The sequence below is a fragment of the Akebia trifoliata genome, chromosome 4 (genome assembly GCF_017979445.1).
Source record: "Akebia trifoliata isolate Shusen 1 chromosome 4, ASM1797944v1, whole genome shotgun sequence".
NCBI lineage: Eukaryota > Viridiplantae > Streptophyta > Magnoliopsida > Ranunculales > Lardizabalaceae > Akebia > Akebia trifoliata.
The window spans coordinates 2,803,138-2,920,210 of NC_141378.1; the positions used below are offsets into that span (position 1 = coordinate 2,803,138).

The following is a 117,073-nucleotide window of genomic DNA, read 5'->3' on the forward strand; positions in this document are numbered from 1 at the left end:
ATGGGTTCAAATCCTGCCAACACCAAATTACAGAATTCATTAATTGACAATAATAATAATAATAAAATAGAAAACAAACAAACAAACCAACTTTGAATAGGAAATGAGTTTTCATGTTGAAAGGTAATTCTCATGAAACCCAATTGAAAATTGACTGTCAATAAATTAATTACATTCCTTTATTTTTTTTATTTGTCTAGAATCACATCGTTTGTTATTAAAAGTGTACTCATATTTACTTTACTATCCCAATCCCCTCTCTTTTAGGTCTTCTTTTCATGTCAACTTGAGTATTTCTTCTACTTAATTATGTAATTAGTCTTTGTTGAACATCTCTAAATTCTCATGGGTTAGTCAATTAAAAAGAGTGTGCTAAGTGACATAATTCCAAGGAGTGACTTATTGCAAATAACAAATATTTTTTCTCATGTATGCATGAATCCCAAACTATTTTAATAAAATTTTGTGTGTGAATATGATGAATTTTTGTGAACAAATAAAAGAAAAGAGTTGCGTTGGAACGACCTCAAGATTGTACCTCATATCACACTTTCACGTCAAGATGTGCTATATGAGGTACAATCTTGAGGTCACTTCAACATTATTCAAAAGAAAATTGTGACCAATGATGAATTCTTGTGAATAAAGAAAATAAAATAAAAAAGTTACAAAAAACTATTGCAGATGATGGATGGAATTGTAGTGATCACTTGATTTAATTACAAGAACCTTGATGGGAATATAAGGAACAAATTAAAAAATTATAATTAAAACAAAATCTAACTAAGATAGTCTTCTAACTTAATCCAAAACTAATATTTATCATCAATGACATGGAGTGTTGATCTACACATTATTATAATGCATCATCACATTAATATTATAACATCTTTTCTCAACTTATGATGATCAACAATCATCATCATTTAATTTACTAAAATCAGTAACCTATTATAAATATACTCTAAATTATTAGTACTCCATTATCATGATTGGATTATCAGAGGGAGGTGCAATGAGGTTATTTTATTTATTTGTTTGTTTTTTTGTGGGCAATGGCTGGCATTCTAGGAAGTTCCTCTTGGACCATTGGCATTTACATGTTGATTATAGACACAACATGACACCAAGAATGTTGTAATGGCATCACTCTGTCTATATTATATACATGACTCAGTAAGGGTTCTTTCATTCATGCAAACCACTATAAACAATTGCAAGTTCTATTCATCTTTGTTTTTTTGGCTTTGACTTTGGCTTTGGCGGGACCAATCATTTAAGTATGTGTTCAGTAGTTAAATATAGTCACCTTTATGTAGAGGGATATATAGAGATTCAAAGGTGTGACCTGAAAAATAAATACAGTCGCCCTTACCATCTCAACTTACCCATCCGAACAATGAATGTGTACTTAATATTCTTTGTGATGATTATTTTTTCTAAAAGCAATTGATATTGATACTTTTACTAAAAATAAAAACTTTTATTATAGCTACCCCAATCTTTACTTTTGCAATGTGAGTATTGTTGATGCAAATCTATTTCATATGATTTTTTAAAATTATAAAAGTGATCAATTATTTTCACCACCTCGTATTGATCGTATTCTATCACTCAAAAATAATATTTTTGGAAAGATGATAAAGATGGGAGTATTTCGGTCATTTTATATTGGTCTCACAAAGAAGACACTAGTCAAGGCGTACTCCCAAATTACACAACTTTTTGAAGGAAAAAGAGAAATAATATGGGCAAAGCATCATTCTCTTATTTCTTTGCAGCATTGAGGTTTGGTGTGGTCGTTGTCAAACGTTCTAATGTTCCACGTCGAATTGTGTCACCCACATGAGTTGCTCATTTAATGTTATTGTTGGTGACAGCTATTATTTCCATCCAAAGAAATCTAAGCACTCAAGTTCAAGTGTCAACAAATGGAAAATTTTGGTATGAACAATACATCAAATTTTGAATCTATAGGCGTACAGAGGTCACGTCCCATGTGTCACGGTCGTCCCTGACATAGCAACTCTTTCAACACTTGAAGACAACCATCTATAAACAAGACTAAAATATCCACAAAGACACGCAGCACAACTTAGGAAGACACATAAAAGGGGAAAATATCCAAATAGAGCACTTCTATTAATGATCATTGTTAATTGAGTCTTGTTCGGGTGACCTCAAGATTGAACCTCATGTTGCACATCTTGACATAAAAGTGAATAAGAACCATAAATATTTTTCACTTGTATATCGAGAAAAGCATATATGGTTCCATATCCTTTCAGGCCAGGCTGTGCAATGTAAATTCCAATCTTGAGGTCACATCGGCATTATTCTTGTTAATTTACAAGGCAACACACGTTATACAGGGACTTGTTACAAGGAGACTCTTGACATGTACTAGGCAATGGCATTAGCCAACTTAGATGTTCAAGCTTATTTTTCAATCTTCACCCCTCCCTCAAAGAGGAAAATAAGATAGAAGGAACACGTATAATTTCCATGATAAGAAAAATCCTTCTCGACGAGTCCGTCAAGTTTTATGATGTAGTACAATGTTTTCTATTGGAGTGCAATGTAGGATTTTGTGGTGTTTGGGTGTATAGTATTGCTAAGATTGTCAATAAGTGTCATCAAATAAATCAACAAGCGTTGAACGTAATAGTCAAAGCATCTCTTCAAAAAGGGAGAGATCTTGAGTTCAAACCCCCTCGTTGCTACTCATAAGGATTTGTCCCTACTTACTTGGTATGTGTAATTTATGGGAATATTATACGTACTCGAGAGATTTGGGCTAAGATATAATGATCTAAGAGACCAGTTGTCTCACCTTTGCTAGTCGGGCCTATGGGTCTGAAATCCCTATCATCAATAAAAGAAAAGAAAAAAAAAAATTAAGTGATATCAAATCAAAATGGGGCATTATGTATAAAGTCAATATTAATATAAAGTCGAAGCCATCACCAATTATCATCATATTTCATCCCTTCATTGGGTGGTTGAGACCCACATGTTCGAGTAGCACACACCCAAACACAAAAAATTTGTATTAATTGGATCACGCTGAGGTCAATCTTCTGAAACACATGAACAAGACAATGGCACTATGGAATCATCCACCAACAATAACATTATTAGGAGTGAACTTTTTATGTGGGTCCTTTTTCTCATGCAAATAATGAGATATATTCACATGCGATGGGGACCTTGTTAGCAATCTCCCATTTAATTCTTGAAACATTAACAAATTTTTCATTTTTTTCAATGAGAGTATTATTCTCAAGATTATTGAACTATTTTGAATAATTCACGGATTTTAAGTTTAAAAAGAATAAAACGTTGTTTTTACAACTTTTACGAATTTTTATGAAATTAGGTGGAAAAAAAAAATGCTACTATAACTTGTTTTATGTTGCAAAGTGTAAACTTGTAACTTGTGCGTAACACAAGTCGACTTTGAATCGGCCATGTTTCAAAATTTTGGAGGAATCCACATTTTTACGTGACAAATTTCCTTTTCATCTTTAAAAAAATCCTCTACATTTATTTGAGATTACACCTTAAGTTTTCAAATGGATGATTTGTCCCTTGACTTTGGTCTTCTTTTTAAAATTAATGGAACAATTACTTCAATGTCCTCATTATCACCACCATCATTATTACAACTACCTTCACCATTACCATTAACATTACCAATTTCATCATCACCATCACTATCATATGGCCGAATTTTTGGTTTTCAAAATTTTTAAAAGAAATGGATAATACATGTATGAAGCATATGTCGCATATTTAAGTCGGATTTTTGCAATCCAAAATCGAATAGAACTTGATTTTTTACGAATCGATTATTTGCCGTATTTCAAATTGCTAACGAGGGGTAGGGATCCATCGGCCCCACGAATTTTTGACACACCAATTGAATTTTTGACATAATAAAATCATCATAATGGATTTTTTTCAGTCGTAGGATTTGGTTAATTTGTTACAAGTGATTTTAAGTAGCTAGATTGAGCATTTTTGGGTATTCATATCCAATGGTTAGAATTGTATAATCACTAAAATGTTTTAGTATGATTAGTGGATTAAATATTCATGAATCAATGAACTTGTATGGCATATGGTATTGTTTTTTTTTTTTTTTTTATGTATTTATACGTAAACATTTAAATAAATAAATAAACACAAAAAATTTATTCGGATTATTGCTTCAAAACAAACATATATATGTAAAACTACAAATTGAAGAAATCTTATGCTTTCCAAACTCAGTTTCTCATCATGTATTGGTATCTCTAAGACTGAGCGGACTCATCCAAGCCATCTAACATGGATTGTTAATTCATTTGCTTTAAAACAGTTAAAACATTTTTAAAGAGATACATTTACAATTATGATAATTATTGTTAATTTTTATTGAAAGTTGGACTAATAGATCTTCCAACCGGGGATTAGCTGAGATGGTAAGAAGCAACTGGGTATGCTCCCCAGGTCGTGACTTTGAATCTTTATATGACCCTCTACAAAAAAGCGGCACTTAACTGACTTTAGGTAACATTATGGGATGATACGTGTAATCTGAGGATCAGTCTTATTAGATAAGGTTGGTTGTTTGGGTCGACCATAGTCTGATGGACCAAACTGGGCTGACCTGCTACCATAGGGATCACCTCGTTATCAAAAAAAATAAAAAATAAATAAACAATAAAAAATACTTTCACGAATATTATACATATTTGAATTTGACTCAATGCAATTTTATCGATTTAGCCAAGATTTCAAAATATAGAACAAGTCATCTCATCTCGGATTTCAAACGAGTCAATGTGATGCATGATTCACATTAACTCTCTCATTTGGTTACCTCGTAGACTAAGTTGACTCATCAATCTCCAATGAGTTTTAAAACCATGAGATTGATATAGATAATGTTTTAAATAAGTCATTTAAATTGATTTAATGTTGTATGTAACTAATTGTAATTTTTGTTATTATAAGGTGGATTAATAGATGTTTGAGGTACAAAATTTATAAATTTTATAAAACAAATATTCAAATTAATAAAAGGATATCCTATTGGCACACCGACTTTTACTTACAACACACCAATCTTTTGAAATGATCAACGTTTATATAAAATTAAATTTTATAAAACACAAAACATGGTTGACTCAGCCAAACTCGGCCGATATTTTTAAATTTTGGACGGATATGATGGACGATTCCCATTGACCATCTCGCGCTAGTGCCTTGAAAAGGGAGACGACTCGACCGAGTCATTTTGGTCTCGGACGAGTTTTAAAACCATGGCACAGATAGTTTGTATTCTCCACGCCTATAATATGAGGCACACGAACGTTTGAAGTGGGATCCACCGATCCCACTCCTCTTTGCTTCCAAAAATTTCTCTCCTCTATTTTTTTATTAAAAAAAAAAAAAAAAACTATAAAAAGGGGCAAACAGGGTGTTCTTCACTAGCTTCAACCTCTATCTAGAATCGACCGTACGAATTGGAGGGATTTACAGTGAAGTGGAAAGACAATCTTTTCTAGGTAGTAATTTATTATTGTATTTTGATCCTATTTTCATAGACGGCTTCAAGAAATTTTCTCTGTTAATTTGTTGATTCTTTGGAGGCAATTTGACGTTTATGTACTGTAAGCTAATCTTTTTTTTTTTTTTTTTTTTTCTCTCTCAATTTTCGTTCTCATTTGAGTTGTTTGATAATCTCATAACTTTAGTAATAATTTATATTTGGTTGACCGATTTTAGATTGAGTTATAGCGAAAGTGTTTCTTGAGGAATTAATGAAACTTGGTGGTGGTGGTGGAATGAAGAAGTTCAGAATTCCTTTAAAGAAAAAAGGATTTGTTACTTGTTTTGGGAAAACATTTAGAAATTAAGAAAATTTAGAAAGATACAAAATAAAAGAAAAGAAGCGAAAGAGAGTAGCAAATAAAGTTAGATATAGACGTATCATGATCTTTATAATTAGTTGGACACTAGAACGGGTGAGAAAGATGTCTACAAGTGGACACCATCTTAGATGCGATAAGGGCGAAGATGAGAATGTTTTGGTAAATGATGAAGATATTGAGGAAAGATGATAAGGTTATCTTTAGAAATGATTAAATGAAGACTACACGGAATTAAGGTAAAAAGAAAAAAATCTGGCAAAGTTGAATGCTTGTTAGCCTTTAGGACCGCATGATATTTCGATAGAAGTATAGAAATACGGGGAAAGTATTGGATTGTTCTGGCTACCTAAGCTTTTCAATAATAATTTGAAGACAAAAGATTCGAAACATACATACACAAATAAAAAGAGGCATACATGTTGTGTAAATGTCTTGTATTCTGTTGTGCCACGAAGAGTTGCAGGGGACAGTGCCGCCTACCCCAAATTTTTTAGGGATACGAAAAGGGCAATCATGTAATATTTTCATAAGGATTTTCTTTTTTGGGGGGTTTCTTATTTGGGGAGATTTATATGTTTTGATAACTCCTGGTTTATAAATAGAGTTCTCTAGGATTGTAAAATTTAAGAGAAAATAGTGATTGTTCTTGATCTAATCCATGGACGTAGGCACATTGCCGAACCACATAAATCATTGTGTTTTGTGCAATTGTGTTATCTTTGTTGTTTCGTATTTTCACAATACATAGCTGCACTAACTATTGGTGTATCAAACGTACTTATAAAAAAAAGTATCAAACGTATGAGTCACCATTATGAAATAATGGAGAAGCATTATGGAGCAAGGTGTAAGAAAAAAATCCAAATATTAGATATTCAATTTCCTTTATGTAAGGGTGGTCAATCATATGGGCAGCTTTTTTACTTAATAAATTTTTTTTTTTTTTTGGATGAATGATCTGCATTTGGAGAAAATGGAAGGAACTCCACAAGCTTCTTATTGACTCAGATAATATTTGACAAAGTATCCGAAAATTTAATTTGGTGGATATACGGAAAGAAAGGAGTCCTATGTAGATATAATGAAATAAGTAAAGACATGTATGAGAGAGTTGTCACTAGTGTGAGGATAAATAGTGAGGTGACAAATGAATTCCCAGTTACAACTAGTTTACATCAGTGACATGCTTTGAGTCCTAATCTTTTTGCGCTAGTTATATATGAAATGTCCGTTGTTTTATGTTATTTGTAAATGATGTAGTGTTAGTTGATGAGAGTAAAGATGGAGTCAGTTTAAAATTGTAAGTCTGGAGAGCTGATTTGGAGTTCGTGGTCTTTAGGAACAAGTAGGTCCAAGGAGATTATATGGGATGCAACTTTAGTAAGACACATATAAAGAATAATGGCCATAGATTTTTTTGGCTAAGCAATACCCCGAAGAAACAATTTTTTTACCTTGGTTCTATTGTTTACAAGTTTCGAGAGATTGAAGAAGATGTTGTCTATGGAATTAGACAACAGTAAGACTGGGTATGCTTTTATGGAGTTGAGTGTGGGATAATCAAGAATGGTATGTTATGGATTGAGCTTTGTAGAGGCAAGGAACCTGAGATGAATGAGTGGAAAAAGAAAGAACGAAAGATAAAAAGCATTACTGAGCTTGTTATATGGGGATCTTCATAATTGGCACTCTATATTTGTATTTTCATCTTGCCAAAACTCCATTTGGGAGATTATTTTCCAATGAAGGTCCATTTTCAAGCAATCCATAGAAAATGAGATTTTTCTAGGAAAACTACCCCCCACCCAATTTTCATGCTAACTAAATGAATTCAAGTGTCAGGCTTGCTGATTTATAGAATTTGGATTTTTTATTTGCATGTACTAGAATAGTTTCATAGCTTTATCATAAACCGATATTTTATAGAAAGGGAGGGCCAAGGGTGTTGCTTAGACATGTTAGGAATATACAAATTGTCTTGTCACAAGAACATGGTTTTATGTTATCAATAGAAATTTGGGAATGGTCACACTTAAATTTATGTTATGTTTAGCTAAGGAAATAATGAGAATATTGTCTCACCTGAATCAATGTAAAGTGGAATCTGACATCTGTTTTACACAAGGTCTTCCTTCATGTGGAAGACTGTTGGATTATCAGTGACTGTTAACTCTACACGATGAGGAATTGTTGTGTTGCTTTAATTTTATCTTTATGTTTGATTACAATTTTATAGAATCTATGTATTTCCCGTGGCATGTGATTTCTTTATCTGTTTTTTTTTTTTTTTTTTTCTGGTAACTATAAAATTTTATTAATGATCAAATAAACCAGAGGCCGAGTGGCCCCTTAACATCTTTTCCATTAATTTGGCAGTGCAGGGATGCTGGGAAGATCATTAGCTTCCCCAGTGCTGACCTTTCAATCTTCAACACATTGTTATTCTTCTGCTGTGAGTCTATTTTCTCCATACTTTATACTTGTAACCTGATTTAATTTTTCTTCAACTATTACACCTAGTGGTGGTAAAAAGGTTGAATGAAGTTATAGGGTGCTCAGGTTTCCTTGTATGCAAGATGTGTATCCAGATTTTCATTTCTTTTGGATCAAAATATTCATAAATATTTAAAAAATAGAGAAGAAAAAACTGGAAAATTCTATGTTAAATAGGTTTCGAGTGAGGTTGAGATCACATGACAGTTTGATTTTTTGGTATTAATTAGCATTCACAGAGACCTAATTTTAGCAAAGAGAGTGCCAATACCTTCAAAATGGTGCATTTAACAAAGCTAGCATGGTTTGTATGGCCTTATGTTACCAAGTTCCCACAATTTTCTGTGGGAGCTTGTGACTATCTAATTTTCAGAATTTAAGCTTACCATGTGCAATATGGTGACTCATTTGTGCCGGCATTGAAGCGGATCATTCTTCACAAGGTGCCTTGTGGAGGGATGTCCAACCAGGGGCGGAGTGAGGATTTTACCCATGTAGGGGCAACTAAGAGTAGAAATTTTTTTTGTGGGGGCAACTTAAAATAAAAAAATATTTTGTGGGGGCAATAGTGGTGGATTTTTTCATCTGCCGCTAATATCTGTTGCAATAGCTCATTAATCTATAGACTTCTAAAATTCTTGTGGGGGCAAGTGCCCCCACTGCCCCCAATGTAAATCCGCCCATGTCCAACTGTTTTTCTCATCCAACAACAGCATATGATTGCTATAATGGTTCACATGTGTGCTGGTTTTGGGTGCTTATAGAGGAAATGTATTGTCTTGTGTCTACGAAGTCTTTTTTTTTTTTTAATTTGTGTTTCCTCTGAAGGAATTTTTTTAAGAGTTAGGAGAGGTATTTTTCAAGGGAATTTATTGTCGCTTTTCGTCCCTTTTTTTTGGGGTGCAAAAATCTTTGCTCCATTGGATTATTTTTCCAACGGATCAGTGCCTAACAGGCATACCTGTGATCAGTGCCCATCGAAAGTAAAATATGTATGCACAAACATGGAAAAATGCCAACATCCACGTAATCATTCATGCATACTTAGATACATAAGGTGCATTCCTCTCGCTTGCTGGTCTGAATTATTTATTATTATTGTTGTTATTCATGCGTACTTGAGATACATAGATGCATTCTTCTGACTTCCAGGCAGAATTGATTTTTATTTAACCATCTGTTCTATTTCACTTATTCCAGTTAGAAGTCGCAACATTTACGCCAAATCTTGCAATAGTGAAACTGAGTTTTTCACATGGATAACACCAAATGCTGTCCACGGAAGGGCCTCCATCTCAGTTTTCACATATAATAAGTGGAAATTACATTCAACCACACAAATCCAGACCGTAGTTTTGGACGATGGAGAGAGGAAAATGTGGGAAGAATGCAGACAAGCCCTTTCTGCATTCAACATAAGTGTCAAGGACGAAGACACAATACTTGGAAAAGCATTTGGACATGTCCATTCTCCTTATTGGGGTGAAGAAAGAAAGAAAGAAGTTCCGAGACTTGAACTTGTGAATGAAATATTAGATTTTCTGCGATCTTTAGGTCTTTCAGATGATGATCTTTGCAAGTTACTAAAGAAATTCCCAGAGGTGCTTGGATGCAGTCTCGATGAGGAGATGAGGAACAACGTACAGCTTCTTGAGAAGGAGTGGGGGATCAAAGGGAAGTCTCTGCGAAACCTTCTTCTACGTAATCCTAAAGTTCTTGGATACAATGTGGATTGTAAAGGTGACTGTATGGCCAAATGCACTCGCTGCTGGGTTCGATTTTAGAATTCTGAGCTTTATCTTGTAATTCTTCTGTATACGTGGATTCAAAAATATTTTTACAAACTTCCCTTACTATCCTTATATTGTGATTGTCAAATACACAATTATTTCTGAAGGAATTCTCTTTCCTAGAAAATACCAATGGCATGTGATTCTCCTAGAAGGAATTTGAACTTATGTTTCTAACATTACATTCGTGAAGGTGGGACGGGAGCGATCGTGTTGTTGTATAGGATGGAGTCTAAAATTATTGGACTTTTACTTATGTACAATTGAGTTTCACTCTGATACCAATTGTTGGAATCTGAGACCCAACTCGCCCATACTCTGATTTTGGCTATCGTAATAGAGTGCCTAACATAACGAAATCATACAAGAAATTTACAAAATGATAATTATGATTATTAATGAGAAAATAGCCAGTATTTATAATATTTTCTATTTTTAATTTATGTGTTCATCATCTTTTGGAATAAATTATAAATAATTTGCAAATATGTAAAAGGTCATAATTTTTATTGAGGGGTTGTGAATTGCACAATTGTTGTTACTGGAATATTCGGAGAATTCATGAACACTTTGTGAATTATTTGATGAATTACTAACTACAGGTGGAGGAGGTCCCACCCATCAGAATGGTCAAATGATCCTAACCATCCATTACATGATTTTTTTGCTAAAATCAAAATTGCTAATTAGAAATCAAGACTACGTAAAGAATGCAAAATGGTGACGAGGAAAACTTAATTTGTGGTCCATGAGCAGTTTTTGGCTCCATGTCTTGGGAAGAATCTTTTTCTTGCTGGCTATCTAGGGTCGCACTTAGGGTATCTTTCTTGCTTGCTTTCTAGGGTTTTACTAAGTGTACCCTTCACACAGCTATTTAAGGTTAAGTGATCATGCTGCTTTCTTGAATTTGACATCCACTAACCTTAAAAGGGATGAAATCTCAATGTGTTTTTCTTATTTTCTAAGAGTTTTAGACTGACGTCAACTTCATAAAAGTATGTTTCGTTTGGGGAGAATGTATTAGGTAGAAATGACAAAATCACTTTTCTTTGAATCACTTTATAGTAATAATATTGCAAAATTGACCACATTCTATATTCTAGAGACTCCGAAAGGTAATTTGGTTAACCAAAAATACGAGAATATGATCATCCAAAATATATATATACACTTAAGTTCCATAAGATTCTTGTAGAAAGTAAAAGCTAGAAATGGGTCGAAGCAACTTCTAGCTTTTGCTTAGGTTTAATTTCTCACATTTGCAAGAAGTGGTTTTATTGTCATTTGCCAAATAATAATTTTTGATAAAAAAAAAAAAAAAAAATCATTTGTTTTGAGGCCAGAGGCATGAGAAGCAACTCCAAACATATTTTTAAATTCTAGTTAAATATCGCATGATCCAATCCAATCCAGTGGGGGCACTTGCCCCACAAGAGTTTTCAAATTCTATGGATTAATGTGCTATTAAAACAGATTTTAATGATGGAAAAAGATATCTGCCATTATTATTCTCACAAAATATTTTTTCACTTTTAATTGTCCCTATAATTATTTTTGTCACTCTTAATTAGCCCTACATGAGCAAAATTCGAAAAACACTTTCATGTGAATCCTATTAGTTGGTGGACACGATGGAATTATTAAGCATCAAATGCATGAGAGGTGAGTTAGGGAAAAGTTGTCGTGAAGTTTAAGAAAATCAGCTTAAGTAGTTATCTACACGTAAAGATAATTGCCCATGACATATAAAAGGGTCTTTGTGCTTTTGCCCTCACATCTCCTCTCTGCCTTTCTTCTACTAAACCTCTCTTCACCTCTCTTTCTCTCGCTAGACATGGCCAATGCTAAGATGACTTTGCTGTTCAGCGTCGTTTGCTTACTCATCATGTTTGAGGTGCGTTATTTAAGATTGTTTAAAATGTATTTCATACATATAACAATGCCATGTCAATCAATCTAAACCGTCCATCACCAGAGCATCATTTTTTGTTGCATTTGTGACCAAAAAAGAAAAAACTGTACTCATGTAGCTGAATGGCCTAGTTTAGTGTGACATAAAGAGGTCTATAGATCAGATGGCTACTATGATTCCATTTTAATTGAGTTTCCATGGAGATGAAGATTGAATATGGTCAAATTTACTACTGTTTTAAGAACCGAATCCAAGAATGTAATTGGATTGAAATTTGCAAATTTTCCATTAGCCGTCAATGAATCTTCTCGCTCTCTCTCGACGAGTTTCTAAACCATTGCTTCATATTCTAGTGTTGAAGAAAGGTGTAGCTATTTACTTACTTTAAAACTTTTCAGTTACAAATCTACAGTGGAGGCTGGCTCGCAGTTGAAGGAGAAGAAATAGGTAAGAAAACATAAGGCTTTATATTTTATTATCTTTATTAAAACCCAAAGACTCAAATGTGACCATAGTAACAAAAAAAAGGTGATTTTTTTGAAGGGAAAAAAAAAAAAAAAAACGTGTTTTAAACACGTATTGTATCTCTCATGAGGAAAAAACATGACCTTTTCATTTGTGACTAGAAACGCCAATTTATTCTCTATTTATTTTTAATTTTTTTCACCTTTTTTTATGGGAAAAAAAAAATTAAACACTTTCTTGTTTTTTCAACGTAGGATTTGATATATAATAGAATTTGGTGATTCATAAATGTAAAAATATGAGATTTGATGATAATAACTTGATTTTATGAATTTTTATTAGATGTATAAATTTATTTTTTCCTTTATTTTTGACATTTTTTCCTAAGTTTTCCCTTGCCTATTAAAACCCATACTGTGACTTTGTGACTATGGATGTAACTGGATGAGTCAGCTTGATGACTACAAGATCACTCGATAAGTTATAGCAGGAATTAAAGAATATTGCCCCTCCCGTCAGGATCCCGGACTTATGAAAAAGACTTGCACAATTCTGACCGTTAAAACATGAAATCCAATACTTCAGGATATACCATGTATCCCAAGGATATACCATGGATCTTCCTTCGCTTATATTCAATCTATTGGATTTTGTGTTTTAACGATCAAGATTACGTGTTTTTATGAGTAAAATGAGCCGGGACAAATGAATGGTATTTGTTAATGGTTAGGGGCTTGTTTGGATGGAGCCCAAGACAGAATTACCATGACCCAAACCGCGTTTGGGAGTCTCTTTACATTTATCACTGTTTTTTTGACTCACCATAAAAACTTATTCTCATACAAACGGGGCCTAGGCTTCCATGGATTTACCTAACAGTTTACATTGCAAGAACTAAAATCAGGAACAATGAATCTAATTTCCCCATTTAACTCTATCAAAATAACCATATCTTCAGATGTTTTTACGTTCAATACCAAATAAGAAAGCAATTGAGCGAAAATAAATCCATTGACTAATGTGACTAATGATGCAATTTTACAACTATACAGACTGTGGATCTGCTTGCAACTATCGATGTAGCAAGGCATCAAGGCACAAAATTTGCATAAGGGCATGCAACACCTGTTGTGAGAGGTGCAACTGTGTTCCGTCTGGAACATCTGGGAACGAAGATGAGTGCCCTTGCTATGCCAACATGACCACCCATGGTGGCAAGCACAAGTGCCCATAGAGATACACCCCTCCCTCCATCGTGATACACATAATTACAATAAGATCAAGAGAATTAAAAGCACAACCAAGCTAAAGGTTCATTATGTCTGTCTATCTATCTATTAAGGTGCAAATGTTTAATATCCATATAAATAATCAACCGTTAGTAGTTTCTTTAACAAGTGCAAATAATGAAACTGGATGACTTTGACTAAATTTCTCTCCATTGCTTCTTGCCTTACGTTTATGTTCAATGTTTAATTGGTTGATATTCTTGTGCAACCTTCAGCAAGAAATCTCATTTTACTTCAAAGAAGATACGAATTTTTAGACAAATCCCATTTCCGGTAAAAATCATTAAAATGCCCATGAAGAGCTGAAAAACACTCTTGAGAGAGGAAAATCAAACTTATTCTTCCAATACCTACTCCAGGCTTCGACTTCAGAACTACCCAAGAATTATTGTCTTGGAATTTTGAATCAATTTATACAAGAAATCAATTTATTTATTTTTATTATCAAAAACATAAACTACTGTCTATCACAGGGCATTCAATGATCTGACCGTCAACAGCCATCGCACTTTAAAGAGAACTTATAAAACAATATTTTATACGGAAAATACAAGTCCAAATTCTGATACATACTTGAAAGAGTATTTTAGAGATTATACCAATTTCCTGAGCAAATAGTATTAGTAACAATGAGCTGTGGAATTAGAGATCATTCTGATAAAGATGTAAATGTGGGAAAAGGATTTAGGCTGACAGATTTGAATTCTCTTCTAGCAGTATTTTATTTTCTAAACCAGATTTGGAGTCTCTTCTCTGTTTGGGTAATTCGAATCTGCAATTTATGATTTGGAGTTGCTTGTCTAATATAAATGGATCAAATATGACAAGCTCGAATCCACTCACGAGACCATCCACTCAATCTACCATCTTGGGATTTACACCACACAAATGCCGAGGATGATCCAGCAGTATGTACCTTGGAAATCCGTGTACACTTGTAACAAAAGCGGCTTCCCACCCATTTCCTAAAGAAAATTTCTTTGTATGTTTCCTGAGGAGAATCTGGAAGACAATCCCTTGACCATGCTCTCGGAATCAAGATTAACATTTTGGCGTCCTGCTGTCAAGTCCTTCTCACGATCCCAAGGTTTCCAAGGGTGCTGCCCTATCCACTCCTCTTTCTTTGGCTCTTGTTTGGATTTTCGTTTTGTACGACTGGATGCCTCTTCCTGGTGCTTCTGCACCAATGATTTCGAACGTTTGGCACGGTTGTACTGGTCCACTAAATCTGCATCGGAACTAGTTCGTTTCTTTTCCTCATTTTCAGCAATTGCCGCAGCCTCATTGTAAGCCTCTAGATAACTGCAAAAAGAAACTAAATGTGTCATCAAATCCCTAATAATGCAGAAAAACAGGGGTAATTTGGACATTTCCTCCAGGTTTTGGTGAGGATGTTTGGCATCTCAAGACCACATCTTCAGCCCTTGATTTATTACGCAAAGTCATTGATTTAAAAGATGAAACAATAGACAAAACAGAGTGTGATTAATCAATTCATGTGGAGAAAACGAGTGATCTTGTCACCGAACCCAATGATTCAAGATGAAGGGGTCTTTTTCCCTCTCTTTTTGGTGATTCTTTTATTGTGGTGGTGCGTAGGGAAGGAATCAAGGATTTTTGGGAAGATGTTGAAGGCCAGGGGGTATATCTCAAAAATTCACCTAAACCTGACCAGAAAATAAAGAATTGAAATGATACGTCAACACCATCTAACACCAAGTATGGGAATTACTTCATTTTTGCTTTCTTGGCCTTGTCTTGAGGAGCATCTGTCCAGATGCTGGTATCACCGCGACCTTCTTTAGCAGTCTTACTGAAAGATGTGGTAGACTGCATACTCACAACACCTGGCTGAAAAAAAAATAATAATAAGATGGAATGAAAAAAAACAAAAACAAATGAGTATTAAGATACCAAATGATAAGATGAGATCAAATCAAAATAAGTTGCAGAATCCACAATCAAGTCTGACAGATGCCCTTACTTTTCGTTCAGGAGGAAGTGTCGTCATCCACTCATCTCTCTTAGGTGGCAGTTTTAGTTCCGGTTCCGCGAGAAGCTCTTCATCACCCGCCATTGATATACCTGCCAATTTAACAAAGCTTTCATAATTTCATGTCAACTAAGTCAAAAAATGTCAATGTTTCCCTGTGCACCAACAAACACTTTCAAAAGCAAACTCTTTATGAGTTTTTTTTTTTTTTTTGTAAGGAGCAACTTGAGACTCAACAAAACCCTGGACTTCTATATCTATACTAGTTCTTAAAGAGGATACTTGGGTTTCACCACGGTAACCCCATCTAATAATGAGCAAATTGACCCAAAAGACAACAGTGAAGAATCAAGAAAAGACAGACACCCTACATGGAGTGAAAACTACTACGAAATAGAACAATTGAATCCTAATATTTGAGCAGAACATAGAAAACCTTGCAATCTTCTCCACTGTGCAGCTTCGCGAAGTGCTTTTAATTCAGCCTACAGTAGGCAAGAAAATATTTTAGTAAGATTATTAAAAAATTACAAATATAACTACCATAGATAACAGATATGTAGAAGAGGTCCAACATCATATAAAGGCACCGAAAACTTCCGAATATGGATGTATTTTGCTTGAAAGAACACACACCTTAAACTTCTCTTGCTCTTCCTTTAATCTAGTTATCTCGTCCATTGCTTTTCGCTGAAAAAAAGAAGAAATAATGTGGTTGATTTAAAGACTGTAAATCCTAAAGCCATCCAGAATCAAAATACCATATTGACCGTAGGATAGAAAACATGGCATACTAAATCAAGTTTGGTTAAACATAATTAAATGATTCAAATCCATGGGAGATTAAACCACAATGCAAGAGGCATCATAACAAGTTGAAAGTAAATATTCTGGTATCAAATTTTACATAAATGCCTGAGGTTGGTCTTAGAAGACAGATTCAGATAATGTAGATCTCACCCTTACTCCAAATTTAAAAATCCATGACATAGGAGTTTGCGCTTTGTCAAATCGCACTCCTATCTAAGCAAATTCATGCTCCAATCAAGACTCCAGGCTCTTTCTTTGAGATTCATACTTTAATAGTAAAAATTCATACTTTGAAATCAATGAACATTTTTTTAACATAATAACTGATTAGTTTTGTTTGTATTCATGAACTAGTCTAAGATAAAATGATTAATGACATCAATGGATGACAGTATTGACAGATTTATGAACTTTAAGTGTGTGTTTGAATGTATTTTGACCTCTTTAATCTTTCCACTGTACCATGTTTTCACTAAATTTTATTGCCTTCACATCAATGCCCTTGTTTTTTCATATAAGTCAATATTTTATATTATTCCTTGATTCTCCTCTCTTTATTCCATGATCTTGTGAGTTCAAAAACCCAAAGAGTCAAATCTTTGAACACATTTCAATATCATATACTAATTGACAATATATTCTGCAACTAGAGCACCCAAGCATACTAAGCCAGCTACAAACTCATGCATATAAATCAACAGAACTCATATACAAATGTTTTGGAATTCTGATCCTAACCAAAGGTAAAATTATAGAATCCATGAATACTATTTACCAACTAGTTAAGAAAATATTGAATTTAACAGATCAAAATGTCAAAATAACATTTTTCTTTTGATTCGCTCACCTTATCTGGATCTTGTAAATCTTTAAAAGCCTTGTTCAAAATGATGAATGCTTGATGGGCCTGAGGATGAGTACATTTGTCAGGATGAACCATTAGAGACAGCTTCCAGTACCTGAACAGAAACAGATGATAATACACAAAAAATATATCAAGAAGAACATCATCGTGGATACCTGTTGTGGATAAACAAAGAAGATCAAGCCCATTGAAGTGCACCAAAAGCAAATCTTACTAATAGATGAAGCACTCAACGTCAATGTTATCATCATAATCATTATCATCACATATGTGCCATATCCCAAATAATGGGTTGGCAACATGAATCCTACTTCGCCATTCCAACCAGTCTAAAGCTATTTCTTCCATTGAGGAATGTGAAATCAGATAATACCTCATTCAGATAGTACTAAAGCACTTCTCGTTGGTACCATCAGTGGTCCTTGTCATACATGCCCAAATCATCTCAATTGTCCTTTCTTTATTTTATCTTCTATTGATTTCATTACTAGATTCCCTCTAATGTACTCATTCTAGATCGTCATTCCTCATCTCTACTACCATCCATCCACCCAAATCTTAACATCCTTAAATTATGTGAATCATGATCAATAAAGAACATCAAAGTCTGTAGCAGGATGGAGAGTTTGGGTTCTAAAAAGACAAGATGCAACATTTTAATTTATTCTTTGCTTGTAGACACAAAGTGCATAATAAAATCCATCCCCTATGGGCATACTGGTCATATTGTTTCTTCAACAATGTCTAACATAAATAATTCTCAAGTATCATGTAACTAAAAAAGGGTGTGACATCACAGGGAGATAAGCTATGATAACATTCAACAGTAATAAACTTTCCCACGTTACCTTTTCTTAATGTTTTCAATAGACATCTTATGATTCACTCCCAGCACATCATAAGGGAGATAAGCTATGATAACATTCAACAGTAATTAACTTTCCCACCTTACCTTTTCTTAATGTTTTCAATAGACATCTTATGATTCACTCCCAGCACATCATAAGGACTCTCAATCTCAGCTCCCATGATTCTTGTGACCTGATCAAATCAATCAAGCAGGGTCATAAGATACAAAGCAATCAAAGAAGACGTTAATAAAAAAATAAAAAACTTAAATTTTTTCTATGTGAGTTAGCTCTATGCAGGGGCGGAGCTAGTAAGGAGACGGTGGGGGGCAATTGTCCCCATAGAACTTTGAAGATACCCCTGTAATTTCAACTATTTACACGCCCCATTTGCCCCCCCTCCCACACCTCTCTCCCCATTTTCCCCCACCCCCTCACCTCCCTCCAAATTTTGCCACCCTTCAATTTTTTGAAGATGACATTGCCTCTTGACTGGGCCTTCTTTCATAGACTAATTAGAAATGACCTAATATACTTGTTCTTCAACTTTCAATCAAAAACCTCTAAATTTCTCCCCAAAACCACTTATTTTCAAGCTCTTCAACTGTACCATTAACTATAGTTTGTCCCCACGACAAGAAAATCCTGGCTCTAGGGTGTATATAAATATTTTCTGTTGCTACTTTTCATCTCTCTCTCTCTCCAATTTTTTAGTAAAATATAACTAAAATGTGCACTGAAATGTGGACATTGCAGAGGCTTCTCAAAAGTTCCATGGCAGGTACCTTGTATCCATGCCAGACACCAACACATGTGTGTGTCATTGTTACATAGCAATAATTAAGGGTCCACAATTACAAAACTTGCTATAAGAAATTTGCTAATTTTAACTTTAACAAACAAACACGAGTCAGAAGATATCAAACAATTTGATCAAGGATGCATAACAAACATATTTCACTACCTCTTCAAACCGTTCTGCCTCATTTGCTGACTCAGCTTCAGCAACCATCGCAGGTGGTGGCGGTCCAATAAATAAATCAGTGTCAACCTCAAGCTCAGCATCCCTGAAAGTATCATGCAATTGCATGAGCTCATCATAATTTTTTTTTTCTAATAAAAGTCGAAACTTTCCCGAATTTATCCCAACTAATAATTGCTGAATCCGAACTTAGTTACTATGCTTCGGAGAAAAGCTATCATCATAAATTTCTGAAGAATCGATACTTCAGAATTAGTACCTTAGCTCAGAATCCGCTTCTGTTAATTTCGCTGCTGCTGCTAGTAACTCAGAAGACGGCATTTCAGGACCAATCAGCCTAAATCAGCCATTAAAACAAGCAAAATTATGAACAAAAAGCAAAAGAAATAATTAATTAAGCACCAAAAAAAAACCCATTCGTTAGCACAAATCTACCTTCTCCTTGGAGCAGAAGAATCGTCCTTCAAAACCGATTCTGAGAAGCGATTTTCATCGGCCTGATCTGTCGTTTGACTTAATTCCACATTTGATGGTTCGGATTGTACAAAATCTTCTGTAAACTGATCCGAAATCGGCTTCGTTTTCTTCTGCAATCTTCGTTTCTCTTCTTCTCTCCGCAATCTTCGTTTCTCCTCTTTTCTCCGCTTTTCAGATTTCTCGATCTTTTCTTTTTCCCTTCTAGACCCTTTACTGCTTTTCTTACGTCTTTCATCGCGATGGCGATGACGATGGCGTCTTGATCTCTTTTCTGAGCTTGTTTCACTATCAGAGATCGAAGCTGCTGATGATGATGAAGAACTGCTACTCGTCTCCTCCAAACGCTTCTTCTTACTTCTGAAGCTTCTATCACTTCCCATGTTGATGGTGACGCTTGGTTGAATTTGGGGATTAGGGTTAGGGGTTTGGAGCGATCCAAGGATTGATAAATAGAGAGAATAGGAAAATTGCTGGCACACATCAAAATATCAAATGGAGAGAAAATCACTTCTTCGTGTTATATCCATGACGGGATTAAGGGATGGATGTCTTCCTGAAAGCCCAAATCTGGGGGGTAATTTGAGTAAAATCTTTCTTTACATAGTTGCTATTGGCACCCCAACTTTCACTTATCACAACCATATTTATAAATTATTTATTTCACACCAAGATTAAAACACACTCTTTCAGGCATTCAAAAAGTTTGGCTCAAATTATAACCTCAACGTTACAAAATATTATAACAGTCCCGTTCAAACAATTCAAGTAGTTGTTTACAAATTATGATAAGGCTTGTACAAAATCCTAAACCACAAAAATAGAAATCTAACAAAAAAAAAATAAATGAGAGAATTTCTATTTGCAAACCAACTTTTACTTATTCTCAACTATTCACTTATTTTCTTTATCTTTAATTAGTATATAATAAATAAATTTTGGGGTGTCAATAATAGCTCTTAAGTTTTAAATTACCAAAATATCCTTTTATGACCTTTTTGTAATTCAGAGAAAATTTTCAAGTAATTACATGCATTTTTATTTATTCCGAAAGTGTTACAAATTGATAAAGTTATGACGTAGTGTTGACACTTTGATAAGCTCTATCGACACATGTAGCACTTTCAGTATTTTTGAAAACTTTGATATTTGAAAATTTTAAATTAATTCCACCCCCCCCCCCCCCCCCCCCCCGCGCACCACACACCATTTTTTGAGAGTTTGAAATTGGATAGATCTTCTCTGAATACTCAATATGCAAATATAATAGTGGTGAGACGGACACTTGAATCAATAGTTACAATTAAATCTTCAAAATTATCAGTATGTTGTACATTGTTCATTGTTCATTGCTACAAATTATTGAAATAAATTGATCATTATTTCTAAACATTTGAAATTATAAGTGTGTCATTCTCCATTCATCATTCATCCTAACAAATCGTCAAAATGAATTGTAATCGATGTTAGATGATTCAAGTATGTTAAAAGATGTGAAAAAGGAATATTTTTGGCACCTTTAACTTTTGTTAAGATGGAGGAGTATTGATGTAGAAAAAAGTTTAGTGGTGGATTATTATGCTACTGCCTAAAAGTAAGGCAGGATTTTGAACTAAGACCCTCTATAGGGAGCATTAGTAACATTCTCTGTTTTCAACAAAAGACAATAAAATTGAAAGAATATTCTTCAAAGAAAGAGTATAGAAAAGAGAATAAAATTAAAATTATTCTTCCAGATATGTATGAAATTGAGTTTTAATCATCCTTTATAAGGGTGTGGGGATAAACATGGGAGGAAGACAACAATTTGTCTCATTGTATTTGATTTTTTTTATGATGCTTTGAATGTATATGCCCCAATACATAATCTTATGAATCCAACAACAATATAAAAAATAAAAATAAAAAGTAAAAGCAAGAAATATTTGTTGACATTTTTACAAAAAAATTGTATTAATTTTTTTTTAATATAAAATAAAAACACACCATATAAAGAACTAATAATACGTAATTACACGATCTCGTACAAAAATACTAAGTCAATAATTTTTTATCTCGAAAGATCAAAAGTAAGAAATGATCTTTGAAGTAATAATGCTTAAAGAATAATAACTAAGTTATTTCTTTACTATTATAACGAGGGAAGGGTGAGTATTGTTGAAACAAATACATACTTCAATTAAAAAGAAGATAAAGGTACAAAAGTACCCTTAAATATAAAAAAAAAAAAATTTGAAGGGAGGGGGGGGGGGGGGGGTGGTTTGAACTCGTCGTGAACCCACAACCCCACAACCTCCAAGTTGTTTTTCAATAAGTCAAATCAATTGGGCTCTGTGTCCAAGTCCCACTTAAATAGATCTATTAATTTATTTGAAATAATTTATCTATAATAATATAAAACAAAATATAAATTTATCTTTTAAAATTCTCCCATGAAGTAGCATACTGTGCAACATTCACAATTTTAAGTCACTTTTACAGCAGCAAAACAATTCTCCTCTGTATTAAAGGGCATTGTTGCAGTCCCTCTGGTTCGATGGGCGGGGTTTTGGCAACCCACACTCTTCCCAAGCCCAAATCGCAACATCAGTACTCGGTAGCATGCTTAAGCCCATCTACGTACATGGCTTGTCTAAGCAATCTAGGCCGAAGCCCACACTAAGAATTCATATAATTGGTTGAGCCAGGTCTTTTTAAAATAAAGCCTATACTGGGAATACAATTTTCTTCACCCGTATTTAATGTTAGGGTCTGTTTGGAAGAAAAAGTTGGAGTTACAGCTCCCGTGATTCAATTCTACTCTGTCATCATCGTTGTTTTTTTTTTTTTTTCCGGTTAAGGGTAAAGGAGATTTTATTGATTGAAGTTCATAGCATGAATATCAGTAACATCAGGTGCACGAGAATTACCAGCATTAATAACATTGAGATGATTACACATATGCTTCTGGTGGCTAGACAGTGAGCATTGCAAATTCGCAAGTTTTACAACTCCTCAACAACTGTGCCCCTTAAACTTCATTCGGGCCACTAACTGTCCAAGTCACATATACCGATTATGCTTCCTAGCGACTCTGTGGTGATCAATGTTGATATTCCATATTGTATACTTATGATGATGACTCAACTAAGAGAATTAAACGTTTAATTTCGTCTAGGGGCTGCCACAAAGACACGGTGCTCAACTTTAACTATTGCAGTTTGCCTTCCAAACAGCCCCTTAGGCATCGATAAGGTTACTTATGAATCATTTTATAACCTAATCTTTTAGGACCCAGTGAAGTTTCACCACAATCAATGAGTGTTTGTATTGTGGATTAGCTAATCAATTGCTAACGTCATCAAAAGTTTAAAATCCAACATTACGTTTGGATAGAGCTCCTTGACGACTTATGCTCCTACAAGGAGGAGCTAGTAAAAGTTTGAATAAAGCTCCTTAATGTTTTTGCTCTTGCATAGAGAGGTTTTTACTCTTTGGTGAGATGCTCCAAAAACCTGTTCTTGTATGGAGGGGTGCATCCACACAAGGCCAAGTGATTTAGATATAGGCCTCCACGTTTCGGTAAATATTTGAGATATTCTCCTGTGTTTTAAATTTATGACATACCCTTTAACCTCAATTTACCCAGGAAGACAAATCAAAATGGCATAAATGCCCTCATCTTTAACCTCGAGCCAATGCTCCTTCATTTTTTCCACAATAAACCCAAAGAGGATGATTCCACGTGTCACATTGTGATGGGCAGAAGCAAATGTAAATTGGAACATAAAATTTCTCCTTAGCCTAGAAGTAGTATGGATAGATGTAAAATTTAGTTTGTGACAGTCCCATGTTTAATGGGCTGGGTTTCTTTCAAGTCAAGCTCTATCCAAGCCGGCCCAGTAATGGATATAATGGGCTGCGCGTGTCATTTGTTAGTAGAATAGCAAGTCCTAATAGACGAGAACTAGTTGTATGGGACAAGTCATCTCATCTCCAATGAAATGAATCATTGAACTTAACGTACAATTTATCAATAAATGTTTATGTGTAAACAATTACAATTTTTTGTAAAATAAGATGTATTAGAGGATGATTAAATGCAAGATCATATTTTTTACTAACATAATACATATTTAAATTAAAAAATAATTATTTTAATTTTTTAATAAAAAAATACAAAATGCCAATTTACTTGGCTGAATTTTACTAACTCTAAGATTTTCAGAATATCTCACTTGTCACGCAGAAGATGATTCACATGGTATTTCCGCATCATTCAAGAATGATACGTTGGGCCTGTCCTATGGACTGCCTGATGGACCCTGTCCTGGTCGTCTACCAAGGGGGATACCATGTTTCAAAAAAAAGAGAAAAAAAAAGGGTACATGGGTCATCTCGGCCTCAGACCAGAAATGAAACCATGATTGTAGTAGTAGAGAATAGATCCAATAAAATAAATTAGTTAACAAAAACAAAAAGGTGATGCCCAACCTGTAAAACTGTTTAATAAACAAAAAGTGGGTTCAAAGGCACAAAATCTGGCCTATTTTCTCAATTTAATAAGCACAGTATCATGCTCTGGCCCCTTCAGAAAATGGTTGCTTTAGTCCTAAATTTAATCCATTGCAGGTCGACAAGGCAAGGCTGGATTTGCGGTTACCAACATATATGAACTTACCTTCCAAAAAACACATATGAACTTTTAGAGAGAGAGAGTGTGTGTGTATATGGCTTTGGGTTGACTAGGGTCAAGGGTGGAGCCAGGATTTTGCCCATGTGGGGGGCAATCAAGAGTATAAATTTTTTTTGTGGGGAGTTAAAAAAATAAATAAATAAATTGTGAGATGTATTAAGAATGAAATTTTTTTTTGTGGAGGCAATAATGACAGATTTTTTGTCCGTCGCTAAAATCTGTCACGACAACTCACTAATTCCTAGGCTTTGAAAATTTTTGTGGAGGTTGGGTGTGCGGGGTTGGGGCGGTGGGGAAGTGCCCCCACTCTAAATCTGCCTTTGGCTAAGGTGGTTTGGGAAACATTTTATTAAATTATTCCTTGTGGGTCCAAAAGATAAATATTCTCACAATGATTGATATCTGAAGCGTGCAAACGTAATCATTTAATAAATACGTTTATAACGTCAGTACATGCAAATGTGGACAACTTAATCAAGTGGTCCACCAGTTATTTAATGGTTTCTCATTCATTTTTCTTTTAATGGGCAAGTTTTGAGATACAAGATACACTACACCAAAGTCCTTGAGAGTTGACCATGTGATTAGTCCATTAGCAAGAAGATCTACGACTGTAAATCATTCATTAATGCTGATTTCATACATGTGATATATACACTCTTGTGGGGCCAATGCATCCATCGATATTTTTCTGATCCCATGGTGGACCTACACATCATATATTAGTTAACAGTGATTTATAATTATTGGATTCGAACATTTCTCATTATGAGCTACGAATGATTCAGTATTTCAGTCTGAATTAATAATGATTTAGTCCACAATAGAGCTACATTGAGTTTCTTTTAAGGCTCGAAAATGGCTAACTTTTCTCGTTCCATTCATGATTTTCCACAGATTTGATTTGATTTACTTTGCTTTAAACCATTTAATCATAGAAATTAGGAATCGATTCATTGATAGTCACGTTTGTAAAACTTATAACAATTGCTTATCGACATAAGTTTGAGAAGGGACATTAGACTATTAGATGCTATTAATTGTAATAAACATTTATATTGATACATCGTATCATTTTCTCGTAAAGTTTTGTGATAAATAATATGTCTTGATTAGACCATGTTAGCTAATTAGTTAATTAGAGATTTTTTATAGTTGAAATATGTTTAAGTTGTTTACAATTAAAAGCCTATCAGGGTTGTTCTAAAAGAACCATACTACTAGGACCATTAAAGTGGTCTAGAGTAGAAAAATTGTTCCAAATTCAATTATGTATATTGAAGTCTAGTTGGGTTTGGACTAAGGAGGATCAAACCCATCCCAATTAATTAATGGCTGAGTGAAGGTCAGGTGAGCTAGGTCTGAGTGGGGTCCAATAAAATTTTGCAACAAAAGTATCATATACATACCATCATCATCATCATCATCATTTCTAATTAAAAAAAGCGAAAGGAACATAGTGCACAAAAAGATAAAATTTGATGATAAAGTGAATTAGTTTTACAATATATCTTAAATTATATTACAAAATATAAGTTGTGTGCATATGTTTTATTTTTTATTTTGAGGGAGAGCAAAGGTAAGATTAGATGCCCAACAACATATGGAAATCGAAAATACCGAGGACATATTCAAAACACAAGTAGTTCATGAGTCATGATATAATCTTTAAGTTCACAAATCCCCAACAACCCTCACCTCAGTAAAAAAAATTAATTAATTAATTAATTCGATTAGAATTATTTAAAATACGTATTTAATGATATAAATAAATTGATGGGAATTCATCAACTTGAAAGTCGGTTCAAGAAGATTTGAACCTTGATCGTGGCCTCATGGGATCGACACTTCACATGTCTTTAGGAATTTATTTAAGTTGTTACCTTTTTTAATTAAATTAACCTACCAAGTACTATCAGCACTTGTCTCTGCTCATATATGTTTTGAAGGAGACCAGACCTAAATGGAAATGGTTCTAATCAATAATTATGAAAAGAGTATGACCTAACTAACTTAATAAAATGGTCTAATCGTTGAACTCAAGCTTGTGCCGACGATCATTTAGTGAGTCTAAACCCTATATGATCATTTTGGGTCTAAATGTTTTCGTTTACATTTTTTTTTTTTTAAATCTTTTATTTATTTAATTTTGTGTTGCCACCGGTAAGTCTATTTTTAATATGACCAGTATCTCCATGCCAACATGACTTGAACCCAGGTCAACGGTATCATCACCTGAAAAATTTACTAATTAAGTTAGTTGACACTCGCCATCTCATTTACAATTTTACGACGACTAACGATAAAGAAAATACTCAAATCCAATGATTAGACAAATGGTGGATCAAATATTCATGGATGAGTGGCCAAAAAAAAATGTACCATTCCTTGGTTGAGGGTTCATTGAATATTTTATGGATTCAATGAAAACTTGAAGAGGGACCCATCCATTTGGACTTTCGGATCCTATGGAGTCCAGGAAGAGTGATCCACCCATTTGGGAGACAATATGGTTTGTGAAAGAAGACAAGTCATTATCAAGCTAGTTAAGGCTCTAGAAGCTTTTGTTACAAATATTTGTAGTGATGTCAAGAGTAGAGATATGGACAAGATGCAATATTGTTTCGGATATTGTTAAATATTAGTGGGACGGAGAGGGAGGGCACACTCCGTCCCACAAACCGCCCCAAACACATCCCACTAACTTAAATCATACTGTTTTGTGTTTGCAAAAGCAACCGAAACTCTAATAAAATAAGAGCTGTCTTGTAATAGAACTTAGCTTTACCTTTCTCCTTACACTCTATCCCCTCATCCCCCAACAATTTTTTTTTTTTTGGGGCTAAGTAGCATAAGCATGGTATGCAAAATATAGATTACTTCTATTGTCACTCCAATATTTATTTTAATACAACAATTAAAGAAATTAAATATAATACATCAAATAAGAATAAATGAACATTATATTATATTTTATTTTTATCTCTAAAGATCTCATTTTCCAAGAATTGTAGAAAGAGTTACCTTTTTAATTGGAGAACACCAATTCAAAAATAAAAATCATCCCTCTTTCTTCTTCTTAGAATCCTTGTGATCTCTCTCTCTCTCTCTCTAATCACCTTTAAAATATATTTTCAATTAAAAAAATAATTTTCTTCCATATTTTTGTCCTCCCTCTTTTGCTCTTTTTAAGCCTAATTCTTCCAAATTTCTAATAAAAAACAATCACTTTTTATTGTCTCCCCCACCACTTTTCTTTTGCACTCTCTCTCTCTCTCTCTCTGAAATGGTTTTGGGTTTGAAGAAGGAACAAGTTAACAATGAAAAAAAAGCAGTTATCCCCATGTTAGAATATTTAAGATGGTGTGGCAATTGAAGTTCACAAAAAATGATCATTTGTACAAAGTATTTGATCTACTTGATATCATGAAATTTATAAATGGATTGCATCATATGAAAAATCTGATCTGATATAATCTGATAACTTAAGTTTTTCATAGAAATTTGAAATTTGATACCAGATCAATTCTAGTTCAAGCATATCCTGATATGATAGGGATTTGGATCCAAATGTTATGACTCGATTGAATCAACTAATGGGATCTAGACCCGATTTGACTCTTATAGATCATTTCCAAATTGACCATAATTGATCCAAATCATACTCTTATATATTAGGTTATGTTCACCAATAAAATGGTTTGTAACAATGAATGAGTTAGTGGTTTCTTTTAAACCCCGAGGGGTCACTCAGGGTTATCTCAATGGCAATTTTGTATCGATTAGCAATTAATAATAATGTATGCAGGTCATGAGTTTGATACTTAGTTTGAACATTAATTCCTCAAGAGCCACCTGCGAGGGTGCACCCTTACTTATCCAGTGAGTGTTATGTGTGGGGGTTGCACATGTCCCAGGACTAGTCCTTAGACAAGACCATAGTTTATTTATTAGGCAAAGCCCAAATATGAGCCCGGTCCACTATCTCCAGAGATACTCAGTATTTAAAAAAAATAAAAATTAGTGGGTCCTTTGAGGGATATAATGACACTTCGGTCCAACCACATTGAGTACTTTTAATAAAATAAAACAAAATAAAAAACATTATAAAACGGATTGAAGGTCATGATCGAGATGTCACTTTTTGTCCAAATTAAGAATCCATCTACAGATCCTATGAAGATGGCGTGTATTTGTGTGCTAGCCATATTTGGCTAATAACTTTGGCTTTCGGCTACATTCAAGAGTCAAGTCATCACCACATCACTTTCTTTATTTCACTCAATTTTGTTTTATTATCTTAATTAATCTGTCCTTGGTTTTCGATTGGTGGTTCGATAGATTTACAATGATTGCATGGATTAGTTTCTCTATTTAAATTAAAGTGATAGTGACAAGGAATGTTAATGGATTGAATCGGTACCCAACTCATTTTAAGCTCTAAACCCAATTGGGTCTAATACATGATGTTCCGGGCCAATCAAATAATCAATGATCATTTTTTTTGGATTAGACCTAACCCAACCCAATTTGATTAGTAAAATATACTTATATAAACCAAAAGAAAAATGTTGGAGCAGCTATGTATTTTTTCAAAATTGTTGAATCAATCCGATTTTTTTATTAAATTTACGGAAATAAATATCTAATGTAGAGTCATTGTTTGCGAGTCAAATTATTTGAACCCAAATCCTTGATCCAGACCCAAAGTTGTTAGATTGAAATGGATCAAATTTTAAGTATGATCCCATCCATTGACAACCCTAACAATGACTTCCTAAGGATTACAGTCTTGGAAGGACCTCGTGATTTGCACGAATTCCATAACATCAGTTCTAATTTTTTGTGGTTGATTTAGATTGACTTTTGCAAATCTTACCCATGTTTTTATACAAAATTATGAAAAAAAAAAACCACAACTATGTTTAGGTAGGGTTTATTTCATGTCTCAAATAAGGCTATATTATAAAGGTAAATTCAGTTTAATTAGTAACCATTTAGAAGATACTCATTTTTGTAAAATTAAATAAATACCAAAAATAGGTAGCTCTTTTGATAAAATATTGCAAAAAGGTCCTAGGCCAACAATTTTGATGAAAATAATAAACCATTTTGGTAAAAGACCTTTTGGAATAACACCATCATTTAAAACTTGAAAGTAGATATTATTTATTCATAACTAGTACTAATACACTTATAATGGAGGGCTTAGACCCATAGGCCATTGGTTTCACACATTGCAAACCAACTTTGAGGATGTGGGTTTAAGTCCAACTTCTTCGTAAAAAATAAAAATAAGAAATCATTATTTAAATCAATGGGTATTGTGCCTAATGTCTAGGGACTCCCTCCAAAAATGAAGAGATCTTGAGTTCAAGCCCTCTCATCGGTCACACACAAGGATTTCTCTCAACTTACCTAGTCAACATGGTTTGTGGAGTATTGCATGTATTCGGGGATTTGAGTAAGATATGATATTCTAAGATGTCAATTGTCTCGCCCTTACTAGTCGTGCTTGTTATCCAACAACCTAGATACCAACTTAGTTAAGTTGGTAAAGGTGTGAGGAGTGTCTATTTCCTAGCCTATGTTCAAATCTCATTGAACCTACTTTCACTTTGACTGATAATTACTACTTTAGATCCCACACATCAATGAAAATTATGATGAGGTCTCCCCATTGTCGACGATTATCTTTTGACCATAATCTAAGTGTATCAAGTTAAGTTAGAGGGTCACATAACGCATATATGATATGTGATGAAGTTATCATCATGTCATATACAATCCATTTTTTGGTTTTGTGTTCTAACACACGTCGTCGCCCATACTATCTTATAGCACTTTCGATAAGAAGCTATCCAGTTTACGCATATCAAGCAGCATTTCATAGCGAGGATTACGAGTCCCATGAGATTTTGGATAGTCAAATCATCCCATAATTCCAAATAATCTTGGGGGATAACTGTAGGTAGATAGTTAAACTACTCCCATCCCATTTTTAAAGCTAACAAACACAAGTTTATTCTTTTAACTTTAAGATTATCCAATTGGATTAATTAATGGGTACGGAAGGAGACATGTTAAGTTGCCTAAGTGACCTACCAACTATCAATAACTAATTGATTGAAAACAAGAAAAAAGAGAAAGGGCCATTTTGTCATTTTATTGAATTTAAGTAAATAATCTATAATCTGACCTTATGACTTTAACCTTTTTTCCTTAAAAGAACATTATAAAACAAATGCATGCGTTGATGACCTAGAGTTAGATTTTGGACAAATAAACCATTAAATTTATATGTACTTATTGGTCCAACAAGGCATGCGCCCCCATTTGCGACTATGTGAATGTGCAAAGTTAAAAGTGCACCTCACCCGTGCCTAGACCTTGGCTTGCACCCGCGTGCATGTACTTGTGCTATGTAGAACTCAATGCGTCCAAATCAAATGCTGAAATAAATTACAAAGAAGGGTACAAGGTGTAAGTTTTTAATGGATTGGATTGGATCAGACACAAAACTTGATTCAATCTAATGTGGGATATGGATCAAGAATTTGGGTTTTGATAGAGGAATATGGTTTGATAACCTGTTGGATCGATTTTGGATTAACCATGTCTAGAGATGATAGAGTCGCAATATCAAGATAAAATGCGAGAAAATATGTATCAATCCCTAGAAAACCACCTATATTTTTCTTCCCATCTGGACCCTAGATAGATCCCGCAAAGACACTATTGTTTCCTCTTCCCTTCTCTCTATTCCTGATCTCCATTTGAAACCACGATTGGAATGAAAATTTGTCAAATTAGTCAAACTCTGGTTAACTTGATTGAACCAACTGACATTTACTTAAGAATTTACAAATATGTATAGATTTTCTTAAATTATCAATATATTAATAAAAATTAAGATAATATTCACACAATTGGTGGTTCATTGACAGATTTGATATTTTTACAAGATCAGGTTGGACCTTGTGAGACCATTGGTTAAGTCCAATTTTCAAAACTCTACTACTTTATTTCTCGTCCAAGCTCATTTGATCAACCCAACAAATCTTATGTTAAAGCTCGAATTGGTGTTAGGGTTGAGTCAAATATTTTGGTGTTTGGGCTGACTTCCAATGCTCCTATCCAACTTCCACGAATGTATCCTAGGGGGTGGATGGATCAATTTCGGATTGGCTCCACATAATAGTCAAAACCATAATCTAAATAAAAGATCAATTTTTATTCTTATCGATTTTTTTTTTTTTTTGGGTATGAAACCCTTAGAATCGGAATTGACACTACAAATTCTTGGTAACTGTCATATATCCGCCGGGCTTAGATAGACAATTATTTTAAGTTAAAGAGATACTTACAAAAAAGTGATTCAACTTTTGATAAATTTGCGATTCCAGCTCAATGTTCATACTAATTACCAAAACGTGAACGACAACAAATTCATGGGTTTTTTAAGTGATTATTTCATAGGTTTAAAGTGACAATTTCACTTTGAACTTGCGAAATTGTCACTTTAAATCTGTTAAATAGTAACTTCGTTCTAATCTTTCTTTTTTATAACAAAAACGTGATTGTTCACATTTTGGTAATTAAAATGAAAAGTGGCCGGAATCATAAATAACTCATTTTCAACTCACGAAATAGTAATTCACCCTAAGTTAAAAGATTAACATGTAATTCCTCAGTTGATAGATGATATCAACAATGAAGTCTTCAAGCAAATCAAAGTTTTGAAAAGGTAACTTCAGGAAATTTAGATCCGCAATCTTTGTTTATCCTTGAGATGGTGAAGGATTAGAACATATATAAAAACAGAAGCTTCTTGCAAAGTGAATCGAAAGTTTAAAACAAAAAACAAAAAAACCGAGGGACCACATTTTCTTTAGATTCTAATTTGAGCTAAAGTGCATTCCAACCACCTTAAAGTCCTTGAAAATAAAACAAATCCACTATTGGAAGATACCTTATTCATACTAGTTCTTCAAAATGAATATCTAGAATCAAATCGAAAAATAATTCGATCCAAGATAGTAGACCCAAAACCGGCTAATCAATTTCGGATACAAAATCTATGTGTGTATATATATATATATATATATATATATATTTATATTTATTGGGTAATCAAGTAAGTAGGGGGTCCATTGACAATTTTCTATATGGTGATAGGATTAACAAACAAACAAGCCAAGCAAACTCAACAAGAGCTAGAAAGCCGAGTTACCACCTCCACATGAAAAGGATGGTGGCTTTTGTAAGGTAAATAAAGAGGGAATGTGACGTAAACAAAAATGATTGAACTCATGATTTGGATGGACAATAGTCTGATATGGCATCCACGTGTCAAGAAGTAGAGGGTGACACATAGACAAAGGGCGGCGCACCAACAATACAGGTGGAGGAGAGGAGAGGAGAGGAGCAAAAAATATTGAGTGAGACACAAAATATCGGTGGAATGGAGGGGGAGGTGGCGTGAAAATTTGGTGTCACGCCGTCCAAACAAACCTTTCATCTCTGCCACCCCACGCGCACTCGATAACACCCTTTCATCTCTTCTTCTTTATATCTAGCTTATATTTCTACAACTCCAAAAACATTCACCAAAACACATCAACCAACCAACCAAACCTCTCTCTCTCTCTCTCTCTCTCTCTCTCTCTCTAGAAGAAGAAGAAAGACACTGTCAAGTTGAATTTTCCGGTTAGTATTATTCTCTATATACATTAGCTTTTCAACCATGAATCTATAATATGGATGGATTACTATAAGAAGATGATCATATATCTCTAAGCTTGATGGATCACTTATTATCACATCAATCAGATAATCCTGATCATCCAACAAGTATATTTTTGTCACTATAAGAAGATGATCATCTCTAAGCTTGAATATATACCCACAAACACTAGCAGTTTAATACTTACTATTTCATTATTTTTGTTTGTTTTTCATCTTTGTTACACACATGGTTTACATGATTATCAATCCTAATCATTCAAACAATGGGTCACCTAGTTTCATATCAATCAGATAATCCTGATCATCCAATATGTTGACTTTTTTACTATAAGAATACGATCATCACTAAGCTTGATTACCCACAAGCTCAAGCATTTCTTGCAACATTTTATTCATCTTTATCACACACTGACACACATATGGTTTGCATGACTATCAATCCTAACCATCCAAATAATGGGTCAATTAATATCACGTCATTCAGATAATCCTGACCATCAATCAGATAATTTGGGTAGTATAAGAAGATGACCATCTCTAAGCTTGCATACCACAAACACTAGCACTTTAATACTTCTCTTGCAACATCTTTTCTTCTTAGTCACATACTTCTGACCATCCAATAAGTAGATTTTTATTTTTTATTTTTGAACAATTACACATGACTCTATCACCTTCCAAAGCTTAGGGTAGATTAGATTGTTCTAAGAGGTGGTCCACCCACCCATTGAACGATCCAGATTATGATCATGTGCACTATGTATATTGATAGATTGCAGTATCATTGATAGGTTAAAATGTTTTCAGGCCTATGAGTGGTGGTGTGTAGTGTAGTATGGTCGGTGAGAGAAAACGTCCTTCACCATTATAGAGTGGACTGCACTCAAAGAAACACAACATGCTTGGACCCATAGACTACAGAAGTCCATTTTTGCGGCTCCTTTTGTGTTACAATGTGATTTGAACTAATTTCATGCGACTAAGACAATTTTATCACAGGTGAAATCTAAGTTGCCTTAGTGGGTCGTACAGATGGTCTGCCATTTGTGCACCATAAGTGACATATATTAGAACAATGGAATCCCAAAACTTATCCTAAGTTTGAAACATCTCATCAATAGATGACAAATTATGATGGATTGTAATAAGCTGTGTAAAATTTGATCATGTTTTCATGAAGATTACTATTAAGAATTAAGTGAGATTCGAACAACAGAGTTTACTTTTCACTTGGAAAGGGTTCGTGTTGCCAAGGTGAAATCTCCTCAAAATTATGATTTCTTATTGTTACATATTTAATTATTTGTAAGGAGAATTTTAAAATATAATATTTATATATATTATTATAAATAAAAAATATTTCAAATTCATAAACATAATTAAGGAGATTTTTTCTTTAATTTAAAATTTTATTAGTATGGATTTGTGTCACTATACTAATCTTATTTTTAAGATTTTTATGGAGTGAGACCACTATTTTTATATAATATTATTAGATTACCATTATAATGGTAATTCTTTTAATGTTCGAAGTTTGTTTTTGTCCATGTTTGAGAAAACTCAATTCAGACTGAAATATAGCTTTTTGTGAGTGACTGTTCTTGATTGATGTGCGTGTACTCCAAGTCCAATTCGGTTTGAAACTTTTTTTAAAGAAAAAGTTCAATGTCTTTTGTCGTGTGCTTGAGTTACCTTGGACGTCAAAGTTGCCTTATATAAATGGGACCCACAGATCCAAAGACCCCACACAAGATATCTAACATCATTAAATAACTCTAACCAACAACTCTATAGACTTTGGATCATGTTTTGGCATGAGAGATCATGCAATAAGGAACACAACAAATGGTGGGGGTATAAAACTTTGAACTCTCTCTCTCTGTCTTTGTTGTGGGGGTATAAGACTATGATCTCTCTCTCTCTCTCTCTCTCTCTCTCTCTTTCAATCTCAATCTCATAGTGTGTTTGTTTTGTTGATTCTCATGTAGATTTCTACAATGGAAATAGAATCATGTGTGCCACCAGGATTTAGATTCCACCCAACAGAAGAAGAGCTTGTGGGTTACTACCTCAAGAGGAAGATTAACTCTCAAAAGATTGATTTAGATGTTATCACTGATATTGATCTCTACAGGATTGAACCATGGGATATCCAAGGTATATATTATCAAATTTTTACAAGAGAACAATTAAGTTAATTTCAAAGTTGGCCAAGGGTGTGTATAATTGTGATTTTAAAAAATTATTTTCTAAGGAAAATCAATTTAATGATAAAAGTTCCTAAGAAAATAAATTTCCTCAAAAAAAAAAACAAGTTTGCCAATGTTTGATTTCATTTAGGAAAATGTCAAAAAGAGAGTTGGCTTTAAGTTTCGCGTTAGGATCTAATTTCCTCGTTTTTGACGAGCAAATAGTTTTTAAAGTGGATTGGGTCAAAGAATAATCTAGAGGGGAAATTTTTTTCTCCAATTCCCCATGAAAATGCGCAACCATGCACATGCAAATTGCATTTTCCAAGAAAATCATTTCCCCTTGATTTGAATGATATTATTTGTTTATGATAACATATGGTTATGTTTGGTTATATAGATAGGTGCAAGCTAGGTTATGAAGAGAAGAATGAATGGTACTTCTTCAGTCACAAGGATAAGAAGTACCCTACTGGAACAAGGACTAATAGAGCAACTGCGGCTGGATTCTGGAAGGCCACAGGGAGGGATAAGGCTGTCCTTTCGAAGAATAGAATTATTGGGATGAGGAAGACATTAGTGTTCTACAAAGGTCGTGCACCCAATGGATCGAAAACTGACTGGATCATGCATGAATATCGTCTCCAAACCTCCGAACATGGACCCCCTCAGGCAAGTCAAATCATCGACTTTCTTTGACCAATGTTTTGAGAACCAAACCAATGATTGGACTGAAAATTTGTCAAATTAGTCAATCTGATTCAATTTGGTTGGGCTAAATTACATTATTGAGAAAATTTAAAAATATGTATGATTTTCACCTAAATTATCTTCTTTTATTTTTATAAAAATATGACATTAGATATGTATTATTAAGGTTTGATTATCAAATGGTCTTCCTATACATGGAATTATAGCCTTTCAAATATCTTATTTAAAAAATGAAATATTTCAAAAGTTAGAATGTAAGAATGGTTCACTTAATTTAATGGTGGAACCAATGGTATGCAATCGAGGATTATTTATAAAAACCTCAGTGCTGTTTGAACCAGACCATATTTCCTAAAAACAGTTAGACCACTTGTTTGGTCTGACTTTTAGAACACTGCACTTACATATTGAAAAAACACACAATCATAATGTAATTGGACTTTTAAAACAATTGCACTATGGTTGTTTGGTCTGACTTTTAGAACACTGCACTTACATATTGAAAAAACACACAATCATAATGTAATTGGACTTTTAAAACAATTGCACTATGGTTGTTTACCAAAATAGTTTACAATATTTTGGTAAATATTTTGATGATCTTACCGGTATGATAATTTACCCATCTTTTTCTACCATTTTGGTAAATTTCTTTATGTATAATTTGGTGAAAAATTTAAAACAAGTTTACTAAAAAGGGTATGCACCATGATGGTGACTGCAGGAAGAAGGATGGGTCGTGTGTAGGGCATTCAAGAAGCCAAGTCCGAGTCACAAGCAAGGTTTTGATGCATATAATCGCGCTTATTATGCTAGGGACCATGACCAAGTTGCATATCGAACACTTGCAGATATTTTAAGTCCAATGGAACCTGTTGATCCTTATCAAGGTCTAAATTTTCATCAACAATCCTTTGGTAATTGTGAGCAAGAACTTGGGTTCAACCATAATAATTTGGATCATAATCTCATTGAACTTCCACAACTAGATAGTCCTTCTCTTTCCACAAGTTTGGCTACAAAAGATGGTTTTGATCCTATTGGTTTGAATCATGAAAACTGCTACGACGACCAACGACAACTTGTTGATTGGAAAGCCATGGACAAATTACTTGCCTCGCAAACGAATGAGATGGCATCATCATCTACACATTCTAATTTGATGTTAGTCTCTCAGGATTATGATGTAGATGCTCTTAATCAAGGAAATTATCTTCTTGATTGCTTTCCTAACTTGTTATGATGATAAAAAAAATGATCGATATTATGTATGTAAGATGACAAATTCTCTATAGTAATAGTTGCAGAGGAAGAATAACTAGTTTCTTGTGATGAAGGGAGACTTCAAGCAAAGTGAATCTCCTACAAGTTTGGGATATTTAGCTCCTCTCTTGTAACTATACATTATTTTTATTTTTTTCTGATAAAAGTGCTCATCTCCCCCCCAATATAGTTGGTATCATATGGTGTAATTTTGTAACATTAATGAATTTCTTAAATCATAATTGTGTCATTGTTGCATAAATTTTCATGTTTAATCATAACTTTGTATCATCACATGGAGAAAGATATTAGAACTCAACGGTTTTAGAACAAGTAGAACCAAGATCGAGTACGTGGAGTTAAAATTGATAGTGAAATCCAAAAGAGGAAAGTCCACATAAAATTAATGGTCTAGAAATACCTCGAAGCCACTGATTTCATTATCTTGGGACTATTATACATAATGATAAATAGATTGAGAATGATGTTGCCAGTTGGATCAGAGTGAATGTGCACTTTTGGAGTTCTATATATGTGACAACACATATCAACCAATTAAAAGAAAAAAAAATTATAAGACGATAGTGGGACAAACTATGCTTTTAGTACCAACTTAATAAATTATACAAAGAAAAGGATGAGTGGAAAGACTAGAAAAGATAGATGATTTGTGCATGTTCAATGAAAACTGATTAAACTCCAATTAGAAGAAATATTCAAATTGAATGTTATAAAACACGAGAAAAGCCTAAAAAAAGGTGGTGTGGTGTCAGAGATTGTTAAAGCATATATGAACTCATTCTTAGTTGTAAAATACTTGGTTTTGAGCATTGTGGAATAGATGAACAAAATTCGTTTAGCCAATCCCAAATCTTTGGGATAGAGTTTTGTCAAAGAGATCCAAAATAATTAAAGTACCTTGTGTTAACAACTTATGATAAAAAAATTTAACATAGATTATTAACACATACACACACACAAAAAAGTGTACAAGACCTTCATGATCACAAAGGGAGAATGTTATAAATTATAGAAATATTCGGTTATGGGTCTTCCACGATTAAAGATTCTATCTTATTTAAGAATTATATATTTGTAGAGGACGGATTTCTCTGTTTATGAGACGTTCAAAATAAATGTTAGAAAGAATATCCCAACCAATATTTGTAAGTCTTGATATTTCCCATGGTATACAAAAATTTGATTAGTTTCATGAAGAAGGTAGAGAATCACATAAATGCATAGACCAAGACAATGAACGTCTCTCACATAAGATTAGGGGTGTCAATGGGTGTACTCATTTAACTGAAATCAAATCGGAATTAGAATCGAAAACTTCAATTATTGAAACTGATTAGAGCCAAGTTTAAAATGAAACCGAAATGATAGGAACTAGAACCATTAGGTTCTACCTGACAGATACCCGCAATCGTTTTATTTTGTTATTTATTTTTATACTATAGATGATTTAAAGTATATTTATTTCAAAATTAATGCATGTTATAAGATGAGTCGTGTCTTCTATAATATAAAATTCTTTTTTTTACTTCAAAAAGAAGAAAAAAAATATTGAATTTTTTTTTTGTTAATTCATATCTTTAGTACAACAAATTAAAACTAAATCAATAATTTTATAGATAATATATTAATATTTTGAAAGAAAAAAAATTATAATGATTTAAAATACATTTTTTCACATTCAATTCTTAAGAATCGAAATGAATAGGTACTAAGGTAACATAGTTTTTTAAAGGTTCCGAACTGAAACCGTCAAAATCTGGAACCCAAAAAAATATATAATTAGGAACCGAACCCAAACAGACCCATTGAGCCGTACATTAGAAAGATCAAGGAAAAAAATCACATCCTATAGATATGGTAAACTCGTACCTTATCCATGCAAAGGTTTCACAGTCTAGTAAGATGGGATTCCAATTTACAAGATCTCATTCAGCAAAATCAGCTCAATCAGTTAATCTAATCTTCTTTTCTAGAGATTTTTCATTTTGTTTCCAACCATCCAAAATTATTACAATTTCACCAATTTAATGTGCATATTGGAGATCAAATAAGACCCTCTCCTCTCTTAATCTTTCTCCCTTGTCAAAATAAGAACCCTGATATTGTGTAAAAAAAGACAAAAAAAAAAAAAACAAAGTGAACAATAATTACATCTAAGTTGCTGAAAATATCATTTTCGTCATTTTTAAAGAATATCTATCTGTTCTTTTTTTTTTTTTCTTGGTAAAGAATATCTATCATTATAAAACAATTAGAAGCCAAAACCATTCACCACAAAATCACCCTCATCCCCACTACTCTCAGACTCGACCACCTGACTATCATCGTCGCCGTCGCCATCACCCCCTGTAGCAATTTCTAACATCCCTGGGGCCCCATTGAAGTCCACACCATCCATGCCGAAGTCTTCATCTCCATCATCATCGTCAAACTCATCCCCACTGTCATCACCATCTTCATCATCATTGCTCATTTCATCAGCATCACTGTCCATGTCACCATCGAGATCAGTGCCGAAGATTTGGTCTTCATCAGCCTCTGAATCATCATCATCCTCATCATCTTCCTCACTCTGAGCATCATCAGGATCAGAGTCATCATCAGTGGGCCGTCGCCGACCAATTTCATACAGCCTTGCAGAGGCAAACATTTCCTCGTGATCATCCATGGATACCAATCCAACGAAAGAGTCAGTTGGTTCAGTAGCAAAATCCAGGACACATCGGTCAACAGGGACAGTGGCAGGGATGGTGGCAATGTCATAATAGTTTACAGCATCTACAGTACGGAATGCAGAAAAGAGGGGGTGTCTGACGCGGCGTGTGTTGACTGCCGAGGTTATGTCCTCAAGATTTCTCCTCAGAATTGCATAGATCACATCCCCAGATGCATTGAATTTTATCACTGTCTGGTCCAAGGAAGGTACAGTGCGGAGGAGCTTGAACTTTCGTAGATCCCAGACTTCAGAGTTGATAATTACCTATTGAGTAAAAGATCATTAAATTTAATGAAATGTTATAAAGGAAGAGGGTAACACCAGATGGAAGCACAGATTTAAATCTCACTTTGACGTCTCGTTCAAGGACAAGACTAAGTTCTCAGACGAGTCAACTCATATTGTTCGAGATAAACCATTTAACTCAGTTTAAAATTATATATATTATATAATAATAATAATAATTTATTTATAAATAAGGATGTGCATACCTCATTACCAGCAGGGTGAAAGCCACCCCCGCCATAGTCTGTGAACTGGTCAAACCGGTGAACAGGGCCAGAACCCCGTCGATCCCATAAAACTCCATTCCACAGTAGCATTGTGTCAGAAGGGCTAAAATGTATAAGCGACTGTACATGCCCCCTGTTGTTAACCAAAGGACTGGTGGGAGTATCAGATAGTTTCAGCTCCAAATTGTAGGTCTGGATGTCATACAAGAGAACTTCACGCCTGGATGATTCTCTTGAAAGGGCTGCGAATGTGGTACAAGAGTTGCTGAGTCGTCCTCCCTTTCCTTCAAACGAATGCAGAGGCCCACTTGAGACTGAGGACGCATCCCACAGCTGCACGTCATAGGAGCCCGAAGTGAGCAACAGCTGGGTCCCACCAGATAGGGCCGATTGGACAAGTGTCACAGGTGACTGGTGACCTGTATGGCTCTCCAGAACATTACAGCTGTTTGTATCGAAAATCTTGAGCTCGCCATTATGGCTTCCAGTCACAATCCGAGAGGCATCACCAAGAAAAGCTATGCATGTCAGAAGAGCAGCATCATCTCGACAAGTGCGCCATGGCTTGAATCTGCTGTAGACGAATTGGCGATCTCTACGGTTTCCATGAATCCCGCCATATTGGTTTCTGAACTCACGAGTGCCCATTCGTGATGTTACATTTGCCGGTAGATCAAGACTTCGTTTTGCCTCAGGGCATGTGTGCGGTTGTAATAGAGGGAGTGGTGGTAAAGTGGTTATAGGAGCTGGGCATTGGCGATGCTGGTGCTTCAGATACTGTACCACAAGAGAATCTAAAGTTACTCGTTCTGGGTTGCTATGTTGCGGTTCGGCTTGAATACCGAATTGGAAGGTAGAAGGTATCATCTGTCCTGCAGGAGTACTATTGTACAAGCCATCATCCAAATTATCAGAAAGAATACCGCCACTTGGATTTGCTCGCCCGACAGAATCTACTGGAAGACTGCTTTTACAAACAGTCCTTGGTGTCTGGGATACTGGAGACCGAAACATATGTTCACCGGTTGTGAAACGTTTCTTTGGCGATGGGAATCCAGGATCTTTTAACTCTGTTATCTTCCGCTTCAATGGAAACACCATTGGAGTCTTCAATTGAGAATCTAAATCTGAATTAGACTTGAGCTCGGAAACCACGGGAGTTCCAGATACTCCAGCAGATATAGATGGGTTTCCAGATGCACCAGAGATTTTGTTGACTGTTGATGGATGGGATGCGGACTGGTTTCTTAACTGAAAGCTGAGACTAGGTGAGAAGGCCAGCGGTTTTTTCTTTGAAGACACAGCTAAATCAGACTTCAAGCTGTAATAATCATCTCGTGATGCTGGATTTGATGAATCTGAAAGAAACCCACGAGGTGCACGGCCAGATGGCCAATGAAATTGCATTAATAGGGTTTCTTGCACAGCAGTTTGATGTAGGAGAGGAGGTGGTGCTGCCAAGGATGGCAAAGGTGTTAATCGAGACTCCTTTAGCAGTGAAGCAGCAGTTGTGGCCAAGCCGGATGCCAGGAGATGTTCATGTATAAGGAGTAACAGCTCCCTGAATATAAGTGTATGTAAGACAAAATGTGTGAAGAGGTGAATTAAAGAACTACACACAAAACAGCAAAGAGGTAATTACTTGGAATGGTAAGTAATAGGAGTGGCGGCAGCTATTGCTGCTCTCTCTATGCGCCTTAAAGTCGGGGCAGCAGCATCAGTTGCTGCTAACGTACTTGCACGCCCTGAATTCGTTACAATCTGCAACATACACAAATATATGAAATTGAATTTGAAAGCCAGTAAGAGAAGAAGTTAACATGAAAAAAACTTTCTAATGAATGTGTGTGCAGCTCAAACAGTTGTGCATGAGTGCACATATGAATGTTCAGTGAGAATGCTCAGTTAGTGAGACCTCTTCATGCTTACCGCAATTAACTCAATTGCCACTTGAGCAAGTTCAGATTGCCACCTTCCCTGCTCAATTCCATGTGTCTGGCCGCCAGAATCTCTTATTAGTTCTGATAGTTTTTTCCCCACCTAAAATACCAAATCAAACTTAGAATTGATACAGGACAATGCAACTAAACTAGAATGAAAAGTTTCAAATAATAAAGACAATCATAATTCATAAAAGAAGCTAACTTTACCATAAATATCTATACAATAAAACACAATGGTTGTCCTCTCCTTTATCCCCACTCCCCCCCCCCCCCCCAAAAAAATAATAATAATAATAATAACAACAACAATAATAAAGAGGGTCTGGTATTAAATCTCATTGTGAATCTTGAGGAAAATTTTCAACTTTATTCCTCTTTTCTCTTTCCCTCTTCCAAGAATACTGTTCCAATTTTATTTTCTTTCTCCTTCTCCCCCTTTTTCAATAATTCCCCTCTAACTTTTTTGTCTTTCCTCTTCTACCCCTTAACCCCAAAGCTAATTCCATAAAATATGGAAAGAGGAATTTGAATAAATCCAACGTCTATATCCAATTTAAATTATCTTGATCCTTTCAAAGATTTCAAGAATTAGTTTAAGCCCAAAAGGTTTTTTTATGGGCTATTGTGAAGGGCTCAACAATGATGACTGACCATAAGTTGAAAGTGGCATTTGCAATAGGGATATGATGCAAGCATGCACAAGAAGCCAGCAATAATTTTTTTTGATAAGAAGAAGCCAGCAATAATAATTGCAGTTACATCCAAAAGAGAAGTTAACTGGTTTGATGGGAATGGTTACGATATTTAGGTTAGATCTGGGTTAAGGTAAAAGGTTTAGAATTAGATTTGACAGAGATAGAGGGTCTTGGTAGGACTCAAATAGGTTTGGTGATTGTGAACAATTGTAATGCTTTTGGTAAGTCAGGCTTTTCAAAAATGAACAAGGGTGACTCTCAATGCATTTTCCAGACCAGCTGGAGTCATTGATTCTAATGAAGCGGAAAACAAAGCTTTCCTTGTTCTCTATAAAAATAAAATTAGAGCTCTCCCTCCATGGCTTGTAAGTCTTTGAGAACAACACCATTGGAACATTGGAAGTGGAAGGAAACTCAGAAAATACCAACCCACTGGGTGAAAAGTTCAGCGTTGAACTAATATTTTCTCCCCTACTCAAAGGGAGCTGAATGACAATGCGGACCATCTTAAAGTGGTGTAAAACCGTAAATATGGATATGCTACGTCTGGGAATTCTCCCTCCTACCATTTCTATTTTTATTTTTTAAAATAAAATAGGTAAAGTTACTCCAAAAAGAAATTAAATATCACCATATCCATCCCAAAAGAAGTGGCATAAAAGCACACAAGGGAGCAAGTCAAACTCACATGAAGCTACCAAATTATTAAATATGAAGGTCACTCACCTGAAGCTTTGTTAATATGTGTGCAATCGTATCATCTCTAGCTAAACCAAGCAGGACTCGGCATGCAAGAGCACGGACACAGTCAAGAGCAGGGGGAGGTGTAGGTATGCGAGGATGGAGAAGATGCAAAAGAACCTTTATGCCATTGTTGGCACGTACAGCTTCCCTTGCTTGATGATATCCTTGTTCCAATTGTGCAGCAAGGCCAGCACAACCTGCCCCAGGACCCAAAGAAATTCTACGGTCTCCAACTACACCCGAAGTGATAGTAGGCACAGCTGTTTGTGAACTACTCGTTGCAGATGAAGCACCAAGTACTACAGAACTATCCGCACAAGATTCTCCATTTCGCTCCCTGGACTCATTCTGGATGGACAAGGAAACAGCTCGATCTGAGATATTTCTTTCAGGAAGCCTTTCTCTAGTCTCCACACCAGGGCCATTTGAAGTCTGAACCGAAACAGACTGCTGACCTTGTGTAATAGCAGATGGTTTGTTGCTGATTGAAGGTGGAGGGCAAACAAGATTAACCAAAACATTTAGTGCTGGTTGAATAACCTGCCAAAAGACAAACAAATGCATTACAAATATGGATTAACAATTTAATATAAGAGAAAAGATTGCAGTCTGCAAAAGCATCAAAATGGCTTAAATATATTCCTTTCAGCATACAAATTAAGTATGTCAAAATAAGGTATATTTACCTCTGCATCCACATAACCAGCACCATTTGCTGCATCCAAAATAACAGCCATACCAAGACGATCATTGCTCAATGTGGCATTTACAATTAACTTACGACTGTAGGGTACCAATGTAACGATTTGTAGAACACCCAATGCATATTGAGCCAAGTCATGCAAATAGCGCTCAACAGGTGGGGCCTAAAGAAAATAAAAAAATAAGTTGAGATAACTTTGACAAAGAAAAAAATTGAAAACAAAACATGAAAGGATAAAGAACAATGAAATCATACTTGACACAATTCCAGCATTGTAATATGTCCATTGGAGCCTAAGAACTTGTCTACTACAGGCCAACGAGCTCTCACAAATGCAGTGCCAAGCTTTCGGTCTCGCTGAATATGAATAAGCACTGCATCTATAGCCTCATTACTTAAGTCGAGTGGTTTATAGGCAACCCTTGCATTTTGAACATTTCTTCCTACACTTGATGCCTTTTTGTTCGGACGAAGGGATTCCACAAGCAAGAGAAGATGTGCTCTAAAATACTGCCTCAGTGCAATACAGGTGTGAAAAGCTACCTGTTTCTCCGATAATGTCAGTACCTCTGCAGGCGATCCATCATTTCGAAGCGATCCCAGATTAGAAATCCCAGAATTACCTCCTGATCTCACTGAGGCGGCACCTTGTAGAAGGCCCAGTGATTTCTTTAAACCCTCTTGTGCATCAAAAGAGTCCACAACTACTCTGAACAAAAATGCAGTCGCAAAGAATACAGAGGCATTTTTTCTGGCTATATCTTGGGGGCACTCAAGAAGCTCAAGAGCTAACTCAACCACTTGGCGGACAACATCTAAAGGAAGAGCACATGCGCGTTCCATTATCCCCTGCATGATTACTCTACAAATATAAGAACCTTGAGATTAGACTAGATGAGAATGAGAATCAGTATGGAGTCTCGGACACATTTACCGGAAGAGAACAGATTGTAAATAAGCATGAAGAAAGACCAAAGAAGGTATGAGCGACTCTTGGCACGGCAAGAAGTTTTTGCATGCCACCACGGTCCACAAATACTGCAGCGAACTTTCGGTGTGCAGCTAAAGCACAGATTAGTTTCAGTACATCAGACAGAAGTATCATGACCTTTGACACCTCTTTTTGTTTGGAATTTTGCTGCAACAATGAAAGACAGACATCTACTCCCTTTTCATGCAAGACAGGACCTAGAACTTCAACATATTCTCCAAGGACCTCAAGGCACTGAATGCAATATTTTTCTCTCAGCTGCGCAAGAGAGCTGTAATCCAAGAGGAAGAATCCTTCTATCTCATCATCTGTTTCCGACTCTATGGCTTTTGAAGTCGTCGTATCTTCATTAACATTACTGGAACTCCTGTTGCCAATTGTAAAATTTGAATAACCGCCATATTGCATTTATAAACTCATCCAATTCAAAAACAGAATCACTTACCTTGATACCTCAGTTGCATTAGCAGCATCGACGACAGTTGATGCAGCTTCAGAAGCAGCCAAAACTGCAGCCTCTTCATCATTTGTAAGTTTCAATGCCTACATATAATACAAAGCAACTCAGAAGAAAATTACTTCAAAAGGGATGGTGGGGAGTGTAACCTAACACTTACCTCTAATGCAACAGTCTTGACGAGGTCAGCAGCAGCATCACCAGCAGCTCTGATGGCCTCTGCAGGTGCATTGGCTGCCCTAGCTTCTGCTTCAGCTGCTTTTATTGCTCTTTTTACAAGGTCAGATATATCCCTTGTGCCAACTTTGCATTCTTGGAAGCAATCATCATTATTATCCCTTTCTGTGAGAAAAGCATCATCATCGGTCCTGTTTGAATACTTCTTTGCATCAGGTAATCTTTTCATCTCTAGATTCCTCTCCCTCATACTCCTCCCCTGTGCCCCTAATCGTAATCCAGATCCTGGAGAAACCAAAGCCCTTTCAGTCTCTACCGCTACTTCGTTAACCTTTCCCTTGCCTCTAGTTTTCACCCATCCACGATGAACCTTGTGCCTTGACAAGTCATCTCTTTCATTCTCATCAACATCTGCGTCTCTCAAGAATCTGCTCGTACCATATCCATCACCAAATTTTGCCATTCCTTCATGCAATTCTCGGTGCCATCTGTCCTCACCAATCTCTTCAACATCATCTTCATCTATATCACACATACCAACCCTTTCAACTAAATCATCGGCTACTTCTCGAGATTTCAGCAATTCCCCAACATCTCCCTGGCACTCTTCTCCACGTATTTGCCTATTACTGATACTTTTATCTTGGTCCCTTTCAAGGCAATGATTATCCTCATCTCCTATCCCGAGACCACCTAAATGAGTGACATCCAAGACCTGTCGGAACCTGCCCCTATTTTCTTCTCTACCTCTCATGCAAGTAGCACCAGAGACATTCTTACCCTCTGTTTGAAAACTAGCATCTTTTTGACTTGTATTTGTCTCCCCAAGAACTCGGGTACGAAGATAACGCATAAGCTTGGCTGGCAGTCCAGATGTCAACACATCTTCCACCAATTGACCACCACTGAATCAACATCATTAAATATAGAAATATTACAAATAAAAGAAAGAATGCAAGAAATGAGAACAGCAAAACAAGATAACCAGTCATAAGAAATACCCAGTTAAGCATACAGCAAGAAGTCCAGTAGCATAGGTCCTCAGCATTTCCGAATCTGTGGGTTCATTTCTCCCCAAGTCATGCTTCCCATTGCATCCATCAGCAGATCTTACATTGTCGTCCATCACCCAGTTTTTTAAGTTCTCCAAAACCGTGTCTTCCAAAACATAAGGATACTGTCTTTGATACAAAAGTATCCATTTGAACAATTAGTTGAAACACTTCAATTACATGGTTGGTTAAAAATAAAACAAGTTAAAAGAGTAAAACAAACAAAACAACGAACTTACCATCCAGGTTGTAGAACAGCAGAGTAGTAGCCTTGCAGCAGCTGACCGAACACATGTGGAGTATCTAGTTTCAGATAGAAATTCAGATGATATCAACTCAAAGAACTCGTCGTTGTCCTGAAGAGAAAAGAAAATTAGACCAGAAGAAAATTGCCAAATCCAAACTTGTCCACTTAAAATTTTAACCAAATATTATTATCAATGGCCAATGAGGTTGGCAGAAGCCACTGACATCCAGGTTGATTAAACAATCAAAACCAAAACTCTCCTTTTTTATCATCTATACAGATAATACAAAATTTCAAGTCCAAAATATGCATATTGTTTACCCGGATTAAATTCCCCAGTCTTCCAATATTATGAGAACTCCTTCCAATGTTGGGAGAGAAATGACCCAGCTCCTCTATGTACCTGCAGAACCCCCATCAAAAAAATGCACGAGTCATCTTCATATCAGAAAAGCTAAAGGCACCATAAGAGAGATTTATAAAGAAATTAGCCATGTAGAATTTGCCATCCACAAACTTAGTGTTTTGGAGTCATTGCCATTCATTGTTAGGGTGTGAATCGTAACCATTCATTTTGTATTTCCCGATTTACCAGAGTTTTACCAAGTATTTTGAAAAGATGTACAATTTTGGGGTGTCTACAAAAATTATTTGAAAAAAAAATTGAAGTATATTGTTATTGAGTACAAAATATTAATATTAAACCAAACTTTTAGTTTTAGTGCTTTTACGAGGTTCTTTTTACCATTGAGGGGGCTTGTTTTCTCTTGGAGCACGATTTTGAAGGAATTTAGAGAAATCTTTTTGCGAGGAGTTTGTATTTAAGTGGGATCTCAGATGACATGCTTGGGGTTTGTTTTCTCTTGGAGCAAAATTTTGAAGGAATTAAAAGGAATCTTTTTGCGAGGATTTTGTATTTAAGTGGGATCTCTTATGACATGCTTGAGTGTGCTTTAATTTGTTATCCACTTTTTTTTCCTTCTTCAGATTTTGTAGGGTGGCCACTTATTTCCACTTTCTAGTCAACAAAATCTTTTATCTACTATAAAAAAAGATGTTTTATCTCTTTTGCCAGATATACATGTCAAGTTGTCAACACGACCTCACAGCCGTGTCGCCCTTCATTTTACTGTTTTTTAAATAAATAAAATAATGGATTCTAAAAGGGAGCTAGTATTTTCAATCCAGCAGTGACTACTTTTTGAGTTCTTAAACCCCATTTTGTGATAGTCTTTCCACTAAAAAAACTAATAACATTTATTAAATTATGCAATAGCTCTAGTTTGCATGGAAATTATCTATCAAGGGATGCCCTTTGTTCCCTCTACAACAAAGATTGAGATGAGATACTGACACTAGATCTGGATAGAAACTGAGAAAAATAGATATTTGGAACCACGAAAGGGATGACACTGACCTGACCTACCACAAATCCTATCTCGGTAAGTTACCTATAATTTCACTCGGGCTTCTATCAAGGGAAGCCCTTCGCTCCCGCTCATAAGCCAAGGTTGGGTAGGGGACGCAAGACTTGCCCACTGGATTTATAATGCCATTACCATGACGCATCAAGCAATATGTATTGATATATTGCGAGTCTGAAATTTTGATTATATTCACTGAACCTAATTTTAAAAATATGTTAAAAAGAATATATATATATTTTTTAAATGAGCGTGGAGTATCTAGGACAATTTTGTGGTACATTATATGAATTCTTCTAATACCTAACTTTTGCAGAGCCACTTTTTCCCTACCTTTGCCCATGTTCATGGCACCAGGAAGCAAGAGCAAGAAGTTCGCAAGCAAGTCACTTTCACATTAAAATGCTATAAAGGACAGGGTATCCTAAGGCTCTTCAGAGTAACAATGGGACAATCACAAAACGCATAATACTCTTGACAGTTCATCGCAAATGTAGGTATGCACTTGTAATATGCAGCAACCGAAACACAATTCATGTATGGTTCACATTCTCGATGGGCAACAAAAATGAAATCGGGTCAGGATCCATTCGTCCATTGAATAACACATGGATGGACGGGTTTTCTTACAATGACTGCTGAGGTGGCAGGCCCAAAAAGGGTCCCACGTGTTTCATCACCTAATCCATTGTCAATGTGGCAAATTTGAGCCAAAAGCACAAGAGTCAAGTTTTACTACTTCATTACCAACACTAAAAAAATTATGATGATCAATAAATGCATTCAACCTTGATACTAACAGCATAAGAACACGACTCGAATATGCAGTAATATTTAAATTTATGTGATATTAACAAATCAGTCGGAACAAAAAAGCACAAACACTAAATTAATTAAACAGCAAAAAAAGAACACTTCTAGCACAGAAACTCTTGTGATAATCTATAAAAGAAACTCGCAATAATTCAAAACCTAGTGAATTTTTTTTTACCAATAATAGATTTCCTTGCTATTGTGATTGTGATTACCAACAAACCCTAATCAATCAAAAACCTAATTCCATAAACATAATTTAATCGAAACCCTAAACTAACATAAATTTAATGATAATAGTGTTGGCCGGAATGAAGAATCGAATCAGAAATAAAAGAAAAATAGAGAAAGAGAGAGAGAGAGAGATAGAGACCTTGATTCCTGCGTCTCGAGCATTGAAGCTAGGGCATGGAGGACTTTGGGGCTAGGTCTTGAACTAGAAGATGTGATCTTCAGCATTAATTCTTGTGCCTTCGTTAACAAGTTTTCGTCGTCGTTTTCGTTCTTCTGCTCTTCGGATTCAGCTTCTGCCTGAGAATCTGTGACGGGTTCCATGACGACGTAAGTTAGGGTTCTTCGTTCCTCCGCTTCAATAGTGAATCTGGATTTTTTTTTTTTTTTTCTGGAGCTTCAGAGTAAACGAGAGTTTCAGAAGGAGAAACGGAGAATGAAATGGAAGTTCTACTTTCGCGTAAACCTATGGTTTTTAAAACTCATTTTGACGTCTCGTCTCGTCCGTGAACGAGACCGAGTCGTATCGGACGAGTTTTTCGATACGTACGAGACGTCTCGTTCAACAAAATGAACGTGGGTTCTAAATCTCGTCCGACGCATTGATTTGTCTTGCTTGGGGATACCGGGACGACTCGTTCGATACGTCTCGGACGAGTTTTGAAGTCCGTGAGATTTTGATGCACCACCTATTTGAAATTGCCACGTGGTATTTTTATTTTTTTTCCACGAACAACTCTTTAGGTGGGGGCATTTTAATTATTGTTTTAAAAAAAATTATATATATTCAAAATAATATACAATAAGAGGAGAAAATAATAAAATATCATCTAAATTTTAACCCCTTATCACTGAAAAGAGAGGTAAGAGCAATTATCAAAATCTTAAGGAGTCGAAATGAAATTATAGAAAGAAGAGTTTACTTTGGGCATGTGAGATTGGACATGAAAAATAGGATGGAAAATGATATTTTTCATGTGTTTGATTGTATTTTTTCATGAAAATTAATTTTTCACTCTAATTAAAAAGTTCATCAAAATATAAATTTCACTTTTTTACTCGTGGATGAAAAAGTGAAATCAACCCATATTTTTCATTTTCAAACTATCATCTTCTTCTTCTTCCCTTTCACTACCCCTGCCGTCATAGCCACATCAAATTAACCTCGTCATTGTCACTATCATCGTTGTCGCCATCAACATCTTCGACCACATTTTTCTCTCTCTCTCTCTTCTTCTCTTACCCCCATCTTTGCCGCCACCACCATCACCACGTTATTCTCTCTTCGTCTTCACTTACCTCTGTCGCCATCACCACCATGTCCTCCCTCCCTCTCTCTTATCATTTCTCAAGCCTCTCCATCTCCTCTCATTTTCTTTCTCATCTCCTTCTTCTTTATCTTCTTCAAATATTTTTTTCGTGATTTTATCCAAGTAAAATCAAACAATGGAAATTGATTTTCCAAACCTATCCATTTTTTACTATTATTTTTTCATGAATGTCAAATTTAATGGAAAGTCATTTCTCATGCAATCAAACATGACCCATCCAAAGGTTGCCTAAGTGGTAAGGGCAAGCATGTGAAGTGTGGGTTAAGCGCATGTCACATATTCGATTACCCTCTTGAATTTTTCTCATGATTTAATCGGGGGACCATGGTGGTGGGTTATTGTGGTAGTCCTCCCTGAGATTAATCGTGGTGCGTGCAAGCTGACCCAGATACTCGGTTAGTTAAAAAAAAAATACCCGAAATGGATTATTTTGATAGCTTGCAAAAGACAAGGATTAAATTGAAAGAAAAGTTAGCGCGAAAGATTATTAAGTAATTTTCTTGAATTTATTAATTAATTTGAAGATCAATAGCTATTTGTTATAGGGTAAATTACACTTTGACCCCTAGTAGTTTAATATAATTCTATTTTGATCCTTTAATATATTGATAATTGCACTTACCTCCTTTATAACCGTGTAAAGGGTTCACTTACCCGTTAGACAGATTGTCATCAACTTAACAACCAAACTACAGGGGTCAAAGTGTAATTTACCCTTGCTAAAATGTTGATTCTTTTTATCATTTTGTTATGTTTAATTAACCAAAGGAGTTTCTTTTGCTGATTAATGTTTAATGATTGATTAATGCTTATATTTGTTGGTTATATACCTTAAATACTTGTTCTATCCCTGTTAAAACATTAATTTTGGATCAATATTTTCATGCTTAATAGATCAAATGAGGTTGATTAAGCCAATTTTAATTATTACTAGTTGGTTGATGCCTAGATTTCTGGATTAATTTGTACTAGCATAATTTCTTGTTAATCAATATTGAAATGTTGAGGTTTTTTTTAAAACACTTTTTTGTGTATAATCAGCCTAAACGAGATTAACTTGGTCGTAGCCCAACCCAAATTGCTTGACCCATGAACAACCCAGTTTACCCAATTTGACAAAAATGACCCTAATAGTATTGTAGACGATGTGATTTTAGAATATGATGTAGAAATACCACGCCAGCCATTCGACATGAAGAGGTGGCGTTCCTCAGACTACGAGGATGAATGATAATGAAGCATTCGACTAGTTAGTAGGAAAGCCAGGTTGGCCACCATCGTGAAGACGTCAATATAGAGGAAGAGCCACATGAGATGCCTAGTTGGAAAGAGCAAGTGAGAGGAGATGTGGCATTTCCCTCATTGGGAAATGCTGCTGGACACATGGAAGGAGGGGATACGCATCGTACAATTAAGAGAGACCTCATGGAGGCTATAAATACCTTAGCAACAGTGACTTCAGGGCACGATTTTAGGAGAAAATTCAAAAGATCTTATTCATTGTAATAAACTAGTATTTGGCCCAATACAAGTATTATGTTTAAATGTAAAAGTAGGGACATTTTTTAGATTTCAAATTTTTGTATCAAACCACTTCTGTTTCGACTACTCTCATGAGTCGTGATCCAGATAGGTGTTTTGTTCCTATAATAACATTAGGTGTATAGGTGGCACATTTTGAATTAATTTTATTTTTTTATTAATAAAAATGATGTTTTTAAATTTTTAAAAACTTACTTATGTGATTTTAGAGAGATGGGAATAATGGGTTGTAATTTTATTGATTATTAATAAAAATGATCCTAGTATTAAGTTTAAATGTAAGGGTAACGATATTTTTTAGATTTCAAATTATGGTGTCAACCCACTTCTATTCAGCCTTCTCTCGTGAGTTTTGATCTAAAGAGGTGTTTCGTTCCTATAACAACATATGATGTCTATGTGACATGTTTTTGTTGGAGATTAAACATCGGGCTGCATGCAACAAAGAATCGGGATGGTTAAGAGTCCCATGTATTTTAAATTCCTATTAAAAAGTGCCACCTAGACATTATTCTTATTTTATGGAAACGGAAAATCTTGCTTATCCTGATTCTTCTTGTTATGGTAGTATAGAAATAAGTAAGCAAAAATTAAATATTAGTGATCAAGATAAAATTGGGGACAATTAAGACCTTGTGTGGATACACATCTCCGTGCAAGAGCAAAAGTGCAATCTCTCCCCGTCAGAGTAAAAAATCACTCTACGGAAGAATAGGTTCTTCGAGCTTCTCAACAAAGAGCAAAAAACTTCTTCCTGCAAAAGTAAAAATCTCTTCGCGTAAGAGCAAAAACCTATCCAAACATTTGTTAACTCCCCGTAGGAGCAGAAGTTGTCAAAAAGCTCTATCCAAATGCAGTGTAATTAACTTTGCTTCTAGTCAAAACTAGGACAGCCAGTGGGCCGGATTGGAATCTGAATTGGTCCAATATTAATTGACCCTCGGGAACGAAGCCCAATATTTTACAAGCCTTGCTCGACTTGAATGCATCCAGGCCTGGGCCTGTTGGATTGTTCTTAGAGTGGGGACTAGGGACGGGGAAAAGAGATGTCAACAGTAGGGGTTGTCAATGAATTGGATCATACCCAAAACCTGATCAATTCAAATCCAATAACTTTCAATCTGGATCAAAGGTTTTTGGTCCAATGAGGATCCATTTTCCTTAACCTATTGGATCGGTTTTGGATCAGTCATATCCAAACCAATAAAACTTGAGAAAGTATGCAAGTTATTTTATTTTGTTATATGAAGTTTATTTAGAATGTGTGTATCAAATTGGATTTTATCCCATTCAAGACCCAATTCAAATGTTGTTGGATTGGATTTGTGGATCCTAATACTGAGTCCTGATAAAAATCCAATCACACGGATCCGATCCAATACTTATGAGATCGATTTGAATCTGATCCAATCTTTATTGGATTGGTCTATATTTGACTCAATCCACTTCTTGGTGATAGAGAAAGACAGTTTGGATGTTTCCCAACAACTTCGTTATGTCAATGAATACTGAATCTTGTGAAAGTCTGTAAAAAAATAATCTCATAATTGGAGGTTGGATTAGATTATTTAATACCATACCAGAGTCAGTGTTTGGACGTCCGACAACATAATTTTCTAATTCATTGCATGTACTGATAATACACGTTATAAGAATTTATATTGCCACACCAACTTTTTCGGTAATACTTCAAACAATAAAGAATTAGGATGGTTTCTAGAAATTTTGGAAAGTGCAAGATGGTGAATTTTTGGATAGAAAAATTAAGGGATTCTACAAGAGGTTAAAGATGATGAACTTAAGAATAAATTATTAATTCTGTAACTATATATATAATAGAATAATGCTTTTCTCACTCTCCCCTTTGTCGAACTCCCCCGACCTCTTACATTCCTGAAGTGACGTGTGACAGAACTATAGATTTTCTTCCTTGAGATATACAACTGCACATGTTTACGAGGATCTACATTTGTACATCCCGAGGGATGAAAATCTATGGTTTTGTCACACACCACGTCGAGAGAGTAAAATGGGGTATGTCAAAAGGGAGGGGGGAGTCAGAAAATCAAGACTCATCTTTTAAAATGGTTAAATTACTTAGCAACCCAGGATTTTATATGATACTTACTGTGAGAGCTAAAATGATGCGTGGGCTCTTTACAAATTACAAGTACAACTGCATTTTTTTTTTATAGTAAGATTGAGATTGAAATTGGACCAATATAACTATGGGTATAATATTATCATCAAAATTTTAATAAATACAAGTAAGAGATTTAAGATTAATATATATACATATATATAGTAATGTCAAATAAACTGTTTATTCAAAGTATGGTTCGAGAGCAGATCTTGAGTGTTGATATCATGACCAAGGTTCAAACCCCATTTGATTCTTAGACACTAATTTGCTTGCCTATTATAAATAAATAAATAAAAGATAGATCTATGATTTTGTGCCCTTGTTATGTCAGCCACGTATCCAACCGCATATCAAGGCTGTGTGCATTCATCACAATTCTATTTTTAACAGGGGTGTGCTAAGTAAAAGTTGGGGAGTCAATCGCAACTCTCAATAAAAATGAGTCATTTGAAGCTTTGTTTTGCACTTGCTGACGTCGTCATCATGAGGTCACGATTGCGTCACAAACCACAGATAACTAACAGCCATAAGTTTTGTGGTTGAATGCCCTACGGGTAGTCGGGTCCTCACTTTAGCATTAATACCTTATTTTATAAAACACTTTTTTGGCATTAATTTCGGCATGTTTTCCACCCAAAACTTTGCTAAAGAGGATGGCCTTTCTGCACCGACTTCCTACAACAATGCCTTCAACGCTGTGTTTACGGAGAACCATCTACTTCCCTTCAGTGTACACTCGAAATGGCAATGTGTCACTTTTTTTTTTTTTTAAAAGAGATTCTATTGTCGCACCAAATTTAGAATAAGTTGGTGTGGCAATAAAAGTTCTCTTTTTTCATTATCACTAACGTCAAACATACTATTGAGTTAACAAAAATCAGTCTCATTAGTTGTTGAAATAAAGAATTTAAATTGATATTGCCGCACTAATCTTTTCTTTATAACATGATAATTATATGATCACTTACTGGAAGGTGGCATGTGCGAATACACATGTATCAAAAAAAAATTATTTGTAATTTAAAATAAAGAGCTTCTATAGCCACGCCAAGTTTTGTTAATCCCACCCTAATGTGTGTTTATTCTTTGGTGCATATGAATGGGACGGGACTAGCAAAAGTTGATGTGGCAATAGAATCTCTCTTTAAAATAGAGATCTACTATTGCCATACTAACTTTTGTTAATGCCACGCCAATTATGTGCAATCCTTTTGTGTTTTACATAGGAATTAGTGAGGCATTAGTAAAAGTTAGTGTGGCCATAACAACTCTCTTAATGGTCTTATTTGTAATTTAAGGTATCAATTAAAGGTTTTTAACATTACATTGAAGAAAGAAAAAAAAAACCTTCTGTAATTTTGAAAATTAAGCAATGTGTAAATTGCTATTTTCTCGACTTTTTATCAAAATATTAAATTTAAATATAAAAATTAGGGTATTTATGACCACTCATTTTTTTGTGTCGAACCACTCCTACTCCTCCGCCTTCTCTCACTATAGTAGTATAGATATAATATGAGTCGTGTTGGTGTGACCTCTAGATTGTACTTCATATCTTACTTTCTAGACGTGGAAGTGTGTAGGAACCATATATGCTTTTTCAATTGTATCTCGATAAAAAGTATCTATGATTTCGACACACTTCCACATTAAGAAAGTGAGATATGAAGTATAATCTTGTGATCACTTTGGCATTATTCATAATATATCTCCTTATTTATCTTCTCAATAAGCCTCTTTCTCTCAAAAGCACCTTAATTTGAGTTGTGTTGGAGTGACACAAAGAAGGAAAAGGTTGTGATACAATGATTTAAAGCATCTATGGTTATGTGCGTACCACCATGTCATTTGTGTCACAACTGTGTCTTCGTTTGTGTTACTCCAGCGTTAGTGCCTTAATTTTGTCAAAAAAAATTCCAAATGAAGTCTTCAAATAAATTAAGGAGCGGTAGGGTTGGTGAGAACAACATTCATCTTTGTAATTTTTTCTCGATCTCTTTCTTTCTTAGGCTCCCTCATCCCTTATTTTTAAAAAAAAATTTTATTATCTTTTCTTTTAATTTCTCTCTTTGAATTTTCTTAGTTGAGAGGATACACTATGTGAAAACTGGAAAATTCGACATAAAAAATTGACGGGCCAAGGCCCACGAATTTTAAAAACTGAATTTTGACAGTGTAGGACCGTCGAAATTCTTGATGTTCATAGATTTGACAGCTTAGAGCTGTCGAATTTCTCTCATCCTTTATTAATTTGACAGTTTTAACCTATTGAAAAAAAAAATTGACAATGAAAAATTTGACGTCAATTCAACTTCTTGGTCCATCGAATTTTATGAAATTTGACAGTCCAAGACCGTCAAATTTGGGCTTTTTTCACATTGTGATGAAATGATAGAGAGAGAGAGAGACAGAAAAAATACAATCACAATCTTAAACCTAATCACTCTCTTCAAAAAATTTCCTTCCTCTCATTTGCTTCCCCTCTTTGTCTCACTCTCTTTAATTGATTCTCGTTGCAAGAATGAGATGGGTTAACGAAAATAATGAAAATGTTGTCCTATGCCCTAGACAATATTTAATCATGAAATTGATGTATTATAATAAAAAGTTGGTATAGCAATAAATATTATCAAGAATTTTGTACAAATAATTTCTGACCACTTGATTTTGAATCTTAAATCATCATCTAAGAACCATTAACAATCTATTTTTAATGTGTAGGTCCATGGAGGGGACAAACATCCATAATATCACGTAACGTATAATGATTGTGATATACGACATTTTGGGATATCATGACCAACCAAAATCTTACGAGAGTTCAAATTCATTGATAGAATCGATCCTTTAGTTGAGTTCACGATTTTGTGCTTTATTTTCTCTTAGTTTGACTGAGAAATTGGTTTGAATTTGTCGATAATCAATTGCATAATGGGGTCGACAACATCTAACCCGTGTGATCAAATATGCTATTAATATTAGAGTCGTGATCCCGAACAGTGTCTTGTTCCTAAAAAAAAATTTAGGTGTCTAAGTGACAAATTTTTACTGGAATTCAAACACATCGGACTGCATGCATGACTTAGTTAATATTATAGTGTTTACTCATGAAAAGTAGCATAAACGAAGAAAGTTTAAGCGAAATACAAATAAAAATATTTATAGTATATTAAAGTCCATCATTGATTAAGTTGCTATACTTCACCCATTGTTTCATATTCTGGTTTTGAACCAATTTATACCAAGTGGGTTGAAAAATCTTTTAAGCTTATTAATCCATGATTCTTTTACTAACTTATGCATAAAAAATTGGTCTGATTGGTGATTTCTAGTTATTCAAGTTGCTCATTTTTCCCACGAGATTCTTATGATGAAGGCGACATTATCAATCAAAGATAAGGCCAAACATTTGTAAGGGTGGGCCCAAAGAGTACAATTTTGTAATTAGGTCCACAATCTACATCAAAAATAAATCTGCCTAATTTTTTTATCCCTGCACCTTGAGATACTCATTGTGTTTCAAACTAATGACATTACCCTTGATCTCGTTCTGCTCTAAAAGACTAATTTAAATGACTTAAATGCCTCACATTCAATCTTGCTAGTGATGAACCCTTGATTTTCTCACAAAATTACGATGCCTTCAAACTTTTCAATCTCCAATTCATTGTTATCAAACTTCACCTCACTAGCCTTAATTCTCTTGTAAAAAATCATTGATTTTTTATTATTATTATAGCTAATGATTTTTGACTCAAATTTTTTTTTTCCCACTTAATCAATACTCAGATGACATGGCAAGGGCATAAAATCATAAATCATTTTCTTCAAAAGTCCCAATCTTTTGTTCTTGAGCTCTGAAGTAGGGCTGGATTGCATTATACTCGAATTCAATTCAATCCAATCTAACAAATCTGAGTTGAGGATTTCGGTTTCGATAAGGATTCGATCTAATAAGGTTATGGACTAATCATGTCTTGATTCGATAAAATGTGCGAAATTATATAAATTATATTATTTGTTTTGGTTAAAATACTTGAAGTTTACTTAGATTTTATATCAAATCAGATTTGATCCGATCCATCCCCTGATCTAATTGTGATTGGATCCTTGTATTGAGATCCAATAAAACACAATCAAAGAAGAGTCTGATCCAATATTTATTAGAGCGGTTCAAAACTGATCCAATCATTGTTGAATTGGTCCTAAATCAACCAATTATAGCCCGCCCTAGTTTGGTGGCTGACCTTGAATTGTTGGTTGATAGAATCTCAAGGTTGGGAAATGTTCAGCACCCTAAGTTTTACCACACACTTTAACAAACGTTTTTTGTCCTACATGGGTTAGAAGTTTTGGAATGAGCTGATTTTTGGTGAGGATGATCTCTATGATTAGAAGATCATCCTCCCCAAAAATCAGCCCATTCCGAAATGTTTAGCCCCATGTTTACACGTTGAAAAATCGTGGACCGTCCATTTTTTGTAAATCAATTTTGATGGGGTTAGAAGTTTTGAATGAGCTGATTTTTGGTGAGGATGATCTCCTCACCATAGAGATCATCCTCACCAAAAATCAACTCGTTCCGAAACTTCTAACCCATGTAAGACAAGACGCGTTTGTTAAAGTGTGTGGTAAAACTAAGGGTGGCGAACGGGACCCCTCAAGGTTATAGAGGACTGACATTTTTTTTTTTTTAAAGGTTGAACAACCTTGAACTTGAGAGAAGACCGAGGTCAAGGCACATGTCATAATTTTGAAAATACAATAGGGTAATTAAAATATTCACCAAAATATGGAGGGCTTCCTCTAAAATAAATCACCCTATTGGCACCTCAACTTTAACTTATTACATGCTTATTGAAAATAAAGAAAATAAATGAATGATTATTCTAAAAGCTGGGGTGCCAATAGTTACTCTATCTTTTTTTTTTTTTCTTATTGTTGTTGTTAGATTTCTATTTTTGGGTTTAGGATTTTATATTATTTGAATTATAATGTGTTAAAATGTTCAGATTATAATTCGGGCCAAATCTGTGTAATGTTTGAAGGGTGGGTTAATCTGTAATTGGCGTGTGATAAATAATTTAAGAATTCGGAGTGTAATAAGTAAACTATGGGGTGTCAATAGCAGGGGGTTCGAAAAGTTAAATTATTCCATTTAACGACCAGAGAAAAGTTGAAAGAAATCCCAACATCTCTCATCACTCAGTCACTCTTCTTGAAAGACAATGGATTCCCCCTCTGTAGATTTCTCTAAAAATGGAGAAATCTCTGCTAAAAATAGCAAAAAAATCTCCGCATTTTCGATCACAAATCGTCCACAATCTCGAAGAACTCGATCTTTCTCTAACACATCTTCATTATCTTCAACATCTTCTTCATCGTTCTCTTCAAATGCAGAGGAATCATCTTTGAGTCCGATCGCTTCGCTTCAATTATCTGGAGTTCCTTTCTCATGGGAACAACAACCTGGAATCCCTAAAAACTCTTCAAATTCAAAGATCGAAGATCTTTCCTCAATTATGCTTCCATTGCCTCCAGCTTCCACTCCAACATCGTCTAAAAGATTCGACATCGAAGCAATTTTTCCGATCCGGAAGAAGTCCACCACTCATGAAAGCTTTAGCAGAGATCCATTCATTGTGGCTTTAATGAAGTGTTCCAGAGATCATAATCGTCGTCATGAACATGAAGTACTTGATGATTGTTGGAAGAGTGAGAAGGCTTCAAGAACGTTTGGTTATCGATTTGGATTTGTTGATCTTCACGCTTCGTGCAAGAAGACTTGCGATGTTTCGGAATCACAGGTTTTGCTTCCGAGATCGAGCAGAGTATTGGATCGACATTCAGAGTGAACTCGATATTGTGGAGATCGATCGATCCACCGACAATTCTAGTTAAGTAAATAAGTTTTTACTATAATTGTTTGATGCTTGAAGTTTAAGGATTTTAATTTGGTTTTCTAATCATCTTGGTATGCTTGTAGTATGAAGTATGAACTATGAACTAGCTCTGTACGGAAGTTCTCTATATAGAAGAAAAAAATTCTCCGAAAAATGTTTTATTTCATTTTTAATCCTCTCGACCGAAAGAAAAGTAGAAATTTATTTATGAAGAAAAAAATATTAGGCGAGGAATTTTTTTCAACCTCAAACTAACTACTTTTGAGGTTTCCATCAAGTAAACGGTTGAGATGCGAGAAAAAATACTGATTTTCTAGAGATCAGTTCTTTGTTTTCGTGGCAGTTGTATTAATTTTCTAGGATTAATTTTTTCTAGGATTAATTTTTTCTTGGAATGACTAAAAATATCTTTAATCTCAGCCATTCGTTTGATGTAGTGTTTACGTAATTATAATGTGTGTAAATAAATTTGCATGTGTTTGGATGAAAATAATTGTTTTTAACAACTCAACTTGTCAGTGATAAAATTGCAGTCGTTGACCTGTTAGAAGAAAGCGTAAGAAAGTGAAATCAATTTATTATTTTTTTTAAGGGTAAAATATTTTAATATTTAAGAAAATCTTTTTTTTTTTTAAATTACCAAAATCAAATTAGGTCAGAGTTTTAGTAATTTGCTGAACTGTTCAACATTTTAACATGTTAAATTACATTATTTGATCAAAAATACCCTTTTAATGGTTAAAACGTTGGACTGTCCCTGACTTAATTCATTTTTGATAATTTTTGAAAGAATAAATTCTAAAATATTTTACCCTTTTCTCAGTAATTTTTCTTTTTCTAATTAAAATAAATAACATACCCCTTGATATTAGGGTGACAATGTGACATCAAGGTTTTGAACCTTCCGTTATAAATAACAGTAAATTGATATTATTGCTAAGATCGTTATAACGGCGGTTCCTAGTTTTGACAATGTTAAGATATAATCATGAGATCCACTATTGATATTTTATAAAAAAAAAAAGAAAAAGAAAAAATGAAATGATTTCAACTAAACTTTAAAATTTCAAATTAAAACAATAACATAGTATTATATTGATCATTATTTTTAACCAAAAAAAAAGTCAAACACATTATATTTCTACATTTAAAAGTACAATATTTCAGACATGGTTACATAAAAAATATCATTAGAGAGTACCAAGAAATAATAGCTGTTTTAAAAGTACTATTGTCTATTATGATCTGTTTTTTTTTTTCCTATAGAGGGGCCAAACAAAACCCAATATCCAATAAAAAAATGGTCACTTGATTGATCTACAATTTTTTTTAGTTGTTTTACTTGCTTGAGGTCCAAGCAAGATCTACTCCCAACGATATAGACTTGTATACCACAGGTGGACCTCGGTTTTGTTGCATAATATTTGTTTGGCACTCAAATTAATCCTTACGATTTAGTTCAAGTCAACCTTTCGGCGAGTATTACAAGTTACCTAAACATAGATAATAGAATAGCCCTTCAACTTAGGAAAAAACTTTGAAGCAAGTAGACAGTTTCAAATTTTATAGAAATCCTCTTCATTGGATTACATTTGACATTTTCAAGAAGGTTTTCAAATTTTACAAAAATGTAAGGGTGTGAAATAAATTCAAAATATCACGTGTCTTGTAATAAGGAGGGTTGCTTTAAATTTTGAAACAGGTTGCCTGCGTCAAAATCCAATCGTTCATTGTAATTCTCTTTGCTCATAGGGTGTTGATTTTTTAACTCAACCTAACAGAGAGACTCAAAATCTCATTGACGTGACCAACCTCCCATTTGTAGTTGTGTATCCCGAGCAAAAGAATCTATGATTCTTCGCACATGACACGGGTGAATATTTGAGTCAGACTCGTGGTTGATTTCAAAAAATCATTAGTTTTGCTCAAAGGGGTTTAAAAAAAAAAAAAAAACTACAATTTTCGTGTAATATGCACATGGGACAGCTTTTGTATTATAATTCAACTTGTCTGCGAAAACAAAGGCAAAGTTAAAAATAATTGCTACTCCCAACCCACTAATGGACAAAGCACACCGAGGCATGGTCTGTACGATCCTTAACTTACGATATAAGTGGTTCCAAGAAAAAATAAAATTAGAGTAGCTCTACAGTCAATCGAGTTGACTGTCTCGTGAAACATCAATCAAAATTATTAATAAAAATTATATTTAAAAAATTAAAAGATATAAATAGAATTACTATTCTGAAAAGGTTTCCAAAGAACCGTGGGCTCATGAGAAAGTATATGATCATAATCATGTAAACATAAAATCCAACGATTTAGATTTATCCTTAAAATAGGTATCCTTGAGATGTGTGTTATTTGAATTTGTATAAATCCCAACTGTTGAATTTTATATTTACATGATTGAGATCATGTGTTTTCTCAAGAGTCATTCTTCATGAGTCACTAGATCTTGACTCTTGTAGAAAATATCATTTAGAAGAAGAAAGTAATACCTTTGAGATATTGAACGTTATTAATTTATGCTTATACAAGAAATATAGCTAAATATTCAATAATAAAAAATCAAAAAAATAAAATAAGAATTGAACACATTTAAGAAAATTTATAAATAATTTCAATAAATGATAAATAAAGAGAAAGTTTGCTACGATGGTTAAAATATTCAAGTTAAAGATTTTAAAAGAACTTGAATTAAAATAATGAAAATACACACGATAACATTTTCAATAACAAAAGACGTGACTCTAACAATACAAAACGAGAAACAAGATTCATTTAAAAACCCCCCACGTCCTTGAGAAAAGGTTTAGATGATGATGAGATAAGTCAAAATATGTGCAATAGATAATTTTCAAGCACATATCCATATAAGAGTTGTGACTCGTGAAATCTCTCAACTTGTCTCGTCTAACTATTCTTTGACAATGCTATTCGTCAATGGCACTTAAACGCTTAAGTCGATAATATAATTGAGTATTAGAAACATATTTACTTCTTTTCTCTTCTCCAACAATATTTAAAAGTCTTTTTTTACATAAAGTATTTGCAATTTTTTTTTTTTTTTGGAGTTTCTACCTAATTTATGACATTTTGATTCAATTTAATTAGAATCAGAAAACCCTAAAATCAGTTCAATTAGCAATTTCTATTTAAATGAAGACCATGATTTGGAGGGAACAAACTTTGAAGAGTGACGGTTTCTTCAAAAATTTGATGCAACTCTTTCTTATTAGAACACGTGTGCTATAAAAAAATCATTTTAACCAAATCAAACCATAGTTCCGAGAAGTAACCCTAGTTATTTAGGTAGTTTGCTGCACACGTTTAGCTCGAGCCGGACAAGCTCCCTAACAAGCCGAGTAGCGGAGAGCTATTATATGGAGGAGACAAGTCGTCGGTTATTTTTTAATGTGGGCCCACAAATAGAAGTTTCATTTTCTATATTGGTCTCCAAAAATTCAAAGAGAGGAGCTATTTAAAGAATCAATTTCCCTTTTTCAAGAAGAAAGAGGAAAAAACAGAAAAAATGGGAACAAGTTACCTAGGTTTTTCATGTTTTGCGAACCACAAGTTTATTGGAGATAAATCACCAATCATGAATTATGAATTAAGTTTGTTCAGATTGTAGATGCACGAAATGGATCTACACTTTCCTTCTCTCTCAGCTCGGGCGGACCTACAAATCAGTCCACTCCGACGATCAAGTTAGACCAATTGATCAGTATAATTTTTTAAGAGAAGAAGAATTCGAACCTTTTTTACCCATAGTTTTCCTCTTTATATAGGCGTTCCACTTGATCGTTTTCTGTGCCACCCTTTGAGGTGACCTAGGGTAGTTAGCCTACTCTCTGACATGTCAGCTGCAGGAGTTGTTGCAACTGCCTTATCACTTCTGAGAAAATCGGAGTTGGTCTGATATGACGTGGGTTGTCAGGATTGACTGTCTATCACTGGCACATCTGTCAGATCTTCCCTACCGACCTACTAGGCAGTTGCCCGGACCGCTTTACCGGCTGATGGCTTAGTTCCGAGCTGCGAATACACGCATTCGTCGGGGTTAATAGACCGAGCAAGAGCCGCGGTTCGTCCGACCTTAAAATCATTAATCCTGGCCTTTATTCGAGCCACGTGTCTGTGCTCAAGAATTTCCCCCCACACAGATCATGCAATATAACAGATTAAAATTTAAGTGAAAAGTGATAGAAATTCAAAGTTTTGAATTTTCATCAGCATTATCATCCTTTTCGTAGAAAAAATAACTCTTATTTTATTATTCAAATTTATTTGGATCCCAAGAGACCCCCGAAAAGACTCCAAAAAATCTATAAATAAATAAATAAGAATTAAATTTTCATTAGTGAACATTTAGACTTTCAATTTTTAATCCGACTTTATCGTCGGGGCTGGTGAAATTCGAAAAAGAAGATCCAGTGTGACATTCAATAAAAATGAAAGTTGAAGTATGGGCTTACAAAACAATTCATAGTTGTTGTTTTTTTCTTCGAAAGTATCAATTTTTTTATTTCACCTTTGCTAGTTTTACCACTCAATTATTTCAACATTCTTGTATTTGTATGTTTTATTTTATTTATCAACATGTTACAACCCAACATTTAACTAAGTATGAGTACAACTTTGACGCGGTTAGGCCACTTCAAAAATTTTTGGACGAACCCTTCTTGTAGCATGGCAGTTAGGTTTTTTTTTTAAAGCTTATTACCGCCCTATTTTTCATTAATATTTGGGATACCTCCTTAGGGACACCACTTGTCATCTAAAGGAGAGGTTTCTACCCAAATTTTGAAACAGAATGGGTGCTTTGAAGTTTTTATGATTGTTCTTCTTAGTGTATTATCTTGTAAAACGATTTCTTTAATTTGATTATTACATGTTAGGATCACATCACTACTAGCACAACATATATTGTGATTTAACTTATATATCTTGAAAATTCTTATTTTAAATCCTAATATTGAGATTCAATAAAAATTTATCACCTGATCCGTCTTTATTGGAATATTCCCAAATCGACTCAAATCAATCTGTACCTATCAATTGACAACCCTAATGATGTTATATTATTGTCATTCTTTTCTAATGATGTTATTTCTTTTTCCTTTTTTTTTTTTTTTCTTTTGGGGTGGAATTCATCATGATTTCCTTCCTTCCTTTATATAATATCCTTTTCTTTCATAATGGAGGTTGTGCTAAGACCACAAACATCAATTTAGTAGGTATAACATAAATAATGAAAATACTCATTTTTCAATGAGTTTTTTCTGTTAGTGTGACACAAAATTATATTTTACAAAACTTATGAGAAAATATAATATTCAATTAATAGTGCATCATCTTAGAGAAACCAACCAATTCATTAATCAAAAGTAATTGAAATAATGCTTATTCATTCATCTCACATGAAGATTTTGGGATGTAGATTACGATGTATATGTGAAGAGTCATTCTAAACAAATTGTCTTCGACATTGCACTCAACATTGCACTGACGTGGAAGTGGGTAGAGAACCATAATTTTTTTTTCCTTGAAAATCTATGGTTCTTTGTACACTGCCACATCAACGCAATTTTGAGCACAGTGTTGAATAAAGTCAGATCAACATTTTCCTTCTAAGAACAAAATAAAACAATCAAGGGCTTTCTCAAAGTGGTTGAAACGATGAAGACAAGGTTGAATAAATTACCTATAAATTCAAGTGTTTGAAGTTGAGAGTTTGTTTTTGTTTTCTTTCTGATGGTTGAAGATGGGGCCTAATTTTTAGGTCAAGGTCAAAAGCCGTACGTTAACAATTTAAAAATACAGATATATGTCACAAATCCAACAAAACGTGGAGTAACATGTATAATTCACTATTTTCAATATGAATTTCTCATCTCGTTTTTGTTCACGTACAATTTCTAGATGACTCACATGAGCCATCTCGATGTATCTCGAATAAGATCAAGATTTATTTTTTTAAGAAGAAGGAAAAAAGGAAAAAGATAAAGAGAGAGAGATCTCGATCTTCCTATCTTATCTCATAAAATGCAATTCTTCTCGGTCTCTAATGATTTTCAAAACCATTTAAATTACCAACTCCACCTTCCCCTTCCCCACAATACCCAACTTGATTTATTGCAAAAGATTCACAACTGACCTTGGTTAAAGACTTTCAAAGGGGATAAAATAACATGTGGTCTTCATCTAATCTAATAGAATTATTGGACGAAAAGTCAAAGTTGTTGGCTGATAGCCATTCTTCCATAGAGCGATGTATTAAATTTAATTCAAGGACCATTTTATTAATGTGCTTCGGAAGACTTCATTTCTTTTGGAATCTTTTCTATACGCGATAGTCCATGTGACCGAATCTTCTCGTGTCCGAGTTTGACGTAAGAGTCCAAGATGCTATGCTAACCATACTGAAACGGCCACGTCATTATAAAACTAAATTTTGCTGTATATCTTAACACTAAGTTTAATGTATAAGTATTTAAAGATGAATCTTTTTGGGTTGTCTGATATGATTTGATCTAATTTGAGCTTGTCCAATAGCCTTGATTTTCGATAAAATATGTATGGGACCAATTTGTTAGATAGATAAGGTTGATACCATTATAATAAGATAAAGTGACATTGGACAACATAATTTCTCTCACTGTTATCTAAAAATAAATAATTATAGTGTCTAATCATGGTTTTAAATCTCGATCAAGACTGAGACGACTCGTTCGATATGTCTCGTTATCGTTTACCAATGAGACGAATAAAGATTTAAAACCACACCTCAATTATTCTCATTGTTAACGAGATGACTCAAATATATCGAAAAACTTGTTCGAGATGACTCGGTCTAGTTCATGGACAAGATGAGACAAGACGAGACGTCAAAACTGGGCAATAGAGTGGCACAATAAAGGTTAGGGTGGGAAGGAATTGAGCCAAAATAGGCTCTCAGGACATAATGTTGTACCTGATTCGAAGAGTGTTAGAATGTTTTGTTATGAGGGTCACAGTCAAATGACCCTTAAGGCTTCACATCAAATATCCAATAACTTGGCCGATTGTTCTTGTTCTTCTTCTCTATTTTTGAAAAATGTGTCCACGTGCATGTCACGGGCGACTAAACGGTCATACTTGTCGTTCGTGACAAGTGGCGTTAGAACAATTTTCAAAACTTCAATGATTGATCAGGGAGTTATGAGAGAATTAGTCCTTGGAACAATTTGTAAAAATGTTGATTCATATCAAGACATACACACCTCATTGTGGATCTGGAAATGGGCGAACCAGTAATTTGGGCTCAAGGGCCTAATGATAAGTGCACTTTACTTTGTAAGTACACCTTAAATAATTAATACAACACTTCCATATACTACCTATACTATAAAGTGCACTTACGGACTACTCAATTAATATACGTGATTTCGTTTTCATCCCATCATTGTCTTCCTCAATCGTTTTGTTCTGTATTTATAGCAAACGAACCAACCCTTTTATTTTCTCTTTATTGCAAGAAAGCAACCTAAGGTAAGGTTTACATTTTTTTGCCTTACGTGTTTTTTTTTTTACTATCTATTGTAATGGTAAAAAGTTATTAATTTAGGGTTTTGTTTGAAATGAAATTTTAAGGTTTCTGTTCTTCCTTTCCACAACTTTCGGTTTAATCAATTAAAGAAATTTGAATTTTTTTTCCTTCCATGATGATAATCTAGTCTCGACATAGCTTAAGCCGTGTCGGATGGGTCCTATTGACCCAAAGCGGTTTCAAGTTTTTATCTGCGTCAATAGGGACCATTCGACCTAGCCTATTACATGTCCATACATGAAGGAAAAAAAATGTTCATTCAACGATGATTTTCTTTTTTTGGACTATTTTCTTATCTTGTTTGTTTAACTCATCGGTTCATTGAGTTTGTTTGGAGTTCTTTGAGTTCAACATTCCATTTATTTCAAGATCATTCAGTTCAACGGTGAATGCATAAAAAATAAAAAAAAGACTCCAGAAAGAAGACGACGACATTTCGATAGAAACACATATCCTTTGATGTAAGCTATCAAAGTTTGGATTTTAAAAAGATAATAGTGGGGGAATCTACTTGGAAAATACAAGAATAGAGATATTCGATTCATATGTATGATGGGTTGTCTGTATGAAAGTGGTTGGTGTACTTATTGAGAATCAGGGGACATAGAAGTATGAATATATTTTTATTTATTTATGAGGGTGCACTTACGTCAAGTAGTAGGTGCAAATAGAGTGATCCTACATAAAAATTTGAGTGAAATGGACAAGGTACCATCTTTAGTTACCCATGTGTTTATCCCACTATCCTTAGTTGTAATAAAATAAAAAAATAGTGTGACATGATATGAGTCTGACTAGTCTTACTAAGTTAGTAAATATTTCACCCTTCCCAAGCGACCTTGGGCTCATATTGTGACATCAAAAAACATGATCCAATGCTATATAGGATTGTCAAGGACAAAATTCTATGAACTTAAAAAAAAAAACATTAAAAAAAAGTTAATTTTCACTGTTGTAATTTTATTTTAAATTTTGATGTTGGGTGGAAGTTCACTAGCCATTCATCTTCATAACCTTGGATCATGTCCAAAAAAATAGTTATTATTATTATTTTTAATCTGAGTTTTTCAATGAAATTTAGAGAGTTGAAGTGTTGGATTGCTGATGCGATAATCTATTTGAGCAAAACAACCCTTTGTAAGTTTTAAAATCTATACTAAGTTAGTAAAAAAAATATTTCTCAGCTGATATTAGTGTCACACCCTAGATTTTAGATATCCTTGGCCTGACACCTAAGGTCTAAACCACGATCCAAAATTAAGGGCTGGGAGAAAATTGTAAAATTTATTATTATTATTATTTGATAATTCTAGATAACTCACATTCACCCTAAGTTATGGATAATGGTTGGTGTCGGCCCACGGGTCTCTAGACTCTAAGTTGAGGTCGTGCCACAATTAAGTATATAAATAAATAAAAAATATATATATGTAAATGAAGGAATTACCATGTAAATCAAACAAAATACTCCTTAGAAAAAATAATCATTATTTAAAAGAGTTTTTCTCAAAATTAAAATAGAACACCAAATATCCCCAATTAAAAATGTGGTCAATTTTTTTATTTTTCTTTACTAAGGACTAGTCTGTTAACAGATTGGATATCAGACGTGAAATTAATTCCATTCCAATAACTTGGATCAAGGATTTGCATTTGATAAGGATCCAAGCCGATAAATCTATTGGATTAATTTTGGATCAACCATGTCTCGAATCAATAAGAATCAAATCCTATAAAATGTGTGAAAGTATATAAATTGAATATTATATTGTATTTAATATGTGAACTTTGATCTCTATATTGGGATCCACAATGGTTCCAATAACAATCGGATCAGGTTGAATCGAGCTAAATCCAATTTAATATACGAAATCAAAATCCAATTTATATATTATATTCAATATATATTTGCTCTCATTTTATTAGGTCGGGTCGTGGTTGATCTAGATTCGATCTGATAAGATATTGGATTGAAATCTTGTCGGATCAGACCGACGTTATCGGATCGGATTCTAGGTCTCATCTGCTCCATGCATTAGCGGCAGCCCAAGGTTTATGGTCTTCCCACTAAAAAAAGTGAGAATCGCTCATGCGGACAACTTTTTATGGAGTGAAGGTTTGCCGTTTCCATAAAAGGATGCTAAGCTGTTAAATCATTAGACAACCACCACGTGTCTACTTAAATTATACAGTGTTCATATTTCATCGACCAATCATTCCTAATTCACATCTTTGTTAAAAAAAAATTTCATTTGTAATTTCTTACAATAAGGACTCAGAAAATATTGGATCCTACCTACACAAGTAAATTGTTGATAAAACTTTAAATGACATTTTCTTTTGACCCTCTATTAGAGGTGTTCCAAAAATATCTGCAATCAAGTCAATAGCTCTATGAATGAATGGTTCGGATCGAATTAGAAATGAAAAGATTTATACAAATTATACGTTTCATCACTACTTTATAAAAAATTGTTAGGTAGGAATATGTTAGATACCTGTAACTCGATTAGGACCATAAAAGAGAAACATTATAAACAAGGAATATTATAAAGTTCACATAACTTCTATTAACACACCAACTTTTACTAAAGAACCTTAAGATGTGTGTCAATTTTTAATCTAGAGTGAATCTCTATTGAATATGATAAAATTCGAGCTTTAATATATTATTTATTTTAATTCTCAAAACATATTTATCTAGTAAATTCATCACTTTTATAATCAATAAATTTGTGAATTCGTCATTTTTATAATTAATGAATTTGTAAATAGTAGTAAATTTTCCATATCAACAATCTTGCTGATAATTTAACATTAAATTTGTTAATTGTGAAAGTGATGAATTTAGTGGAAAAATGAACAATGCATCGAAATCAAATTTTTAACATAAGTTGCGCATGTTTTTTTTTTTTTGTGAGAATATCTCTTTAATCTACATGTGAATTGGTGTACTCTTAGTAAAAGTTGGTGTGGCAATAGAATCTCTCTCAAGTTTCTTTTGAAGGATATTTTTATTAGACAGGTGGCATGTGTCAGTTGATTTAGCAGCTTAACATCCTCGTCACCAAACAGCGAATCCTTATTTTTTGTCGTACTAGACACCCATTAAGCGTTTCAATAATTAATACGGCGAAGATAAACACGAAACCACGGATGAGTGACAACGCGGGAGTGATAGGTGTATTTTATATCATTATTAATTTTTTAATTTAGTGATTTTGTCTCTCGCATATCTTACCAAATCAATCACCATTCACCAGACCCTAATCTTCTCCTAATTTCCATATTCGTTTGTAGAGATCGAAAAACAAACATATAGATTCCATGTTTTGAAGATCGAAGAAGCATGGAAGCTGATGTTAAAAAGAATTTCGATTTCTGCCGCTTAATCGAGGTTTTTTTTTAGAGCATTAAAACCGTGATTCGTTAAAGTTTTTCAATCCGATTCTGTTTCACATCTATACGATCGAGATGATGATTGGATTTCCGAAGGAAGGTGGATTTAAAGGCAAATCGTGGATCTTGCGTCTCTGTGTTTGGTTCATTTCTCTCTCTCTACTGGTTTCAATCACCACTGCAAATGTAATCTTGATTGGGAACAATGTTTCTCGATCTTTCGACGACATCGAAGCTAACTTTGGTAAGCTTGAAGTATCCAAATATTGATGTTTTTCGATTTTTCCTTTCTTAATTCAACATTGTTTGTTGCAGAAAATTTTCTTCTAAAATTATTTATGTTTTTCGATTTTACTGTCTTAATTTAACATTGTTGGCTGCAGAAGATTTTCTTCTAAAATTATTTATGTTTTTTTTGGTTAATTTTCAGCACCGAGAGTTAAAGAATCTGGTATTTACGGGATTGTGTATCTCGCTGAACCTGTTGATGCATGTTCGCCTTTGACTAACAAATTGGATCGAATCCATGGTTTAAATTCTTCATTCGCATTGATTATTAGAGGAGGAGGATGCACCTTTGAGGATAAAGTGAGAAGAGCACAAAGTGCAGGGTTTAAAGCAGCTATTATCCATGACAATGAAAATAGTGATACTTTGGTTGCAAGTAATGTCCTTCTCCTTTGGAAAACTCTTAGTAATTGATTTTAGGTGTAACTAATTTTATTCACATGGACATTTGTTATTTGTTTAAAAAATATCGTCGTTTTGGCCCTGGAATTCTCACTAGATTTCTATTTTATCGCGTTAATTTATATCAATTCTTGCATTTCAAATTGCATTAAAAAATGATGTTTTACTGTCATGCCTAGTATCATCGTTTTATTTTTGTGGGTTGTGATTTGCTTGATTGTTAATTTGGAACAATTAGTCTTTTTGGTACTACTATTTCATTATTTCTTTTTCGAATGCTTCGAAATGAGTACATGATTGAGTTTCTTGTAACTACTTGGTGTTTTGTTGTATTGTATTATTAATGATCTAGAATTGAGTTTGATAATATGCTAAAGGAAGAAAAACAAAAAAAAGTCTCACTACAGAGCATTTGGTAGCGTAATTCACTAAGGCCACTTGAGGTGTGCTCACCACTCACTAGTTGCAGCCAAGGTGAAACTTTCTCTTTTTGATTAAAAGGGTGAAACTCTTTTCAAATCTAATTAAGATAGGCAACACCAATTACACAACTTCTCTGGGAGGCATTTGAGTGAGTACGTCATGTAACTTGAGTAAAAAATGATCAGGATATAGAAACACTTCCTTTATAATCTAATCTCTTCAACCCAATAAACCAAGGTTGAACAGTATGACGTCCCCCCCCCCCCCCCCCCCCCCCCTCCCCCTCCCCCTTCGCAAATTGGGGACGAAGGTTGTTGTGCATGGGGGGGTAGTCTAGTTGGAGAAGTGTGGAGCTTGCTACTACTGCATGTATTTCAGTCATAGTTTTGTTGGGTTGGAGTTTTGTGTCGTCTTACTATTGAGCATTCATAATTTTTGCAGTGTGTAAGGGGTAATGGGAAAGAATGTAAGAGATTCATATTTGAAATTGGAGTAGAACATTACTGGAAGTGTGCAAGGTTGGTGGCTTTTGATAGACCATGCTTATATTTTGAAGAAATTAAATGATACAAAATGGGAGGATTTTGCTTGTAATTGGGGAAACATCATCAATGGGCTATAGACAATATTTTCTTCTAGCGGCTGTGATTATGTTATTTATTGTACTTTTCTTTTTCTTTCTTTTCTCCCCTTTGGTAATACTTTTCCCTGAACTTTAGTTTAATTTATTTTTCTCCGACTTAGAAATTACCAACATATTATGTGATGTTGAATCTGCACTCATCTTATTGAATAATCCTGTCAAAATTTTCAGTGGCAGGAAGTTCTTCCGGTATCAAAATAAATGCTGTGTTTGTATCCAAAGCCTCAGGTCAAGTACTTAAGAAGTATGCCGGCTTTACCGACGTGGAACTATGGATCACCCCCACCTTTGAAAACTCAGCATGGTCAATCATGGCCATTTCTTTTATATCCTTGCTTGCCATATCTGCTGTGCTGGCCACTTGTTTCTTCGTTCGCAGGCATCGTATAAGAAGAGAAAGGCCTCGAGCTCCTCATGTTCAGGATTTCCATGGGATGAGCAAGCGTTTAGTAAAAGCAATGCCAAGCCTGATATTCACTACTGTTTTAGAAGATAATAGTACATCAGGAACATGTGCCATTTGCCTTGAAGACTATAATGTTGGAGAGAAGCTCAGAATACTGCCTTGCTGTCACAGTATGTGTTCTCTGATCTTCCTGAACACCTTATTAATTGATAATTCTTCACCGTATCTTAGGTTATATTACTTCTGCATTATCAAACTCGGATATGGAAGTTTCAGGCACACTAACATTAGTTTGTATTTTATGAGATCTAAGTCACAATAATTTTGTTCTTTAACATTTGGAATATGGAGAAAATGTTACTGGATGAGGCTAACATGTGTGAAAATCCCGTATGCACATTTTTAAACAATGATTGAAAACAATATGTTTTATGAAATTTGTTTGAATGAGAGTGTGTTTGATACGTGGTACAACTTAAGATTCTAATATTTGGCATTTTTTTTTTTTTTGAAGTGCCAACTTAGCTAAGTGCTAAGACATGTGAAATGTCCTTTCCATGTCCTAAGTTCAAATCCCCTTGAACCCAACTTCATTTCTAACCACTAACCCTATACCTATAATTTTTTTTTGTGGCAATTTTTAAGAGAATGGAGTGTCGAAGGGGTATAATGTCTGAATGTTTTTGGATAACGAAAGCATTTTGTCCATTGTTCGCTACTTGTGCACATGGCCACTGACTCGTTAATGTGGATCATTTATTTGGTTTGTGTCATAGTCGGTCGACTAAATGTTGTTCTGATTGTGATCCTAAGTTCTATCAAACCAATGTATGGACGTACTCCAAATCATGAACCATTTGTATGCAGCCTGTGTAAAATCTTTGCCACCTCCTAATATGAATCTTGATCCTTCATTTTGAAATTGAATGGAGGAACAAGATTCGTTCCCCAATTTTTTGGTGACAAGGCTTTCGATGATGATGATGATAATTCATTAAATCCGTTTTTTTAGATCTCAATTTTCAAAACTGCATTTCTCTTTCTCTTCCTTATTTTACTATTTTTGAATGACAAACCTATGCTGTACTTCAAGGTTTTGTCATGCTTTAGTTTTTCCATATGCTGAATTCCTAAACTTTGGTTAATCTTATGACATTGGCTCTGACCTGATAGTTGACAGTTTTTCAGTTTAAGGATGTATGAGAAAGGTTTCACGTTTCCATAATTTCCCAAAAATATCCTGAAAATTTTAAATTACATTATGTCATCAAAATTTTGGGAAATCGAATTATATTAATATCTTATTATTTCTTGAGAAATTGGTTCCTAAATGTATCTACTTATATTTCTAAGTTTTGGGCATTATGCTTTATTACTTAGAAATTTAAAATTAGAAATAACCCCTAGGGGTTGGCCTAGTGGCAAGCCGAGCCTTGATAATCTCCTCAGGAAGGGTAGGTCAAGTGTTTGAAACCCCACGAAGCAATGAATTCCTTGGGGACACCCTCTAGGGTCCGAGGGGGCAGTGTGTGTGACCGTGGGATTAGTCTCACCCGCTGTGTGGGGATAACCACGATAAGCTTAAAAAAAAGAGTAAAAATTGTTCTATACAAAAACACAATCTAAATAAGTGAAATTTTGGAGGTAAAGGCTCCTGGAAGGCTGGAATCGGGAACAATATGGGGGATTTAAATGAGATTTAAGTTTTGAATTCAAGTGGCAACTAATCAAGTGTTGGGTTACAGGGGAAGTGTTGGTACATGTAAATATAGTGTATCTGTATTTTTGCCATATTGCATTTGAACAACATGACTGATAATTTTCGTATGTAAAGTATAACTATTTTTAGCAGTTAGGCTATTAAATACCTGAGCCAGCATAACAGAACTTCATGGATATTTCTTTCCTCAATATGCTTGGTTGCATATTGTTGTTTTATTGCTTAAGCTTCTGCTTCGGCTCCTCTCTCTCTCTCTCTTTTTTCCATTATATTCCTCAAAATACAAAAATTGCTGGTTCTTCGGTTTTCTATTATTCTTTTTTTTTTTTTTTAAACAAAAATTTGGGAATCTTTTTGTATGTTCTCAAAATTCATAATTATTCTCTATGATTAGTGGAAAATCTGAGGTAGTTCTAGTGATGTCTTTATCTTAATATGTTTTCTTGGATTTTTGACAGAGTTCCATGCCTTTTGTGTGGATTCTTGGCTTACTACATGGAGGACGTTTTGCCCAGTTTGCAAGCGTGACGCAAGGACGAGCACAGGTGATCCTCCAGCATCAGAAAGCACTCCATTACTTTCATCAGGTCCAGCCTCTCCATCTTCGTCTGCTGCCTTATCATCCTTTCGGTCATCATTGGCATCATCATCAGCCATACAAATAACCATGCCATCATCACGGTCCCCATCTGTATCTCATAATTACTCTCTTGCTAGCACTTCTTACGTGCCAGAGTCTTATAGACCTTACCGAAACTCTCCTGCCTTAAGTCTAAGCAGAAACTCTATGGACCTCAGGAATGCATCTTCCCAACGATCTCTTGCTTCCTACCTCGTCTCACCACACTCGTTGGGCTGCCATCCTTCCGTGTCACCTCTTAATTCAAGATACTTGTCACCTGTTAATTCAAGATACATATCATCCCCATATGTTCCGAGTTCAAGCAATGCCTCTCTGAGTTATGTTGGATCGTCTAGTCAGCAGCCGTGCCCACTTCACTGTAGTGAGTCAGCAGCAAGTCTATCTCCTTTCGCTTCTGCTCAATCTCTTCCCGGGTGTTGATGTAAAACCAGAAACAAGTGAGTTTAGAATGGTGAGCAGATGTTGGGTAGAGTTGAGTTCTCGCATAGACATTCATTCGTTCTGTGGTTGTGGATTGCTAAGCTTATGGACTAGGGTTTGGTTTGTGTAACATAAGATTGTTTTGTGATTGCTTACCACCACCCTGACATCCTACTGATTTTTAAGTGATGGAATTGCATTTCGTGATGGAATTTTCATTCACTGGGAATTTTTTATATTATATTATTATATATATATATATATATATATATCCCATATATATATATATATATATATATATATAGCTGTATGTATAGCAGGGCTGTATTCATATTTCATACTGATGTCCTTCTCTCTATTATGTACGAACAAAAATGCCCTCATCTTCAGCCTCTTGTTGATTTGATTACTACTCCCCCCCTGGTTTTCATACTGATTTCCTTCTCTATTAAATACTAACAAAAAAATGACGAAAATGCCCTACATCTTCATTTTCATACTGATTTCCTTCTCTATTAAATACTAACAAAAATGACGCAACCTCTTGTTAAATACCCTTGGATCCTCCACCCCCATAAGTCTTCTCCTTTGGAAGGGGGGAATCATTTTTGTTAGTCTATCATAAAAGACCTAAGTCAAGAGGATATATCATCAGCAACATATTCTAAATAATGTTAAAAACATATGAGCTCCTGAGATGATATAACAGTGTCTCAGCCTGGTGTTGGTGTAGACGCAAGGAATAGGTGTTTTGGGGGGGAGTCTATACGATTAAGAAAGATTAAAAAAAAAAAAAAAAAAAAGTGAATAGCATAGTTAGTTATAAATGCAATCTTCAGAAAAGTATACGTGGATGGATTAGAAGACAAATATTATTCAATCTGACTTCTTGGTGATATATGGATCCAGCAATGGTTAATTTGTATTTCTCTGTCTCTAGTTCATTTGCTGCAGATTGTTCCTGAGGACTAACTCTTTACTACGATTTTAAGACATACAATAGGCATGTTTGGATCGGGCCAGACAAACCAATACGGGCCAAACCGAACCAAATCAAACAGAAAAGCCCATCATGTTCCACGTTTCATTAACAATTATTGCGATTTCTGTTAAACAAATGACTAATGATAAAATGAATCTTATTCTAAAATATAGGATACATGTAGACATAATTCAATATTTAATTGTTTCTGTTCAACTCTTAAAAGTTTTGAGAACTGCTGTTGCACTTCAACTTTTACTTATTACACACTGGTAAAAAATAAAAAATAGTCACTGGTTGAGAATAATAAAAGTTTGGCGTACCCATAGAAACTGTGTGTGTGTGTGTGTCAGATTTAATGATTTTACATGAGTATAAAATTTTAATTGTAAATAACTTTTGAAGTTCTTTAAATGTGTTACAATGCTCTGTAATGTTGAAATAATAACTTGAACCAAACTTTTATAATATTTGAATAATATACTTTAATGTTTAATTAGGATATGATAAATAATTTAAAAAATAAACCACATATCAAATCGATTTCATTTTAGAGTGACCAATAATGAATCTGAATTCAAAACGTGCCAACCAGGGAATACATAGTGCTCCCCTTAAGGGATAGCAATGGATCGGGTCGTGGAATGATCCATCCTTGTGTCAAAAACCGTATTCCAAAGCCCAACATGTTTATTGAGTAGGTGACACAACACGATCCGTGTAACATGTTTAACAAACAGTTGGGGTTGTGTCTTGTTTAGGTTGACGATCATGACTAGATTAAAGTGAAAAAGCCTGTAAAGGTGAGACCTTCTTTTTATAACCCTTTAAATAGATTTTGATATTTGATTGTGATTCATAATTTAAATGTATACATAAGTCAAATTGTGTATTCATCAACCCGACAAGTTAAGAATTAGATAATTAAATGGATTAAACAGGTCGATGTGACCTACAGTGAGTTAGTTGAGATGGTAAGGAGGGATTGGATATGCTCTCAGGCCTTAATTTCGAGTCTTTATATCTTTTCACATTAATATGATTATTTAAATAATGATATTAAATGAAACGTGACACTCAAAGATTAATTCTAATGGATAAGATTATCTCACGGGTTGAGTAAATTTCAAATGCATTTTGATCAGCATACTAGACTAAAAAATAATCTGTTAAAAAAAATAAAATTAATGTTTCGCAAACATGATTGGTATAATAATCGGATCAGATTGATTGACATGATCACAATCCAAACCCGCTTACGATTCGATCCAAACCCGCTTACTTCGTGTCAAGGAGTTACAACGAGTTTGGCGAACATCTAGTGGTTGAATCTAAGGATCACTGTCATATTGCCCTCAACTAATGATTTAACCCACTAAACGCACGCGGGATGTAAGAAGTAGGACCCACCTGATGGTGGATCTCGTTCCCTGCATGAATGCCACGTGTATTTTTTAAAAAAATTTAATTTTTATATATATCAACTGTCTGATGTTCAAAATGGTCAACAAATGGTAAATAATAAGTAATTTTTTTTTTTAATAGAAAAAACCCATTCCATGGCAAAAAGAAGAATGTTGGAGAATCAATCGATTCGAACCCAAAAAACCAACTAAAGATATTTTCAGATACAAGACGTACTGCAAACACTATTCATCCCCCAAATCTTTGTCTCTCTCACTCTAAAAAATAACTAAAACCCTAAATACCTGTAACTGTTCAGGAGCAACAACAAGAACAAAGAAGAAAAGCCTCGGAAACGAGCGAAAACTCAGCTCCTCTATATTTCCGTGCTGGGTTTTAATCCCAAGACTCGGAGCAGAAAAGAAAAGATAAAATATTATATTTATAAAAAATAAAAATAGGTTTTTTTTTTTTTTTTTTTTGGGGAAGAACTTTTGATTTATTGTGAGGTAATGTACAGTAAATTTTGCCGTTCCATAAAGGGCCAAACCAAACACAACCCCTTCAACCCATCTTTTTCTCTTTATTATTTACAAACAGAAGCGCAACATTCCAACGGCGTACATTAGTATGTACCCATGGCTTCATCGTATCCAAACAACACTCACAACCACGAAGACTACAACCCTTTAGAAGAAGACGAAGACTGGCTCGAACTCGGGCTCGGACTCAGTGTGGTTCGTCCAAAACCCGAGTTCAGATCCAACTCGGTTGGTTCTACTTCTGCTTCTGGGTTTGCCACTCATTCAAATTTAGGGTTAGGGTTAGGGTTGGGGTTTGATAATGAGGGAGTCAGAAGTAGTAGTTGTGGTAATCATCATGGGTTATGGCAACATCATCATCTGTCATCATTACCATCTCCACCCTCACCATCATCATGGGCATGGCCCATGGATTTAGGTGGTTTTCTTCACCGTCAAAACCTGTTATTGCCGGTTTTTAATACTCATGATTACTGTCAACGACCGGAAACTGGGTTGTGGTTCTCTCTTCGTTCCCTTCATAGCCGGTAAGTAGTATTTATTAATCTTCGTTCATCTATCTTTTCCTTAATTAATTAATTATCAAAAAAACACGAATGAGAGAGAGAGAAAGTGTGTGTGTGTGTTTGATAATTGTGGCTTATGATAGCAGGGAGGGAGAAGCGTTGCCACAAATTTCCAAGGCGTATATTAGAGTGAAGTAAGTGGTGCACGTTAGAAAATTTGTAATCATGATTTAGTCTTTTTTTTCGACTTTCTCATAGTTAATGATGACGTTCAGCGAAATGAGTGAAAAAGCTGACTACTTTTCTCTTTCTTTCTTTCTTTGTTTTGTAATTGTTTTTTTTTTGTTCTTGTAACTTCATGGTTAGAGATGAAGACGTGACGGTTTTCATGGTTAAGAAGTATCTGGTTGGCAAGCTTGGTGTCATCAGTGAAACTGAGGTATTATATTATCTAACCCTCATCATCATCATCTTCTTCTTGTTCTTTTATTTCTGTTGCCGAGTTCTTGTTGGTTTGTTTCTTTCGCATAATTATTAACATGGCAACTCATTCTATGTGACATGCATGGTACATGATGGGCATGCAGAAGGGGGGTTGTTTTTTTGGATGGTTTCCACCAAGAATAGATCTTGACCATTCATTCTATCATAATGTGTTGGACTTACTGCTTTGAAAATTTGTGTTCCAACAATCTCATAGGACTCACCAAAGAAAAAAAAATCCAACAGGTATTCAGAAAGAAAAGAAGAGAGAGAGAGAGAGAGAGAGAGAGAGAACCCAGGAAGAAGTCTAATAGATAGGATGATTGTGATCACCAGATCATGATTTGATGAAGGAATTGTCTATATATGGACCCAATAAGAGGTGGGTGGAGCTTTCACCAACTGAAAACTCCTCATTTTTATCATTAGTGGATAGTTTAGAAAAAAAAAAAGAAAAATAGTGTTCTTGGGTCCCATAAATATGACTAGAATTCGTGAACGTTGATATTGGCATTAAGATTTCAGTTAGTAAGGGCGAGGAAGTACTATGGTAAATTTTGATGGGAAATAATTAAGATAGTGTTTTGGAAGTAAGATCATGATGGAAATCTTGGAAATGATTTGAGAGAGAAGGAAGAAAAAGTTATTGAAGGTTTCTGGCTGGAGTGTTTCTATTATTACATGAATGAAGTGATGAGCTAGTTCAATCTTGACCACCAAAGAAAGCAAGGTAGAAAGAAAACCAGTTATCCTTCATGAGAAAGAGAGGAAAAATAAATCAAAATTATCTTTAATGATTTTCTTATTCTTAAGTGCACTATAACCTACAATATAGAACCAAGAGACACTTTGCTTACAAAAAAAAATTAATAAAAAGAAGAGGAATAAAAAGAAAAAGACCATTAATACATGAAATCCACTTGAGGAGATACATCCTATAAATATTTAATATACCCTTCAGATACATATTGTATCCCAACTGTTGGATTTGCTTGTTTTAAACATCTGGGATTTCGTGTTCTTTTCAGGAGTCACTGGATCTTAAGGTGGGAACCTTCATAATTATACCTAAACTTGGCTAAATTTCCAATAAAGAAAGCTACTTTTTTTCTCCCAAACATATCCATCTTTGTGCCACAATTTCCCATTTCTCTTGAAAGTATTTTTGGCTGATGTTTCAAGTTACTTTATTACTGCCAAAAATATCTATCCACGTGCCCCATTTCCTCTTGAGGTATTTCCAATCTGTGGGATTGAAATAAAATAGTACCAATTTATTAAGTATTTTCATTTAAATGTAGATCTGTTTGACAATTTTTTTTTCCGTAATACACTTGGAAATTTGATTTATATATCTAACAATGATTTATATAAACGGAATATTTGACTCCCCTCATTGTAATCCTTTTTTTTTCTTGGAAGGTAATGCAGCCCCCATTTTAACCTTGAACACCCAATAGATGCATGGCTACTATAATCCCCATCATTTTGCCTGCTAAATGGTACACACTTAATTTTGTGTTATATACTTATGAATGTTTGTAAAGAAAATAATAATGAACAGAAATTGGGGTGAAAAAAAATATAATTTAGAATAAGTAAAACTGAGACAAATTATGTAGAGTGCAAGTTTAGTAATGACACCCATGGAGAGGAATGACTAGAAAAAAATTGATGGTTAGGAATACCCAAAGCAACAATTTTCATTCTCTTAGTCCTATCATATATATATATATATATATATATATATATGGCTCAGGATCCGTAGACAACATTCTAGACAACATGTTTTATCTTATATGGGCAAAAAGGTTTGGAATGGGCTGATTTTTTGTGAGGATGATCTCTATGGTGAGTGGATCATCCTTGCAAAAAATCAGCCCATTCTAAAATTGTTAGCCCTAGTTTACAAGTTAAGGAATCGTGGACCGTTTATTTTAACCATTAGTTTGTAACCACTTTTCATAGGGTTAGAAGTTTTAGAATCAAATGATTTTTTTGTGAGGATGATCTACTAACCATAGAGATCATCCTAACAAAAAATAGCCCAATCCGAATTTTTTTTGCCATATAGGACAAAACGTTGTCTAGAATGTGGTCTATGGATCCTGACCCTATATATAATAATAATAATAATAATAATGATAATAATAATAATGGTGAGATTGAGAATTAGATCAAGATGGTTTAAAGTGAACATGTTTTTCTAGATGGCCATGTCATTGAAGCATCCCAATCGAAGTAGAAGATAAGACCTGCTATGCTTTATGGAATGTTGAATGATCAACAAGCAACATATTAATGAATTGAGGGTAGTATAGATGATGATGCTATCAGATAGATGAGTGGAAAGACTAAGAAAGATAAAATTAAAAAGGAATGCATTTTTTGAAAATGTAGCAATGGTCCAATATGCGATAAAATAAGAGAAAATCGATTGACATGGTTTGGTCATGCGCACCAAGGCTGATTTCAATCCCAATTAGAAGGAACGTGCAAGTTGAAGGTTTAAAAAGAGAGGGAGAGGGGGGGGGGGGGGAAGTGGATATGAACACATTTTTATTTATTTATTGTAGAGGCGTCCGTTGAAATCCTCCAGGCACATGTAATACCCCCACAAACTACTCATACCAAGTAAGTCGGGAAAAATCCCTGCGAGTGGCCAACGAGGGGGTTTGAACTCAAGACCTCTTTACTCCTAGTCTCTTTTTCTTCATTTCAATCCTCCTTTATTCTCTCTTATTTCTCCTTTCTCCTTTCCCCTTTGCTCTCTCCTTTACCCTCTCTAATCTCCTCCTTTTGGCATTTTCACATTTGACACAACCTAATCTGATTAAGGCTTGTGTTGAGGTGTTGATGCTTCATGTTTGGCCCATGCTAAGCATCCCAGGCTTGATTAGAGCTGGGTTGGGTTGGTTTAGTGCTCTTAAGGTTTGGGATGGGCCCGAGTGGTTTTTCTTCCCTTGAAGAAATTCTATACTATAAAGCAATCCTTGAGCATCCATCTTAACTAGAGCTAAGAACTAAATGATTTCCAAGTAGTTTTTTTTTCTCTCTATATAATGAGGCATATTTGACTTGCCTCCCTCAATTTTAATTTTGCCTCCTTGAACTGTTGAGCTTGACTTAATCCATGAAAGAGTATGTATATTATGCAGTTGCATGTTGGGTAGCTACTTTATTACTAGGGGTGCAAATGGATTTGTGCCGGGAAATAAACCAGGCTTGGATTAGGTTTCTAGGCTTACTCTTAAGACATGAGGTACTTTCAATTTACATAATTTAATGCTTCATATTCCTTCTATTTCTATCTCAAGAAAGAAATAATGTACATCAGTGAGTTCACTCGGGATTTCATACATTCGAAATCTGACCAATTAATCAAAGATTGAACAACCAAGAAGATACTAGAGCCATGATAGTAGGAAGAAACTATATGCACTTGATATCATACACATAATGAGCTGCTAACAATTTTTTCTCCAACTCCTCGAGCTCTCCTTGAATCAATCCAAGGTCATTAAAGTCATGTTCGTCAGTCTCAATCTATTTTTTCAGCTGTTAGCGTTGCTTGTCAATTAAGCAGTCACTCCTTTTTTTGTCATTGAAAAGAAATTTATTAAGCCCTCATGGTGATTTACTGGGGCCATCTTTGGTTTAAGGTTTTCAATCATATGTTATATTTCTTTATGGTAATGGCACTCTCTTAAAATTTCAATGTGGTGGTGGTTTTGAATTATCAAGAACTAACTTCATCTATTATCTTACTATATTTTGGATCCTCAAACAAGTGTTAAGTCTACATACACAAGCCCAAAAGGAAGTTTTTCATATACTCTTGAAGAGAAAGTGAGGTTGGCACCATATACAAGAAAGAAGGAAAGATGATACACATTTAGAGTCGACTTTCTAATTTTAGAGTAAGGAGAATTTGAATCCTAATGATTCTAGAATGTGGTTACAATTACCCAAATAACTAGGGTTTAGGAGAACTTGGAACCCTAGATCTAGTGCTACATGCGATGAAAATTGACCAAAACATGTTATGATGTGTCATTATTCACCTTACTAAAATGCATCTCCTATAACACTATCGTAAATCGATTGTTTAAAACATTACTTATTGTAAATATTCTCTTTGTAATTCAAGAGATTCTATTCTTGTTCAAACACACAATATAGAGCACTGTTTTTTTTTATAGGGTTGACCGTGGCAACCATACCCAATCTTGACTTCTCCAACCTCTCTTAGCCTTTCTACTTTGAAGCAAGTCTCTAGAGTTTTAGTTTTGCATTGATGCCCTTTCTAGTCTCGTCAACTATAACATGAGATATGGCTTTACATTGAACTTTCCCGGTCTTCAAGGCTGATTCTCGAATGATGGTTATCTCAGAGTGACATGTCTCATTGGGGTAAGGTTTTGCCCCAATATGTATGGGAGAGGCCTCAAAAACACTCGTCTTGTGTCACACCATTGCGACAATTATAATTGTACAGCCTGCATCTCATGGGTTTGATACCAAAATCTGTTTCTGTTGTACCCTCCAGTCAATGAAAACACGTGCATTTCGTGTAAACTCAATTTGGGCATAATAGCTTCAGTTCATCCAGGATCAGCAGGATCTGGTGGCATTCATTGCGTACAATTTTGTTTGATACTGTCTGAGGTAGTATTTGTGGAATCCCTTTCCTAACCCCCCCCCCCCCCCCCCTCCCCCCTCCCAATCGAACGAAAATAAAAATCATAACCAACTTCATGTTACTGTCTAATATGTTCAATAACCTTCCTTCAATTACAAGAAAAATCTATTTGAGGGGATAATACCATCTTTGCTTGCTTAGCCAAAAAAATATCAGTAGACTTTATGATAGCAAGAAGTTAGATCTGAGTAAATGGTCAATAAACCCATGTTTTGAAGTTTTTGGCTAACTATGATCTGATTCCCCTTGATTTCATATTCTTTGTCTTCATTTGATTTTTAACGTCTTCACTTGCCATTCCTCCAAAATCCTTTGTTTCCATTGCATTTCATTAATATTTATACATTGTGAGATACCCCTAGCACTGCAAATGATGAACATTGGGATGGCTACGATGCCAAGATCTTTTGCTTCCATTGCATTTCATTAAGATTTATACATTGTGAGATACCCTAGCACCACAAATGATGAACAAAGGAATGGCTATGATGCCTATGTGAGAACAAAAAATTCTGTGGGATAGCTAAATATTTTAGAGAATTATGTTGAATACTACAGTACACAAAACTTCGATGTAACCAAAGTACCATCATCCTGTGTGATCAACAGACGATTGTTAAAATATTAATGATGAAATCTTTTACTTATCTAAATAAGACAAATAAATGGATGATTAGGAAAAATGAGGTGCTATTTGTTCAGGTCAGAGGCAATTATTTGGTATGCTTTTCAAGATTGTAACGGCTTACAATGGACATTGTATATCAGTGGAATGGTCCAAATATGAATGACTAATGATAAAATGACGTGCTGACACATGCGGTGGGTACGTGGTTGATGTGGCAAGTGCATAGAACTGTAGATCTTTTTTCCTTGCGTATCCCAAAGAAAATGATCTACGGTTCTGTGCACTTGCCACGTCAACCACGTACGTGTTAGCGCAGCATAATTTATCACGACTCAATATGAATTCACCCTCAATAACAAAAGACTTGGCTTTGAACAAAGTAAATTGGAGTGAAGGAACATGATTTGTTCAGCTGACCTCAAATCGTTGGGATGAGGCTTTGTTTATTGTTTTTTTGGTTTGTTTTTTATGATGAAACAAATTGACAGTAACCATACATTATGTAGTTAAAGGTATCAGTTGTTCTAAACAAGATTTTGAAGATAATTTCAGTCCATTTCTTAAGAAGTTTATAGCATTATAAATTTGGTTTTCTAGTGAACCATTGTTGTGTATTATTTCTTTGTTTATGGCAGATTGATATTTCATGCATGGGGCAGAAGTTGTTGCATTCACATACCCTAAAGTACGTGCGAGATTTCATATGGCTTCCTAGGTTATTCGACTCTCTAAATGCGATTGCATCCACTGGCAGTTCTCATGAAAACTCTACAAATCATTTGATGCCTTTGCATTACGGACGACGCTGCTTCTGGGACTAGTTTCTCCTTTCATTTTTCTTGTAAGTTGTATAAATTGGAGAATTTTCTTTCTGCATCAATGTTGCTATTTTTTGGTTTTGCAACATAGCTCAGTTTTGCGAAATCGCATTCATTTTCATGTTTCAAAGTACCTGGTACACACTGATCTAGCACTCCAATTCAGACTTTGTCCTTGTTTGCCTAATTATTTCTAGAGAACAGCAAAGGATACAAAAATTATTTGTCAAAATGGTTTAAAAACTCTTGAACTACTACCATACTTCCTCAATAAAACTTCTAAAAAATGAGAAATTCTAATTCAACTGAAGCTTTTTTTATAAACCTCAGAATTCGTAATGATGACCTTGTAAAACAAACCCGGATTCAAAATAATACAGAATTAATACTCTGAAATAAAATTCATTAGAAATATAAAGTGAGACCCAAATTGTTTATTTCGACCCCTGAAGCATCCTTTTTTGTTCTTCTTTTTCGAATGGAAATTTGCCAAACTGCCCACCATTTTGTTATCATTTGAAGCTACTATGAATTTAGCCTTTCAGCCTATCATCGTTTGCTCTTGCCACTCCATATGGTATTCTGCAGCTCATCATACTTAGTATCGATGTTTTCGGTGCCCATTTCTGATGCAGTCATTCTAGATTTACTTGGGTTTTTGTAGCAATCTTGTAGAAATTGTTTCTGTGTCATCAACTCAACTACCCGAATGTTACATAGTGCCACTAATTGAATGGGATATAACATGATATTTTGCTTTAATTATTAAAATCCCAATTTATGTAATTATCTTCTTATGTTTTTCCTTAAATAAGAATAAATAAAAAAAATCAGAGATCAGAGATTTGCTGAAAGATGTTGGGCAATAAAATTGTTTGAAACAATGAGAACTTTTAGTTTTACTCAACTGAAAGGTGGCCTTATAGCTGAATGGCCTTGTATTATTTTTATAACAATCCAACTTTTATATTGGAATTAATCGAGTTTTTGAAAATCCAAGTAGAACAAATCTAGAAAAAGAGAAATATATATTGGTATGAATGTTGGGTAGCGTTCAATGGCAAACTTTTTGGCAAAACATTTTTCAAAACATGAGTTAGAAGTTTTGGAATGGGCTGATTTTTGGTAAGGATGATCTCTACGGTGAGGAGATCATCCTCATCAAAAATCAACCCATTCCAAAACTTCTAACCCATGTTTACAAGCTGAAAAATCGTGAACCGTCCATCTTTTGTAAACTGTTTTTGATGGGGTTAGAAGTTTTGGAATGGGCTGATTTTTGGTGATGATGATCTCCTCACCGTAGAGATCATCCCCACCAAAAATCAACCCATTCCAAAATCTCTAACTCATGTTTTGAAAAATGTTTTGCCAAAAAGTTTGCCATTGAACGCCCCCCATGTATGTTTGGTGCAAGGTTTACTCTAACAAGCAAATCTAAATTTACAAGTTGAAGAGGACATAACTTGTGCTATTGAGCCAATTAACCAATAGTAAAGAAAACCTGGAGAATATATTGCAACTCTATCCAAGCTTTTGAATCCAATTATTAACTATTTTTAATTAAAATGCAATAGAGAATAATAAAACCGTTTTGGCCAATGGGCCAGCCAAAAACGTGGTCTAACAAATAATTGGTATGTCCATGGGATGGACCATCTGTGTGGTTGGATCATCTAAATGGAATGACCACACGTGTTAGAGTTATATAATCAGGGAGTAATTATAGAGGAACTCATTTTGGATCAAATATGTTGTTCTTTTATTTTTAAGGCCTCGTTAAAAATGACTCAAATAAAAACAGGCAATCCCAAACAGCCAAACATTTATTTATTTCATGTTCTGAGGATCGTATTGGAATCCTCAGGTCTAAATCTCTAATTAATTTAAGAAAATCACCAACGACAATTATATTCAAATTATATATCATTAGTACGGTTGAAACACTTGAGAGGTATTAGGAAACCAATACTAATCTGTAGGAAATATGTTTCTCTTTCTCCCATAAGGATAGAGAAGTCCAAAATGGTGCACCAAATGAGTATGGACCACATCATTATTATGATCCTCTTGTAAACAATGATATCTTCTCAGGAACACGATTGGACATCTGTATCTGCAACTCTCACTTGCAAACAAACGTCTGGAATCATGGATATGCCGCCTACCTAAGAGGCCTACCCTACCACCCCACCCCACCCCCACAAAGAATAAAGAACGAAAAAGAAAAAGAAAAGTGATTCTTGGACTTCTTGCAAGTTTGTGACTTGTGAGGACTCCAAAATGATCTTTTGATACAATGAAAGCTCATCTTAAGGATTTTCTATTGTTAGACACTTAGACTCCATAATGGCACTTGCGTCATGATTTGTTCAGCTTTATGGTACCATTCAGCATTTCATATTGCTCATTAGTCAAGTAAATAAATTTGTTGAGGATATTTTCATAATTTCACTGTTATTTTGGTGGGGGTATTTACGTTTCTCTTTTCGGTGAAAAAGTGTAATTTGTAATTGAGATTTTTCTCTTTATAGTGGAATCGGTGTGTTCTGTAGATGTGTCTTAAATATGAGAGAACTACTTAAAATCTTAAATCATTTTGTTCCTTCATTGTTTTTGGATCGATTTCTCTATAATTTCTATGGGGAAAAAAATGCAACTAATCCGGGACATATATGTGGTCATGAGAATTTAAAAATGTGGGATAAATAAGATCGTAAGATGCCTCAACAAGGTAAGGAATTGTGGGACCTCAAATTTTAATCAAGCTTGTCTAAACTAGACGGGTTAAGGAGAGACATATTTGTCAGAGTAATCTAATGGATGAGGAAACCATTTTGGAAGAATATAGAAGGTGAACAATCATTAATCCATAATATATTGAGAAAATTCAAATAGGAGAATGGTAGAAGAAAACTCTCCGCTGCAACAAGGAACTTAGAGACACGAGTAAAGGAATCGGATCTTCGGTAGGTACGACAACAATGTCCAAAGATGGCGAAACCCAAAATTGAGTGCAAACTATTAATGATCTCGTTTGTGAGAGTAGAAAAAATTACTCTACAACATTATTATAAGATCATTAAATCCAAATAAAATCAAACAGTTGGAAAATGAAAGAAAAAGTGGGCCTAGGAACTCGTTATTTGGAGAATAATATTTTTGGGTCAGCTCCAAGCCCACATTCATAGACAAATTCAGCTACCCACCCTACACCTAACATAACTCATCAATTCCACAACAATTCAGAGAAAACAGAAGGCCCACCACACCCTCCCAGATATTGCATGTAAAAGGCTCTTTCGACATTTCCCTTTCTTCAAGTCACTTGTTGCTTTTTTGACTTTAAAAAGTCATCTAAAAGCCTAAACATGCTTCCCTCAAAGACAGGTCTTTAGCCAACCAATGGATAAGATCTCCACTTCATGAGGGTGTGGAGTATTTATTATCTATTAATTTTCTAATAATCTCAACTGAAACCCATGACCCAAACCATATATCACAACCACCATCATTGTTTTAGAATCGGTCCATACCTAGTTAAATCATCTGTTCTGATTTGGGCCAACTCTTTGTTGAGTTCAAATTCCATTTGAATCGAGATCAGTTTTGTTGGGGTGGGGGGCTTGGTTGGAATTCTAGATTTTGTTTCTTGCCCTTCCAATGTTACATATTGGTTATGATTATAAAAATGATTTCACTTATAATCAGGATAAAAAGTTAACAAAATCTTTAAAAAAGAAAGATTGAGAGAGATGATTTGCTCCTTATGTTTTTGTGTTAAAGTGATATTTTTTTATAAAATTTTTACACATTCGACACATCCTACGACAACTTTAGAAATTTATTGTCGGGTAGGTATTGATCTTCACATAAGGCTTTAACAATAGCTTTTGTTTCACTCGAACAAAAAGATCTTACGAAACTTACTATTCCCGAGAATTGGCTTTGGGGCGAAGAAAGCAGGGACAGCAAGCCATAGTTAATGTTATACTTGAAAGCTTTAAGATGAATGGTTTTAAAGAGAAATTTAAAGATTTTTTGTTGGAAGTTGAAGAAAATGATATTTAGGTCATTTTCTATTAATCTATAAGAGTCCCCAATCAAACGGCAATGTCATCTTCCCAAAATTGAAAGGAGAGGAATGCAAAAGGAATGAGTGGCTAAAGGATGGTAAGGGGACGTATGCGAGAAATGATTGATAATCAGGATCTCATAGCATTAATCCAAACCAAATTGACCCTATCTAACTCGGCTTGCTAGGTCTGGCTCGGATAAATTCAACTTGGACTCGGCTTAACTTGATCTCACTCGCTTCTAATATTATACCCTCCCCATCCTTTAACTCGGTCAAGTTGTATTCCTTTATTATATGTGGACAATCTGATATTTTTCATTAATTAAAGGCAAAGACTCATGGTTGTACCTAACTCACTTTCTTTCCAATTTTTTGGGCTATCTTTAGAAAATGTGGATACATCAAAGAAAAATCAACTTTTCAAATCATCCTAACCGTCAATCCATTTCCTCCTTTTTGACGCTCAACAAAGGTACAATTAAAAGTCTACAGGTTTTTTATTATTATTGGGCCCACACAAGTTGGACCTTCCAATTAAATGGTTTTATTGTTTGCTAGTTAGTTGGAAATACAGAATTTAAAAATAGTCCTTCATCTCTCTGTATCTTTGAAGGAAAATAATATTTGAATAGATATTTTATTATAAGGGTCTTGTTAACATTGTGTCCTAAGGACACACGTTAAAGTGCACTAAATACAAGTTGAGATATTTATTTTGGATAAAAAATACCCTTTGTTCCTAATGTGTATTTAATGCATTCTTACGTGTGTGCTTAGAACACGCATTAACAAGACCCATTATAATTATGAATTTTGTTTAGGGCACACGTTATGGTGCAATAAATACACTTTTGGAAATTGGATTTTCTATCGATCATGCCTTTTAAAAAATTATTATTTTTTAGTATCAAGTGCACAAAATCATAGATCTTTTTCTTTGTATATCCCGAAAAAAAAAATCTGTTATTATTTGCACTTAATAGCACGGCATTTTATCACGACTCAATATGATATATAAGAAAACTGAGGTGCTTGTCATAACTACTTGTTGGCCTCATTAAATCTCCTTAATGTTTAGTCATGATTTTAGTCTTTAAATTTGATAATAATAATAATAATAATAATAATAATGAAAATAGGCCTAGGAGCCTTAGTGATTTTTTTTATTAGGGGTGATTATAAAATCGAGGAGAAAATTTCTCACACCTAAAAATTCCTCATTGGTGTCTCAGGCCACTAAAGTTCTGTTTGTGGGGTTATTTTTGATAAATGAATGAATCGATCACTTCAAGCTATGTTATATATATATATATATATATCATTAAGTAAGCTGACTTTTGATGTGTGGGCTCACTAATAGAACAAAAATTGATGGGTCGATGGGTCCAAAAGTTACGCTATTTGACAATATTTGATGTAACATGCTGGACATGAATTTACATTATGAACATCCCGTATCTTCATTTTTTTAATGGCAATACAAAGGATTAAATTTTCTATTTTTCATTTTTAGATCTAACCCTACAATACTAAGGATTACTCACCCTGATTTTAAAACTCGGTTTAGCGTAGCATCTCATCTCGTCCATGTCAGATATCGAGTCATCTCAGATAAATTTTTCGATACTTTTGAGATGTCTCATCCAAAAATGAAAAAAAATTAAACATGGGATAATTTTAAATATCATCCAAAAATTTGATGTGTCTGTCCGTCTAATCCATGCCTAACATCGAGACTACTTGGATAATACATCTTGATCTCGAACGAGTATTGAAATTATGTTACTCACTCACATTTCAATTTTTTTTTTTTCTTCAAATCTGAAATGTGAAAACAAACAAATTATTCAACATTATAAAACTTGGGCAATTGACTTTTATTTTAGCATAAAAAATTTTATGGCACTCTAATAAAGAATATTGACTCAACGCAATATCTTTCACTTCATGCATGATTTTCAACTCGAAAAAAAAATAAAATAAAAACTTTTTTTCTAAGTCAGTTTATCATTATTGGAAAATCAGATGGGGGGGACTGCATTGATGTATTTCCTCGAGGTACAAGTAAAAATCATCTATGGTTATGCACAAATCTCCATTTCTCACAGTAATTCCTAATGTCACCCCAGCACTACTCATCATTATTTAAAAAAATATATATATTCTCACATTTTATTTTATTATTTATTACTAGGATGCTATATAAAGTATAAACAAGTTTGATGGGAAATTGACATGTAATTTGAAACTTTTAATTACATCCTTTTAAATTGTCACTTGATTTAAAATAGTAGACACGACTTTAAAGAATCAAATAGGAATTTTCCACATGGAGATCTTGCTCTATCTCATTGCTTGATTTGGTTAGTACGCGTGCATCACACTAACAATAAACTACAATTTGACCACATTTCCTTTGACCATTGGTCTGGTATCTACTATCTATGGCAGTTTCACACGTCCAGAGGCAGCTATGACATTGATCTAATGGTTGTGAGCGTGGAGCATATAAATATATACTTTGAATGGTTATTGTAGCATTTTTCATACCAGTCCAGTCTTGGTATTAGCGCTTAGATTTTTGAAGGAAAATGCTGAATTAACATTGAAATTGACATTATTTTACACATTGCTGATGTGTATGTGTATACAGAATCATAGATTCCTTAAATCGAGATACAAGTAAGAAGGCATTTATGATTCTGTGCAAATCAATGTGTGAAACAATGTCAATTTCAATTTTTCTCCGGCACCACTCATTTTTGAGTTATAAGCGTTAAAGGAAAAAAAAAATACCACGTCAAAACTATTTTGCAAAACGATAATAGTTGAAGTTGTAGAACTAATAAAATCCATCTATTTTGCAAAACGATAATAGTTGAAGTTGTAGAACTAATAAAATCCATTGGTGCCTTGATCAACGCCTTTAATTAGTGAATCATCCAAAAATACGACTCTAGATAGAGTTGAATGATGACTCCCGTGGCCAACCTTAAAATTTGGATCAATTTGTAGGTGACGATGATTTCACAATAGTTAATTTATTAAATACTTTTTTACAATATACATTAAGAGATTGACTTGATTATATATATATATATATATATATATATATATATATATATGGGAAATGTTCAGCACCCTAAGTTTTACCACACACTTTAACAAACGTTTTTTGTCCTACATGGATTAGAAGTTTTGGAATGAGCTGATTTTTGGTGAGGATGATCTCTATGATTAGAAGATCATCCTCCCCAAAAATCAGCCCATTCCGAAATGTTGAGCCCCATGTTTACACTTTGAAAAATCGTAGACCGTCCATTTTTTGTAAATCAATTTTGATGGGGTTAGAAGTTTCGAAATGAGCTGATTTTTGGTGAGGATGATCTCCTCGGTGAGGAGATCATCCTCACCAAAAATCAGCTCATTCCGAAACTTCTAACCCATGTAAGACAAAACGCGTTTGTTAAAGTGTGTGGTAAAACTAAGGGTGGCGAACGGGACCCTATATATAATATATATATATATATATGTATGGGTCCCTTTTAGCAACAAACATTTTGACAAACATTTTGGCAAAACATTTTTCAAAACATGGGTTAGAGGTTTTGGAATGGGCTGATTTTTGGTGAGGATGATCTCTACGGTGAGGAGATCATCATCATCAAAAATCAGCCCATTCCAAAACTTCTAGCCCCACGTTTACAAGTTGAAAAATCGTGGACCGTCCATTTTTTGTAAACAATTTTTGATGGGTTAGAAGTTTTGGAATGGGCTGATTTTTGGTGATGATGATCTCCTCATAGTAGAGATCATCCTCACCAAAAATCAGTCCATTCCAAAATCTCTAACCCATATTTTGAAAAATGTTTTGCCAAAATGTTTGTTGCTGAACATTTCCCTATATATATATATATGGGAAATGTTCAGCACCCTAAGTTTTACCACACACTTTAACAAACGTTTTTTGTCCTACATGGGTTAGAAGTTTTGGAATGAGCTGATTTTTGGTGAGGATGATCTCTATGATTAGAAGATCATCCTCCCCAAAAATCAGCCCATTCCGAAATGTTTAGCCCCATGTTTACATGTTGAAAAATCGTGGACCGTCCATTTTTTGTAAATCAATTTTGATGGGTTAGAAGTTTCGGAATGAGCTGATTTTTGGTGAGGATGATCTCCTCACCATAGAGATCAGCCTCACCAAAAATCAGCTCATTCCGAAACTTCTAACCCATGTAAGACAAAACGCGTTTGTTAAAGTGTGTGGTAAAACTAAGGGTGGCGAACGGGACCCTATATATATATATATATATATATATATTATATATATATATATATATATATATATATATATATATATATATATATATATATAGGGAAATGTTCAGCACCCTAAGCTTTACCACACATTTTAACAAATGTTTTTTGTCTTACATGGGTTAGAAGTTTTGGAATGGGCTGATTTTTGGTGAGGATGATCTCTATGATTAGAAGATCATCCTCTCCAAAAATCAGCCCATTCCGAAATGTTTAACCCCATGTTTACACGTTGAAAAATCTTGGACCGTCCATTTTTTGTAAATCATTTTTGATGAGGTTAGAAGTTTTGGAATGAGTTGATTTTAAGTGAGGATGATCTCCTCACCATAGAGATCATCCTCACCAAAAATCAGCTAATTCCAAAACTTCTAACCCATGTAGGACAAAATGCGTTTGTTAAAGTGTGTGGTAAAGCTTAGGGTGCTGAACGGGACCCATATATATATATATATATATTCTCGCATGGCCTGCCTCATGATGATGAATCATGCACGCTGAGTTGAGTTATGGCTTATCTTAGAATCTGAATGATAGTCGAGAAATCATTTTCTAATTTTTTTAATTTGCATGGCCTTTTCCTCATTTCAACTCCACTTCTCACAAATTTCATGATCTTTTACCAAACTGCCCTTTTATTATGTTTGTGGGATATTATTTTAAAGAGTCCTGATCGTATGGCATCGAATTGGAGGATTAAAACCCTTTTCCCACACCCGAATACACGGCACATAAATCATAATCTAAGGAACTAGCACTTAAAATCTATTTTTTTTTTAATTTTCTTGAATTATAATTTACATGATGTGTATTGAGGTGTGGGAAGGAGGGCTTCAATCCTCCACCTTAGATGCATATGATCCGCACTATATTCTAAAACTCGGAATCTTGACTTAACTTGAAAGTTTGTTGAGTCAAGTTGACTCAACGTAGTTTCATCATATAATTGTACGTTTTACCAATCCAAATTTAACTACATTAACTCCAAATAAATATATAGCCACGTCAACATTACGATCTTCTAAAGTCACATGTTGTGGTGCTTTTAGTAAAAGTTAATGTGGCAATAGAATCTTTCATTAATATTTCTTCTGGTTCGTAATCTTATCAAGATATCATACCGTGAGTTACGAAAAACTGAAATAAATCGTGTCGTGAGAAATCAATATATTCTGATTTCTCGTGTGGAAAGCAACCCCTAAAAAGATGACCACGTGCCGGTGACGAAAAGGTCAGTGCTTGGTGTTTCGTGCGTGGTCGTACTGACCGTGAACTGTGCTAGTTTTGCACGTGATTCTTGGGGCGGGCTCGAACCTACTACGCACGTGTCTACGTATGGTTCTTTATTTTTGTGTGTGAAGGATTTGTCTACTCTCTACCAAACACCGTAATCCGTAGCAATAGTCTCAGTCTGAACCATATTGACAAAAATCTGCAATTTAAAAAAAAAAATCCGTGATTAAATTACGATTTTCATAATTGTCTATTAAATCAAGATTTATTTTTACATCACTAATATTAGTAATTTAATCTCAATTATTTTTAAAAATCAATTTTTTTTTTTTTTTTACATTTTTATACTTAAAATAATTAGTTATTATTTTTTAATATATCCGATGTTCTCTTGCCAAATTATACCCAAACCCCAACTTTGTCCAACTTTGTCACTGTGGTCTGAATCTTATTTCCCCTTTTTTTGGGCGGGCCACATATACCATCCACTTAGATGTGTAAGTCAGTTAAACGTCCCACTTAGGTGTGACCTGGGGAGTAAATTTAGTCGCTTTTACCATCTCAACTAAACCTTAGTTGGTGATTTCCTTTGACATTATGTGTAAACATACACCACAAATTATGAGAGCCACTATTGACACCCCAACTTTTACTAATTACACCCTAATTAGAAATAAACATAATAAGTGAAGGGTGAACATCCAAATCGTGCACTGAATATGCCAAAATTCTAATTTTGATACATTGTTCATTTTAATTCCCAAAACATCCACACAATACACTATTCACTTTTTATTCGTCACTTTTAATATCTACAAATCTATAAGTTTGCCACTTTTAAATTTATGAGTTCGTAGATGCGTAAATGTGAACAGTGTACTGTATGCATGTTTTCGCAGATAAAATAAATAGTATATCAAAATCGTAATTGGAACAAAAGTCATGCATGTTTTTGTAAATATCTCTTAAGTGAGCGGTTGAGATTAAGTAAAAGTTGGGCTCTCAATACAAGCTCTCTCATTTTTTTATTTTTATTTTATATTTTTGCTAGATTTCTTATTTTTGATTTTAGGATTTTATGAGTATAGTTATAATTGTAATGTTGAGATTATAATTTGAGCCAAACATTTTTTATGTTTGAAGAGTTGGTTTTATTCTTTAAATGGGGTGTGATAATATAATTTAAGAAGTTGGGGTGTAATGAGTAAAAGTTGGGGGTGCCAATAGCAACTCTCTAGATTATGTGTAAATTTTTTGTAGAAGTCACAAATGACCCCCCATGCAAATGTAATCCATAATCTAAATACATCCTACAAATCAAAGCCAAAGCCAAATCCAAGCATCTAATCCACAACCCCACACGCCTAATAAGAAAGATCAAACTTGTGTTTTCAAATTTGTTCTATAAGATTGATATGTGAGTTGATATGAAATGAACCAATTCAAATATATTAGGTTTGTGGAACACAACGAACCAGATAATGAAGATACAATTTATTTTGAGAGATTCTATTACCACATCAATTTTTTTTGCTAACACCACCTCAATTCATACGTAAATCAGCAAATTCTAAAACTTCTAACCTATACATTGCAAAAGTGTTTGGCACAGTGTTCGGCTCTCTTTAGGGTTTCCGAACCTCACCCGTATATTATATAATTTTATATTAGTTAAGACTTGAATTTGTTTATGTTTGACTATTAGTATTTGTTAATATAGTAATCATACTTATAACTTGCATGCTTGAATTATATATATGTATTAATGAATCTAACTGAGATTAGAGATAGATTACCTTGGTCTACCCTTACGAACCAAATTCATTCTAGAGTGATTGAATTGTGAACCTCGAGTGAAAATACAAGCCAAGTAACATATGGTGGGATCATATTGAGTTCACTTACTATCAAAGATCTGGCAATCGAAAAATCAAGTAGTATTTGTCATAGGCCATCTCTAAAGGGATGGATGGCACAACAAGGTACTTAAAATCATTAAATTGAAATTTGAACCAAATTAGTAAAGTCAATTAAATCAAGAACATAATTGAAATTTTTATCCCACCCAAATTCACAAATGCGAAAGCTAACGCATTTAGCGAAAGCATGAATTATTTGTTGAGAAGGCTTGGGCTTCTAGCCTCTAGAGAAGCTTATGTCTATAATCTCCATTAGTGACCAAAATTAATTCTCAACCGACCAAGCATGAAGTCTAAAAAGAATGAAATTGCCACAATACATGTCAAAACATCTAAAATGTAGTATCCTTCTTAGTTGATCAAACATGGATCCCAAAGAGAAACTCACATAAAACCTCCATACATGATTAAACACTACAATCCTTCTCTAAGAAAAATAAATAAAATCACATCAAGCAAGGGAAGTCATCCAAAGCTTACATGGGAAATCAAACATTAAAGGCTTTTATCATAAGAAAACAAAGTCTCATTAACAACTAACAAGAAACCAAGAAAGAAGAAAGTTATACAAAACCTCCAAAAAAAATTAAGTAATTTTGAACTCTTTTCCGAACAATCTAAGAATCTTTCTCAATGGAATAAGTGCGAAACCTTGAGAGAAGAATTGACATCAACACCTTTTAAAGATAAAGAAAAATGACTGATTTTCATTTCTTTCCACAAAAAATTTGACTACTAAGTAAAGGAATGTTTCATGATTGAACTTAAACTAAGATTATTATCACCTTCTTATCAATTAAAAATTTGCTTGCCATCTCAATTTTTGCATCTTAATGAGAATGGGTCTAATAAGCCTAATTAGATAAAATTAAAATTTTTGAAAGAGCAAAGGAAGATCTAAAAAAATGTGGATGGACAGTGAAAATATATATAAATTTACTTTCAGCAATATAAGACTTGGTTTAAGAAAAAGATGAATAGAATCCAAAAAAGTATGGATCATAATTTTGAAAATTGTTGAAAATCAAAATGACAACTCAAGTCTTCTTGGTATCGTCCGTGAAGGAGAGGAGATACCATAGTCGAGATCCCATTTCTCCATCTTATTTTTTGTTCATACACTTTAAAAAAAGACTCTTGTCTCATCTGAGATAACAAGATGACTCATCGAAGTCATCCTGTTATTGTTCGAGAACGAGATGAAACGGAAAGAATTCGGCTAACCCTTACTAAGTTAGTAAGGATTTCACCCTCACTAAAGGTCCTTGAGCTCACCTTGTGGCATCCGAAAACATGATCCGATGATTCAAGGTTGTAGAGGACAAAATTCTATGAACTTTAGAGAAAAAAAAACAAAATAAAAAATTGTTGAATTTCAATTTTAAGTTTGGGAGTTATGTGGAAGTTCGGTAGTTGTCCAATTTAAAAACCTTAGATTAAGTTTAAAATAAATTATTTTTCAAAAAACAAAAATTAGATATGATTTTTTTGAAGAAACTTAGAGTTGGTATTGAATTGCTGATGTGGCGATCCATCTAGGCAAATTGACCATTAGTAAGGTTTAAATCTTACTAAGTTAGTAAGGAAAATGTTTCTCAAAGGGAAGTCGACATTAAAACCAAAACCAAAGGTGCATATCGCAATGTGGGATGGTAAGTTGACTTTTAAACAAATAAGCTGACTGGCCCTTGTCAGTACTAACACTAATGAGTCTCACTAGCCTTACTAAGTCAGTAAGTATTTCACTCTCACTAAAGGTCATTGAGCTCAACTTGTGGCATCCAAAAACATGATCCAATTCTTCAGAGTTGTAGAAGATAAAATTCTATGAACTTTGATAAAAAAATATCAAAAAAAAATTTTATTTTCACCGTTAAATTTCAACTTTAAGTTTGTGAGTTATGTGGAACTTCGGTAGCCGTCTTTTTTAAAACCTTGGATCAAGTCCAAAAAATTTATTTTTCAAAATTTTCTCTTTAGGATATGAGTTATTCGAAGCATCTTAGAGGGCTGTGGTATTGGATTTCTTAGATGGTAATCCATTTGAGGAAAACAACTCTTAGTAACGCTCAAATATTTACTAAGTAAGTTAGGAAAATGTTTCTCCATACTTATTTCGTGTTCATGGACGGTAGTTACTGTCTATTGAAGGGGATAGTATTATAAGCCAAAAATAGACATAAAAGTGGACAGACTCTGAAAGTATAATTATCCAACAACTTGAGTATTAAAAAAATCGAAAAGAATAATTATTGACTAAACGCACTTATAAATGATGATTAATTAGCAGAAAGTACGCAATTAATTAAACTTAAAAACTATTTTTTTAAGTAACAAAAAAATAAAATAAACAACTCCGACAGTGGAAAATCCAATAGCGAAAGCCTGCCCTGTCACATATAGAGATCATCTGAGGACAGTCGACCTCTTGTCGTTTAGTCCATGTGAGATAACCAGTAATTTCCTCGTGCTTCCACCGGTTACTCCCGGTAACCATCTTATATGGTGGTAGATAGAATTCGATAGAGACAGCACCAACTCTCACCTCTCTCTCTCTCTCTCTCTCTCTCTCTTTCTTTCTACACACACAACTACTATTTATATCAGCTTCTGCAAACATGCTCCTTTTTTCTCCTTCTGCCTTTCTTCCTCTCTACACCATTCGATTTCCATCTGTTCGTTGGAATCTGACCGTTGATTCCGTTGAAGAGGCTCTTCTCGTCTCATTTGAGATCTTCTTCAAGGTTGGATTAACTTTCTGGTTCAAATCACTCAAGATTTCGAATTCTTTGTTGCAGATCTGCTCTTGTTCTGTAAGTTTTTTTTGGTTTGTTTGGATCAGTTTGATCAGATCTTGTTGAAAATCTGAGGTTTAAATCTATTTGGAAGTTGGATCGAGTGAAAAAGATGCATAGATGGGGATCTAAACATGCCTTTAATATCTCTTGATCTTGATTTGATAATGTAGTTTATCTTTTAATAAAAATTCGATCTTTGTTTTTTATTATGGTACTTGTGTTGGAGAAATTAGGAATTTAATATCAAATGATTCGAGTTTCCTGAATTGTAGATCCCTTCGCAGGCTATAAATTTCTTCTCCTTCGATCGAGACTCCAGAGAGAGAGAGAGAGAGAGAGGTAGAGCTGTAGAGGTATGGATGGAAGTAAAGAGATTGGTCTCCGAAACGTAGCTTCGCAGTGTTCGCTCTCAGAACTCGACGAACACGATCTATGCTGGCTCCTCGAAAAACCGAAGCTTTTGAACATCGAACGGCAGAGATCCTTCGACGAGAGATCTCTCAGCGAGTTATCGATCGGCCTCATGAGAGGAGTAGATAACATAGAAACCATGTGTTCGCCTGGAAGACGATCTGGATTCGACACCCCTGCGTCTTCGGCTCGTAATTCATTCGAACCTCATCCGATGGTTGCGGAAGCTTGGGACGCTCTTAGGCGATCATTGGTGTTCTTTCGGTCCCAACCGGTTGGGACCATCGCTGCTCATGATCATACGGAGGAAGCTCTGAATTACGATCAGGTTACCGTTGTTTTAACTTTTAATTTTTTATTTAAAGATGTTGAGATCTATTATTGAACGGTTGTAATTGGTTTATTGATGTGTTTCTGTGTAGGTTTTTGTTCGAGATTTTGTGCCGAGTGCTTTGGCTTTTTTGATGAATGGTGAACCTGAAATAGTGAAACATTTCCTCTTAAAGACTCTCCATCTTCAAGGATGGGAGAAAAGAATTGACCGATTCCAGCTTGGAGAAGGTGTGATGCCTGCAAGTTTCAAAGTGCTTCATGATCCTATTCGGAAAACAGATACTATAGTTGCGGATTTTGGCGAATCTGCCATTGGGAGAGTTGCTCCTGTTGATTCTGGCTTTTGGTGGATTATTCTGCTACGAGCGTATACAAAGTCTACTGGTGATTTATCTTTGGCGGAAACAACTGAGTGTCAAAAAGGAATGAGGCTTATACTGACTCTATGTCTATCAGAAGGATTCGACACGTTCCCAACTTTGCTTTGTGCTGATGGATGCTCTATGATAGATCGAAGAATGGTAAGATTGTCCTTCACTTTGTGTTTTGTTCATGAAGATTTTCCCAATCTAATTTGAAAGAATGATGAACTTTGTTGAACTGAATTCAAGAATGAAACTGCATGTTAAAGATTATGTCTTATTTGCTTATACGTTTTGGTAGAAATTTAATTTCAAGTTCAAACTAAAATGCTGAATTCAACTTGTCTTTGGTAGAATTAACATACCTAGGTCACTTGTTAACCATTTCTCATTCTTGGGTACTGGAAGCCATCCAGTTTTGCAATCATCCTGTTAGCTTGTCTGGCTTTTGCTGAATGAAGTGATTAAAAGATTCACAATTTTATTTTAGCCTAAGAAAATTAACAAAAATATAATGATCAGTAATTTTTGCAATGTATTTATAAAAATCCTGCTACTTCTGTGTGAGTTCAATCGATTCAACTATTTAAAGCAGAATGAAATGAGGGGAAAATTAGCCTTAGGCACTATAATTCTAGTAATTTAACCGTCTAATCTAAAGTCTATTTTTATTTTTGTAACTTACCATATTTTGGTTGTTATCTCCACTTTTTTGTTTTGTCATTTCTTTTTAATGGATTGTGTCTGCGACTCTAATTCTACCGAGAGCAAGAAACAATTAGCTTTAGGCACTCCTAATACCTTTTGTCTTCAGCTAATGTGCAACACACCAGACTTTGTGTCGTATACAGGAGAACATGAGGGTAATTATTGTTACTGAAGCATTTGTTTTTGAAGTGTACGAATTAGTTCTCAAAAGTGAAGATGCTTTGTTTTCTTTCTGAATGGTTCTGTTTTTTGTTATGGGAATTCTTTAGGTGGTAGGATAGTTGAGAGTAAAGAAAAGGATTTTGTCCATTGTGAACTTTTCAATCTTTGAAGCCTTTTCTTTTGGTAGATAGAGGATTATTATAGGTGAAGACGGATTTTAACTCAGGTTGTGGTATCAACTGTGGAGCTTCCTTTTCTAGATTTTTTTTTTTTCTTTTTGGTGAAGATCTTGGATGCTTTAGCCTATCCTTTTGCATTTTCTATCATTTTCCATAGTTTAATGTAGGAGTTGCATCTTACATCACCTACTGCAATCGTTAACCTACCAATTTCTAGCATGGATTTACTTCAGAGCCTAAACATGTATTCTTTGAAGATAAGAGACCCAATTCACATGTTGAAAATTTAGTTCTTTTTTGTCATTGACTATTGTGAATGCTCATAATCTGAAAAGGAATAAATTTCTATTGATGCGATGGTCCTTCTGCTCTGTATCATAAGTGGACATCTCTAACATTCATTATTTACGTTTCTGGTAAATTAAGTGATAGACCACCTATAGTTATGGAGAACTCCATCTTATAAAGGAAAGTGCTGCTATAGACCGCAAAGATCTTCTTGAAGTCTGGAAAAGTGAGTTGATTTCTTGGTTAACCGAGAATCATCTTTCTTGGAGAGAATCCATTTGCAAGTTCCTCGCTACATGAAATCCATGATCAATAACCGATGGAACAATGACACGGACATGTATCAGTGCATGATTGACCACACTAACCCTCACAAACCTGGAAAGTGGACATGTCCATACTCCACACGGTTTGTTTTTTATGTTGAGAGAGGCTTTGTAAAATAATTTAGTTCATATTAAGTACAAAGCATGTAAATAATGTATATTAATAAGCTGACACACGTTATAATCATCATGTAAAGGATTTATAATTAAAATTGAAAACAAAATATTGGAATATATCAATAATTGTTTAAAAAGGTGTGTTGGTCCATGTTTTAAATGTAAAGAAAAATGGTTGAAGCATCAAATTATTAAAAACTGGAGTGTCCTTGCATAGTGGATAATATAGATTGTTGCAAGTTTGTATAGATCACCTATAGAAGTAGCCGATACATGGGAGCTTTACAGTTCATCAATGTGGCTTGGCGTTCATCACTTGACAATGCTTTTTGGCTGTCAATTAAGAAAACTATATTCCTCAGGAATAATTGACTATGTTCCTGGTGCTCTTTCAAAGTCGTCGTTTTATACAAATTTATTAGTTCTAATGTTCTGGAAAATGAACTCTTGTTGCTGTCTGCATCCACTCTCCCATCTTTCCTAAGATGTTCATATTAATATATTTACGGCTAATTTGCTAGAGTTTAGAGAGTACTACTTGAAACTTATTTATGAGACTCAAGTTTCTCTCCAGCCGTTGATTAATATTTTTTGCATAAAGAGCAATAAATTCTTATTTTCTTATAGTATATTATTTAATTGGTTTTTTGCTGAACTTTGGACACTGCAAATTCACATGTTTTTCCTTTTTTAATTAATGTGTAAACTCACTTTACAGGGAATTTATGGTTATCCTATTGAAATCCAAGCGCTTTTCTTTATGGCCTTGAGATCTGCTTTACCACTACTTAAACACGATACAGAAGGGAAAGAGTTTGTGGAGAGAATTGTGAAGCGTCTGCATGCCTTGAGTTATCACATGCGAAATTACTTTTGGCTTGATTATCAGCAACTTAACGACATATATCGGTACAAAACAGAGGAGTATTCTCACACAGCAGTTAACAAGTTTAATGTTATTCCAGATTCAATCCCAGATTGGGTTTTTGATTTTATGCCAAACCGTGGAGGCTACTTTATTGGAAATGTCAGTCCGGCAAGGATGGACTTTCGTTGGTTTGCTTTAGGTAACTGTGTTGCTATTCTATCCTCCCTAGCAACTCCTGAGCAATCTATGGCTATAATGGATCTTATTGAAGCACGTTGGGAAGAGCTGGTTGGAGAAATGCCATTGAAAATCTGTTATCCGGCAATAGAAAGCCATGAATGGCGCATTGTAACGGGTTGCGACCCCAAGAATACCCGATGGAGTTACCATAACGGTGGATCTTGGCCAGGTTAGACAATATTTGTTCACTGTGCTTTTACGTTTATAGAATAAACCATATTTTGGATCGATGTTATGAGCATTGTATATATTTTCGAGTTTCTCATAAGAAATTGACTTTGGTTTTAAAAATCATACTATTTTGATGATCTTATCCCATATTTTTTTGTTCAAAATGCATCTCCCACAAAATTTGTATTTTTTCTTGGAACAGTGCTTTTATGGCTACTGACGGCTGCCTGCATAAAGACTGGAAGGCCACAAATTGCAAGACGAGCAATTGATCTCGCTGAGAGCCGTCTACTAAAAGACAGTTGGCCAGAATATTATGATGGAAAACTAGGAAGATATGTCGGTAAACAAGCAAGAAAGTTCCAAACATGGTCGATCGCTGGGTATCTGGTGGCGAAGATGATGTTGGAAGATCCTTCACACTTGGGGATGATCTCTTTGGAAGAGGACAAACAGATGAAACCTCTGCTCAAGAGATCAAGCTCATGGAATTGCTGAGAGCTTAATAATTAAACAAACAAAAATGGAAAAAAGTAAAAGAAGAGTGAGAGATTTTGTTGTTTATTACACCATTATTCTTCGGCAAATTTTCTGTTTTTTTGTAGGGGTTTGGTTTAAGGTCTGGTTGTGTACAATAGTATACTCTGTGTCAAGACATCTCTCTCTTTTCAAATAAAGATACTATTTTGATATTTTGTATTTGAGCTCAACTCCGAAGTTCCATAAACAGACACTAATGCTTGTAACATTACAAAACTACGCTAAATTTTAAATGTGTTTGTTAAAAATGTAATGGTGTGATAGGTAGGATCGTGACCGATTATCATCTTGGAATGGTTCGGTTAATCGAGACTTGAACAAAGCATTGGTTTGTAACATAGTGAATGTCTCAGGACAAATATGATTCCTAGAGATGAGATTTTAAATCTTGGGGTTGGATTGAATTGTTATAAGGTTTACTTCTTGTCTGAGATTGGAATGTAACATTGAATGTTTCCGAATTGTCTCAATTTTTCTTGATTGAGATAATGCTTGTCAAGAGGAAATTTTAAATATTGGGTTGGATTCCATAGTTCATACTTAGCCTATAAGGGCGTTTATGGGGTAAGTGCTGATGATGTAAGTAATAAAAGGAAAATTTCTCTCTCCTTTCTGCACATCTACTGCCCAGAAATCTTTATTTTTAGATTTCAAATCTTAAAAAATATTGTGGGATTCACATGGATCATCATATTTGCAAGAAAGATAACCTTCTTAAATATATATATATTTTTTAAATTCATAGAATTTCATCCTCTACAACACTTTTGTAATAGCTCATATTTTTGAATGCCACAAGATGATCTTATCAGAAAATTTCTATGGAGAGAAAAAATCTCTTATTATTGCTTATGTTATCATCACCACATGTCAAAACGGTGTTGGTCTGTGAGCAAACAATCACTCATCTTCAACCTCTATCGAAAAACCACTTCATTCTCTAAAGAAATCTGTCATCAAATGCCTATAAGGATATAGGATCGTCTAATATACGGTCCACCTCTTTAGGACCGGCTAGGGCTCAACGAAGCCCAGCCCAAATCCTTTCATTTGAAAGCCTTAGTTTAAGTTAGGTCTGCAACCGGCAGGGTTGGAGGGTAAATCCAGGCTCAACTCAAGTTGTAGAATCCTTAACCCAAGCTCAACTCAACCTGAGATTGAACTCTTAAAATTGGGTTGAGCTCAGGTTAGTCTGAGGTAGGTAATTTTGGATTGGTTGGACTCGTAGAAAAAGCCTAATTTCATTTTGATCAACATATATAGCAATAGATTCAAATAGAAAATCAATAAAAAGATTTTTTTTCCCCTTAGTTTTACAAATGTATGTAAGAAGAGATAACTAAAAAAATAGTTTATTTTTTAAAAGTAAGCTGGACTTGAGCCCACGACCTCAAGGATGCCTAACAATGTGTCAAATCAACTGAGCTATGGGTCTAAGCCCAACTATAATAAATAAATAAAATATTTATATATTAGTATATAGCATCGGGTTGGGATTGAGTTGGGTTACCCGAACTAAACCTGGAGTGAGGTCGGGTTGAGATATCCTAGACCAACCTCAACTCATATTCTACATAACTCGTCCCAGGCTAACCCACAATCGGGTTGAGCCCAGGTTGCAGCCTAACTTAGATCATCATTTAATAAAATTAATCATTTAATCAAATACTAACCAAGAAATATCTTGAAGTAAATGTATATTAATTTAAAGAGAATGTAAAGTCTTTATTTATTTATTTTTGCTTGGAAAGTCTTTATTTTTTATCTTCTCTCTATGTGAATGTCCATTCATTTTCCACTTTGTTATCCAATTTTAATAACAATAAATGGTCCATCATCCTATAATCTTCTAAGATTTTCTTCACAAAGTTTGATTTGTTTGAAGAAGTCATTGTTGATCTTAACCCTCAATTGAGGAATTACAAGTCAGAATTTTATATTTAAAAAAAATTATCTATTTTTATTGAATACTCATATATTTTTTCTCTGATTCAAAAGAAAATTGTCCATCTTAATGGATACCCAACAGGTATCGAGTATTTGTAGTGTCGGTTCTAGTTCCAAGCATCTCATACCAGGAACCGAAACCGATAAGAACTGTACCCAAGTTTTACTTAGGTTCCGGTTTTAGGTATATCTGGAGAACCAGAACCAACCCATTAACATTCCTCTCAGATGAGAGGGTATTTCTTAATCCTTCTAAAGCCCATCCCAACCCTTGTTGGAAACAGCCCGGCCCATTGAAGCCCTGGGAAACATCCAATAAGTCCAAATCCAAGTAGCTTCCATGACCACAAAGTCACCAAATCATTTCTACTTATTAATAATAAATAACAGTCCCAACTTTCCAATTTTAACCTTTTTGACCTTTATATCCATTACTACTGCATGGGAAAATTACTTAAAGGTCCCTCATTGAAGGGTTTCTTTCTAAATAATTCCTAAATTTTGAACGATAGTTTTTTAGAAGATTTAGTAAACTTTTTATTTCTTAATGGTCCCTCATTACTGGTGAACTCATTGCTTTTTAATTTACTATTGAGTTCATCACTTTTTATTACTGTTGAACTCATCAATATTTACTGTCGAGTTCATCACTGGTAAAATCCACTCATTTTCAATTTTGGAGTTTTTTCAATTAAAATATAAGGAAAGATTAACTAAAAACTTGAGATAATTACTTGTTTAGATGATTTCAACTCAAAAGAATCATTTTTGATCGATTTTCATCTAAAAATTAAAAGAGAAAAAAATAAAGAAGAAAATTCTTAATTTTTTTAATGTAAATATTCAAAATATTTGAAAAAATCCTTTAAAATGACTTCTCTTTTTTCTTAAATCTTTTCAATGGAATAAAATCTCCAAAATTCAATTGAGATGTCAAAAATTCAATTTTTAGATGAAAACGATAAATTCGAATAGTTAGAATATTCAATCGTGAGAAATATGAGAGATGAGATTGTTGAATGAATATTAAAAAAAAAAAAAAATTTACTAAATATCCTATCAAGCTATTGTCAAAAATTTAAAAGACTATTTAAAAAGAAATCCTCTCACGAGGGTCCTTTTAAGTAATCCCATCGAGGTTTTCTGTCCATTGTACCAGGTAACCTACTAGTGTTGTGCAGGGGAGACTCGTTTCTCCCATTCCAATATTTATATTTCCGGACATCTGTACGTAAGTACCTGAAAACTCTTAGTGACCTGAAAATATCATTTCATGATTGTTATTTGACTGATGACTTCATTTGACAAAGAAAGTAGAGGAAACAAACAATTAGTGCGAAAAAGGATGAAAGCTTAGACGGACCCAAAAACACCCATCCCAATCTGTCTTTGAAAAAACTTTGTAGCACTCAGTGCACTTCAAAATAATGAAGAAACCGTACCATCATCATGACACGTGTCTTTAGTAAATATTTTACATATTCCTATACTTTCAAGTTTAACCATCCTTGACTTAGATATTTTTCTTATAAATTAATTAAAAAATAAAATCATGATAATTTGACTTACCTATATGGCATACTCAATCGCTACACTTGACATGACAAGCTTGGGAACCATAGATCTACTATCCTCAGGACACAAAACTCTGGTTCCCCATAAAAAGATGTGGTTGTGTATATTGAAGAGAGCAGATCTATGATTTTCAAATCTGTCACGTCAAGGGTGTCAATTGATTATGTCACATGGGTATACCAAATTATCACAACTCATAAAAATATTAAAAATTATTTGCGGATCCTTAATTTTTGTTCCACACCTCTTTATGTTAGTATTTCATTGTACCCCATCCCCCAAATTAGAAATCAAAACCATTGTTTTAAAAATTGATTTAATTAACTTGGATGTTCATTGAGATTAATCAAGTCGAAAACTTACCATACCACTCGAATGAGTAACATTAAATTAAAAATAATCTTTTAATATTAAAAATAGATGAAATATTTAGTTTTTCATTCTCTAAGAGAATATTGTTCTATGAGCATAAATTAGGAGTCGAGGATTATGATTAGATCATCCGCTTGAATCCAACTATCATGAGGATCATTCTTAGGGATGAATGACAATCCAAAGCACAAGATGATGTGCTCTACGTCAAGAACCATGGCAAATAAACCTGAATCCTAATAACCACAATGAGAAACAAAGAAATTAATGTCGATTGAATTCATTTATGAAACAAATAAAAAAAACGTGAAAGAAAGATGCCAATATGAGATAAGGAACTTGAGGTATAAATACAGATAATTTCGTTATTTAAAAGTTATATTCATTTCGAACAAATAATTGGTACCACATCATTGCTTATTATAAAGGTTCCTTTTTTTTTTTTTTTTGGTTTTTGTAAGTTTGGATTGAAAACACCATGCATCCCAAGTTGTAGATGTGGCATTTTTATGCGACATTTATATATAGTTAAAGTGGGCACACATTATGACGCATCAAATACATCTTGAAAATACGCATTTAAGGGTATTTTTGAAAGAAAAAAATTCAGAATAGATTTTTGTAGGAAAATAAAGTTTGGAGGTGCATTTAATGCATCTCCACATGTATCTTTAGGGCACGTGTTAACATATTTTCGAGCTGACTTGGTTTCATCAAATTTTGGGATGGAATTACCCTTAAATTCAATTGAATAGAGTTGATTGACCAAATCTTGAAAGTTTCATAACCATGCTGAAAATATATATATTTACTATTTTTCCAAGAAATTCTTATTCTCTTGAAAAGAGCTCCATTCAATCATGTATGTACCTAAGGGAGATCCAAATCAATGGACCAGTAAGCCAGAAAGATTATGCCACGTGGCATTTTATGATTTGGGGTAAGTGAGTATTCAATGAGCCCAAGATCATGTGAAAATTGGCTAATTTTACTCTTTAGGAGAATATATTCTTTGTTTCAAAAGTATTTGAATTTTAAAATATCAACTTTGTTGGGTGGGAATGAGATGGGATTGAAGAGGATAAGGCAGAGAGAGAAGGAGTATTTATTAAGAAGGAATCCTGATAAGGAGTGCCAAACAAACAGACTGACGTATGTTACAGTAATTTTACTGTGTCTGGTCACCACACGTGCGGAGACAGAGTGTGTGTGTGTGTTGTGTACGAAATTTGAGACTCGGAGGTGACTCAGTAGGAGAGTATAATTAAGATGGAAATGAAATGGGTTACCATCATTTAAAAGTTTATATTTATTTATTTATTTATTGAAGATAAAAGTCACAGTTCCTAAGTCAATATAATTCCTTGCAATGTAATTTCTTACAGTCACAATTTTAATTAGTTCCATGCAATGTAATTTCTTAGTTTTAAAACTGTCATTTTTAAATTATTATAGAAATCGATTATTGATCTTACTTGAAGGTAATGAGAAAAGAAAGTAAAAAAAAAAAAAAACAAACATGCAAACTTAAGTGATTCTTCACTAGGGACAGATCCTTTGATTTTTAAAATGAACGATCACTGTAAATGAACGTTCACTATTGGTCAGATACTTGATTTTTAAAATCGACGATCACTGTAAATTCAATTTCAAATGGTGGGATTTTATTAACTTGTTGATGTGCTTGTTTTCCAACTATTCAATCGCGTTACATAGAACCACAAAGAAAAACTGCTACAAAGGATCCGTTCCCTCTTCACTAATTATGATTCATGTTGGAGTGATTGTGCAGGATACTAAATTACACATTGTGCTAATGTGGAGGTGAAAATAAAATCACATTTTTTAACTTGTATCTCAAGAAAAGGATGTATGATTTTGTGCGCACCTCCACATCAACACATTGTGTGATGCAGTGCTTACGTAGTCACTTCAGCATTTCCCAATAGTTATAATTTCAGACCTTTTATTATATATTTTTTAATAAATATACCTTAAATATTTATGTATGATTTTCATTGGAAAATGCTAAAGTGATTCACATGACACTGCGTTTCACATTACACTGTGTTTCACATTATATTGATGTGGAGGTGTGCACGAAATCGTAGATACTTTTCCTCGAGATACATATGAAAGCATATACAGTTCTGTGCACACCTACACATCAACATCGTGTGGAAACACAGTGTCATCACTTTAGGATGACTCATTTTCAAATGTTATTTGCATCTTTAGAAAAGAAACAAAAAGTAAATTTACTCTTCTATAGGTCAAATTTCAATCAATTATTGACAGTGAAGGAAGACGCTATCGATAAAAATAAAAAAATAAAAATTTGCAAAGGAGAAGCAAAGCAATCAAATTATACCAACTTTTAATTTGCTTTACAACAATTTGTTGATAAGACCTTAAAAGTTAAAATCACACTTTCTAGTCAAGAATAAGGTTACAATAGGGGGTTGGAGGGTAAACCCATACTCAACCCAAATGACAGAACCCTCAATCCGAACTCAACTCAACTTGATCATTGGGCTTGAGCTAACGAACCCAAACTATCTTCTAAAATCGAATTGAGCTTGGATTAACCTGAGTTAGGTAATTTTGAACAACTCTAATTTCATTTTGATCAACAAATAAATTTTATATCTTAAAAAAGAAATACAACACTAAAATCAAAATCATTATTAAATAAAATTGCATGCATATAACCTCTAAATCCATCTTTAAATTAATATTTAAACAAATCTTTTTATTTATTTATAATGGGGGTGTCTGGACCATAGGCCTGACTAGCAAGAATATTTAGATTAACTATACTAAATTGAAGCCCATATTAATAATACTCAATTATCCACAAGGCACGTACAATAATAAAATGAAATAAAAAAACTAAATAAAAATGAATCTCAATGATGCTTCCCTTCAAACTTTAGTCCATAATGTCAATATCATTCTTAAAGAAAATAAAAACATAAGTAACATGATTAGTGCATATCCATTATCTAAGGGATGATAATCATAACATAAAACTGTTGTAAAATTTTATTCAAATATTAATTATGTACCCAAATGAAAATAAACTTAAATATCATGAAAAGTTTAAAATAAAGATAAAACAAAAATCCTTAGCTACTACAAACATATCTAAAAAGAAATAATAAAAAGTATTTTAAAAATAAATAAAAATATAGAATTAATATAAAAACATTTATATAAATTAGTGTAGAGCATCTCAAGTTGAGTTGGGTTGTCCAAACTCTCAATCAGAATTGAAGTCGGGCTGAAATATTATAATTCAGACTCAAATCATTTTCTACATAACTCGACCAAGCTCACCCATCAATCGGGTTGAGTTCCTACAAAGACGGCCAAGTTGTAACCCTAGTCAAAATTCGATGACTTCTAAAGAGTGACTAATGAACTAAAACATGTGAAATCCAAATTGTCGCAATAAAATGAGCATCTTGAATATTAGTTGTGTATCTCGAGAATAAATTCTTTTCATTAGACTCATATTTTAACATGAATCATTTCTTGTGTTCTTATTATTAATATTAACACTTAGAGATTCATTGGCAACCATCATATTGATGAGTACTGCGGAAAGCATATTATAGAACTGGGAATAAAGTAGGCCACGTTGAATAATGAAATTCAGAGGTAAAAAATAAACTTGATAACATAGGTATCAGAATAAACAACTTTCTAATACAAAAATATAACTTTACAGCTCAAAACAAAAGCCTCGTGGAGTGACACAATTTGTGTTTAATTTGTTTTCATGACAAATTATATAGATATTTAAAATATTAATTATTAAATTATTATTATATTATATGTAATGTTTTCACAAAAAATAAAATAATTATATTTAAAAAATGAGTCGTGATAATCTAATTATCCCAACATGACACACTCAATCGACCCTCCTGATGTGATAAATTCGGGAATCGTAAATCTATATATCTCAGGATACAATTTTTATGTAAAATGGTGTTCTGTATCCCAAGACATACAGATCCACGATTCTCCAACGTGGGATAATCAGATTATTACAATTCTAAAAAAAAAATATTGTTTTACTAACTAACCCAACTAAATCGAGTCATTCTAGAAGGAGTGGGAGAGAGAGAGAATTAAGGTTGAAAATCACTAGGCCAGAAAATTGAATTTTGGGAGAATTATTTTGTCGGTAAACATGTGCCACGTGTATCTAAATGACCCAAGCAATTATTTCCTTTTTACCCTTCGCTTTTAAAAGGAAGAGAAACTGATCCTCTAGAGGACACTAAAGCGCCAACCGCATTGGATCCGATAACAACCCCACTCATCAGATAATTATACTGTCCATTGTCGATGGACAAAGATTTGTTCAACTATCAAACAACCTCTAGTGTGGGCCATATATGGATCAGAGCCAAGATTGGAAGTTTGAGCTTAAAAAGTCAATTATGTAAATATTTTATTTGTTCTAGACTTTCGATAATTCATTCTTGATCAATCCGCTCTAAACTTAAATAACTTCATTAAAAAATAATTTAATAGATTATCCAAAATTTTAACTTTAATATTATATTTTATAGAGATTAATTTTTTTTTAGTGAGGACAATATCGTGTTCAAACAACTCATTATTTGTTTGTGTCTTCTAAGATGATGTATTTGGGCCCTAAAAATGGAAATACAATTAAGGAGTAAGAAATTAAGAATGAAGTATATTATATGCTTCAAATATGTTTCGATGATTAATTCCATGTGAATGTAAAGCAAAATTCTAAGATCTATATAAATAAATAAAAAGATTCTTTCACCATTGATCAATACATTTTAAATTTGAGAATTCATGAATATCTATTTTTGTAGAAAAAATATTAATATAAAGGACTAACGTGACATGCATAACCAAATGATGATCTCATGTTTGACAATTGTGAATCTGACCCTACTTTGTGGGCTCAAGGTTAAAACCCTAATTCTTATTATTATATTATTATTTTGGGTTTGGTTGGCCTTGGAAATTTAGCTAGCCAACCTTCTTGATATTTAATCATAATATCATGAATATTCAATTAGAAAAATGTTGAAGTGACATTAAAATTTATATTGTTTCACACATGACTGACGTGGATGTGTGTATGGAATCATAAATGTTTCTCATTGAGATATGAGTGAAAAACATTTATAGCTATGTGTACACTTCCATGTCAGCAATGTGTGAAAGATATGAATTTTATTTGAATGGAAAGAAAGAAAATTAAGAGAAGAAAACATAAAATAGTTTTCTCTCCACGTTGTTTGGATAGATAGGAGATAAAATAAGAGAAATATTATAATAAAAAAGTAATTTTGTTCTAATTTTTTTTTCTCATTTGAGAGAAAACAAAATTGAACAATTTATTCTCTTACTTTCTCTTCAATAATTTTACCTTATCTCCTCATTTAACTTCCCAAACAAGATAAATGAAAATAAAACTGATTATTTTATCTTTCTCTCCAATTTTTATCAATCCAAACAGAGTGTTAATGTCACTCTAGCAAGACTCACTTAATAAAACATGAGAACCTAGGCAATCTGTCCTCCTTTTTTTTTCTTTTTTTTTTCTCTTTGTTTTACAAGAAAGAAACTGATTCCTCATGCAGCCTATAACTTATTCCTACATTTCACTATCTATTTTCTTGCTGGACACGAAAAAGTCCAACGACGTTGTACCTTAGAAGAAGATCTTGTATTTTTTTTTTCCTCCAACTTGCTTTTGAGTTTTGTCTCTACCCGCGAAATAAGGTGTCCCTTGTTGCAACTCTGTTCGCATAAGCCAGCTGTGTAGGAGAGAAAGTTGGGTTGTTGGCCTTGATTAGCGTCGTCGTCACTATCAACTAGAAAAAAGAAAAGATGTCAATCAGTGAGGAAAAACAAATAGAAAGACTGAAAGAAGGAAATGGTGGAAAACAAACAACACCACTACAATTGGCAAAAAATTTCCTTTTTTACTTCAAATATAATATAATTTATGCTTGGGTGTGATTTAGAATATCCCCTCCATATTTTTGTTATATTTTAGATACCCTCATATTTTTTTCAAACTAATGATATGTCCATTGGATTTTACTTTTCTTTTATAAATTAATAGAAAATGACCTCAATACCCTCATCTTCATACTCTAATCATTAGAATTATTTGGCACGTGTCACCTTGAGATCCAAGACATGCCACCTCATCATTCGAGTTAGATTATATGTAATTGATTGAGTATTTGGTCTTATATAATATGACATGTGCCATTAGATTGGAGTTGGGATTGAGGAATCTAGTGAGAGAGTTTGGAGTCAGGCATGATCCTCTTATGGCACCAACCCTACTACTAGAGAGTAAAGTCAGTCATTTTCAGGGTAGTTGTATGACAAGCCATCATTGGTAGGAATCCAAGAAAAACCATTTGGGGAAAAATATTATGAATTGGGAGAATAAAAGAGGTAATTGATCTTCACTATCATTCTTCCACACAATTAAAGAATTTTGATTGAAGCACAAATCAATATTTACACATCTTGAGGAGGGTTGTGAATTATTTGCATCCACACTATTTGATCTCTACGATACATTACTTTTTAGAGTCAGACTAGTCTTATTAAGTAAGGTTTTCACCCTTAGTTAGGTTCCTTTGACTCACCTTTTGACATTCAAAAGCATGATCCAATGCTTCAGGGTTTTATGAACTTTAAAAAAAAATTAATAAAAAATTCATGTTGAATTTTTATTTTAAGTTTGAGAGTTAGGTGGAAGTTCGGTAGTTGTCTGTTTTGAAAACCTTGGGTCAAGTTTAAAAGAAATTGTTTTGGGTAATTTTTTTTTTAATTTACTTATTTCAATTTTTAGATGAAACTTAGGGTATGTTTGATTGCACATGGAAAATATGGTGGAAAATCAATTTCCATGAAAAATGACATTTTTCAAGTGTTTGATTGCACATGAAAATGAAAATTCATTTTCCACCCTAATCAAAAAGTCCACCAAAACATGGATTTAACTTTCCCACCCATATGGATGGG

The 117,073-nt window shown here is 34.2% G+C and overlaps 9 protein-coding genes across 13 annotated transcripts; 7 read left to right on the forward strand and 2 right to left on the reverse strand.

Moving 5' to 3' along the window:
• Positions 1–6,023: 6,023 nt before the first annotated feature.
• On the forward strand, positions 6,024–10,331 carry LOC147402951 (Mitochondrial transcription termination factor family protein). Its single transcript, XM_086437536.1, has 3 exons — positions 6,024–6,080; positions 8,298–8,373; positions 9,615–10,331. The coding sequence occupies exons 1-3, from the start codon at positions 6,024–6,026 to the stop codon at positions 10,196–10,198; spliced, it is 717 nt and encodes a 238-aa protein (XP_086293662.1). The 3' UTR covers positions 10,199–10,331.
• Positions 10,332–11,940: 1,609 nt separating this feature from the next.
• Positions 11,941–14,002, forward strand: LOC147402952 (gibberellin-regulated protein 2-like). The gene is made up of 3 exons (XM_086438372.1): positions 11,941–12,098; positions 12,515–12,563; positions 13,634–14,002. The coding sequence occupies exons 1-3, from the start codon at positions 11,943–11,945 to the stop codon at positions 13,813–13,815; spliced, it is 387 nt and encodes a 128-aa protein (XP_086294498.1). The 5' UTR covers positions 11,941–11,942; the 3' UTR covers positions 13,816–14,002.
• A 314-nt stretch (positions 14,003–14,316) lies between these two features.
• LOC147402953 (DNAJ heat shock N-terminal domain-containing protein) lies at positions 14,317–20,391 on the reverse strand. Its single transcript, XM_086438371.1, has 10 exons — positions 19,804–20,391; positions 19,628–19,705; positions 19,351–19,453; positions 18,491–18,579; positions 17,521–17,632; positions 16,500–16,553; positions 16,300–16,348; positions 15,855–15,955; positions 15,603–15,721; positions 14,317–15,172 (listed from the first exon to the last, which is right to left on the reverse strand). The coding sequence occupies exons 1-10, from the start codon at positions 20,223–20,225 to the stop codon at positions 14,836–14,838; spliced, it is 1,464 nt and encodes a 487-aa protein (XP_086294497.1). The 5' UTR covers positions 20,226–20,391; the 3' UTR covers positions 14,317–14,835.
• A 12,615-nt stretch (positions 20,392–33,006) lies between these two features.
• On the forward strand, positions 33,007–37,628 carry VND7 (vascular related NAC-domain protein 7). The gene is made up of 4 exons (XM_086437615.1): positions 33,007–33,226; positions 35,254–35,422; positions 35,855–36,130; positions 36,894–37,628. Exons 2-4 carry the CDS (start codon positions 35,263–35,265, stop codon positions 37,406–37,408), a joined length of 951 nt encoding a protein of 316 aa, XP_086293741.1. The 5' UTR covers positions 33,007–33,226; positions 35,254–35,262; the 3' UTR covers positions 37,409–37,628.
• A 1,929-nt stretch (positions 37,629–39,557) lies between these two features.
• LOC147402955 (DDB1- and CUL4-associated factor homolog 1-like) lies at positions 39,558–50,593 on the reverse strand. Of its 2 annotated transcripts, XM_086438373.1 has the most exons (14): positions 50,297–50,593; positions 48,008–48,089; positions 47,679–47,795; positions 47,389–47,564; positions 46,371–47,292; positions 46,199–46,296; positions 45,697–46,120; positions 45,018–45,611; positions 44,746–44,925; positions 44,042–44,599; positions 42,607–42,717; positions 42,320–42,438; positions 40,657–42,238; positions 39,558–40,429 (listed from the first exon to the last, which is right to left on the reverse strand). In XM_086438373.1, exons 1-14 carry the CDS (start codon positions 50,476–50,478, stop codon positions 39,701–39,703), a joined length of 5,874 nt encoding a protein of 1,957 aa, XP_086294499.1. In that variant the 5' UTR covers positions 50,479–50,593; the 3' UTR covers positions 39,558–39,700. The 2 variants fall into 2 exon arrangements, with proteins under 2 accessions (XP_086294499.1, XP_086294500.1); XM_086438374.1 differs by lacking the exons at positions 48,008–48,089; positions 50,297–50,593 and having other exon boundaries at positions 47,389–47,568.
• Positions 50,594–60,346: 9,753 nt separating this feature from the next.
• Positions 60,347–61,136, forward strand: LOC147402956 (uncharacterized). Its single transcript, XM_086437616.1, has one exon. The coding sequence runs from the start codon at positions 60,399–60,401 to the stop codon at positions 61,023–61,025; it is 627 nt and encodes a 208-aa protein (XP_086293742.1). The 5' UTR covers positions 60,347–60,398; the 3' UTR covers positions 61,026–61,136.
• A 10,708-nt stretch (positions 61,137–71,844) lies between these two features.
• On the forward strand, positions 71,845–77,233 carry LOC147402957 (Protease-associated (PA) RING/U-box zinc finger family protein). Its single transcript, XM_086438375.1, has 4 exons — positions 71,845–72,310; positions 72,497–72,730; positions 73,994–74,398; positions 76,407–77,233. The coding sequence occupies exons 1-4, from the start codon at positions 72,142–72,144 to the stop codon at positions 77,009–77,011; spliced, it is 1,413 nt and encodes a 470-aa protein (XP_086294501.1). The 5' UTR covers positions 71,845–72,141; the 3' UTR covers positions 77,012–77,233.
• A 2,652-nt stretch (positions 77,234–79,885) lies between these two features.
• Positions 79,886–87,272, forward strand: LOC147402958 (uncharacterized). The gene is made up of 4 exons (XM_086437617.1): positions 79,886–80,466; positions 80,592–80,639; positions 80,812–80,884; positions 86,894–87,272. Exons 1-4 carry the CDS (start codon positions 80,036–80,038, stop codon positions 87,077–87,079), a joined length of 738 nt encoding a protein of 245 aa, XP_086293743.1. The 5' UTR covers positions 79,886–80,035; the 3' UTR covers positions 87,080–87,272.
• Positions 87,273–101,215: 13,943 nt separating this feature from the next.
• Positions 101,216–106,284, forward strand: LOC147402959 (putative alkaline/neutral invertase D). 4 transcript variants are annotated; one of them, XM_086438377.1, is made up of 5 exons: positions 101,216–101,439; positions 101,697–102,163; positions 102,258–102,689; positions 105,029–105,587; positions 105,792–106,284. In XM_086438377.1, the coding sequence occupies exons 2-5, from the start codon at positions 101,780–101,782 to the stop codon at positions 106,085–106,087; spliced, it is 1,671 nt and encodes a 556-aa protein (XP_086294503.1). In that variant the 5' UTR covers positions 101,216–101,439; positions 101,697–101,779; the 3' UTR covers positions 106,088–106,284. The 4 variants fall into 4 exon arrangements, with proteins under 4 accessions (XP_086294503.1, XP_086294502.1, XP_086294504.1 ...); XM_086438376.1 differs by having other exon boundaries at positions 101,709–102,163; XM_086438378.1 differs by having other exon boundaries at positions 101,219–101,370; positions 101,709–102,163.
• The last annotated feature ends 10,789 nt before the right edge of the window (positions 106,285–117,073 follow it).

What these genes read in the sequence shown, in the direction of transcription:
- LOC147402951 (XM_086437536.1), top strand. Translation starts at nt 6,024, where the DNA reads ATGTCTACAAGTGGACACCATCTTAGATGCGATAAGGGCGAAGATGAG. An exon ending in GCGAAGATGAGAATGTTTTG is followed by an intron (nt 6,081 to 8,297) that starts GTAAATGATGAA and finishes TTAATTTGGCAG; the next exon opens with TGCAGGGATGCTGGGAAGAT. An exon ending in CACATTGTTATTCTTCTGCT is followed by an intron (nt 8,374 to 9,614) that starts GTGAGTCTATTT and finishes CACTTATTCCAG; the next exon opens with TTAGAAGTCGCAACATTTAC.
- LOC147402952 (XM_086438372.1), top strand. Translation starts at nt 11,943, where the DNA reads ATGACATATAAAAGGGTCTTTGTGCTTTTGCCCTCACATCTCCTCTCT. An exon ending in GCTTACTCATCATGTTTGAG is followed by an intron (nt 12,099 to 12,514) that starts GTGCGTTATTTA and finishes AAAACTTTTCAG; the next exon opens with TTACAAATCTACAGTGGAGG. An exon ending in AGTTGAAGGAGAAGAAATAG is followed by an intron (nt 12,564 to 13,633) that starts GTAAGAAAACAT and finishes ACAACTATACAG; the next exon opens with ACTGTGGATCTGCTTGCAAC.
- LOC147402953 (XM_086438371.1), bottom strand. Translation starts at nt 20,225, where the DNA reads ATGGGAAGTGATAGAAGCTTCAGAAGTAAGAAGAAGCGTTTGGAGGAG. An exon ending in ATTGAAAACATTAAGAAAAG is followed by an intron (nt 17,633 to 18,490) that starts GTAAGGTGGGAA and finishes GTTTCTGTTCAG; the next exon opens with GTACTGGAAGCTGTCTCTAA. An exon ending in AAGAGCAAGAGAAGTTTAAG is followed by an intron (nt 16,349 to 16,499) that starts GTGTGTGTTCTT and finishes TGCCTACTGTAG; the next exon opens with GCTGAATTAAAAGCACTTCG.
- VND7 (XM_086437615.1), top strand. Translation starts at nt 35,263, where the DNA reads ATGGAAATAGAATCATGTGTGCCACCAGGATTTAGATTCCACCCAACA. An exon ending in TGAACCATGGGATATCCAAG is followed by an intron (nt 35,423 to 35,854) that starts GTATATATTATC and finishes TTGGTTATATAG; the next exon opens with ATAGGTGCAAGCTAGGTTAT. An exon ending in ACATGGACCCCCTCAGGCAA is followed by an intron (nt 36,131 to 36,893) that starts GTCAAATCATCG and finishes GACTGCAGGAAG; the next exon opens with AAGGATGGGTCGTGTGTAGG.
- LOC147402955 (XM_086438373.1), bottom strand. Translation starts at nt 50,478, where the DNA reads ATGGAACCCGTCACAGATTCTCAGGCAGAAGCTGAATCCGAAGAGCAG. An exon ending in GCTGTTCTACAACCTGGATG is followed by an intron (nt 47,565 to 47,678) that starts GTAAGTTCGTTG and finishes TATCAAAGACAG; the next exon opens with TATCCTTATGTTTTGGAAGA. An exon ending in ACATATTAACAAAGCTTCAG is followed by an intron (nt 42,718 to 44,041) that starts GTGAGTGACCTT and finishes TTGGTATTTTAG; the next exon opens with GTGGGGAAAAAACTATCAGA.
- LOC147402956 (XM_086437616.1), top strand. Translation starts at nt 60,399, where the DNA reads ATGGATTCCCCCTCTGTAGATTTCTCTAAAAATGGAGAAATCTCTGCT.
- LOC147402957 (XM_086438375.1), top strand. Translation starts at nt 72,142, where the DNA reads ATGATGATTGGATTTCCGAAGGAAGGTGGATTTAAAGGCAAATCGTGG. An exon ending in TAGTGATACTTTGGTTGCAA is followed by an intron (nt 72,731 to 73,993) that starts GTAATGTCCTTC and finishes CAAAATTTTCAG; the next exon opens with TGGCAGGAAGTTCTTCCGGT. An exon ending in AATACTGCCTTGCTGTCACA is followed by an intron (nt 74,399 to 76,406) that starts GTATGTGTTCTC and finishes GATTTTTGACAG; the next exon opens with AGTTCCATGCCTTTTGTGTG.
- LOC147402958 (XM_086437617.1), top strand. Translation starts at nt 80,036, where the DNA reads ATGGCTTCATCGTATCCAAACAACACTCACAACCACGAAGACTACAAC. An exon ending in AAGGCGTATATTAGAGTGAA is followed by an intron (nt 80,640 to 80,811) that starts GTAAGTGGTGCA and finishes CTTCATGGTTAG; the next exon opens with AGATGAAGACGTGACGGTTT. An exon ending in GTGTCATCAGTGAAACTGAG is followed by an intron (nt 80,885 to 86,893) that starts GTATTATATTAT and finishes TGTTTATGGCAG; the next exon opens with ATTGATATTTCATGCATGGG.
- LOC147402959 (XM_086438377.1), top strand. Translation starts at nt 101,780, where the DNA reads ATGGATGGAAGTAAAGAGATTGGTCTCCGAAACGTAGCTTCGCAGTGT. An exon ending in AAGCTCTGAATTACGATCAG is followed by an intron (nt 102,164 to 102,257) that starts GTTACCGTTGTT and finishes GTTTCTGTGTAG; the next exon opens with GTTTTTGTTCGAGATTTTGT. An exon ending in CTATGATAGATCGAAGAATG is followed by an intron (nt 102,690 to 105,028) that starts GTAAGATTGTCC and finishes CTCACTTTACAG; the next exon opens with GGAATTTATGGTTATCCTAT.